At 51.9% G+C, this 144179-nt stretch overlaps 5 protein-coding genes across 5 annotated transcripts in view; 2 read left to right on the forward strand and 3 right to left on the reverse strand.

Moving 5' to 3' along the window:
- Positions 1–4750: 4750 nt before the first annotated feature.
- LOC144945704 (extracellular sulfatase Sulf-2-like) lies at positions 4751–27547 on the reverse strand. Its single transcript, XM_078874272.1, has 3 exons — positions 27441–27547; positions 13314–13456; positions 4751–5139 (listed from the first exon to the last, which is right to left on the reverse strand). The coding sequence occupies exons 2-3, from the start codon at positions 13404–13406 to the stop codon at positions 4975–4977; spliced, it is 258 nt and encodes an 85-aa protein (XP_078730398.1). The 5' UTR covers positions 13407–13456; positions 27441–27547; the 3' UTR covers positions 4751–4974.
- Positions 27548–28131: 584 nt separating this feature from the next.
- On the forward strand, positions 28132–38513 carry LOC144945667 (uncharacterized). Its single transcript, XM_078874234.1, has 5 exons — positions 28132–28292; positions 30389–30825; positions 31063–31440; positions 36638–36689; positions 38497–38513. The coding sequence occupies exons 2-5, from the start codon at positions 30418–30420 to the stop codon at positions 38511–38513; spliced, it is 855 nt and encodes a 284-aa protein (XP_078730360.1). The 5' UTR covers positions 28132–28292; positions 30389–30417.
- Positions 31364–72274, forward strand: LOC144945544 (transmembrane and coiled-coil domains protein 1-like). The gene is made up of 8 exons (XM_078874002.1): positions 31364–31440; positions 39727–39870; positions 40580–40783; positions 48370–48618; positions 49437–49934; positions 50690–50781; positions 60215–60350; positions 69904–72274. Exons 2-8 carry the CDS (start codon positions 39736–39738, stop codon positions 70222–70224), a joined length of 1635 nt encoding a protein of 544 aa, XP_078730128.1. The 5' UTR covers positions 31364–31440; positions 39727–39735; the 3' UTR covers positions 70225–72274.
- Positions 72275–73882: 1608 nt separating this feature from the next.
- Positions 73883–106938, reverse strand: LOC144945542 (keratocan-like). The gene is made up of 3 exons (XM_078873999.1): positions 106770–106938; positions 79495–80549; positions 73883–76908 (listed from the first exon to the last, which is right to left on the reverse strand). The coding sequence occupies exons 2-3, from the start codon at positions 80540–80542 to the stop codon at positions 76751–76753; spliced, it is 1206 nt and encodes a 401-aa protein (XP_078730125.1). The 5' UTR covers positions 80543–80549; positions 106770–106938; the 3' UTR covers positions 73883–76750.
- Positions 106939–131026: 24088 nt separating this feature from the next.
- LOC144945705 (fibromodulin-like) overlaps positions 131027–144179 on the reverse strand; it is a 23134-nt gene continuing 9981 nt past the window's right edge. The window contains exons 4-7 of the mRNA XM_078874273.1: positions 143106–143270; positions 134532–134657; positions 132903–133089; positions 131027–131930 (exon numbers count right to left, since the gene is read on the reverse strand). Of these exons, the coding sequence (XP_078730399.1) occupies positions 131773–131930; positions 132903–133089; positions 134532–134657; positions 143106–143270 (636 nt within the window). The 3' untranslated portion in view covers positions 131027–131772. The remainder of the gene's footprint in view (positions 131931–132902; positions 133090–134531; positions 134658–143105; positions 143271–144179) is intronic.

A 144179-nucleotide genomic window follows, 5' to 3' on the forward strand; every position in this document is an offset into this window, starting at 1 on the left:
TTTGACGGCTAAAGGTGTGCGGTTTCACTGGGGGCCGGAAAAGGAGGCTGCGTTCTGCTCCCTTCGTGACGCCTTGGTGCAGGCTCCCCCCTTGTGTTACCCCGATTTCACGCAACCGTTTTTACTCGACACGGATGCCAGTAACACGGGTATCGGGGGAGTGCTCTCACAGGTGGTCGGGGGGGTTGAACGGGTGGTCGCCTACGGTAGCAGGGTTCTGTCCCCTGCGGAACAACGCTACTGTGTGACACGTCGTGAATTGCTGGCGATTGTGTTTTTTATACAGCAATTCAGGCCGTATCTTTACGGCCGTCATTTTACGGTTCGTACGGACCATGCGGCTCTCCAGTACGCTATGCGGGTGGCGCAGCCATCCGGCCAATTGTCCCGTTGGTTGGAGGTCCTTCAGGACTACCAATTCACGACGATTTACCGCAAGGGATTGCGCCACTCGAACGCGGATGCCTTGTCGCGGTTGCCGCCGCGCACGGAATGCGAATGTCTGCTGGGATCGGCGCGGTGTAAACCCCCTGTCGCCGTCCCCGCGGAAGTTGTGCTCACCGCCACTGATACTACGGGGGTCGACGCTCCCACGGGGAGGGACTCGCTGTTAGCGTTGCCTCTCATCGAGTGGGGACGTCTCCAAATGGCCGACAGCTCCCTACTCACGCTACGTCGGAAGGTTGACGCTCCCGAGGGGGGGGAAGTGCGGGTCGGTTCCTGGGTGTGCAGACAGGGCCTCTTGATGAAGTGGGACAACATGTCCCGGCGTCACGCGCTCGTTGTGCCATTTGCTATGCGGGGTAGGCTCGTTCTGGCTGCTCATGAGCGACTCATGCATTTGGGGTTTCACAAAACGCTCGCCCTAATCCAGCGAGACTATTATTGGCCGGGGATGGACAACGACGTGGCGAACATTCTTAAGGGATGTGTAAGGTGCGCCCAAAGGAAGCCGCCACCAGTAGCAGCTAATCCACCGCTGCAATCCATTCAGGTTTCGCTCACAAACGAATTGGTTGCGTTAGACATCTTGGGGCCCTTTCCCGCTACACCTAGGGGAAATAAGTTCCTACTGGTTGGCGTAGAGTACTTCACCCGCTGGCCCATGGCATGGCCACTCGCCAACCAGTCGGCTGCGGCAGTGGCGGACGCCTTTGTCCAAGGTTATGTTTTGGACAAGGGCGCCCCTGAACGCTTGCTGACGGACCAAGGGAAGAATTTTTCGAGCGTTTTGTTGCGCGAGGTGTGCGACCTGTTGGGTACAAAGAAAGTGCGTACCTCCCCGTACCACCCGCAGACTGACGGAATGGTTGAACGTCTGAACAGGACGATTACGTCTATGCTGTGCCAACAGGTCTGCGACGATCAGGTTGATTGGGACTTACAGGTACCGGGGGTGCTCGCGGCCTATCGAATGGCCCCTCATGCGGCGACGGGGTTTTCCCCATTTTTTCTTATGTATGGGCGGGAGGCCGATCCGGCCATGGACGTCCAACTGGGGATTTCCCAGCCACGTGCAAAATCTAAATTGGCAGACCACATCAAGTTTAATATCGCCAAATTGGCTGAAGCGCGAGAGGCTGCGAGATTGAATTCGCAGTCTCGGCAGATCGCGAACGAGAGATTGCATGGACGGAGGGTGCATACGCACGATTGGAAACCAGGCGATAAGGCCTGGCTGCATTGTCCACATGCACCGTTGGCTACATCCCCCAAATTGTTGAGACCATGGAGGGGACCGGTGGAAATTGTGCGGGTTGCACGACCCCAGAGTATACAGATTAAATGGGAAAAACGCCGTTGGTACGTGCACCCCTCCCGACTGAAACCCTACGCGGCACCGCGTGACCCCGTTTTGTGCCGTAACGATCGAGCGTGTGATGTGACCGTCGACTCGGGGAGGGATGTGTCGCAGGCTGATCCTCACGTGTCTCCACCTGACCCACCCCCAGGTGTCTCGGGCCTGACGGCGGTTGACCGTCGGGAACCGGAACCCCGCGGCACGCGCGGATCCCCGATGCCTGGCCCGTGCCTTCCTGAACTGCCGGCACCACCGGACGGTCAACCGCGTCTGGTGCCGTACGACGGACCGGCAAGGCGGACTCGGGCTAGGACACAACACTTTTCATGAGAAAAAAATAAATAAATTTTAATAACATTTTTAAACCCGGGCTCACCGCCGTGTTCCCCCTCTGCCGGGGTAATGTCCCGTTCAAGGGACGCTCGGGAAGAATGGGACGCTGCACGAGTCAGAAGAAAGAAAAAAAATATTTTTTTTTTTGGCATACACATTTATTGTTGTCACTCGCCGGATTGTACATATTGTTCTGTTGTTGTGGTGGCATTGCTGATTTTTGCGGATGGCGGTGTTCGTGTTGTGTTATGTTGTTATGTTGTTGTTGTGTTACGGGGCACACATAGGGGGTGTTGTATATTTTTATAGCAGCCGGGTCGGCTGCGAGCTATGTGGTAGGGGGTGATGTAGTGGTGGTGTTGACGTGCGCCGACAGTGATGGATCACGGGGCGGCACGGGGTGCGGGGTTGGGCACGCGTTGTGGGCGTGGTGTGGACGCGCGCGCCGGGAGTGAGAGATCACGGGGCGGCGCGGCGTGAGTGGTGAGGCGCGCTGACACTGTGGGAAAAGAGGATCGTAGCCAGCGCCCAGTGATTGGTCAAATGGGATGAATGCTCTCAGCGACGTCCGCAGGAGGTGTATAAAGGGTGACGCGCGAGAGCACTCGAGGTTGTTGTTAACCAGTTGAAGATCGAAGACGGAGGGAAGAGGTAGTGCCCTGAGACCCCTAGTCCCGCTGTCCTTGTTGGGACCGGGGCCCTGTGTGGCTCGGAGGCGAGACTGTGGGACCCGTGGTCCGACGCCCATGTGGGTCGGGACTGTGGGACCCAGAGTCGAGAGGAACACCCCGGCTGGGTGTGTTCCGAGAGGCTACGGGGCGTAAGAGCCCGTGTTGGTGTAGCCAGGAGAACCCTGTGGGGTAGGCTGGTGTTAGCCACCCGTGTAGCTGAGTGGGTGTTAGTCACCCGAGTAGCTAAGTGGGTGTTAGTCACCCGAGTAACTAAGTGGGTGTTAGTCACCCGAGTAACCAAGTGGGTGTTAGTCACCCGAGTAACCAAGTGGGTGTTAGTCACCCGAGTAACTACAGTGGGTGTTAGTCACCTGTGTAACGAAGTTGGTGAAATAAAGAGTGTGCTACCCGTGAAGTCGTCTCCCGCCGAGTTACTACATTACATATATATAAAGCACTGATTAAGACTTTTTTGCAAGAAGGTCGTGCCATGCTTTTGCAGGAGGGGGCGATGTTGCTGTGTGGTGTGTCATCCCAATCGAATAATTTTGAGGCCATTTTTCAGAATTGGAATTTTCGGCCCAACACCAGTCACATTGTAGTTTGATTTTAGCGTTGGGAGGAAACTGTAAAACCCAGCGAATATCACTGCAGCCCAGGGGGGGGGGGGGAGAGAACGCACGAACAAAGCCGTAAGATGCCCAAGTTAGAAGTCAAACCCAGGACCCTCTTGCTCTCAGGCACAAGCGTTGACACTGCGCCACTCTACCGCCCATTGATTTATATAACGAACAGCAGGAATGTATAACAATGAGGTGCTTATTCATCTTCAATTGTGAAAGCGTCATTATTATTCGTAGTCGAAGCATTATTAGCCACGTGCCACGCTCAACACCCTGTTGCACGCCGCCATTATGAAAGCAGCAGGTGGCTCATATACTGGACGTCTGAGAAACGACTCTACACATCCGTTAAAAAGAGCTTCACAACTCATCGTATTTATCCAGGATAGATAAAGATTCTGATTCTGATACATAACCTACTCTTGCGACTGCGGCGGCAAGAAACGTGCACGACACCTGGGGCAGAACGGGCTGCCATGCACCCCTCCTGTGCTCCCACGCGTGAATTGGCAATGCTTCTCTAGCAAAGAGTGGTGGGGTGACAGCTGAAATAGCTGCACGAATCAGCCCCATTTTTTATTTTACGTTTCTTAATATAGTTATTTTTATAATAGGATTAATTTAAGTACGATAATTTCCTCTCACCCTTGTTTATTCTGCCTCCGAGATTCTATGGCTCCTGCTGGGAAAAACACGTGTCAATTGCAGTTGGAAATTCTGAACATTGTATTATAAAATTAAAATGCGTGTGCAATTCAACACGAGTGCTATGGGTTGAGGGTGTGGTGTCATGCATTGGGGGGGAAATGCTTGGTTATTGTGTACATTTATTAAACTCTAAAACAAACGACGAGATTGTCAGCTGGCGAGGATCATGTCAGTCCAGCCAGTGGATTTGTGAACCCGGCCCGGGCTGAGCGGATTATTGAGAGTTATCGTCTCATATGCGTGAATCTGTGGCATTCTGGTTCCCTCCCACTTGTGAACTCTGACGAAGGAACTGGCCAAACAGTCGAAACGATTGCCAAGTTCTGTCCACTCAGCAGTGCAAATGGGAACATTGCAGTGAGTTGACTGGCAGGTTCTCTTGTCCTGCGGTACAAGTGGCTACTCTCACGTTCTCCAGGACGCCTGTCCAGTGTGGAAGATAAAGTCGGGGCCCTGTAGAGCTCCCTGTAGTGGAGGTTCTTCCCTACCAGCAGTGGCATGAGCGAGTCTATGTATGTACGGATGTTGAACTTCCTTTCACACCGTATGTAGCCAACCACAACCCCGATTGGCACGGTAAGGCTACGTACGGTGCGAAAGAAGTTCAACATACATACACACGAAAGGTCCACGTACGAACATGACCTGCATGGTAGGTGTGGTATACATGTGTGCATGTTTAACTTATTTCGTAACCGTATGTAGCCAACCACGCTAATCGGAGGTGTGGGGGGGGGGAGATGACAGCAATTAAACACAAGCAAGGTTTCTGCAGGGCTGCACCTTTACCATTGCCACCTCATATTCAGACAGTGGCCTTTCTTCAGGGCATATCTCTTCATCCTTTATTGGCGAGGGAGCCGCTGTCCGTGTGCTGACCTCTGGGCTGCGGGCGGCTCCTGTCCAAGGGCAGGAGATCCCTGGGTGCCCCGGGGTTGCACTGCTTGTGCCCTTGGCAGCCCCGCAGGTCCTTGAGCTCCGCCTGGAAGCTCTTCAAGTCGCGCTGCGGCAGCGGCGTGCCGTGTTTGTCAGGTGGGGGGGGGAGCAGACGGGGAGACGATGTGGTCGGTGTGCTGCATGTGAAGTATTGGAAAATGACGGCAGGAAACTCCTTGACGGGAACACACTTCTTTTATTAAATCTTGACTTGTAACGATACAACGCGTGGCCTCTCTTCTTCACAATGCGGTCACCATACAACGGTACAACTCGTGACCTCTTCTTCTTCACCCTACGCTTCTCTTGACTCTCTTAGATTCTGTGCTGCTGGCTCTCTGTGCCTCGTGTAGACTCCGCGCCTCGGCTACACTCCTCTCTCGCCTCGTGTAGACTCTGCGCCTCTGCTACACTCTCCACTCGCCTCGTGTAGACTTTGCATCTCTCTCTCTGGCTACACCGTATGCATACTCGGCTCGTGTAGACCTTCCTCTCTCGCTGGCTACACCGTATGCATACTCGGCTCGTGTAGACCGTTCTCTCTCGCTGGCTACACACTATACATTACTCAGCTCGTGTAGACCGTTCTCTCTCGCTGGCTACACACTATACATTACTCAGCTCGTGTAGACCGTTCTCTCTCGCTGGCTACACACTATACATTACTCAGCTCGTGTAGACCGTTCTCTCTCGCTGGCTACACACTTATACCTTACTCTCCTCTACTCTCCATTACTCTCCTCTACTCTCCATTACTCTCCTCTCTGGGCTCTATCCCTGCACCTTCGTCTTCATTCTTAGATGGTTCCACTTCTGCCCCTTGCTCCTCTGTGCATCACCTTATATACCCCTTCTTCCCGGGAGACGGAGCGGATGCGGACCTCAACGTCGGCACCGCTCCTCAGTTACCCAATCCCCACGCGCTATCCCTACGATCTGGTTCCGCTCAGCGCGTGTTTCCACTCCCCGACCAATCACACCGCGCTGCTACCCGATCACTCCCTCTGGGCGCGTCACCGGCACACAGCCAATCAGCAGCACTACCCCCACCCGCGCACTGACGCCTGCTCCTCCCCGTCAGCGCGCGTCACCACACACACACCCGTACATACGCGCTGGCACACGACATATACACCCAGCGCGTATCACCACTACATCACCCCCTCCCACATAGCTCGCAGCCGGCCCGGCTGCTAACAACAACCAACCGCGACGATAAAACGACAACCAACAAAAAAAAACCCCGTAACCCCCCGAGTGTGCCCCGTAACATAACACAACAACAACAACAACAAGAATAACTATGTACAGATTGACAATGAACCCGAAAAGTCAACAATAACACGATACGAGCAAATTCGAAACGAACGCGCCCCACGTCCCTGCGACTACACGCAGTGACGAGGCGCCCCAACTGCCCCGACTCCTCACGAGGCAGGTCATGCAAAGTAGCACGACCTGGCGCGAGTCCGTCTGGCTGGTCCATCGTATGGGGCGGGACACTGACGACCGTCCGGCGGTTCCGGCTGCTCCAGACGGCGCGGAACGGGCCTGAAAGGGCCGGCCCCGCCGCGGAGATCCGGCCGCCGGTGATCGGCAGCTGTCAGTTCCGAGACACCTGGGAGCAGATCAGGCGAAAATACGTGTGGATCAGGCAGAGACATTTCACCCTGTGGGTCGCCGGTCACGTCACACGCCCGGCCATCACGACACAAGGGGAGGCCATATGGAGGCGAGAACGGTTTCAGTCGGGAGGGGTGAACGTACCACCGGCGCTTTCCCCACTTTATCTGAACGCACTGGGGCCGTGCAACGCGCACGACCTCCACGGGTCCCCTCCACGGTCTCAACAATTTAGGCGACGTAGCCAAGGGTGCCTGAGGGCAATGCAGCCAGGCCCTGTCACCTGGTTTCCATTCGTGCATGGACACCTTCCGTGCCCGCAACCGTTCATTAGCAATTTGGCGAGCCCGCGAATTAAGCCGCGCGGCCTCCCTCGCCTCTGTCAGCTTGTGAATATTAAACTTAATATGTTCTGCCAAATTAGAATTAGTTCGTGGAGCGGACAGGCCAAGTTGCGTTTCTATTGGCGGGTCAGCTTCCCGACCGTACATCAAATAGAATGGGGAAAACCCCGTAGCTGCATGGGGGGCCATTCTATACGCGGCAAGGACTCCCGGGACCTGCAGGTCCCAATCTACATGTGCCTCGCACACCTGCTGGCACAGCATGGAAGTCAAGGTTTTGTGGAGTCTCTCCACCATCCCGTCAGTCTGCGGGTGGTACGGGGAGGTACGCACCTTCTTGGTACCCAACAGATCGCACACCTCTTGCAACAATTTACTCGAAAAATTTTTACCTTGGTCGGTCAGCAGGCGTTCGGGAGCCCCCTTGTCCAGGACATAGCCCTGGACGAAGGCATCCGTCACAGCCGCTGCCGACTGGTTAGCGAGAGGCCACGCCATAGGCCATCGGGTAAAGTATTCGACCCCCACTAACAAATATTTATTCCCTCTCGGCGTGACTGGGAAGGGCCCCAAAATATCGAGTGCAACGAGCTCGTTGGTACGCGAGACCTGAATAGATTGCAGCGGTGGATTAGCTGCCACGGCCGGTGGTTTACGCCTGGCGCACTCAACGCACCCCTTCAGAATATGCACCACATCACTTCCCATTCCCGGCCAGTAATAGTCACGCTGAAGCAGGGCAAGCGTCTTGTTAACTCCCAAGTGCAAGAGGCGTTCGTGTGCCGCCAAGACAACCCTCCCCCTCACAGCGGAAGGCACCACGAGTGCGTTCCGCCGGGACAAACTGTCCCATTTCAATAACACGCCCCGCTCAAGTACATAGGAGCCGGTACGCTCCTGGTCCCCCTCGGGACCCCCAACCTTGCGGCGCAATGCTAGCAGCGAGCTGTCCGCCATCTGGAGGTGGCCCCATTCGCTGAGCGACAGCGAGAGCAGCGAGTCCCGACCCTGAGAGGCAGTGGAATCATCCCCGATCGGTGCGCCCGCTGTCGCAGCCAGTGCCCCCATCTCCCCCGCAAGCGTCGGTTTACAGCGCGCCGATCCCGACAAACACGCGCATTCATCACAAGGCAACAACCGCGACAAGCAATCGGCATTCGTGTGTCGCAACCCCTTACGGTACGTAGTCGTAAACTGATAGTCCTGGAGGACTTCCAACCAACGCGACAACTGGCCCGAGGGCTGGGCGACCCTCAATGAATACTGTAGCGCCGCGTGGTCCGTTCTGACTGTAAAGTGACGACCATAAAGATATGGCCTAAACTGCTGCACAAAAAAAACAATGGCAAGCAGCTCGCGACGGGTGACACAGTAGCGCTGCTCCGCCGGAGACAACACCCTACTACCGTAGGCGACAACTCTTTCGACACCCCCAACGACTTGGGATAGCACCCCCCCAATGCCCGTGTTGCTAGCATCCGTGTCCAGCAAAAAGGGACTGGCAAAATCGGGATAACACAAGGGTGGGGCACCCACCAAGGCGTCCCGGAGGGAGCGAAACGCGGCCTCCTCCTCCGGTCCCCATTTGAACTTCACTCCCTTCGCCGTTAGAGCGTGCAAGGGTTTTGCAATAGTGGCGAAGTGCTCAACGAACCGCCGATAGTAAGAAGCAAACCCGATGAAACTACGCACGTCGGAAACGGACGTAGGTGTCGGCCACGAACCGACACAATCCGTCTTCGCGGGATCGGTGGAGATCCCCGAAGAATCAACAATGTGACCCAAGTATCTAACGGACCTACGAAGGAGGTGACATTTGGCCGGTTTAAATTTCAACTTAGCCGATCGCATTCGCAAGAACACCCCTCTCAATCGCTGGAGGTGTTCCTCAAACGTTTTACTGAAAACAATGACATCGTCCATATAAATCAAGCATGTATCCCACTGCAAGCCCGACAAAACCAGCTCCATAAGTCGCTGAAACGTCGCTGGAGAGGAGTGAAGTCCCATGGGTAACCGGTTAAACTGGAACAGCCCCCCTGGAGTCCGAAATGCTGTCTTAGGTTTCGACTCTTCGTCGAGCGGCAACTGCCAAAACCCCGATAACAAATCAAGAGTCGAAAAATATCGCGCACCAGACAATGCATCGAGGGACTCATCCATCCTGGGGAGCGGATACGCGTCAGCCACAGAGATCTTATTCAGGCGACGGAAATCAACGCAGAATCGCAGGGACCCGTCCTGCTTCTTAACCAGCACAATAGGCGCTCCCCACGGGCTAGAGGAGGGCGAAATAATATCGGCTTCTAGCATATCGTTAACAGCCGACTGAACATGTTCCTTCTCCACGGGACTCAGTCGGAAGGGATTTAGCCTGACCGGCGCCGCATCGCCCGTTTCAATGTGATGGTGCAACAAATCCGTGCACCCAATGTCATACTTATGTTTACTGAATACATCAGAGAATTCAATGAGCAACTCGCGCAGCGCACCCAACTGCGCCGCCGACAAATCGTCCGAGGCGGCACATGACGAATGGACCCACTCAAGGTCTTCCCTTGGCTCAACGTTCCGCGCGGGGCTCGAGCCCACCTGCGCAACCAACCCATCATCCACAGGGACCCGCGCCGCGTGAGCCAGCACGGTGCCCTGTGGAATGACAGCTGGCCGCGACCCCGCGTTCAAAACCATCACAAACGGATCCCTGTCAGCCCGCACCAAAGTGTGAGCCACCGATAAATCAAGACCCCCGACAGCCTTGTTAGAAGGACCCAAAAGCATACTTTGTTCCGAAGCCTCCCTCACCCATGGTTTCCGCAACCGGAGGGGAATCAACATCTGTGAACCCGGGGGCACATGCACGGTCTGTGTCGCCACCGCTTGTATCGTAGCGCACGCCGTCCGAATGTCAGTAGGGCTCGTCAAAAATGCAATCCGGCGACCCGATGGCAGTTCAATGCATCGTTGATCGATAAGAATTTTAATGGGCATTTTAGCCAAAAAATCAGTGCCCAAAAGACACGGAACCGCCAAAGAAGACGAAACGAAAACGGGTCCCGACAATTTGATATTTCCAATGCAAATGGACGCCCTAATCTGACCGATAATGCCCAACGATCCCCCATTAGCGGCGTAAAATGGCCCATCCACTGGAAGCAGCGGACGACATTGGACTGGGAGAATATCATAAATGAGGTCCGATATAATAGTTGCCGATGCCCCCGTGTCCACTAACACCCTAATCTCGACCCCATCAATAGATCCCGTAACAACGGACGAACCCGCCGAAGCAGCCACAATTCTATGCCCCAATTCCGCCCATTCAATGTCTCCCTGGTCCCGGCCGAACCCCCCTCGCCGAACCGAATCCCCGAACCTTAACCGGCCCTCCTCCGCCGCAACGCGGCGTCCCATGTGTGCCGAATAAACAGGCCGAGCGTGTGAGGTGCCGCGACTTGCCGGGGATTGTAGAGATGACTTGGGATCTCGGTCGTCGTCCAGCCGAGCACCCATGGCGCGCTGACGCGGAGCGCGGCACCCGGACGCCACGTGGCCCCGGAGGCCGCAGTTATAGCACGTGACGAGGGTCGGAGTAGATCTTGGTTGCTCCGACTTTCGGCCCGATCGCAGAGGCGACCGAGCCCCCGGCCTCCAGTCCCCTGGTCGTCCCGTGGCGAACGCCTCCTCTCGTGGGCTGACGACTTGGGGTTCGGTGACCACCGAACCCGGAGCTGCGACGACAGCAGCGTTGCAACCAACTCCTTGTTTCCATTGTAGGGCCTCGTGCGCTTGAATACTCGTGGCGACTCTCAAAGAAGAAATATCAATCTCGTCAGCTGTGTTGATAGGGACCCCCAGGTCCTGCGCCAACTTAAGCAGCTGCTCCAAAACCATCGCGTCTTGGCCCTCCTCGTCCATCCGAGGGAACGCAGCATCAGCAAGAGCCAGCAACGCCGTGCGATAGGCCAGCGCGGTCTCCGTGGCCGCTTTCCGTCTTGCGTAGAAATGATGGCGGCACGCCGAGGGAGGTCCGTAGACCCTGGCCAACAAACCCAGCGCATCCTTCAGCGTGGAGCGGTCCGACTTCCGTGCAGACCTGAAGGCCGCGAGCGCATCGTCGTCCAGCAGGGCAGGCAACGCCCGCAGCGCCGTAGCATCGGACCACGCTGACATCTCTTGATGCGCCAAAAACCTTCGCTGAAATTTGCCCCAGTCTCCGCCTTCCGCCTTGAAGGCTGACAACGTGGGCAGACGCTGCTGAAAAATGAAGTCATCCGCCTCGTGGTTCCTCTCCGCCTCTCCGTCGGTGTGTAAGATGGCGGCTCCAGCGGCAGACGTAAAATGGCGGACCCCCTCGCGCGCTGATGACGTCGATGCGCGCGCTTGGGAACCCACCACCACGTGGCGCTCGCCGTTCCCGCCAAAAGTAGGCCCAGGCGCAATGGCGGGAATCCCCATTCGTTTTGGCGGGAATCTGCGGGGCGACCTTGTAAAATGTCCCCCACCGTCCCCGCTCCTCCCGACGAGCTGATCTCCGCCAAGATGGACGCGGCGGCGAGCAGCAGCTCCGCCAGTCGGGAGTGCGCCTCACGAAGCACGGCCTCGGTCCCCGGTCGCTCGGCCGGCGCCGTCGACGGATCCTGTAGCGTGGGCAAGTCCTCCTCCTCACCCCCCGCCACCAGCGGCCCCGAGTCGTCCAGGTTTTCCTCGCGGTCAATCCCGTGGGTCCTACGGGTCTTCCTTGTCTCCATGCTTGGAAGCCCTTTTCACTTCTGACGCCAGATGAAGTATTGGAAAATGACGGCAGGAAACTCCTTGACGGGAACACACTTCTTTTATTAAATCTTGACTTGTAACGATACAACGCGTGGCCTCTCTTCTTCACAATGCGGTCACCATACAACGGTACAACTCGTGACCTCTTCTTCTTCACCCTACGCTTCTCTTGACTCTCTTAGATTCTGTGCTGCTGGCTCTCTGTGCCTCGTGTAGACTCCGCGCCTCGGCTACACTCCTCTCTCGCCTCGTGTAGACTCTGCGCCTCTGCTACACTCTCCACTCGCCTCGTGTAGACTTTGCATCTCTCTCTCTGGCTACACCGTATGCATACTCGGCTCGTGTAGACCTTCCTCTCTCGCTGGCTACACCGTATGCATACTCGGCTCGTGTAGACCGTTCTCTCTTGCTGGCTACACACTATACATTACTCAGCTCGTATAGACCGTTCTCTCTCGCTGGCTACACACTATACATTACTCAGCTCGTGTAGACCGTTCTCTCTCGCTGGCTACACACTATACATTACTCAGCTCGTGTAGACCGTTCTCTCTCGCTGGCTACACACTTATACCTTACTCTCCTCTACTCTCCATTACTCTCCTCTACTCTCCATTACTCTCCTCTCTGGGCTCTATCCCTGCACCTTCGTCTTCATTCTTAGATGGTTCCACTTCTGCCCCTTGCTCCTCTGTGCATCACCTTATATACCCCTTCTTCCCGGGAGACGGAGCGGATGCGGACCTCAACGTCGGCACCGCTCCTCAGTTACCCAATCCCCACGCGCTATCCCTACGATCCGGTTCCGCTCAGCGCGTGTTTCCACTCCCCGACCAATCACACCGCGCTGCTACCCGATCACTCCCTCTGGGCGCGTCACCGGCACACAGCCAATCAGCAGCACTACCCCCATCCGCGCACTGATGCCTGCTCCTCCCCGTCAGCGCGCGTCACCACACACACACCCGTACATACGCGCTGGCACACGACATATACACCCAGCGCGTATCACCACTACACATGGACTACTTCAACTGAGTATCAAAATATAACAATAGGTTTTACCCTTTCTGGAAATAAAACTGTTGTGTTAAGATGTTAAAACACCAAACAGAATCATCTTTCCAGAAATCCTGTCTGCATTAACCACACGTACTTGTGGTGAATATGCGAATATAAAATAAGCTCTACCGCGAGCGATAAATGCCCTGATAGTGGCATTGCTGTTGTGCTGTTCGCCTTTTGGCGTCCTCTGGTCTGACACTGTTGAGACGAGGCTCAAAAGAGAAAGCTGTCTCTGGTGCGGACCAATCAGTTTCAAATACAATGCATCATATTATCAGAGGGTGTATCATGTTTGCATGTTCGCCACAAGGAAGAGTAGGCGAAGATAGCCTCGTGAGGGCTCTCTCGAGTATAGACCCTGCACGAGTGGCGCTGCACGCCGTGAGATGGAGCGCTCCCTCTCTCTGTGTGTGGGGGGGGAAGCCACGCTCACCTGGTAGCGGTCAACGTTGATGTCGTAATACTCGACGACACCGGTGACGAACTCGCAGAACAGCGTGTTGTGCGTCTCGTTCATGGTGCGCATGCACCAGTAGGTGCTGTTGCTGGCGCTGGTGCACGCGCAGAAGGAGCCGACTGGAGGGTGGGGCGGGGGATGGGAAGAGAGGGGGGGGGGGGAGACAAGGGGAGGGGTTTGAGGTCAGCGTCACCTCTAGGCCTCCACATCGGTGCTCGGACGGGACCGTTAGAACAACGAGACAGGTGGACTTCTCCACAAATCTGGCTGTCGCCTGATGAAGCTGGTTGTAATTACTGGCGAAACGTCTTACTCAGATTATAAATGTTGTGGCTTGGCTACTCCAACACACCGGTGTGCTTTACTAGTAATTAATTGGCATGTTCTGTTTACGTGACAAACCTCACTAATTGGCTGTGTCGGGTGGTGGCGGGATTAACGACGCATTTATATATTTACGCGATCTAACTCAAACAACCTCTATTATAGATGGTGAATTGAATGAGGTGTTCTGCCCAAACTACGGCAGGCACTTATTTCCTCCTTACAGATCTGAGCCGTGGCGAATATTCCACATTACTATGGAGCGATGAGTAAATCCATAGTACAGCCACTGTTTACTATATATTAATCATTTGAATGGGACCCACATCTCAGAGAGACGCAGTACAGAAGTGCGGGCATTCGTTTTGAAAGCGGCAGGCAGTCGCTCATAGGCAGGACGACAAAAGAGAAGATCGTGAGCATGGCACTTGAACAAGGGCAGGGAGCCGATAGCACAGATGGCTGCGGGAGTCGGGGTTAGAGAGTTCCAGCCTATGGGAGGGGGGGGGGGCAGCAGAGAAGAATAAGCGACATCGGGGCAGCATCAGCCAGTGGTTCTTCACCTTTACTGCAGCCTTGCACTCCTTTGGATCTCAATCGTAATGTTTTGTTTGTTTGTTATTATGTTAGTATTGGTGCTGTGAGTCCGTGTTGATGGTGTGAGTCCGTGTTGATCCTGTGAGTCTGTATTTATGATGTGAGTCTATGTTGATGGTGTGAGTCCGCGTTTATGGTGTGAGCCCGTATTGATGCAGTGAGTCTGTTGATGCTGTGAGTCTGTGTTGATGCTGTGAGTCTGTGTTGATCGTGTGAGTCTGTTGATCATGTAAGTATGTGTTGATGCTGTGAGTCTGTGCTGATGGCTTCGAGGGCTCGGAACAGAAGGGCAGTACAACTGTAGTGTCATAGTTGTTGTCCAGCAGCGGCAACTGCGGTGGACGGGGAGTACACACGCCGGTGAGCTTTACGCGGGTGTGTCAGCAGGGCGGAGGAACTGGGGCAAGGGTCACAGAGACCCTGTCTGGAAGACCCTGGAACCCGCTCGTGGGTTCGAGAAGGGAGGCGCGGCCAGGGCGGAGCCGGGCCGCGCCGAGTAGGATAAAAGCAGCAGAGAGCGAGAGCTCGTGGCTGCAGGTTCTGGGAAGTGGACTCGTCTCGTCGTCACTGTCGTATTTGCCAACTTGGTCGCTGCCGTCTTAATTAGATAATTGCTGTGGCCGGATAGATGTTGACTGTCTCGGTCGATGCCGTCAGTGTAACATGGTCAGGGTTGTGTCTAAGCTCGGCTATTTGACTTGGGAGAAGCGAGGGCGAGTTTGTGAACCTGATGGTGTTAAATAAGGAAGGTGCGGAAGGGACGGGAGAGGATGAGGGAGATCGTGGGATGGATGGGGGAGGATGAGGGAGATAGTGGGAGGGATGGGGGAGGAGGCGGGAGATAGTGGGAGTGACAGGGGAAAAGGAGATAGTGGGAGGGATGGGGGAGGAAGAAAGTGGGAGGGATGGGAGAGAAAAAAGGAGATAGCGGGAGGAACGGGAGAGGAAAATAGTGGGAGAGACAGGGAGGAAGGAGATAGTGGGATGGAATGAGGAGAAAGAGGGAGATGGCGAGAGGGACGGGGGATGAAGAGGGAGATATTGGGAGGGACGGGGGAGGACGATGGAGATAAGGGGAGCGACGGGGGAGGAAGAGAGAAATAGGGGGAGGGATGGGGGAGCAAGAGAGAGAAAGTGGGAGGGACAAGAGAGGAAGAGGGATATGGTGGGAGGGACAGGGGAAGAAGAGGGAGATATTAGGAGGAGAGGAAGAGGGAGATAGTGGGAGGAACAAGGGAGGAAGAGAGAGAGATATAGTGGGAAGGACGGGAGAGGAAGATAGTGGGAGGGATGGGAGAGAAATAAGGAGATAGTGGATGGACAGGGGAGGAAGAGGGAGATAGTGGGAGGGACGGGAGAGGAAGACGGACATAGTGGGAGGGACGGAAGAGGAAGATGGTAAGAGGGACGACAGAAGAAGAGGGAGATAGTGGGAGGCAAGGAGAAGGAAAATGGAGATAGTGGGAGGGACAAGATAGGAAGAGGGAAAAGTGAGAGGGAAGAGGGATGAAGAGGGAGGGACGAGGGCGGACGATGGAGATAAGGGGAGGGACGGGGGAGGAAGTGGGAGATAGTGGGTGGGAAGGGGAGGAAGAGGGAGATAGGGGGAGAAATAAGGGGAGGAAGAGGGAGATAGTGGGAGTGATGGGGGAGAAATTGGGAGATAGTGGGATGGACGAGGGAGGACGAGGGAGATATGGGAGGGACGGTGGAGAACGAGGGAGATAGGGGAGGGACTGGGGAGGAAGAGGGAGATAGTGGTAGGGACAGGAGAGGAAGAAGAAGATAGTGGGAGGGATGGGGGAGGAAGATGGAGATCGTGGGAGTGCTTTGGGAAGAATAGGGAGTTAGTGGGAGGTCGGTTAGAGTAAGAAGGCGATAGTGGGAGGGAAGAAGAAGGAAGAGGTAGATAGTGGGAGGGACGGGAGAGAAAGAGGGAGATAGCCACTGATGTTAGCCGTGGCCATAAATTGAAACTCGGTTCACAAAGTTCATGGTGTAGTGGGTGTTAAGGTGGCATATCCTGGTTGGCCAGGAGAAGGCAGTACAGCGAGTGGAATAAGCGCCATCTCTGTCTGCATGGGATAGAGGGTTGCCCTCTTGCACGAGTGGGTTTTCTCCGGGTACTCCTGTGTCCCCTCACGTGTATGAACGCTAATTAATGGCCCAATTGAATTATCGCTATGCATCGCGGCATTTTGCTATGTCATGTGATCACAATTGGGCGCCACGGTGGCGAGAGATGTTAACTATTTCGCAGGGTATCCAGGAGGTCGTGGATTCAATCCTTACCCTGACACCTATGTATTTGGAGTTTGCATGTTATCTCCCCGTGGCTGCGTGTATTTTTCTCCGGGTCCTCTGGGTTTCCCCTCCACATTCATTAACACGTGTTTTGAGTATTTGGCTAATATAAATGTCCACGTAATAAGCCAATTTGTTGAGCTCTAATTGTATGGCCGCTTCTGAAAGAGAGCGGTATAGCTCAGTGGGCCTTGCCTGGTAAAAGTAAAAATATATAGTTAAATACTTACAATTGTTTATATCTGGGATAAATGTACACGTGGCACCATTCACAAGGTGGCTTTAATGATGTGGAGATCTGTGCTTGGCATTTTCAGGTGGGATCCGGAGCAGTGAATGGGCCCTGACAAGGCAATGGCCCACCCGTAGATTCGCTCTTTTCATCGGTTGCGTAACGCTGTGTGGAAGCTACCTGGTCTGTTGCTCCGCACAAAGCTTCAGGTCTTCTCGGCCACAGTCATTCCCTCCCTTTTCTACGCTCGCGAAACGTGGACCCCCCTAATGGAGCATCTTCGCCGGTTGGAAACATTTAGGCTGGCCTGCCTACGATCCATTCTGGGTTTAACCAGGCTGGAGTGTGTGAGGAGCTCACAAATCCTTGAAAAATCTGGGCAAAGTCCCATCGGTGAGCTCCTCCGGCAGGCAAGGCTGTGTTGGCTTGGTCATGTAGCCCGCATACCCAGCCACCGCATGCCTAAACAGCTTTTGTTCGGACGGATCGAGGGGGCTAAACGGGCACGGCGCGGGCTAGAGAAGAGATGGAGTGATGTGGTACAGGACGACGTGGAGCTGAGTGGACTTGCCGATGACTGGTACCAGCGGTTGCAAGATCAGTCTCTGTGGAGGAGGCTCGTGAAGGACGCTACTGGGCAGTTGGAGGCAGTCGCCCTCCAACAACAACGGAGGGCGGAGGACCTCCTGCCAGCGGGCGTTTGACACTCCACGTGGCCTCAAGGTGCACATGGCCTGGCACAAGCGTCGTGGTGACGTCACCGCCACTTAGTGGCGAATGGCGGTTGTTGTTGTTGTGTGGGTGTGTCTGTGTGTCTGTGTGGGTGTGTCTGTGCAGGTGTGTCTGTGAGTCTGTGCAGGTGTGTCTGTGTGGGTGTGTCTGTGCGGGGGTGTCTGTGTGGGTGTGTCTGTGCGGGTGTGTCTGTGAGTCTCTGCGGGTGTGTGTGGGTGTGTCTATGTGGGTGTGTCTGTGTGGGAGTGCGTAGCGGTTAGCGCACTGCACCACGAACCCGGCCGGCCAAGTTCGACTCCCCACTCACGACCAACACCGGTGACGATTATCAGAACCGGTCCCGGGCCTCCCTTCGGTCGACTCCATCTCAAACGAGTACCTGGTGCCACTGGGGAGAGAAAGGCGGCCGGGTGTGGTGCTGGCCACCGACCGCCTGTTGTGCCGTGCCGGCCTTCAACGGTGGTGCTCGCTAACAGCACTTGCCGCAACAGTCTGTGACGGGGGATATTGTGTCGTGCGTCCTCCACCACCACACGGCCTCACGACGCGCCTAACGTGGGCAGCGGTGTCCGCCGTGGCCCCCACGCAGCGGCCATCAGCACCGTCGCCAGGTGGTGGCCATTAGCTCCACTCCTCGATGTCTGATGGCGATGACGACGCTGCCGCGAGTGGTCTGCTCTGAAACGTCGGACACCGCTGCCGTATTCTGTTAGGTCTATCTGCAAGGTAACTAGTTCGTTACCGTGACCCCGTTACCCTGACCCCGTTACCCTGACCCCGTTACTGTGACCTCGTTACCTTGACCCCGTTACTGTGACCCCGTTACCCTGACCCCGTTACCCTGACCCCATTACCGTGACCCCGTTACCCTGACCCTGTTACCCTGACCCTGTTACCGTGACCCCATTACCCTGACCCCGTTACCCTGACCCCGTTACTGCGACCCTGTAGCGCTCAGTCGACTCCAGGGTTTAACGGTCATGGAGATGGAGGGATAGGAAGAGGGGATGGAGGGGCCAACTGTCCCAACTACACAAGTGTAGAGGTGGTACGTACCGGGATGTAGCGAGCCATCGCGTAGCCGGTGTCTACATCACGGTCCGCACATGGGTGGCTACACCGACGTCCGCACTAGCCCCGCCCCTCGCGGGGCTGAGGGCTATATAGGGAAGTGCGCATGAGCGCTGGGGGAGTCGTTGAAGCCAGTGAAGAATGAAGACGGAGCAAGCTAGATAGGACCCTGGGACCCCTAGCCCCGCTGCCCTTATCAGGGCCGGGACTCAGTGTGGCTCAGTGGTGAGACCCTGGGTACTCACGGCCCGACGTCCTTATCAGGGCCGGGTTTGATGGGCCAGTGGTTGGGACCCGTACCCTGGCTAGGTCGGGTCAGATAGCCTCCTCTAGGAAGTACTCAGCCGGAGGACCTGAGAGCGTAGCCGGTGTCAGGCACGCGTAGCCGTAGGCTGTGTTCCTAGGCTGTATAGATGACTGTTCTGTAGGGTGTTACAAATAAATACGTGCTGCCCCCATCAACTCATCTCCTGCAGTATTTACGCCGTTACACAAGTAAGTGGGGCCATCTGAGTAACAGAGCATGGCCGTGCGACGTCTGAACATTGGCACCGTCCCTTCGCCCTTGCCGAGTTGGCGACTCGGAGGCACCGGGAGGAGGACCCACAGATGAAGAGCGTAGATGGAACAGCTGCAGCGGTCACGCAGTCAGGGAACCGGCGCCAATTTCCAAGCCACCAAGCTCTGGAGTCCTCTACATATGAAGCGTTTTGGGTGGCCATTGAACAAAGACAGTAGTCACTGCATGACGCGCTTTCGGATGCGCTTCTGCGGTTGTCTGGAATGCTCTTCTTTGCGATATTAGGAAGCCACCGGAACTATGATGTAATTTTAAATCATCATCTAGATTAAGAACTCATTTCTTAAGAACTGTTGTTTGTGTGTTTGGTTTGATGTTCTTCCCCCGCACCTCGCTTAGCGTGGTTGGCTACATACGGTGTGAAAAAATTCAAAATACATACACACACAAGATGTTATCGGCCAATGAATGAGCCATTACGCGTGCGAGGAAAACGGAGCAACCAGAGAAAACCCACGTGTGCGAGGGAGCAACGCTCTATACTGCACGGATAGAATAGACGGAGTCCAAACTTTGCTGTACCCACCTCGACTTATGGGTCTCTGTGTGAGTCTATGGGTCTCTGTGTGGGTCTATGGGTCTCTGTGGGTCTATGGGTCTCTATATGAGTCATGGGTCTCGATGCGAGTCTATGGGTCTTTGTGTGGGTCTATGGGTCTCTGTGTGAGTGAGTCTATTGGCCTCTGTGTGAGTGTATATGGGTCTCTGTGTGAGTGTCTATGGGTCTCCTTGTGAGTCTATAGTAACCAGGCAAACACTGTCTCATCAGCAGGGTCAGGCTGGCACGAGCAAAGCTGCGATCGTCAACGTTGCTCCAATGCACAGCGCCGGTGAACTCGCGTCCACAGCTCAAGAAGCACCCCTCTCTACCCCAGCCCACTCTCCCCCAGCACCCCCTCCCCAGGGTCAGCACCAGCAGGTTCATCTGTGGGAGCAAACACAGAGAAGCAGGGGGGAGGGCAGGGGCAGTGCGAGGCTGCTAGGCCACGTGGGCGAGTGAGGGACGCCGGGTGGCTAGGAGATGTTAACTCCCTCGCCGGGAATGCAGGAGGTCGTGGGTTCGATCCCGACCCTGACGCCAGGGAGGGTCGCTTGGATTTTTCTCCGAGTCCTGCGGTTTTCCCCTCCACATTTAGAATCAACATCACGCATTTAGAGTATTTGGCTGCTGTAAATTTCCAAGTGATGATGATAAGCCACTTCGTTGAGTTTAACACGTAGGCTTTCGCGACCAATATCATCCATAAGAGGTTTTTGGGTTAGATCGCGTAAATTTATAAACGTGTCGTTAAAACCCGCCACCACCCGACAAACCAGCTAGTAAGAGTTGTCACGTAAACAGAACATGCCAATTCGTTACTAGTACAGCACACCGGTGTGTTGGAGAGCCAAGCCACAACATTTACAAACTGAGTACGACGTTTCGCCAGTAATTACAACTAGCTTGAACAGGCGACAGCCAGATTTGTGGAGAAGTCCACCTCTTTCGTTCTTTATATATCGGCGTCGAGGTGGTGACCACTCTTCTGCGCTCTTGCACAATGTGGGGGGGGGGGGGGAATTACTGAGGCAACGTACATTCTGCATGTGCATTATGCGAGCCCTTTTAACTTGTCCTTCCTGTCTATCGTGTTTATTAAAATAGCCCTACCAACAGTCATCCCAGATTTGAAGCTTTCGTGACTGCAAGGATTCATACTCTTAGGTTGTTTCGGTAAAGTCACGTAGGTAAAAATAATATATATAAAATAATAGAAATAAAATAATAATGAATGAAAATAAATCAATTAAATCACGACGTTTCGGAGGCAACACAAGTCTCCATCTTCAGGTGGGACCGTCGCAGCTAAATTTACTGTATCAAGTGAGGAAAAATACAAGAGACAAGCTCTTAAATACAAGTTAAGGGGGAGGGGGGAGGCGCTTATCTGAATGGGGTAGCCAGGAAATGGAACGGTGTGGGGGGGGGGGCTAAAAGGGAACAATTGGTGCATCTTAGCTAGGGGTTACGGGGTTACGGCCGATGTTGGCTGCCAACAACGCTGTGGGCTCTCATGATATTGTCTTTTCCGAGACCAAGGTGCTCTGCAAACCCTCTGGCTACCATCAAAGGTTTGTACACGAGGCCATCCAGATATACAAACACAGACATAACTTCAACCGTGATGATGGGTACAAATTGAGTAAAACCATGTAAAAAATATTTAACTACGCATATTTGTACCATCTTATTTGACAGGTACTAATCTACTTTACCGAGTGTTGACATCCCCAGCGTTTAACAGTGCTGCTATTTTGGATTTTGGATTTGTCAGCCAACATCGGCCGTAACCCCTGGCTGAGGTGCACCAATTGTTCCCTTTTAGCCCCGCCCCCCCACCGTTTCATTCCCTGGCTACCACATTCAGATAAGCCCCTCCCCCTTAACTTGTATTTAAGAGCTTGTCTCTTGGATTTTTCCTCACTTGATAGTCAATTTAGCTGTGACGGTCCCACCTGAAGACAGAGACTTGTGTTGCCTCCGAAACGTCGTGATTTAATTGATTTATTTTCATTTATTATTATTTTATTTCTACTATTATTTTTACTTTTTTACCTACGTGACTTTACCGAAAAAGTAACAGTAATCCCTATTGAAGTACGATGCCCTTTGTAGACATGCATTTAAATAATGTATTATTTGATGATTCGCTTCCACGCAGCACTAATACGGTAGCTATCCCAACAGTTAAAGCTATTTTGATTTCTTTCAATTTCGATAGATTCTCTAATTAGTCTTGGCCAGTAGAAGCTAGTTTTGCAATCTTTGGAAGAACGTAATGAACCAGGCTATGCGTTAACTGTGTGTTAACCGACTCTCTGTGTTGCATTGCATTACACCTAATTTTACTAAATTTTCTTTCTCTGTGCTTGTTTGTTTAGAAGTTCAGTGCCTAGCTCCTCCATCCGCTTTGGGCAGGCCGTGCTTGTTTGTTCCACATCACTCTCTCATTGTTCTCTACCCCCCCCTCCCCCTTTCTGCCCCCCCCCTCTCTATTTAAGGCCTCGACACATAGGCGTTGTTTCTGTGTGCCTATCACCTCTGCGACCCCCCACTGCCAGCAAAATGATGCCTGTCTAAACTAAACTTGTTTTTTTTACCAGGTAAAATACCTACAGTGACGGAAAAAAATATTTGATCCCCTGCTGATTTTGTACGTTTGCCCACTGACAAAGAAATGATCAGTCTATAATTTTAATGCTAGGTTTATTTTAACAGTGAGAGACAGAATAACAACAAAAAAATCCAGAAAAACGCACGTCAAAAATGTTAGAAATTGATTTGCATTTTAATGAGGGAAATAAGTATTTGACCCCCTCTCAATCAGAAAGATTTATGGCTCCCAGGTGTCTTTTATACAGGTAACGAGCTGATATTAGGAGCACATTCTTAAAAGGAGTGCTCCTAATCTCAGCTTGTTACCTGTGTAATAAAAGACTTCGTCACACACTGCTGTTCTCCGTTGCTCTTTATTTAGCTTCTTGCTCGCACCCCGCTGGTCCTGACAGCGGACCAGCGTCTCCTCATGCGCGCCCCGCACGCGCTCCCTCGTCAGTCCTTCCGCTCCCCCACTTCGCACACCGCTGGCCGACGGTGTGCCGAAGCTCCTCCAGCCACGTGGCTGATGGCGCGGATCCCCTCCGGCCACCCAACGTGGTCCAGCTTCTTCACTCCAACAACTGACCCGGAGCCCTTCCGGGCTCCCACCTATATCCCCTTTACCACGTGATCCTGTCTCTTGCCCTTCCGGACCGTCAGATCCGGCCTTACCATAGCGCCCTGCTGGCTCCACCCCCGTTCACCTCGCTTCCGATTGGACCCGAGGTGAACGGCGTGCCCTCCCATATGCCCCCATACTGGGCTCCGCCCCCCAATACCCCGGGCCGTATGATTGGGCCAGAGCCCAGCAGCGAACCCCGTTTACGCTCGCATTACATCTGTATACAAGACACCTGTTCACAGAAGCAATCAATCAATCAGATTCCAAACTCTCCACCATGGCCAAGACCAAAGAGCTCTCCAAGGATGTCAGGGACAAGATTGTAGAACTACACAAGGCTGGAATGAGATACAAGACCATCGCCAAGCAGCTTGGTGAGAAGGTGACAACAGTTGGTGCGATTATTCGCAAATGGAAGAAACACAAAAGAACTGTCAATCTCCCTCGGCCTGGGGCTCCATGCAAGATCTCACCTCGTGGAGTTGCAATGGTCATGAGAACGGTGAGAAATCAGCCCAGAACTACACGGGAGGATCTTGTCAATGATCTCAAGGCAGCTGGGACCATAGTCACCAAGAAAACAGTTGGTAACACACTACGCCGTGAAGGACTGAAATCCTGCAGCGCCCGCAAGGTCCCCCTGCTGGAGCTCTTTGGCATTAACTCAACTCGCCGTGTTTGGAGGAGGAATGCTGCCTATGACCCCAAGAACACCATCCCCACCGTCAAACATGGAGGTGGAAACATTTTGCTTTGGGGGTGTTTTTCTGCTAAGGGGACAGGACAATATCACTGCATCAAAGAGACGATGGACGGGGCCATGTACCGTCAAATCTTGGGTGAGAACCTCCTTCCCTCAGCCAGGGCATTTAAAATGGGTCATGGATGGGTATTCCAGCATGACAATGACCCAAAACACACGGCCAAGGCAACAAAGGAGTGGCTCAAGAAGAAGCACATTAAGGTCCTGGAGTGGCCTAGCCAGTCTCCAGACCTTAATCCCATAGAAAATCTGTGGAGGGAGCTGAAGGTTCGAGTTGCCAAACGTCAGCCTCGACACCTTAATGACTTGGAGAAGATCTGCAAAGAGGAGTGGGACAAAATCCCTCCTGAGATGTGTGCAAACCTGGTGGCCAACTACAAGAAACGTCTGACCTCTGTGATTGCCAACAAGGGGTTTGCCACCAAGTACTAAGTCATGTTTTGCAGAGGGGTTAAATACTTATTTCCCTCATTAAAATGCAAATCAATTTCTAACATTTTTGACATGAATCTTAATTTTAGAACTTTCGTGACTGCAGGAATTATTATTTGGTTCTTTCGGTTAAGTCACGTCTAAAGATAAAATAATAAATTAATTAAATTAAATAATAAATATTTATTTAATTTAATTTATTATTTTATCTTTAGACGTGACTTAACCGAAAGAACCAAATAATAATTTTTGACATGCGTTTTTCTGGATTTTTATGTTGTTATTCTGTCTCTCACTGTTCAAATAAACCTACCATTAAAATGATAGACTGATCATTTCTTTGTCAGTGGGAAAACGTACAAAATCAGCAGGGGATCAAATACTTTTTTCCCTCACTGTATACTTACCTGTATTTCGATTTAAAGCTTTCGTGACTGCAGGGATTCATCTTCTTGGTTCTTTCGGTAAAGTCACGTAGAAGGAAAGTAATAAAATAATAAAAATAAAACATAATAAAATTATTCTCACGACGTTTCGGCCACAACGCAAGTAGCCGTCCTCAGGTGAAAACCAGGTCTGTCGAGGCGACAGCGTCTGAATGAAACAGCACACGCGCTTGGAGCATGTATATAAGCTGGGTTGGAAGGGGGGAAGAAAGAGGGAGCCTTGAAAAAAGAATATGCATATCAGGAAAGCCACCCATACGGATGCTTACCTAAAACCGGATTCCCACCACCATCCATCCCAAAAGAATTCCCTCATCAAGACTCTATACCATAGAGCCCAATGCATTTCCGACCAGGAACACATTGCCAGTGAACTCAAACACGTACGCCAAGCTCTTAAGGCTAATGGTTACTCTGACTACACAATCCGCAAAGCCATCACTCCAACCATCAAGAAGGATCCTGTTGAGGAACCTCTCAAGACCATCACCTTACCCTACATTGCTGGGGTCACAAAAAAGATCTCCAAAATCCTGCTTAAACACAAGATCCAGGTCCGATTCAACACAGTACATAACATCCGTGATCTGGTCCCGTCTGTAAAAGATGTGGTTCCAGACATACAGTACCCTGGCGTCTACAAACTAAGTTGCCTCTGTGGTAGCAGTTACATTGGAGAAACCAAACGACATGTCTCGGCCCGCATCCGTGAATATAAAGCAGACTTGAAACACGGTAGGACAAACACCTCAGCCGTGGCAGATCACTGTTACAATTCAGTGGGCTCACATGATATTGACTTCTCCAAGACAGAGGTTCTCTGCAAGCCATCTGGCTACCATGAGAGATTCGTTCATGAGGCGATCCACATATACAAACACAGAGACAATTTCAACCAAGAAGATGGATTCCGGCTTAGCAATCATTGGAAGGACGTAATAAACCATTTCGGATCTTAACTGATTGTGTTCACGTTTACAGTGACTTTCAGACCGCGTTCCACTCACCGGCATTGTATTCTCCGCAGGGAATGGATTCTTTGCTCCGCTGCAAGTTTCCTCCCACTACTCTTCCTCTTAGTATCTTTCACACGACGGTCAATGGTACAGTGTATAATAACAAATAATATAACATTTATATGCTTAATACAATGTACAAAGTAATATATAGTATCGTAATTGTATAGTGAATATACAGCACTGTGATATACATTAAGGTGGGTAGAATAATACATAGTGTAATATTACAATGTATAAGGTATAGGAGGTGTATAGTAATACAGTATATAATTTAATGTTGGGTTTGTCTATGACAGTATATAGTACGGTGTAGGCTCGTGTGATGTAAGAGAATAAAGTTTAGATGGAAGCATTTTTTTTTACGACGTACAATTGTAATGTATTACTTACTGTTAGTAACTCAGCTTATTGTAGAGTATATTTAGTATACTGATATGTAGTTTACACTTTAGTTGTTTACGTGGTGGTTTTAGTTACTGCAGCTACATACTATTGTAGGGGTGTTACGGAGGGGCTGTTATAGAATGGGATCAGATGGGAAAGAAATACAGTGGGCGTGGCTATGTCGGTGCACGGGAAGGTGCTCCCAGCGACGTCCGCATCGGGCAGCCTGGGGGGCTGACTCGGAGCTGGGATCCCCCGGGGCCCCACCCCTCAGCGGGGGTTTTGGTATAAAAGGGGATGAGCCGGAGGGCTCAGGGAGAGATATTGAAGCTAACCAGTGAAGGCTGAAGATCGTCGTAGATAGAGCCCTGGACTCCCCTGGATCGCCGCCCTTATCAGGGCCGAACAGGATCGAGCCAGCGGCGTGGTCCCGAGAGCCAGAGCCGGTGCTCTTGTAAGAGCTGGTCTGGGGCTCCGGGTACCGTGAGCCTGACTTACCAGTGTCGGGCTAGCTAGCCTCCCCTAGCCCGTTAGTGGAGGACCCAGAGGTAGGCTAGGCGTAGCTAGAGAGTGTATCCCCAGTTAGACGGGTGAGGGGGCCGATACCCCCTCCAGTGTTGTATGTCAGTGTTGTGCTGTACCGACACGGAATAAATACGTGTGCCTCCAACCCCGGCGTCCAAGTCTCCTGGAACACTATTACACTATTAACGCTCCTTCCCTTCATTAATGCTACCCCTATCCCCTCCCTTTGATGCTGCTAATCCTGCATAATGCACGGGCATAAATAGTACTATTCACATACCTGCATTTCCCATATCACATACCTGCATTTCCCTTATCCCCCTCCCTTTGATGCTGCTAATCCTGCATAATGCACGGGCATATGCAGTACTAATCACATACCAGCATTTCCCATAAATATGCAAAATTCTTCTTGATATGCATATTCTTTTTTCAAGGCTCCCCCTTTCTTCCCCCCTTCCAACCCAGCTTATATACATGCTCCAAGCGCGTGTGCTGTTTCATTCAGACGCTGTCGCCTGGACAGACCTGGTTTTCACCTGAGGACGGCTACTTGCGTTGTGGCCGAAACGTCGTGAGAATAATTAAATTATGTTTTATTTTTATTATTTTATTACTTCCCTTCTACGTGACTTTACCGAAAGAACCAAGAAGATACTTACTTACCTGTAGTTATGGGCACGGGCCCATAGGGGGTGCCACCCTGAGCTGTGGAGAGACAGAGGGAGCCGGACCTTTGAGGAGCCGGGTTCTTTCCCCCCGACCCCAGGCGAGGGGTTGGGGGGCTCTTCCAGATGGTGCGGTGAGGAATTCCCCCCGGATGTCATGGCAGCGGTGCACAAGCACAGCCAACAGAATCACTCAGCCCAGCACGTCCGTCACCAGCACTGCGCGACCATAACAATGAAACGAGTATCACGGCAGCCAGCATACACGAATGAGGGCGGTTGCACCGAAACGTTGCCAATTGGGAGGGATGGCTGCTTCGCAGGATCGTGAGGGGTGGCGGAGACTTTGGGGACGATTTGTCCAGCAGTGGATTGACCATGTCTGATGATGAGGTCACGCATTTCCTTGATTCACACAGATGACGTCATACTCATCTTTAAACGCTGTACGCAAATGACGCCACGCGCTTGAATGGCTTGCGATGACTGAATGTCCCCCCCCCCACCACATGCAGATGTCGTCACGACTGCGGTGACTTTCCAAGTAAATGACGTCACGCGCCTTGCGGCTGTCGCGCTATTGACGTCACGTGTTTTGAGTTATGTGCAATTGCGCCACATTCGTCGTGAGTGTAACACGCACGCCATTTTTATTGTTACAGTCGCGCTGATAATGAGCACGATTGGCTACATACAGTGCAAAGAAAGTTCAACATAGTGTATACAATACCGTACTTGTATCTGCATTGACGTCACGAATGGTTACCACGCCATGAAGTCAAGTCATGCTCGTGACGTCACCATATATTGGATTACCACATCAATGACGTCACGTCTTGTTTACAATGACGTCACTCGTTTCTTGGGTTCCGCCCTTCCATGGCTCTGGTCTCGTTCGTGGGGGCCCAGGGTATCAGGGGGGGCCGAGGGGGACCAAGGTCGGGGGGACCAAGGTCGGGGGGGGGGGGGCACCAGGGCATCAGGGGGACCCAAGGGGGGCCGAGGGGACCCCAGGTGGACGAGGAGCACCAGGGGGCCCGGGCAGAGCCCCGCGCTGAGCCGCGGTAGCGGCACCGCCTCTGCCGCCTCCATTGAGTGAGAGGAGACGTCAGCGAAGGTGAGAGTGGGTGGGTGAGTGGGTGAGTGGGTGGGTGAGTGTGAGGGTGGGTGTGAGGGTGGGTGAGTGTGAGGGTTGGTGGGTGAGTGGGTGAGGTGGGTGAGTGGGTGAGGTGGGTGAGTGGGTGAGGTGGGTGAGTGGGTGAGGTGGGTGAGTGGGTGAGGTGGGTGAGTGAGGTGAGGTGGGTGAGTGAGTCGGGGTGGGTGGGTGAGTGAGTCGGGGTGGGTGGGTGAGTGAGTCGGGGTGGGTGTGTGAGTGAGTCGGGGTGGGTGAGTGAGTGAGTCGGGGTGGGTGAGTGAGTGGGTGAGTGTGAGGGTGGGTGGGTGAGTGAGTGTGAGGGTGGGTGGGTGAGTGTGAGGGTGGGTGGGTGAGTGGGTCGGGGTGGGTCGGTGAGTGGGTCGGGGTGGGTGGGTGAGTGAGTCGGGGTGGGTGGGTGAGTGAGTCGGGGTGGGTGAGTGAGTCGGGGTGGGTGGGTGAGTGAGTCGGGGTGGGTGGGTGAGTGAGTCGGGGTGGGTGGGTGAGTGAGTCGGGGTGGGTGGGTGAGTGAGTCGGGGTGGGTGGGTGAGTGAGTCGGGGTGGGTGAGTGAGTCGGGGTGGGTGGGTGAGTCGGGGTGGGTGGGTGAGTCGGGGTGAGTGGGTGAGTGAGGTGGGTGGGTGAGTGAGGTGGGTGGGTGCAGGTGAGTGAGTCGGGGTGAGTTGGGTTGGGTGAGTGAGTCGGGGTGAGTGAGGTGAGTGGGTGGGTGAGTGCAGGTGAAGGAGTGGGTGAATCGGTGGGTGAGGAGGGTGAGTTGGGGTGGGTGAGTTGGGGTGGGTGAGTTGGGATGAGGGGAGACTCTCTGATACCCCCTCGCTAACCCCCTCGCTCCCTGGCCCCCGACCGACCGCGCTGTTCGTTGTGGGGTGGTCGCTGATTGGCGGCAACAGCGGTGAGGGAGCTGCTCGTGGTGCTGAAGGCGCTGATGGTGGTGATGACGACGTGGTGGTGTGGTGGTGGCAGAGGTCGCAATCGGGTACCCGATACCCGGCTACCCGTAACCGGCCGGGTATCGGGTCGCCGGGTATCCGTTTGCGACCCTGGTGCGACCGGGTAAGGAATCAAAACCCGTTTGCGACCTCTGGGCGGTTGTGATTGTGTGGTGATGTGATGGTGTTGGTGATGGTGCTAGTGATGTAGTGTTGATGTGGTGACGGTAATAGTGATGTAGTGTTGATGTGGGGATGGTGGTAGTGATGAAGTGTTGATGTGATGGTGTTCATGTGGTGATGGTGATAGTGGTGGATTTATGTTGTCATAGTGGTCATGTGGTAATGTTTTTGTTGATATATATTGTGGTGATGATGTTAGAGCTAGTGCGGTGATGTTGATGATTTTGTTGATTTGATGGGAGTGGTGATGATTGCGGTGATAGTGATAAGTGTTAATATTATGGTGGTGCTTATGTGTTGATGTGGTGAGGGTGGTTACTCATCGTGCGCATGTGTTAATGGTGATGTGGTGTTGATTATGATGATGCAGTGGTAATGTGGCAATAGTGGTTATTGTCACGTGGTGGTAGTGATGGTGTGGCGATGGTGGTAGTGATGGTGTTTGTGGTGATAGTGCTAGTGATGTAGTGTTGATGTGGTGATGGTGGTGATAGTGTGTGTAATAATTATCCTTATGTGGTGGTGGTGATGGTGATGTGGTGTTAATGTGGTTGTTATGTAATGTTATGGCGATGGTGGTGGCGTTTTGGTGGTAGTAATGATCATGGTGATAGGGTGCATGGTGATGGTGGTGATAGTGTGTGTAATAATTATCCTTATTTGGTGATGGTGATGTGGTGTTAATGTGGTGGTTTTGTAATGTGATGGTGATGGTGGTGGGAGAAATTGTGTTGACTTGTTGATGGTAATTGTAAATATGATTGTGGTGATGACAGTAGTAGTAATTGTGTCAGTCAACCCATGGCACCTGCGTCTTTCCCGTAACCTACCAGCGAACCTGATACCGCTGATGATGCTGCGGATGATGCTGCTCATACTGCTGATGCTACTGCTGGTGCTAATGATCACGCTACTGCTTACGATTCTGCTGCTGTCGCCGCTGTTCCCAGGAGTGGCCGCTCCCAACCGTGCGCCAGCGATGAAGCGCCTCAAGTCAGTGGGTGACGGTGCGGCGGGTTCTTCGGCATGGCCAGCTCGCCGTTCCGGCTCTCCGGAGGGCCGGGATGGTGAGCTGGCCACGGCGCCGGACCGGGGCCCCGCCGACGGCCACTCGCCCAGCCCTGCACGATCGGCCACCTCCCGCCGGTCTAGCCCGGCGCACGGCGGCGAGCCGTCTCACTCCGCCACGCCGTTCGGACACGGCCTCAAGCACCTCTTCCAGAGTCATCGGCGCAGAGCGGGTGGCGGCGGCGGTGGTGGCGGCACCGGTTCTCTGGACGTAGCGGCCCCAGGCCATGCGGAGCGCGAGCGCTCGCCCGAGCTGCACCGCGTGTCGTACGCCGTGTCGCTCAGGGAGCTGCCCGCCCGGCCCAGCGCGTTCAACAAGGTGACGAGAGTTGGCAGGTGGGCGGGCGGGCGGGCAGGTTAGTGGGGGCGTGAGTGGATGGGTGGGCGGGCGGGCGGGAGAGCGGGTGAGTGGGCTGGCAAGGGGCGAGCGGGAGTGTACGATAATGAGATTCATGAAACCCTTCGAGAGACCCTGAGTAGAACTCCCCACCCTGGCCACCTTTGTCTCCCCCTGCCCGCCCCTCCCCCCACCCCCCCACCCCACCACCCCACCCAGGTGCTGCAGCAGATCCGCTCGCGGCCCACAGGCCTTGGCCGGCGTTCGGCCTCGCGGTCGGGCGGCTCCGGCTCCTCGCTCGCTTCCTCATCGGCCACCGCCTCCGTCAACGTGGCCTCCTCCTCCCCCTCCCCCTCGTCGGCCGCCACCACGGCGGTGGCGCCGGCCTCCTCGTCATCCGCGTCGTCGCTGAGCGCGCCGGGGGGCGGGGCGGGGCCCGGGGGGGTCGGGGTGGGCCCCCCCGAGGGGCCGTCCCCCGGCGTGAGTCCCCAGGTGCCGCGCTCCACGGGGGGGGGGCACGACTCGGCGGTGGGGGGCGGGGGGCCGCCTGGAGGGCTGGACGGGGCAGGGGGGTCGTCCGGAGAGGATGGAGACAAGGTGGGTGGGTCGGTGCTTGGGTGGGTACTTGGGTGGGTGTGTGGGTGTGGGGAGAGCGGTAGAGTAGCGGTTAACGCGCTGCGCTATGAACATGGAGACCCGGGTTCGATTCCCGCTCACGGCCAACACCGGTGACGATTATCTGAACCGGTCCTGGGCCTCCCCTAGGTCGACTAAGCCTCAAATGAGTACCTGATGCGATGTGTAAACATCACAACTGGGGAAACAAAGGCGGCCAGGCGTGGTGTTGGCCACCTACCCCACCATGTGCCGTACCGGCTTTAACAGGTGCTCGCTGAAAGCACTTGCCCCAACAGTCTGTTAAGTTTATATGGGGGATCTTTGTGTTTGTATGTATGTTGAACTTGTTACGCGACGTACGTAGCCAACCGTGCTCACCGGAAGTGCGGGGGAAGGACAACAAACTAACACAAGACGAAGGTACTATGCAAACCCACTGGCTATCAACAAAGATTTGTTCATGAAGCCATCCAGATATATTAACACAGACACAACACAATTTAAACCGAGAAGATGGGCACAACTGAGCAACCATTGGAAGGACGTTATTAACCATGTAACGTCATAACTGGCTGTGATGCTTCCATCCTACCTGCCTATGTTAACAGTTATTTCCGACTCTTCTGAGTTACATTACCTTGTTAAATGTCTTCACATTAACAGGCTAAATGTCTCACTAACATAGCTGCTGCTCCCTTTTCCTCGATGCGGTGGTGGCGCTCGTTGCTTAATCGGCTGAATGTCTCTCATTAACACAGCCGCTGCTGCGGGAACTGTCTCACATTGACATGCTCATCTCTAATCTCGAGCAATACAATGGCGTCTTCAGCACCGTAGCTATGGGGTTACATTAACAGATTGGCATGCTAATCTCTTACATTTACTTGCAAATTCCATCTCTAGCCCCGCCCACTTAACCTTGGGTTGTACTCATCTCAAACCTGTATCACCTTTGGCTGCAGTAGCTCTCTCGCTATATTTCTTCCTGCCTCAGCAGTCCGGCTGCTGTATTTTTTGACCTGAAGACGATTGCTCGTGTTGCGATCGAAACCTCGTGATTTATTTTATTATTTTTCTATTTACGTGACTTTACCGAAAGACCCAAAGAGTACACAAAAAGGAGTTCTAAAGAGATGAGTTTGTCAATCTCGATGATTTAAAAGTGCATAATTCCAGTGGCCTTCACAGAAGCGCATCTAAAAGTTCGCGATGCGGTGACGTGATGTGGTCTTTCATAATATAGGTTTTTTTTTGGGTTAGATCGCGTAAATATAAATGTGTCGTTGAAACCGCCACCACCCGATACAGCCAATTAGTAAGTGTGCTATACTGGTAACGAATTGGCATGTTCTGTTTACGTGACAAACATTACTAATTGGCTGTGTTGGGTGGTGGCAGGTTTAATGACACATTTATATTGACGTGATCTAACAAAAAAAAAACTATATTATGGATGATATTGGTCGCAAAAGCCGACGTGTTAAACCGATGTGATCTTTATTCGATAGTTAGACAAAAGCCGCTGCTGTGAGTATCACCGGAGTTCACGTGATGGTTCATCGTGGCAAGCAATTTGTGTACAATAAGTGCGACCTTACAACAATGTATTTGTTCGGCAACCGGAAGCCAATGCAGCTCGGCGAGCACTCGAGGGACACGGTCAGATGTTGCAGTAGCCGTGGGTGGATGAGTGAGATGTTGGCTGAGTGAATGGGTGCGTGGGTGAGTGGGTGGGTGGGCTGGTGGGTCAGTGTGTGGGTGGCTGAGTGCGTTGGTGTGACCTGCATTACGTCCGGCTTGGTGTTCACGTGGTTGATGTTAGCAGTCTATACCCCGTCTGCTGCCACCAGGGGGCAGCACTCCCTCGTTGCTACTCAGTGCCAGCGCGGCGCGGGGGAGCGCCGCGAACCACCCAAGTCGCGCTCGGCTGCTCCCTGCCAGTCAGCCGCAGCGAGCCCATTCAGACGTGGGCGGCGAGCCGGGGGCCACGGGGCGGCCGCTGTCTCGCTCGTTCACTCACCCGCACCCTCGCTCTCACCCGCTCGCCTGCTCGCTCACCCGCTCGCCTGCTCGCTCACCCGCTCGCCTGCTCGCTCACCCGCTCGCTTGGCCGCTCGCCCTCCGGTCCGTTCCACTTGTTCCCCACGAGTTGTGGAGAGAGTGGAGAGTTTCCCATACCTGGGCAGTGTGCTCATGACCGGCTCCGGTTTGACAGCAGAGGTCTCACTCCGAATCAGTTGAGCGGCATTATCTTTTCATCGGTTGCGTAACGCTGTGTGGAAGCTACCTGGTCTGTCGCTCCGCACGAAGCTTCAGGTCTTCTCGGCCACGGTCATTCCCTCCCTTCTCTACGCTTGTGGAACGTGGACCCCCCGAATGGAAAATCTTCGCCGGTTAGAAACATTTAGGCTGGCCTGCCTACGATCCATCCTGGGTTTAACCAGGCTGGATTGTGTGAGGAGCTCACAAATCCTTGAAAGATCTGGACAAAATCACATCGGGGAGTTCCTGCGGCAGGCAAGGTTGCGTTGGCTGGGTCATGTAGCCCGCATGCCCAGTCAACGCATGCTTAAACAGCTTTTGTTCGGCCGGATAGATGGGGCTAAACGGGCGCGACACGGGATAGAGAAGAGATGGAGTGATGTGGTACAGGAGGATGTGGAGCTGAGTGGACTTGTCGATGACTGGTACCAGCGGTGTCAATATCGGCCTCTGTGGAGAAGGCTCGTGAGGGCACATAAGCGATGCTCACAACAACGAGCAGAGCGCCAGGTGGCTAAAGCACAGCAAGTTGGCACAGTAGGGGGCACAGGATGTGCATCAGCCAGTCATCTCAGTCATCTCAGTCATTCGACCCGTGGCACCTGGGTCCGTCCCGTGACCTGCCAGCGGGCGTTCTACACTTCACGTGGCCTCAAGGTACACATGGCCTGGCACAAGCGAATGGCGGTTGTTGTATTATGTGCATGTGTGTGGATCAGTGTGTGCGTGTGTGTGGATCAGTGTGTGTGCGCATGTGTGGATCAGTGTGTGTGCGTGTGGATCAGTGTGTGTGCATGTGTGTGGATCAGTGTGTGTGCGTGTGTGTGGATTAGTGTGTGTGTGGATCAGTGTGTGTGGTCGTGTATGGATCAGTGTGTGTGCGTGCGTGTGGATCAGTGTGTGTGTGGATCAGTGTGTGTGCATGTGTGTGGATCAATGTGTGTGCGTGTGTGTGGATCAGTGTGTGTGCGTGCGTGTGGATCAGTGTGTGTGCGTGCGTATGGATCAGTGTGTGTGCGTGTGTGTGCCTGACTAAGTTTCCATGCATTATTAACGATCCGGAGCCCTGTCTACGGTTACAGCCCCAAGCCGAACAGGTGAGCCACACTCACGCCAGTGAGCCACACTCACGCCGGTGAGCCGTGCTGGTGAGCCACTATAGTGCTGTGATGAGGATGCGTGTCAAATTCTGCTGCGTTTGTCAATTATTGTGAGCTTTGGGCAGCAAGGAGCTGGCGTGTGAGTGCGTGTTTGTGCACGTATGTGTACGTCCGTGTTTGTGAATGTGTGTGAGTGCGTGAGTGTGTAAGTATGCATGCATGAGTGTGCATACTCGCACTCGGTGGTGCTGGTCGATGTGCTTGGCGCTCCTATTATCAAGATGAAATGCAGTGACTGCTGTTTTGTGGGGATTTGACTTGAGCCTCCATTTCCAGAAATATCCTTCCTTGGTTGTTTAGGTCTTCCAGAAAGGTTTTTTTTTAGGGGTTATATTGCGTAAATATAAATGTGTTGTTAAACTCGCCACCACCCGACACAGCCAATTAATACGATTTGTCACGTAAACAAAAACGTGCCAATTCGTTAGTAGAAACGTCGTACTCGAATTGTAAATATTGTGGATTTACTCTCCAACACAGCAGTGTGCTGAAGTAGTAATTTACTGTCATGTTTTGTTTGCATGACAAACCTTACTAAATAGCTGTGTCCGGTGGTGGGTTTAACGACATTTATATTTACGCGATCTATTAAAAATATACCTTTATTGATAATAATTGGTCGTGAAAGCCTACGTGTTAAACTGTTTCAGTCTTGGTTCAGAGTGGATTCGACGTCGTTGAAAGTGTCTGCTTGCGTTGCCAGGGAAAGGTCATCCGCATATACAAATTGTGCATGACCCAGTTGGTGGCATGTCGCTCGTGTAGACATTGAAGAGCGTTGGCATGAGTACTGAACCTTGTGGCAATCCATTGTTGAGGAATCGGGGTGAGTCGGCTTTGTTGCCCATGTAGACACGCAGTCGCTTATTGCTCAACATCGTCCATATCAGGCGTGTTGTTTCGAGGCAAGGAATGGTCCTTGCGAGCTTGAACATAAAGCCCTTAACTCAGACTGTGTCATAGGCCGATGACAAGTCCACGAATTTCGCGTCGGTCTTGGATATCTTCTGGAATCCGGGGCAAAAACTTGTTTGCAGCAACAGCTGCGTCCGGGCCGGAATCCCGCTCTTGTTCTTCAGGGATCACTGACTCGATGGGGGGGGGGGCTGATTCTCCGGAGGATGATGATGCGTTCCAGGAGTTCATAGGTCGTGCACAGGAGTGATATCGGCCTGTAGCTTCCCGGGTCGTCGGTTGGCTTGCTCAGTTTGATTATGGCAATGCCCATCACCTCCCACCATGCTATTGCGATGCATCCAGTGTTCGTGGTTTTGGTGTACAGGGTTTGTCAGCCATTGGAGTCCCCTGGGGCCTAAGTGATGGAGGAATTCTGGGTGGGAGATGCCATCTCTGACGGCATCCTTGATCTTCATTGCAGCCAGACGCTCTCTCGCTTCCTCTGCGCTCATGGCGGTGGGAATTAAGGTCCATTGTCTGGTGGTGTAATCGGCGATGGATCTCTCGCTCGGTGTTTTCTGTCAAACGGTCCTTTTGCCTTCTCCACGAGTCTGGGGGCCGTGGAGTTGGACGGGACTCGAGCGGTCCGATCTTCTGTTGGGTTAGCAGCACCCAGGCGGCGTAGTAGGGCCTAGGCACGGGCGGCTGGAGTGCGTGAAGTTCCAGGGCCTTCAACGCACTCAGTCCACCGCTGGCGTCCGTCTGAGTCTAAAGACTCTCGCGGGGCCTTTGCGACCTGTGGGCTGCCCGACCGGTTGTCCTGTCGGAGAAGGTCCTGGGTCTCTTTTGTCGAGCAGGGAGTGGATTCTTTCCAGGTATTCTCGGGGGATGCACTCGTTGGCGGCTGCAGTAAGGAGGCCAACACAACTGTGATGACATTCCGGTATCGCAGGATTTCGAATCGCCACTCTCTCTACAGCCCCCTTACAGTGGTCCCAGTCAGCGTTGACCAGGTTCCACCCACAGCAGGGGGCACAGGTCGTGCATCTGCCGGTCATCTGTCAGTCTACCCATGGCACCTGGGTCTGTCCCGTGACCTCCTGCCAGCGAGCCTTCGACACTTAACGTGGCCTCAAAGTGCACCTAGCCTGGCACAAGTGTCGTGGTGTACGTTACGACCGATTATAAGTGGCAAATGGTAGTTGTTGTTGTTGTATACGCGTGTTCACGCACTTGTGTGTGAGTGGGGAGCAGTTCGCATGCTGCGTTCGATTCTCTTTCGCAGCCAATGACGATTATCTGAACCGGTCCTGGGCCTCCCCTATGTATGTATGTATGTTGAACTTTTTTCGCATCGAACTGCTAATCGGGGGTAAGGGCATGGTGCTGGCGACACCACCCCCTCCATCGATGCACCGTGCAGTGGCAAGATATGAACTACCTCACTTGGTACAAGTGGGTTCGCTTCTATATTTGCATATTCTCCCCGTGGTCACGTGGATTTTTATCTGGGTTCTCCGGTTTTTCCCTCCTTTATTTGGCTGCTGCTATAAATTTTCACGATGATGATGATACGCCATTTAGTTGAGCTATCATTTGTGATAGCCAGTGTCGCTTCTGAAAACGAGCTTCATAGCTCTGTGGGCAAAGACTGGTAATATAAAAAAAAACAGTTTATAGTTAGACTAGCTTTACTACCCGGCTTCGCCCGGGACTTGGATTCTTGTCTTGGATTAATACACGGCCGACACGAAGGGTTTGGGTGGGGGGGTGCGTGACGTCAGCAGGCACACTGCGTAACGCTGCCGCATGCGGGTGACATGACAGAGATGTGACGTCACCGCTCACTTGCTGTTATTGCGCCCCCCCCCCCCCCCAAAAAATATTAAAGTCTATTTTTATACTTTTTGCATTGTGTTCAGTCTGGAAACTACCCTCATGCCAAATTTCAAGTTTGTTGCATGTCGGGAAGTATGCTAAACATTTCGAACAGACACACATTCACAAATTTCCCTTTTATATATATAGATTAATACTTTATAGGTGCTGCTCGCGCGCAGCACTTGGCCCAACAGTCTCGCAAGAGGCTTTAAGAGGGATTTGTTTTCTGCCAGTGTGTTCAAGGTTGTTGTGTGTGTGTGCGTACGTGCAACCCCAGTTTGATTCCCGCTCACGGCCAACACCAGTGACGATTATCTGAACCGGTCATGGGCCTCCCCTAGGTCGACTCAGCCTCAAATGAGTACCTGGTGCAGTGTGTAAACATCGCCACTGGGGAGACAAAGGCGGTCGGGCATGTCGCTTGCCACCCACCCCCTCGTGTACCGTTTTAGGACCTCATAGGTGCTCACTAACAGCACTTGCCCCTACAGTCTGTTAAGGCTATATGGGGGATCTTTGTCTTTTGTGCGACCCCAGTTTGATTCCCACTCACGGCCAACACCAGTGACGATTATCTGAACCGGTTATGGGCCTCTCCTGGGTAAACTCAGCCTCAAATGAGTACCTGGTGCAGTGTGTAAACATCGCCACTAGGGAGTCGGAAGCGGCCGGGCGTGGTGTTGGCCATCCTCCCCCTCGTGTGCTGTGCCGGCCTTCATAGGTGGTGCTCGCTAACACCACTTGCCCCAATGGTCTGTTCAGTCTATACGGGGATCTTTGTCTTTGTGCATGAATGCAGTCGTTTGCCACACGCGTTTGTTATCTAATCCCGCAGATCAAGTGTCGGTGTAATGGCTTGGCGTGTGTGTGCCGTGTGTGCCAGAGCGGTGTGTGTCCCGGCGCGTGTGTCTGTGTGGGTTGCTGTGTATGGGGAGCGGTAGTGTAGCGGTTAGCGCACTGCGCTATGAGCCCCGCTGCTGACCCAAAGTTTATTCCTGTTCAACGCAAACACCGGTGATGAGTATCTGAAGCGGTATAGGGCCTCCCTTAGGTCGACTTGGCCTTCAATGAGGACCTCGTGCGGTGTGTAAATATCAGTAGTACAAAGGCGGCCGAGTGTGGTGCTGGTCAGCCACCCCTCGTGTGCCGTGGCGGCCTCCATAGGTGCTACTCGCTAACGGCACTTGGCCCTGCAGCCTGTTAAAGGCTACATGGGGGATTTTTTTCTTCGTCTTGTTTAACTTCTGTAACTCGCACGACATCGCATTCTGCCCGCACACATACACACAAAGACAAAGATCCCCCGTATAGCTTTAATAGACTGTTGGGTCTTGTCGTGATAGCGAGCACCTATGAAGGTCGACACGGCATGCGAGGGAGTGGGTAGCCAAAACGCCCTTGCCGCCTTTGTCTCCCCAGTCGCGAAATTTCCACACTGCACTGGGTACTCATTTGAGGCTAAGTCGACCTTGGGGAGGCCCAGGACCAGTTTGCATATTCTTCACCGGTGTTGGCCGCGAGCGGGAATTGAAATCTGGGCGCCGGGTTCGTAGCGCAAGCATGCTAACTATTGCGCCACCACTCCTTCCCATGCACACATACACACACGCACGCGCTCACCCATATGTGACAACACAAGCTGCCAACCACCGTTTGTTAAGCGAGCCTCTAGTTGTTGAGCCAGGAAACTTGACTTAAACTCGCCCACTCACTCACCACACCACAGGTCACAGAAGCTCACTCATCCGCTAACTCGCCCACTCACTCACTCGTCCACTCACTCACCACACCACAGGTCACAGAAGCTCACTCAGCCACTAATTCGTCCACACACTCATTTGCCCACTCACTGACCACACCACAGGTCACAGAAACTCAGTCATCCACAAACTCGCCCACTCACTCACCACACCACAGGTCACAGCGGCTCACTCACTCATCCACTAACTCACCTTTTGTGTGTGAACAAGACGACGATGTCATGTCGCGTGTGAACAAGATGACGATGTCATGTCACGGGTCTGTTCCGTTCCCCACCCTTACCCCCTCACCCTTCACCCCCCAGGTGGACCGCATGGACATGGCGCCCCTTTCCGCCGGCTCAGACGGAAGCGCAATGTCGGGGGGCGCCGATGGCGTGGACTTGGGGGGGCTCACCGGGGACCCCCACAGGACGAGGGTCGTGGCCCTCGAACAGCTGCAGCAGAAGGTGGGCGGTGGGGGGGTGGGGGGTGGAGGGGGCGGGGGGTGGAGGGCGGAGGGTGGGGGTGGGGGGGACGGGGGGTGGGGAGTGCGGCGGGGGGGGGGTGCCCTGGGTGAGCAAGAGTGGGCGAGTTGGGGAGCGGTGGCGCAGCGGTTGGCGCGCTGCCCTACTAACCCGGCGACCCGAGGTCGATTCACGCTCGTGGTCGCAAAAGCCGGTGACCAGTCGTGGGTTCCTCTAGGTTGACTCAGCCCCAAATGAGTATCTGGTGCAGTGTGTGAACATCACCACTGGGGAAACAAAGGTGGCCGGGCATGGTGTTGGCCACCCACCCCCTCATGTGCCGTGCCGGCCTTCAAAGGTGCTTGCTAACAGCACTTGCTCCGACAGTCTGTTAAGGCTATACTGGGGGGATCTTTGTGTGTGTGAGCGAGTGTGATTGAGTGTGAGCAAACGAGTGAGTGAGGGTGAGCGTGGGTGATCGAGTGAGCGTGAGTGAGCAAGCAAGTATGAGTGTGGCTGAGCGTGGGCGAAGGTTAGCGAGCGTGAGTGAATGTGTGCGAGAGTGAGCGGCTCATTGCGCCTCGCCAGAACCGGTGAGTTTCGGCTCGTTTGATTTGTTCAAGTGACCGAGTCGCACAGTTGCTCACAACCGATCCCGGGGACATGGAACGCGAGCGACTCAAAGGCACGCCATGCCCCCCCCCCCCACCAGGTGCTGCGTGTGACGGAGCGGATGCGCATCGAGCAGGAGGCGCGCGATGAGAATGTGGCGGAGTATCTGAAGCTGTCGCACAACGCCGACCGGCAGCAGGGCGCGCGCATCAAGCACGTGTTCGAGAAGAAAAACCAGAAGTCATCCACCACCATCGCGCAGCTGCAGCGCAAGCTCGACCACTACCACCGCCGCCTGCGCGACGTGAGTGCCATCCCCCCCCACCCCCCCCCCCGCACCGCCACCACCGCCACCGCCCCAGGGACCCGGAGACCCGGAGGCCCCAAGGCCCGGAGACCTGGAGGCCCCGGGGCCCCGAAGCCCCGAGACCCAGAGACCTCGAGACCCGGGGACCCGGTGACCCGGTGAACCCAAAGGCCCAGAGACCCGGAGGCCCCGAGGCACCGAGGTTTTTCCGCAGCGTACGTAGCCAACTGTAGTCAACTGTGCTTTATCGGAGATGCGGGGGGAAGTACAACAAACTAACACACAGCAACAAGCGGTACTACAGAGATGATTTTCCAATAGAGATTTAAATTGCCTGAGTGGAGCAGGAGAGGCGTGTACAGGACTGGAGCAGTGATCCGCAGGGGCCCAGCTGCAGTCTAACCAGTAGGGGGGGGACTCCTAGTGGCAGCCACGATGGCCGGGAAATGTTATCTACCTCGCCTGGTATGGAGGAGGTCGTGGGTTTGATCCCGACCCTGACGCCTGCTGTATATTAGGAGTTTGCGTGTCTTTTTCCATGTGGTCACGTAGATTTTTTTCTGGGTCCTCCAGTTTTTTGCTCCGCATTCAGAATCAACATCAGCCGTTTAGAATATTTGGCTGCTATAAATGACCACGTGACGAGCCACTTCGTCGAGCTGTCATTTCCGATGGCCAGGGTCGTTTCTGAATAAGAGCTACACAGCAGCTTACACCTGGTAAAGTCAAAATAGTTGAGTAGTTTACAGATAGCTGTCCATGTGCGTAAAACGAGGCGAACGGAGCACCCGCCCAGGGAACAAACCACCAACCATATCACGGGATGCCTTTTTGCCAGTTTCAAAGTATGAAAAATAAGAATAGGTTTTACCCTTTCTGCCAATAAAGCAAGAGGTATTAAGATGTTCAAACACCGATATAGCGTCAGTTTATTACTGATATAGCTTCAGTTTATGACTGATATAGCGTCAGTTTATGACTGATATAGCGTCAGTTTATGACTGATATAGCGTCAGTTTATAACTGATATAGCGTCAGTTTATAACTGATATAGCGTCAGTTTATAACTGATATAGCGTCAGTTTATGACTGATATAGCGTCAGTTTATGACTGATATAGCGTCAGTTTATGACTGATATAGCATCAGTTTATGACTGATATAGCGTCAGTTTATGACTGATATAGCGTCAGTTTATGACTGATATAGCGTCAGTTTATAACTGATATAGCGTCAGTTTATAACTGATATAGCATCAGTTTATAACTGATATAGCTCAGTTTATGACTGATATAGCGTCAGTTTAAGACTGATATAGCGTCAGTTTTTAACTAATATAGCGTCAGTTTATGACTGATATAGCGTCAGTTTATGACTGATATAGCGTCAGTTTATGACTGATAGCGTCAGTTTATGACTGATATAGCGTCAGTTTATAACTGATATAGCGTAGTTTATGACTGTTATAGCGTCAGTTTATGACTGATATAGCGTCAGTTTATGACTGATATAGCGTCAGTTTATGACTGATATAGCGTCAGTTTTTGACTGATATAGCGTCAGTTTATATGTGATATAGCGGGTCACCCCCAGCTATGAATGCTCTGATGCGTGTGTAATAAAGGACTCTCTCTCAGATGTCGATCTCCGTTGTCCTTTATTGGGTTCGTTGAATCTCGATACCACGGCGTCTCGCTCGGGCCCGCGTCCCGCTCGACGACCACTCCACAGCCCTCGGCTGCTCCCGTTATACAGTCTCCCTGCTGCTCCAATATGCAGTCTCCCTGCTGCCCCGTCAGGCAATCCTTGCAGCCACACCGCTGCCCCGCTATCTAGCGTCACTGCTGCCCCTTTCACAGCTAGCCTCTCCCTGCTCCCGTTAGCTCTCTTCGTCTAACCGGCCCCTGCCATGGTTTATGAAGCTTAGGGGAGGTCCCCGGCCGCACCTGCGGGCAGTGCAGCCATGTCATGTCCCCCACTCGCCAGGGGCATGTACCAGTTGAGCGCCGGGCGCAACGCTCGTTTCGCGCCTGAGTCTTGGCATTAGCCAACCGGGCCCCCTCCCGTGCCTCGGCAACGCGTCGAACCGTGTCCTGAATGTATTCGGGGAGGGGTTTAACAGGACCCTTCGCCCCCATACTCAGCTGTACTTCCACCGGCGGCACATTCTCGCGGCCATACATGAGAAAAAATGGAGAATACCCAGTGGACGCATGAGGCGTCATCCGATACGCGGAGAGTACCCCAGGTATATGCAAGTCCCAATTAGCTTGTTTCTCGTCAACCGTGTGACATAGCATGGCCGACAGCGTCCGATTAAGGCGTTCCACCATGCCATCCGTCTGCGGGTGGTAAGGAGACGTACGAACCTTCTTGGTTCCCAGAGCAGCACACACTTCTGCCAACAATTTGGAAGAAAAATTTCGCCCCTGATCCGTGAGTAGCCTCTCCGGCGCCCCTTTGTCCATCACATATCCAAATAGGAAGGCGTCCGTGATAGACGCCGCCGACTGGTCGGGTAAGGGCCAAGCCATCGGCCAGCGGGAAAGATATTCCACCCCGACCAGCAAATATTTATTACCCCTAGCGGATGGCGGGAAAGGTCCCAAAATATCCAGCGCCACCAACTCGTTTATTCGAGACACTTGTATAGACTGCACCGGCGGCACGTAAGGGTTTTTAGGCGGCTTCCGCCGGGCACACCCAGGACACGCACGAATGTGTCCGACGACATCCGTCGTCATGCCGTGCCAGAAGTAGTCTTGCTGTAATGTTAACAAAGTCTTCTGCACCCCGAGATGTAATAAAGTGTCGCCGTGCAGAGTCCGAATCAATTGGTACCGTAGCGACGACGGTACCACCAGACGCCAGCGGTCATGCAATCCCTCTCTCCACATGAGCAAACCATCCCGGAGAGCGGCCCCCGGCGTCCCACTGGACAGCAATCTTCCCGCCCCCTTCGCAGCCTGACTCCGTAAAGCCCCCAACGAGTCGTCAAGCAATTGTTCGCGAATCCATACCGAGCGCGGCAGGTTCAGAACCCCATCGGCCGGTCCTGGGCACACCGGAGCCCCAGGCACCTCGACAGCTGACACGACAGGCCGAGGGAGTAGCTGAACCGGCGTACACCTATTCGTACCCGACGCGCAAGCGCAAGGGGACCCCTGCGGTAATCTGGAAAGTGTGTCCGCATTCGCATGACGCGACCCCTTCCGATATTGTATGTCGAAGGAAAATTCCTGCAGGGTCTCCAACCATCGTGCCAGTTGGCCAGATGGTTGGTCAACCCTCAGGGCATATTGCAGAGCCGCATGGTCCGTGCGCACAATAAATGACCGGCCGTAAAGATACGGCCGATATTGGCGGAGAAAATGGACAATAGCCAATAATTCGCGGCGAGTGACGCAGTAGCGGGTTTCTGCCGGGGACAGCACACGGCTATCGTAGGCTACCACGCGCTCCACGCCGCCTTTGGACTGTGACAGAATGGCCCCAATCCCAGTGTCACTAGCGTCCGTATCCAGAATAAACGGTCTATCAAAATCCGGATAGTCCAATGTCGGCGCAGTCGCCAACCGATGGCGTAGGCCCTGAAACGCCGCTTCCTCCGGCGGACCCCAACTGAACCTCCGACCCTTACCCGTAAGGAGGTGCAAGGGCCTAGTGATCATAGCAAAGTTCGGGACGAACCTGCGATAGTATGAGGCGAACCCCAAGAAGCGACATACGTCCCCAACCGAGGCCGGGGTTGGCCAGTTACGGACGCACGCCGTCTTCTCCGGGTCCGTGGCCACCCCGTCCGCACTGACTATGTGTCCCAAATAACGCACGGATCGTTGCAGTAGGTGACACTTTTTCGATTTGAATTTTTAATTTGCGGAGCGCATCCTAGCAAAAACCGTCTTCAATCTCTGCAAATGTTCGTCAAATGTGCGGCTAAAGACGATGACATCGTCTAAATAAATCAAACATGTTTCCCACTGCAGAGCCGTTAACACCAGCTCCATCAACCGCTGAAAAGTGGCGGGAGCCGCATTCAAGCCCATCGGGAGGCAATTAAACTGAAACAGTCCCTGCGGCGTGCGAAAAGCCGTCTTTTCCCTCGAGGACTCGTCAAGGGGAAGCTGCCAGAATCCCGAAGAGAGATCCAATGTTGAAAAAAACTTCGCCCCAGACAAGGCATGGAGGGAATCATCCATACGCGGAAGTGGGTACGCGTCTGCGACGGACACCTTATTCAATTTCCGAAAATCGACGCAAAATCGCAGTTTCCCATCCTTCTTTTTCACAAGGACTACCGGCGCGCCCCATGGACTGTTAGACGGGGATATAATATCAGCGGCTAGCATGTCCTCCACTGCCCCGCGAACCTGATCCCGCTCCGTCGGGCTCAACCGATGTGAGTTCAACCGAATCGGAGCGGCATCCCCCGTATCAATGTGGTCGGAAAGCAGGGAGGTGCGTCCCAAGTCAAAATCATCCGAGCTGAACACGTCGGAATAACTTAGCAACAGCGCGCGAAGCGCGGACCGTTGCTCTCTGGTCAGGGATGAATTCTCTCCACATAACTCGGCAACCCAACGGTCATCCTGCCACGTTGGCCCCAAAACCCCCCCTACCATGTCCCGGCAGACCCGGTTGTCATGGGTTGTGAGCGCGGTCGTGGCGAGAGCCACAACCGTTCCAGCCGGGACACTGACATTCTTTGCACTCCCATTTAGTACCTGTAAGAACGGGGGCTGGCCCGGCCGGACAATTGTTTGTGCCCCAACCAGCGCCGAGCCGCCCGTTATAGCCGTGGACGGCGATAACAGAACCCCCGCCGCTCCCTCAACGCCAGGTACTGGCTTCCGATATCTCAACGGGATAAGCATCTGCGAACCAGGTGGAATGTCAACAGATACCTCGGACAGTGCCTGCACCTGGCAAACAGGGGCAGACCGGCTCCATGGCGACGGTAGGAACGAAATTTTACGCCCCCCCCGGTAATTCAATGCAGTTTTGATCAATCCTTATTTGAATGTGCATTTTTGCCAGGAAATCAGTCCCCAACAAACAGGGTACCGCAAGGGACCTAGAGATCAACACGGTCCCTGAAGCCGACACCCCCCCGATGGATATGTTGGCGTCCACCTGGCCCACAATGCCCATACTTCCCCCATTCGCCGCTATGCATGAATCATAAACCGCTCGCACTCTCCCTGGCGGAATGCCCAAAAGATGGAAAATGACATCCGAAATAATGGTCGCGGACACACCGGAGTCCACCAAAATTCGCACCTCGACCCCCTGAATAGAACCCGGTACCGTGGACGACACCGTAGCGGCCGCAACTACCCTGCGTGCCAATCGGCGCCATTGCGTCAGCGAGCGACACGGGTCAACCGGAGGCACCTTGTTGTTAACGACACACGGACCGCGCGGCGATGGTGATGCATGAGGTGACAGGCCTTGCCGGGTGTCTGGTGCGCACCGACTTGCCTGTACTGGTGGGTCTTTTCGCGCGGCGTCCGTGGTCGAGGCCTCCTGCTGGGGCGGCCCCGGAATGCGAGCCCAACAGTCCCTGGCGAAGTGGCCCTTACGGCCGCAGCGGAAACACTCCACGTCGTTCCGACGCGCGGCACCCCCCCTGTCCCGACGCTCCCGCGCCGGTGGCACGGACCTCGGCCCCGTCCCCCCCCGAGCAGGCCACTGGGCGGAGGCGGCCGTCAACTCCTGCGGACCCTTGTCGTCAGGAACGTAGATCGCCTTCGTAGGATCCCACCCCGTAGCACCGCCTTCAACGACGGGCCCCCCCGTCCAAGCCGACACCTGCTTCCAGCGTCGGAGATTAAATTGAGCGTCCAAGCACTTAGCCACAGCACGGGACGTCAATTTATCATGGCTGCACACCGGCATGGGGATCCCCAGGTCTCTAGATAATTCGAGCATTTTGCCCAACACGAGGGGCTCCAACAAATCGGGCTCCGTCTCGGGGTATGCCGCCATCGCCAGTTCCAGAACTGCGCCTCTGTAGGCCACCGGCAAATTCATCAGGCGCCCGTTGGCGCTGAACAAATCTCCGATGGGCGTCGTCCGGAGGCTAGTACGCATCCGCCATCTCCTCGAAGACACCCTGCAGCGTCTTCTTCTTGTCTGCCTTGATGGAGCGGAAGAACCGGATGGACTCGTCGTCGAGAAGTGTTGGTAAGACTTCCAGGGCCTCCGCGTCCGTCCACATGGCGGAGCGTACGGCCGCTTAAAACCGGCAGGCGAATGCGCTCCAATCGCTGCCGATTGAGAATTCTTTGACCGTTGTTAAATGACGGCTGCGGGTTCTTGCTCCTCCGTCCTCCTCCGATGGTGACACGCGCGGCAGCGACAAGATGGCGTCGCTCCGCAACGTGTGCAAGATGGCGGCTTCCCGCGGCGGAGGGCGCAAGATGGCGGCTTCCCGCCGTTCTTCTTCGGCCACGCCCAAGATGGCGTCTTCGTGCCGCGTGGTCGAGAGGGCTGATGGCGACGGCAAGGCCCCGGCCCATTGTTCCTCGCCGGGCCTCCCCGAAGTTGTCGTCGGCGTCACGAAAACGCACAATTGCGCCAACACCGTCTTCAGCGCCTCCAGTTGCGCCGCCACCTGTCGCCATCCCTCGTCAGCGTCCAGTCGCGCGGATGGGCCCACCGAGGCGGCCACGTCCTGCACGGCTGGAACCCCGCTCGTCCCCGCTCCGCTTTCCTCCTCCATCATGGGTAGCGCCACCGCTGGAGGGAGGTCGTCGTCGGAAGATGTTGCCGAAGATGGTGCAGGGACGGTCTTCTTCCTGAGCTGTTTTGACATGCCGTTTCACTTCTGACACCAATGTAATAAAGGACTCTCTCTCAGATGTCGATCTCCGTTGTCCTTTATTGGGTTCGTTGAATCTCGATACCACGGCGTCTCGCTCGGGCCCGCATCCCGCTCGACGACCTCTCCACAGCCCTCGGCTGCTCCCGTTATACAGTCTCCCTGCTACTCCAATATGCAGTCTCCCTGCTGCCCCGTCAGGCAATCCTTGCAGCCACACCGCTGCCCCGCTATCTAGCGTCACTGCTGCCCCTTTCACAGCTAGCCTCTCACTGCTCCTGTTAGCTCTCTTCGTCTGACACTGATGGCTGTCGGTGTCGACGTCTCCGACCGCGTGGCGACCGCGCCACACTCTCCGTCTTGCCCAGCGTGGCCTCCTCGTATTTCACTCCGTCTCAACTCCCCCTTCCCCTTCCGGTTCTCTCCCTAAATCCTCTCCCCCACGTGACCCTAACTCCACCCACACCCCACGTGACCCAGACTCCGCCCCCCCTCAATCCTTGCTCGCATTACACGTGTGGCATTGTTTTTGTGCTGTTCGCTTTTTTGGCGTTGTTCTCCGGTCTGACGCTGGACGTGAGACTAGGCCCTCAAGAAGGCTGCTATCTCTGGTGTAGGCTAATCGCTTTCATAGACAATGCCGTATATTAATAATTATCAGAGCCATGTTTGTTTGCACGTTCACCGCAAGTACTGCTCGTGGTTAAGACTGATTGTGAGTTTTAAAACCATCAACCCCAGCGTTGCCGATCACCCCGCAGATGGAGCAGAGCGGCAGCGGCAGCGGCGGCAGCGGCGGCTCCCAGGGCGGAGGCGCCGGCACGGCCCCCGGCACCGGCCCCCGGCACGCCAAGGGGGTGGCCCTGCGCGGGTTCGGCGAGGGCGTGGTGGACACGGTGCGGGGCGGCCTCCTTGGCCTGTCCCACTCGGCCGCCGGCGCTGTGGTCCACCGGCCCCGCGAGTTCTTCCGCCACCACTTCGGCAGCGCCGACAACCTGCACGACCTGCAGGTGGGCGCCTCGCGGGCCACGCAGCCGGCCGCTCGTCTACCCCTGCGATTGCTCACCTGTGCTATTGCTTACCTGTGCGATTGTTCACCCTTGTGATTATTCACCCATGAATAATCATAAGTCACTGCCATGGCAGCCGGGCGAGGGACGTGGGGCCTTTAAGAAATAAAAGGTGGGGGCTTTAAGGAGTAAGAGGTGGGGGCTTTAAAGAAGAAGAGGTGGGGGCTTTAAGGATGAGGTGGGGGCTTTAAGGATGAGGTGGGGGCTTTAATGAAGAGATGTCTCTAACTTAAACAATTTTTTATTTCGCTAGGTACGGCCCCCACTGAGCTATAGAGAGCTCGTTTTCAGAAGTTGCCCTGGCTACCACAAAGGCTAGCTCGAGGAAGTGGCTTTTCATCATCATTATCACGTGGACGACTGACAGTCGAAGCGCCATGCCATTGGCAGCAGGCGACCTTGTAGCTGACCTTTGTAGTTATCATAACCACCAAATACCAAGATCCCCTCGCCCACCCGTATAGCCTAAACAGACCATTGGGGCAAGTGCTGGTAGAGAGCACCTATGAAGGCCGGCACGGCACACGTGCCGGCATTTGTCTCCCCAGTGGCGATGTTTACACACCCTGCCAGGTACTCATTTGAGACTGATTTGACCCAGGAGATGCCCAGGACCGGTTCAGATAATCGTCACTTGTGTTGGGGGCCGGCAACTCGGGTTACCGGGTTCGTAGCGCAGCGCTCTAACCGCTGCACTACTGCCCCTCACCACCGCCACCTTCATCACCTCTACCATCACCTTCCTCCCCACCCCCCAGCACACCACACTGGACGACTCGCTGCCCACGCTGCACTCCAGCCACCTCTCCGCCGCTCCCTCCTCCACCTCCAACTTCGCCGCCAACTCCACCGCCGATGACGCCTTCCCGGGTCTCTCCTCCTCCACCACGATGCTGGCGCCATCCTCCACCGCCACCGGGGGCCCCGCAGCGCCGGCGTCGTCGTCGCACTCTCCCCGCGGCACCGGCAGCGACGACGACTGCTCCAGCGCCACGTCCGGCTCCCTTGGCGCGGAGAGCGGCCTGGGCCTGGCGCTGGCACCACCGGCGGGAGCCGGGGGGCCGGCCGGCGCGGCGCTGCACGGGGGCGGCACGGGCGGAGGGGGGGGCAGCCCTCGTGGTGGTGGTGGCGTTGGCGGCGGCGGTGGCGGCAGTGGTGGCGGTGGAGGTGGTGGAGGTATGGGGGGACTTTCGGAGGCTCAGCGACGAGGCCTGGAGACGGTGGTGGAGGAGCTGAGAGAGATTCGCGAGGCGCAGGTGAGTGAGTGAGCGACACGTGATGCAGCGTGTGCGGTGTGTGGTGTGGTGAGTGAGCAAAGCGTAATGCGGTGTGTGTGATGTGGTGTGGTAAGTGAGCAATGGGCGATGCAGTGTTTGGTGAGCTCTGGTTCGATTTGTGCATCCCTGTGTGTGTGTGTGTTTGCATCTGTGTATGTGTTCCAACCAATTTGCCTGTGCGTGTTTATGTCTGCACGTGCCTCTGCGTGTGTGTATACCGTGTTCATGCCCAGTGTGCGTTTGTGGGCAGTGGTAGCATAGCGGTTAGCGCGCTGCGCTACGAACCTAGCGACCTGAGTTCGATTCCCACTCACGGTAAATATCGTCACTGGGGAAACAAAGGCGGCCGGGCGTGGTGCTGGCCACCCACCCCCTTCGTGTGCCGTGCCGGCCTTCATAGGTGCTCGCTAACAGCACTTGCCCCAATTACACGGGGGATGTTTGTCTTTGTGTGCGTGTGTTGACGCCTGCGTGGGTGTTTGCGTATGTGGGGAGCAGTGGCGCAGTGCAAAGCGCAAACCCGGCGACCCGATTCCCGCTCACAGCCAACATCGGTGACAAATGTCAGAACCGATCCTCGACTTCCCCTAGGTCGGCTCAGCCGTAAACGAGCACCCGGTGCGGTGCTGGTCACCGACTCCCGGCCTTCACGGGCGCCGCTCGCCGTAATGGCGCTCAGCACCTCCGACGGCGCGCTGAGGCTATGCGGGGGACCTTTGTCTTTGTGCGTGCAGGCGCGGCTGGGCCACCTGCTGGAGGCGGTGAAGGCTCAGCACCAGCAGGAGTACGCCGTGCTGTCACAGAGCCTGCACGAGGAGCGCTATCGGTGCCTCCAGCACCTCCACCGCCCACACCATTGTCGTCATTGTCATCACCATCATCAACATCATCATCATCATCATTGTCATCATCAACATCATCGTCATCATCATCGTCATCACGATCATCATCACCATCATCATTATCGTCATCGTCATCATCAACATCATTGTCATCATCGTCGTCATCGTCATCATCATCATCACCATCATCATTATTTACGTGATTATAAGGCACAGCAGCCCCAACAAAGGGCTTCCAAGTGCCATACAGCAAACAAAAACAAAACCCTCTCTAGTTCACCTCACATATCCTCGGGGTTAGTTAGCGTCAGCGTTCCTTTCTCAATGCAAGAATCTCAGGGGCGAGGCGCGGTTCCTCAGGCAGAGAGCTTTCCAAATACGAGGGCCTCGAAGGACCGGATTAGGCCCCGAGCTCAGAAACCTTTTTTTTGCCGAGAGCGTGTCCGGCAGAGGGGCACGGACACAGACCGAGTGCGAGGCCCTCCAACTCCTAGAACAAGGACTGTAGTGTTGCACCGTGTGTCGGTCGAACGCTGCTCCTTCCCATGTTAGCAAGCCACTGGGAGCTACGCCACTTTTAAATCATCATCTGGATTGACACACTCGTCTCTTTAGAACTGCTTTTTGTGTGTTTGTTTCCTTCCTTCCCCTGCACAGTTAGCGCGGTGGGCTACGTCTGGTGCCAAAGAAGCTCAGCATACATACATATGAGTATAGGTCTCTATGGGTCTCTGTGGTTCTATATAAGTCTCTGGAACTACATGGTTCTATATGAGTCTGGATCTCTGTGGGTCTCTATAAGCCTATTCCTTCCCATATTAGGAAGCTGCTGGGAGCTGTGCACTTTATATCATCATCGAGATTGGCAAACTAATTTCTTTAGAACTTCTTTTTGTCTTTAGTTTGCTGTCCTTTCCCCTGCACCTTTGATTAGCAAGGTTGGCCACATGCAGTGCCAACGAAGTTCAACATACGCACGGTTTGCTGAAAGAGTGCTTTGTGAACGGAGCGCAGTATCACTTGAATCCGGCACCGCGGTGCTCAAGTTTTAAGCCAGCAGTGGAGTAGGCCCAGAGATGCGACTATTGGGTGTGGGTATAAGGCAGCGTCACGTAGCGCATAGGGGCCCGGTCGGCTACAAGGCCCCCCCCCCCCATCCCCGAATCAACAGATATATAAACAGATAACAGAGAATGTTAAGAAAAATCATTCTACAAAAAATGTACAGCAAACCCTTGTTAATTCCACACATATGGACCTCTGGCCTTGCCGAATTATCCAATATTTTGAATTGTGTACAGTGGTACTCCTCAATGGCTCTTGCCCAATACATATTTTTCCAAACTCTTCACACACCACACGTATCGACACACCCTGCATCAATTCTATCCAAAACTTTTGATTTGTCTCACAGACGAAAGGATTCATACTTCAGTCCCTTGCTAGTACTTCTTGATTTAGGCATAGACGACGTTTCTGCACAGAGTGCACATAAACAAGGTCAAGTCCAAAGCGACAGGTCTGCACTGACGCTGACCATGCACGCAGCCACCAGACAGAGTCGTTGTTTTGGTTGTGCCGCCCGCTGTTGCTCCACGTGTATGCTGAAATTGGACCATTTGGTACGGCGATTCGCCTCATGGCGTATTACTGATACTGTATATGTGCCGAAGGCCTTAGCCGTGCCAAATTATCCCCAATTACGAATGATCAAATACCGAAATGATGAGGTTTTACTGTAGTCATAAAAAATGACCTGCGGTCTACCGTGAACCAAGCCCAGTGATCAATGCATCCTGGTTATTGCATCAATTCGAGCAGCATTATGAAGTATCGCGATCCGCCAACCCTCTTGGAGGAAGTCCTAGACCGCCGTGATAGCAAGACGCTGCACGATAACTTAATTGTGAGTAGTATTAATTGTGAGTAGTGTTAATTTTGAGTAGTATTGATACCTTCAAATATGTGTATGAATACAGTCACTGTGAGACTCTCTTTCTCTAAACTAAATACAACTAATAATAACACTGTGTAACAATAACAATCCCTGGGTAGTAAGTGTCATTTCCTCATTGCTTAATCCTCAAAAGTACAGAAAATTGCTATTATTCCCCACACACTTTGCTTTTGTGACCAGGACAGTGATATTTTTAAATGTACCTATTTCAATGAGGAAACGTGGTGTGTGCATTTGTGTTTTTCGTTCACAATAAGTCCTGGACACAAAAGAAAAGTATGTGGGGAATAATCGCCATTTTCTATACTTTTTAGGCATAAGCAATTAAAAAATAACACTTACTACGCAGGAACAAGATTGTTTTACATAGTGTAATTAGTATGAGTGTAATATTATTTGTTTCTTTCGGTTAAGTCACGTCTAAAGATAAAACAATAAATTAAATTAAATAATAGAATACGACGTTTCGATTGCAACACAAGCAATCATCATCAGGTATAATGAAATAGCGACATAAAATCTAACCAGAAAACTATAGACAGACATATTAGCAGACAGATATCACCAAGATACATAGCGAGAGCAACACAGGTAACAGAGAGGGGTGATCGTCTCTGTGTGGTGGCCTTAAATAGACAGAGGGGGGGGGGCGGAGGCAGAGAGAGGGAGGAGGGTTAGAGAAAAAATTAGCATATCAATGAGTGGTCAACAGACGTGGTGCTGCGAATGCGATGGCACGGCAAGCAAGCCTGAAAATCAGGAGAAGGACACACTAAAATTAAATAACCTAGTAAAATATCGAAATGTAATGTAATACAACACAGAGGGTCGGTCAACACACAATTAACGCATAGCCTGGTTGATTACGTATTTCAAAGATTGCTAATTTAGAATTTAAGTGTGAACAATCTAAAGAGAGGACACAGGCAGAGAAAACAAGTCGCCAGAGAGAGAGAAAAAATATAAGCTTAAAACTTCCCCGTAGAAGTGGTTCAATCTTAATTTTAGAACTTTCGTGACTGCAGGAATTATTATTTGTTTCTTTCGGTTAAGTCACGTCTAAAGATAAAACAATAAATTAAATTAAATAATAGAATACGACGTTTCGATTGCAACACAAGCAATCATCATCAGGTATAATGAAATAGCGACATAAAATCTAACCAGAAAACTATAGACAGACATATTAGCAGACAGATATCACCAAGATACATAGCGAGAGCAACACAGGTAACAGAGAGGGGTGATCGTCTCTGTGTGGTGGCCTTAAATAGACAGAGGGGGGGGGGCGGAGGCAGAGAGAGGGAGGAGGGTTAGAGAAAAAATTAGCATATCAATGAGTGGTCAACAGACGTGGTGCTGCGAATGCGATGGCACGGCAAGCAAGCCTGAAAATCAGGAGAAGGACACACTAAAATTAAATAACCTAGTAAAATATCGAAATGTAATGTAATACAACACAGAGGGTCGGTCAACACACAATTAACGCATAGCCTGGTTGATTACGTATTTCAAAGATTGCTAAGTTAGAATTTAAGTGTGAACAATCTAAAGAGAGGACACAGGCAGAGAAAACAAGTCGCCAGAGAGAGAGAAAAAAGATAAGCTTAAAACTTCCCCGTAGAAGTGGTTCAATCTTAATTTTAGAACTTTCGTGACTGCAGGAATTATTATTTGTTTCTTTCGGTTAAGTCACGTCTAAAGATAAAACAATAAATTAAATTAAATAATAGAATACGACGTTTCGATTGCAACACAAGCAATCATCATCAGGTATAATGAAATAGCGACATAAAATCTAACCAGAAAACTATAGACATATTAGCAAACAGATATCACCAAGATACATAGCGAGAGCAACACAGGTAACAGAGAGGGGTGATCGTCTCTGTGTGGTGGCCTTAAATAGACAGAGGGGGGGGGGCGGAGGCAGAGAGAGGGAGGAGGGTTAGAGAAAAAATTAGCATATCAATGAGTGGTCAACAGACGTGGTGCTGCGAATGCGATGGCACGGCAAGCAAGCCTGAAAATCAGGAGAAGGACACACTAAAATTAAATAACCTAGTAAAATATCGAAATGTAATGTAATACAACACAGAGGGTCGGTCAACACACAATTAACGCATAGCCTGGTTGATTACGTATTTCAAAGATTGCTAAGTTAGAATTTAAGTGTGAACAATCTAAAGAGAGGACACAGGCAGAGAAAACAAGTCGCCAGAGAGAGAGAAAAAAGATAAGCTTAAAACTTCCCCGTAGAAGTGGTTCAATCTTAATTTTAGAACTTTCGTGACTGCAGGAATTATTATTTGTTTCTTTCGGTTAAGTCACGTCTAAAGATAAAACAATAAATTAAATTAAATAATAGAATACGACGTTTCGATTGCAACACAAGCAATCATCATCAGGTATAATGAAATAGCGACATAAAATCTAACCAGAAAACTATAGACAGACATATTAGCAGACAGATATCACCAAGATACATAGCGAGAGCAACACAGGTAACAGAGAGGGGTGATCGTCTCTGTGTGGTGGCCTTAAATAGACAGAGGGGGGGGGGCGGAGGCAGAGAGAGGGAGGAGGGTTAGAGAAAAAATTAGCATATCAATGAGTGGTCAACAGACGTGGTGCTGCGAATGCGATGGCACGGCAAGCAAGCCTGAAAATCAGGAGAAGGACACACTAAAATTAAATAACCTAGTAACCTAGTAAAATATCGAAATGTAATGTAATACAACACAGAGGGTCGGTCAACACACAATTAACGCATAGCCTGGTTGATTACGTATTTCATATGTATCTTGGTGATATCTGTCTGCTAATATGTCTGTCTATAGTTTTCTGGTTAGATTTTATGTCGCTATTTCATTATACCTGATGATGATTGCTTGTGTTGCAATCGAAACGTCGTATTCTATTATTTAATTTAATTTATTGTTTTATCTTTAGACGTGACTTAACCGAAAGAAACAAATAATAATTCCTGCAGTCACGAAAGTTCTAAAATTAAGATTGAACCACTTCTACGGGGAAGTTTTAAGCTTATCTTTTTTCTCTCTCTCTGGCGACTTGTTTTTCTCTGCCTGTGTCCTCTCTTTAGATTGTTCACACTTAAATTCTAACTTAGCAATCTTTGAAATACGTAATCAACCAGGCTATGCGTTAATTGTGTGTTGACCGACCCTCTGTGTTGTATTACATTACATTTCGATATTTTACTAGGTTATTTAATTTTAGTGTGTCCTTCTCCTGATTTTCAGGCTTGCTTGCCGTGCCATCGCATTCGCAGCACCACGTCTGTTGACCACTCATTGATATGCTAATTTTTTCTCTAACCCTCCTCCCTCTCTCTGCCTCCGCCCCCCCCCTCTGTCTATTTAAGGCCACCACACAGAGACGATCACCCCTCTCTGTTACCTGTGTTGCTCTCGCTATGTATCTTGGTGATATCTGTCTGCTATGTCTGTCTATAGTTTTCTGGTTAGATTTTATGTCGCTATTTCATTATACCTGATGATGATTGCTTGTGTTGCAATCGAAACGTCGTATTCTATTATTTAATTTAATTTATTGTTTTATCTTTAGACGTGACTTAACCGAAAGAAACAAATAATAATTCCTGCAGTCACGAAAGTTCTAAAATTAAGATTGAACCACTTCTACGGGGAAGTTTTAAGCTTATCTTTTTTCTCTCTCTCTGGCGACTTGTTTTCTCTGCCTGTGTCCTCTCTTTAGATTGTTCACACTTAAATTCTAACTTAGCAATCTTTGAAATACGTAATCAACCAGGCTATGCGTTAATTGTGTGTTGACCGACCCTCTGTGTTGTATTACATTACATTTCGATATTTTACTAGGTTATTTAATTTTAGTGTGTCCTTCTCCTGATTTTCAGGCTTGCTTGCCGTGCCATCGCATTCGCAGCACCACGTCTGTTGACCACTCATTGATATGCTAATTTTTTCTCTAACCCTCCTCCCTCTCTCTGCCTCCTCCCCCCCCCCCTCTGTCTATTTAAGGCCACCACACAGAGACGATCACCCCTCTCTGTTACCTGTGTTGCTCTCGCTATGTATCTTGGTGATATCTGTCTGCTAATATGTCTGTCTATAGTTTTCTGGTTAGATTTTATGTCGCTATTTCATTATACCTGATGATGATTGCTTGTGTTGCAATCGAAACGTCGTATTCTATTATTTAATTTAATTTATTGTTTTATCTTTAGACGTGACTTAACCGAAAGAAACAAATAATAATTCCTGCAGTCACGAAAGTTCTAAAATTAAGAATGAGTGTAATAGTTAATAATAGTTATTAGTATAAGTATATTATTAGTATAAGTATGAAAAGTGTAATTATTCTTAGTATATGAATTATTATTATACTAATAATACTAGTATGATTAGATTTTTTTGTATAATAATCATTAGTATAATAATTATACTAATATGAATAATATAAAATTCGAAATTAATAATTAATAATGCTGATGTACCAATTATACTTTGAGGGGGTGAGTGACAGCAGCACGCCCGACCGCCTTTGTCTCCCCAGTGGCAATGTTCACACACCACAGCAGTTACTCGGTTGAGGCTGAGTCGACCTAGGGGAGGCCTAGGAGCGGTTGAAATAATCGTCACCGGTGGTGGCCGTGAGCGGAAATCGAACTCGGGTCGCCGGGTTCGTAGCGCAGCGTAGCGCTAACCGCTACACTACAATGCCTTACGCTTCCACACACGCGGGTCACATGACAGATTTGACGTCACAGCTCACTTGCTGTGCAAAAAATATATGCATTATTGAGCTCCCCCCTCCAAAATTTATTTTTATAATTTTTGCATGGTGTTCAGTCTGGAAAGTACCCACATGGCAAATTTCCAGTTTGTTGCATGTCGGAAAGTACGCTAAACATTTTGAACAGACACACATAATCACAACTTTGCCTTTTATATATATGTGAAGATTACTGCGTCAGCGCTCACTGTGATGTCTCCTCGTATTTGTGGGATCGGGTCATCACATCGTTACACGTTGCACTACGGTCTGGTCACACTGTGGTGTGGTGTGGGATTGTGGTCACACTGTGGTCACACTGTGGTTTGGGACTGTGGTGTGAGACTGTGGTGAGAGACTGTGGTGTGAGACTGTGGTGAGAGACTGTGCTGTGGGACTGTGGTGTGGGACTGTGGTGTGAGACTGTGGTGTGGGACTGTGGTGTGAGACTATGGTGTGGGACTGTGGGGTGGGACTGTGGTGTGATACTGTGGTGTGAGACTGTGGTGTGAGACTGTGGTGTGACACTGTGGTGTGACACTGTGGTGTGAGACTGTGGTCACACTGTGGTGTGGGACTGTGGTGTGAGACTGTGATGTGGGACTGTGGTGTGAGACTGTGGTGTGGGACTGTGGTGTGAGACTGTAGTGTGAGACTGTGGTGTGGGACTGTGGTGTGAGACTGTGGTGTGGGACTGTGGTGTGAGACTGTGGTGTGAGACTGTGGTCACACTGTGGTGTGAGACTGTGGTGTGGGACTGTGGTGTGAGACTGTGGTGTGGGACTGTGGTGTGGGACTGTGGTGTGAGACTGTGGTGTGAGACTGTGGTCACACTGTGGTGTGGGACTGTGGTGTGAGACTGTGGTGTGGGACTGTGGTGTGACACTGTGGTGTGAGACTGTGGTGTGAGACTGTAGTGTGAGACTGTGGTGTGAGACTGTGGTCACACTGTGGTGTGGGACTGTGGTGTGGGACTGTGGTGTGAGACTGTGGTGTGGGACTGTGGTGTGGGACTGTGGTGTGGGACTGTGGTGTGAGACTGTGGTGTGGGACTGTGGTGTGAGACTGTGGTGTGGGACTGTGGTGTGGGACTGTGGTGTGGGACTGTGGTGTGAGACTGTGGTCACACTGTGGTGTGGGACTGTGGTGTGGGACTGTGGTGTGAGACTGTGGTGTGGGACTGTGGTGTGACACTGTGGTGTGAGACTGTGGTGTGAGACTGTAGTGTGAGACTGTGGTGTGAGACTGTGGTCACACTGTGGTGTGGGACTGTTGTGTGAGACTGTGGTGTGGGACTGTGGTGTGAGACTGTGGTGTGGGACTGTGGTGTGGGACTGTGGTGTGGGACTGTGGTGTGAGACTGTGGTCACACTGTGGTGTGCGACTGTGGTGTGGGACTGTGGTGTGAGACTGTGGTGTGGGACTGTGGTGTCGGACTGTGGTGTGGGACTGTGGTGTGAGACTGTGGTGTGGGACTGTGGTGTGAGACTGTGGTGTGGGACTGTGGTGTGGGACTGTGGTGTGGGACTGTGGTGTGAGACTGTGGTGAGAGACTGTGGTGTGAGACTGTGGTGTGAGACTGTGGTGTGAGACTGTGGTGTGAGACTGTGGTGTGGGACTGTGGTGTGAGACTGTGGGTGGGACTGTGGTGTGAGACTGTGGTGTGAGACTGTGGTGTGGGACTGTGGTGTGAGACTGTGGTGTGGGACTGTGGTGTGAGACTGTGGTCACACTGGTGTGAGACTGTGGTGAGAGACTGTGGTGTGAGACTCTGGTGTGAGACTGTGGTGTGAGACTGTGGTGTGGGACTGTGGTGTGCGACTGTGGTGTGGGACTGTGGTGTGAGACTGTGGGTTGGACTGTGGCGTGGGACTGTGGTGAGAGATTGTGGTGTGAGACTGTGGTGTGAGACTGTGGTGTGAGACTGTGGAGTGGGACTGTGGTGTGGGTCTGTGGTGTGGGACTGTGGTGTGAGACTGTGGTGTGAGACTGTGGTGTGAGATTGTGGTGTGAGACTGTGGTGTGGGACTGTGGTGTGGGACTGTGGTGTAGGACTGTGGTGTGAGACTGTGGTGTGAGACTGTGGTCACACTGTGGTGTGAGACTGTGGTGAGAGACTGTGGTGTGGGACTGTGGTGTGGGACTGTGGTGTGGGACTGTGGTGTGGGACTGTGGTGTGGGACTGTGGTGTGGGACTGTGGTCACACTATGTGGTCACTATGGTGTGAACACAGACTTTGTAGTTGTTACTTTGCATTTACATCAGCCATACGAAAGAAGAAGCAACTCGTGATAAGAGCTGCAGTTCACTGCATCTTGGGAGCGCTATTAATGACAATCTGTCTCTGTGTGAGTCTGTGGGTCTCTGTGAGCCTATGGGTCTCTTTGAGTCTACCAATCTCTGTGTGAGTTATGGGTCTCTTGTGTGAGTCTGTGGGTCTCAGTCTGAATCTATGGGTCTCTGTGTGAGTCTATGGGTCTCTGTGTGAGTATGTGGGTCTCTGTGAGTCTATGGGTCTCTGTGTGAGTCTATAGCTGATGATGAAACCTGGACTGGAGCCCAGGCTCCCAGCGGTGCTGGCTCAACGCCCCTAACCTCTGCGCTCGGCGGTTGGGGACTTATTATTATTTCAACGTGTTTGTTGTAGTGGTATTGTTTAACATTATTGTTGTAATGTCCGTAGGTTCGAGCGTCTGGAGGAGCAGTTGAGCGACCTCACGGAACTCCACCAGAATGAGATGATGAACCTGAGGCAGGAGCTGGTGAGCATGGAGGAGAAGGTGGCGTACCAGGCCTACGAGAGGGCGCGCGACACACAGGTACGCACGCCGGCCCCGCAGCACACTCACCCACTCACCCACTTACCCACTCACTCACTCACTCATTCACTCACCTACTCACCCATTCACTCACTCACCCAGTCATTCACCTACTCACCCACCCACTCACTCACCCACTTACTCACCCACTCACTCACCCACTCACTCACCCACTCACCCATTCAATCACTCACTCACCCAGTCACTCACCTACTCACCCACCCACTCACTCACACACTCACCTACCTACTCAACCATTCACCCACCCACTTATTCACCCACTCACTCACTCACCCACTCACTCACTCACCCACTCACTTACCCACTCACTCAATCACTCTCCCACTCACTCACCCACTCACTCACTAACTCACATACCCACTCACCCACCCACCCACTCACCCACTGACCCACCTACTCACTCACCCACTCACTCACCCACTCACTCACCCACTCACTCACCTACTCACCCATTCACTCACTCACTCACTCACCCAGTCATTCACCTACTCACCCACCCACTCACTCACCCACTTACTCACCCACCCACTCACTCACACACTCACCCACTCACTCACTCACCCACTCACTCACTCACTTACCCACTCACCCACTCACTCACTCACCCACTCACTCACTCACCCACTCACTTACTTACTTACCCACTCACTCAATCACTCCCCCACTCACTCACCCACCCAACCATACACTCACCCACCCACTAACTCAGCCACCCACTCACTCACCCACTCACATACCCACTCACCCACCCACCCACTCACCCACTGACCCACCCACCTACTCACTCACTCACCCACTCACTCACCCACTCACTCACCCACTCACTCACCTACTCACCTATTCACTCACTCACTCACTCACCCAGTCACTCACCTACCCACTCACCCATTCACCCACCCACTCACTCACTCACTTACCCACTGACTTTCCCACTCACCCACACACTCACTCACCCGCTCACTCACCCACTCTCTCAATCACTCACCCATTCTTCCACTCACTCACCCACCCAACCATACACTCACCTACCCACCCACTAACCCAGCCACCCACTCACTCACCCACTGACCCACCCACCCACTAACCCAGCCACCCAGCACCGACCCACTCACCCACTCACTCACTAACTTACCCACCCACCCACCCACTCATCCACCCACTCACCCACTCACCCACACACTCACCAACCCACTCACCCACATACTCACCCACCCACTCACCCACCCACTCACTCACCAAACTCGCAACAACAACCGCCATTTGCCACTAAGTGGTGGTGACGTCACCACGGCGCTTCTGCCAGGCTATGTGCACTTTAAGGCCACGTGAAGTATCAAACGCCCGCTTGCAGGAGGTCTCGGGACAGACCCAGGTGCCATGGGATGACTGACTGAGATGACTGGTCGATGCACCACCTGTACCCCCCCCCCCCGCCACTGTGCCAACTTTTTGTGTTGTAGCCTCCCGGCGCTCCCCTCATTGTTGTGAGCGTCACTCCTCTGCCCTCCATTGTTGCTGGATGGCGACTGCCTCCAACTGCCTAGTAGCGTCCTTCACTAGCCTTCTCCACAGCGACCGATCTTGACACGACTGGTACCAGTCATCGTCAAGTCCACTCGGCTCCACATCACTCCGTCTCTTCTCTCGCCCTTGCCATGCCCACCCACTTACTCACCCACTCACTCACCCACTCACTCACCCACTCACCCATTCAATCACTCACTCACCCAGTCACTCACCTACTCACCCACCCACTCACTCACACACTCACCTACCTACTCAACCATTCACCCACCCACTCACTCACCCACTCACTCACTCACCCACTCACTCACTCACCCACTCACTTACTTACCCACTCACTCAATCACTCTCCCACTCACTCACCCACTCACCCACCCAACCATACACTCACCCACCCACTAACTCAGCCACCCACTCACTCACCAACTCACATACCCACTCACCCACCCACCCACTCACCCACTGACCCACCCACCTACTCACTCACCTACTCACCCATTCACTCACTCACTCACCCAGTCATTCACCTACTCACCCACCCACTCACTCACCCACTTACTCACCCACTCACTCACCCACTCACTCACCCACTCACCCATTCAATCACTCACTCACCCAGTCACTAACCTACTCACCCACCCACTCACTCACACACTCACCTACCTACTCAACCATTCACCCACCCACTCACTCACCCACTCACTCACTCACTTATCCACTCACCCACTCACTCACTCACCCACTCACTCACCCACTCACTCACTCACCCACTCAGTTACTTACTTACCCACTCACTCAATCACTCCCCCACTCACTCACCCACTCACCCACCCAACCATACACTCACCCACCCACTAACTCAGCCACCCACTCACTCACCCACTCACATACCCACTCACCCACCCACCCACTCACCCACTGACCCACCCACCTACTCACTCACCCACTCACTCACCCACTCACTCACCTACTCACCCATTCACTCACTCACTCACCCAGTCACTCACCTACCCACTCACCCATTCACCCACCCACTCACTCACTCACTTACCCACTCACTTTCCCACTCACCCACACACTCACTCACCCACTCACTCACCCACTCTCTCAATCACTCACCCATTCTTCCACTCACTCACTCACCCACTCACCCACCCAACCATACACTCACCCACCCACCCACTAACCCAGCCACCCACTCACTCACCCACTGACCCACCCACCCACTAACCCAGCCACCCAGCACCGACCCACTCACCCACTCACTCACTAACTTACCCACCCACCCACTCATCCACCCACTCACCCACTCACCCACACACTCACCAACCCACTCACCCACATACTCACCCACCTACTCACCCACCCACTCACCCACCCACTCACTCACCAAACTCGCAACAACAACCGCCATTCGCCACTAAGTGGCGGTGACGTCACCACGGCGCTTCTGCCAGGCTATGTGCACTTTAAGGCCACGTGAAGTATCAAACGCCCGCTTGCAGGAGGTCTCGGGACAGACCCAGGTGCCATGAGATGACTGACTGAGATGACTGGTCGATGCACCACCTGTACCCCCCCCCCGCCACTGTGCCAACTTTTTGTGTTGTAGCCTCCCGGCGCTCCCCTCATTGTTGTGAGCGTCACTCCTCTGCCCTCCATTGTTGCTGGATGGCGACTGCCTCCAACTGCCTAGTAGCGTCCTTCACTAGCCTTCTCCACAGCGACCGATCTTGACACGACTGGTACCAGTCATCGTCAAGTCCACTTGGCTCCACATCACTCCGTCTCTTCTCTCGCCCTTGCCATGCCCGTTTAGCTCCCTCTTTCCGGCTGAACAAAAGCTGTTTAGGCATGCGGTGGCTGGGCATGCGGGCTACATGACCCAGCCAACGCAGCCTTGCCTGCCAAAGGAGCTTACCGATGGGACTTTGTCCAGATATTTCAAGAATTTGTGAGCTCCTCGCACAATCCAGCCTGGTTAAACCCAAGATAGATTGTAATCAGGCCAGCTTGAATATGTTTAATTGTCGAAGATGTTCCATTAGGAGGGGTCCATGTTTTTCAAGCATAGATGAAGGAGGGCATTACCATAGCCGAGAAGACCTGAAGCTTCATGTGGAGTGACAGGCCAGGTAGCTTCCACACAGCATTACGCAGCTGATGGAAGCATAATGCAGCTCGACTGATTCTGAGCGAGACTTCTGCTGTCAAACTGGAGCTGACCATAAGCACACTGAATAGGTATTGGATACTCTCCACTCTTTCCACAACTGCTTCACCACCAATGTGGAGGTGAAGGGGTGGAGTGTTTGATGATACAAAATACCCAGGCAGGTGCTTGGTTTTTGTAGGGGCTGAGGGTAAGGCCCCACCTCTTAGTGGCACAAAAAGAGATGGGGCAGGAATACCTCCAACTCATTCTCTGAGTAAGCAGCAATCAGCAGATCATCAGCATACGTAACCTGGTTGACCAATAGGGAGCCATCCCTTGACCGTACCCGGGTATTGATCAGCCTCCCATTGTATCTGTACCAGATGTAAATTCCTCCGGTACAGCCATGAAAAGCTTATCTAACAACGTGGTCGAAATATATGGTAAATAAAATAGGAGCCAGAGAACATCCCTGTTCTTTATCCCAAGGTAAAGAGGGAATCGCGGTGCGCGATGCTCCTGACCACGTAGTTTATCCAGGCCTGCCCACCTTCATGAAGGTCCTTACTGATTGTGAGCAGAGAATCAGGGACTCCGAAAGCATGAAGAACAACCAAGAGCCCAGACCTATTGATGGTATCATAGGCCTTGACCGGGTCAATAAAGCAGAGATGTCGGTCCTGCTGAAATTCCCTACATCTCTGCTGTAGCAGACGGACACAGAAAATGCCATCTGTGTAGGACCGCCCTGGTCTGGCCACATTGGGACTCCGCAAGCCTCTCCTCGGCGTACCTAGCAAGGCGATGTTGAATAATCCTTGCCAGGACCTTTCCTGGCACACTAAGGAGGGAGATGCCCCTGTAGTTGTTACAGTCTCTGCGGTTCTTCTTCTTGAAGAGGGGGACCACCACAGCATCCTTTCAATCCTGCGGAACCCATCCGGTGGTCCAGACTGTTATAATGATGATTTGAAGCTTTCGTGACTGCAGGAATCCATACTCTTTGGTTCTTTCGGTAAAGTCACGTAGGTATAAATAAAATAGATCACGACGTTTCGATCGCAACACAAGCGGTCGTCCTCAGGCGGAAAAAAAATGAATCCAGCAGTGGAACTGGTGAACTAGCGAGAGAGCTCTTACAACAAGAGGTTATATATGCGGCGATGGGCAAGCAAGCGGGGTCTGAGCTGGAAAGGAATTCCACCCCCGGACGCAAGCACGTCAGTTGTGTTAATGGGGGAGATTGAGGAGAAAGGGATTAGGGAGAGAGATTACCATGAAATGAGCTTCCGTCGCCGCATAAGAGTATCATGCCTGCATATGCGCACAACAGCAGTGTTAATGAGAGCTTAGCACCATGAGAGTGCAATCCTAAGGACATGTGAGCATGAGAGTGCAATGCAACGGACATGTGAGCATGAGAGATCTAAGAGAGAGGTATAGAGAGAGAGACAGAGAGCCGGAAATAACAGCTGACATAGGCAGGTAGGATTTAAACATCACAGTCAGTGATAGGTGTGGTGCTAAAACAGACATGGGCAAAGCACGGCCCGCGGGCCGTATACGGCCCGTTGGGCTTTTTAATCCGGCCCGCCGAACTTGTCCAAATATTATTATTAAATTAAATTTTACCTTCCTCCTGTAATGCCCCCATTTCCCCAATAGTTAGCGCACTTTGACCGGGAGTGGTGTACAGGAGAACATCTGGTCACGACCATAATTCGTTCCATAACTTTGTTCGCAACTGGTTTGGTCATGACTCGAACCTAATTTCCCCATTGGATTGTATGTAAATACGATTAATCCGTTCCAGACTCCTACGAACTGTATATAAATAGTTTTTTTAAGATTATTAAGCACAAAAATAGTTAATTATGCCATAGAAATCAGTGTAATAGTATACTAAATGTAAAAACATTGAATAACACTGAGAAAACCTTGAACAACAGGGAAAACTAACATTGCCGCATCAAGGTTTAGAATGGTTCAACAAGATGATTGTTTCGTCTGCTACATCAGTCGGTCGATTCTGAGAGAGAGAGAATATTCGTATGAGCAATTCATGTTTCTATTGAAAGTAAGTTAACAGTAATATTTGGGTACAGTATTGTTTTTGGAAACATTCACCGTAATATCGTATGAACGTTTACTTCACCGCATCATCGTATGAACGATGTGAGAAGAGATTAACGGGTTCTTACGTGAGCGATTTACGTACTCGGCGCTTTCGTTCTCTAAATTACGGCTTGAATGAGGGGGAGGGGTATGACTACACTCACAAAATTAATATCTTACGAGGAATTTAATATAACAAACGTTATATACATAACTGTTACGCTTTGTGTAATTCAACAAAACAAACAAAACTTAACTCCCAGTTCTCTCCGAATTTCACGAGTCCGTTCTAGACCCCACAGTTTTTTTTAAAAGTTTTAAGCACAGAAAACATAATTAAAGTTTGAAAAATCATTACTTATACGAACTTTTCAATAATTTCCTTCTTCACTTCGATTTAAATTTTATTTAAAACTTTCTCACCAACATTACCACTCATTACCACTTTCTCTGAAGGCAAATTTGTAAAAGAATGCATGGTACAGACAGCAGACATCTTGTGTGCGGAGATCAAAAGCAAATTTGAAAAAGTCAGTTAATCACGCAGGACTGTGACTCGCCGTGTGGAACTGATTGATAAAAATATAGCCAGTCAATGAAACAAAAAGTCTTATTCCTTTGAATTATATTCACTAGCACTGGATGAAAGTACGGACGTCAAACACACTGCTCAGCTCCTCATTTTTATCCGAGGCATTGACGACAGTTTTGCGATAACAGAGGAGTTTTTGACCATGGAGTCCCTGAAAGGAACAACGCGGGGAGGACTTGTATAACCAGGTATCTGCTGTCATCGAAAGAATGACGCTTCCTTGGAGTAAACTTGTCAATGTCACAACGGATGGATCGCCAAATTTAACTGGAAAAAATGTTGGGCTGCTGAAAGGAATCCAGGATAAAGTGAAAGAGGAAAACCCTGTCCAGGATCTTATTTTCCTTCAACTGCATCATCCATCAGGAATCCCTGTGTAAGTCTGTATTGCAGCTTAATCATGTCGTGAATCCAGTCGTAAAACTTGTGAACTTTATACAAGCAAGGGGACTTCAGCACCGTCAGTTTATTACCTTCCTGGAGGAAACTGATGCGGATCATCAGGACTTGCTGTACCACTCTCGTGTCCGCTGGTTAAGTTTGGGGAAAGAGTTACAACGAGTGTGGGAGCTGAAAGAGGACCTCATCGCATTTTTGGAGCTGATGGGGAAATCTGACGAATTCCCTGAGCTAAGCGACAAGAACTGGCTTAGTGACTTTGCGTTTGCTGTGGAAATATTTTCACACATGAATGAGCTGAATGTGAAACTGCAGGGAAAAGATCAGTTTGTTCACGACATGTACAAACATGTGGAAGCCTTCAAATCCAAGCTCACTTTGTTCTCCGGACAAATTGTGAACAAATCTTTTGCTCATTTCCCCACACTTGCCATGCAGGAAGAGGCACCGCGAAACGCAAAAAAATACAGCAAATCACTTGAGGACCTGCACGGAGAATTCTGCCGTAGGTTCTCTGATTTTGAAAACATTGAACAGTCACTTCAACTGGTGTCCTGTCCCCTGTCACAAGACCCTGAAACAGCACCACAGTAGCTGCAGTTGGAACTGATAAATCTTCAGTCTGACTCCGTCCTAAAGGAGAAGTTCAACTGAATGACTTTTATGCTTCACTTAACAGAGCCACGTTTCCAAACCTCCGGAGGACTGCACAGAAGATACTGACTTTGTTTGGCTTGACTTATGTGTGTGAGTAGACATTCAGCGTTATGAACGCCAACAAAGCCCGTCACAGATCAAAGTTAACGGATCAGCACCTCAGATCTATCCTGAGAATTGCCACAACCAAAATAACTCCAGACTTGGATGCACTGGCAAAAATGGGAGATCAACAACACTGTTCCCACTAACACTGAAAGTGATGATGTGTTTCTGCAGCGAGGTTGGAGCCAAATCTCCGACACACAGCCTGCGTGGCTGCTCTAACCTGTTAATGTAGATAATAAAGAAGTTAAAGTGAGGTAATTGGTTTGGCGCAGGCCTCAGATGTTTTCATGATGTTTGATCAGTCACGTTACGACATGTTTTTGTATTGTTCATGTTTGTGCAATTTGTTAAATTGCCTTGCAAATAAATGCTTTGCTACCTGTTAAAGGCCAAATCCTTTCATGTAATGATTTTACATGTCATTTATATTAGTTCACACAAACACTCCATCCATCTGTTCCTGGCCCGGCCCCTCTGTCAAATTTTAGAACCCATTGTGGCCCGCGAGCCAAAAGTTTGCCCACGCCTGTGCTAAAAGTAACTTTTTTTATGGAATTAAAGAGTGATTTATGATCTCGGGCTACTGAGGCAGATTCCATCACCTCAGCAAACCAGACCACCACTCATCCTTACAACACCACACAGTTTTCCGAACCTCTGACGTGGGATGCTGTAGACAGTGGGAGTGGGCCTCTCGCTTTTTATTAGCCAGCCAGAACACCTCCATCAGCCACGGTCTCTGGGGAGGTTTGCACCACGTACCCAATGCAGCATCAGGAGGAGGAGGGCAATGCCAACCCCAGCTGAAGGCAACTTTCATCAGCTAGCTGAGACCAGACCACTGTGGGTTTGAATGGGGTCCTAGATGGACAACCACCACCCGAGTGGAAGAATGGCAGGTGCATCTTACAGATGACAAGCCGATGGCCAGTGGGCAGATCAGCTCCATAGTAGGTCCTGGTGTCAAGGATATGGGCCCGCATCAGTTGTTCCATCACTATATAGTCCAGCAGATGTTTTTGCTTGGACCCGGCATGCATACATGATGTTGTGTGGATGCGCCGATGCCAAAACAGAGTGTTGGTAATTACAAGCCTATGGGCTCCACAGAAGTGTAGCAGCCTCCTATCGTTGTTATTGAGCTGATCTGGCCCATGCCTTCCAATCACTCCAGTCCAGGTGCCAGCATCATGACCAACTCAAGAATTAAAATAACCCTACAGGATGACTCTTTCCCGAGGGGCCACTTTAGCTATCACCTGGGACATGAGGTCATAGAGGGCATCTGACTCATCGGCCTTGCCTGCATCCCTCCACTGATGTTCATTTTCGGTGGGGGCAAATGCCACAAACACCTCCACCATTCCTCGCATTGCGTTGATGGGGAGACAAGCCCACAGTAGCCTGGGGCTTAGAGCTTCCCACACCTCACCACCATGCTCCCATTCCCCCTCTATTCCTTTGTTGTTTGGCAGTCTGCCCGGAGTCAAGGACTGTCCACCCCTCATGGTGACTGGAGCCAGGGCTAGTCAACCGGACCTCCTGAATATCACAGAGATCCAGGTGGTACTGGTCCAGCTCCTGACAGAGGAGTGGCAGCCTCTCCTTCGCAGTGAGCATTCGGACATTTTACGTTTATGGAAGAACCTGGCTGCCCCAAATGGGGTTTGGCCAGGAGACGTCGTGGCCTGTCCCCCCAGGGCCTCCGGAACAAGCTTAATTAGATATTTATATTGTGGTTTTGTCGAAATTGAATTGAAGGTGGAGGTGTTACCACCCCCTCGCACCCTTCCAGAGCTCCCGTTGGCCGCTGTGGTGGCTGCAAGCACCATGAGGGGATCAGCCGATGGAATTGGCCTTCCCCTGATGGCATATTTCACAGCCACCACAGCGTTACCATCCTGCACCACCCAACCACCGACCGAGCCGCCCACTCGCTCACTGAACCGCTCATCCACCCGCCCGCCCGCGCGTGCGTGCAGGAGGCCCTCGAGTCTTGCCAGACGCGCGTCTCCAAGCTGGAGCTGCAGCAACAGCAGCAGCAAGTGGTGCAGCTGGAGGGGCTGGAGGGTTGTGCGGGCGACGCGCGGGCGCTGCTGGGCAAGCTCATCAACGTGCTGCTGGCGCTCGTCGCCGTGCTGCTCGTCTTCGTCTCCACGGCCGCCGGCTTCCTGACGCCGCTGCTGCGCACGCGCGCCCGCGTCGCCGCCACCGCCGTGCTGGCCGCCGTGCTGGCCGTGGCTTGGCGTTCACGCGGGGCCCTCACCGGCCTCCTCCGCTGGCCCCCGACGCCGCCAGAGTAACGGCGGCGATGGTGGCGACGTCTGCGGCGCTAGCGGAAAGAGACCCCCCCCACCCCGTCCCAGCGGGTCGCGCGATCGCTCGTTTGGTTCGTCGCTCTGTACTGCGACAGTGGAAACTGCTGCCAATGTCCACCAAGGGCGGCGTCCACCCTGGTTAGTGTCCACCCTTGTTAGTGTTCACCATGGGCAGTGTCCACCGTTGGCAGTGTCCACCGTGTTCAGCGTTCCTTGGGATCACTCCGTGCCCCAAGTGGCAGCACACTTATGCCACACATGGAGACAGCTGCCACTGGGGGATGCCCTTGGACGGAACACTTGGCGATCCAGCACCCCCCTAACCCCGCCTGTGTTGCAATGCGTTGATGTTAAGCGCTCTGAGATGCCATCAGTGTATCGGGGCACCTCTCCACCACCATCGCCACCGCACTGTGTTCAACAACCACCGCCGCACTTTGTTCAACAACCACCACTACCACCACTACCACCACCACCACCACCGTGCTGTGTTCAACCACCACCACACTGCAGGTCACAACTCACACAATCACCCACTCGTTCACCTACCCACTCTCACCCGCTCACTCACCCCCTTACCTCATCACTCTTGTGTCTACTCACCCACGCGTTCTCTCTCACATACCCACTCATGTGCTCACTTACCTACCTGCTCGGCCACTCACTCACCATTCTTTCACTCGATCGCATTCACTCTTCCATCGCTCCCACTGCCGTGCCTCCGGTTCCCGCAAGCGTCGCTCCCCGCGCACTCTGTCCTTGTCCACGCCGTGCATTCGCCCCGCATGCCGTGCCTCTCTTCGCCCGGAACTCGTCCCCGCGTGTGTCCGCTGGTCGTTGCCACCCGTCCAGGTCACTCGGGACGCGGGCAGCTCACCCCGCTGTGGCAACGCGAGGGGTTCTTCCTGCCCGCACATGGCCTGGCTCGTTGAGCCAGTCGAGGTGGCATTCCTAGCTCCTTTTGTTGAACTGTGAGGTCTTTCCGTTCTTCCCAATGTGAGCACTTTTTTCCTGTGTGTTCTGTACCGCACGTTCTGTACTGTGTGTTCTGTACCACACATTCTGTACTGTGTGTTCTGTGCCGCATGTTCTGAACTGTATGTTCTGCTGTCGGTGAGTCCGTAATTTCAGCAGCATTGGTTTAACAAGAGAAAACCTCTCGACCGGTTTCAGTGTCTCAGAGAACCCCCACCCCCCCCTTAATGTCGAAACTGGTCCGGAGACGGCCATTTGGCTGATTGGGATGGGATAAACTAAACAGGGATGGGATAAACTAAACAGGGACGCGAGTGTGAAGGAGGCGGCGTGACGTTGGTCACCTCCAGATGACGCTCGCCACGATTCGAACCACTCGTTGGCGCTCCACCGCATCCCCCTGCCTTGCCGAGCCACCAGGTGTGGAGGTTGGTGGGCCACGCAAAAGACAGGCCTCGGCCTCGCCCGCGTTTCAGCCGAGATGTGCAATGTTATTTATTAGTCCCACTGCGGGCCCCCTCCCGAGGACCCTCGTGGCGCACAATGCCCCGTGGGGCGGGGGAGATGGCCTCGGGGTGACGCCTACGGGGTGACGGTCTAGGGGAGACGGGGAGACGGCAAATCGGGCCGCGTCGGGGGGCGCCTGGTCGGTTTATTTTTCCACTGTGGAAGCCGAGCCGTGCTGACTGACGTCACGCGCGTGCGGTGAACGAGAGGAAACGCGGGTGGCGTGACACGGTGATGCTGCGTGAACCCCACCTGCGTACCGACCGACGTCACGTACGTGTGAACCGGTCATTTTCCCTGCCCCTGGCCCTGCTTGGCCCCGAGTCAGATTGGGACACCTCGTGAGTCCAGCAGCAGCAGCGCATCATCACCCCGCGTCAGCGTGGCCCGGATGTGCCAGTGGGACAGGGCAGTGTACATGTGTGTATATATGTGACTGCGGTGGGTGAAGGGGTGGCAATTTGTGCTTGCTGTGTTTCAGCTGCCTATGTATTTAAATAATCGCGATGGTATTGTAGTAATAACAATAATAAATACAGCGCTGTGGGTTTCACACGCAGCCCTGCTCCGTATGGAGAGCTTCACCCGTGAAGATCGGGCTGCACGCGTGCTTGCATCCGGGATGATGTTTCCCTGCTGCTTGGTGCAGCAGTGTGCATGGTTGTGGGGTGTTGGGACTATGAGGTGAGCAGGAGATGCGCCAGATTCTTGAATCCGTCTGAGCGGAGTCTTTCGTGCGCGTGGTGGGGTTTTTTTCCGTGTCCTCCGAGCTTCCTCCCCACGCAAAGCCAAACTCTCACCGCTCGGGGAATTCACGGCCAAACAACGCAATGTGGCAGCAGCAGCGGCAGCAGCATTCTCCTGAAAATGGCCTTAAGACCGCTTCCCAAGGTGAATGCATTTTCACGTTTTTTTTCTTTATCTCATAATAGCCAGAAACACCGTCGGACCGTCTCATCTGTTACATTGAATTGCTACTACAGCCATGTGGCAATTATTGGATGAAGGCCTCCTCAAGGCATGTCAATCATGAGGGTTGTTTGACTGCCTCACCCATGCTGGTCAATGGGGGTTTGGCGAATGCCTTTTCCAGCCATGCGTGCGGCAAGGATGGCATGGGGGAGGCTGCAGGTGAATTGGGGGGCATTGTTCACCTTCGATATCGCTCCGGGCGGGTTGTACAAAGCTCCCTTGTTCTCGTGCACCTCATTAACAAGATACCATCGAGCCCTAACAAGACAAAGATCCCCCGCCCCTCTGTAGCCTTGAATGGGCTTGTTGGAGCAAGCGCGGAGAGCGAGCAGCACGTGAAGGCCGTAACAGCACACCTGTGAAGGCCGGAACGGGACACCTGTGAAGGCCGCCACGGCACACCTGTAAAGGCCGACACAGCACTCCTGTGAAGGCCGGAACGGCACACCTGTGAAGGCCGGCACGGCACACCTGTGAAGGCCGGAACGGCACACCTGTGAAGGCCGGAACGGCACACCTGTGAAGGCCGCCACGGCACACCTGTGAAGGCCGCCACGGCACACCTGTGAAGGCCGGAACGGGACACCTGTGAAGGCCGGCACGGCACACCTGTGAAGGGTGGTGGTGTGGCCACCACAATATGCCCAGAAGCCTTCGGGCTTTCCGCGTGCTGATGTTCGCGCATCGTGCCCAGGTACTGTGCTCGTGTGCGGCGAAGACGACCTCCTCCACGCCACCGCTGTTAGCCAGAAATCCAATGGCTCGGTTGCTCAGGGCGCTGGCGCACGCTCACACACAAGACCCCCCCCCCACACACAGCTTGCACGGGGGGGGGGTTGACTCTGCCCATCATCCCCCCCTTATAATTTGGTGGGGAAGATCAACAGTGGACGACCTTTTGGAGTTATTTACCCCCACCACTGGAAGGTGGCGTTCCACTACCCGCTCTAACACAGGATGAGCACCGTGGCCTCACGACGCTAACTTGGGGGAGCAGGAGGCGACTCTCACTCCGCGAGCCGGCTCAGGCCCACCGCGTGCCCACGACGCCTCGTGCAGAAACTCTTCCCCGCCGCACGAGGGGTAGACGGCAGTCGTCGTCAATCGCCAGGCCCCCGGCGGCGTGACCAAAACGTCGGGCACGTGCCGTCGCTCGCGTGCAAAGGACAGCGCAGGGTCGTTGATTTCCGATACGTTTTATTTTGTAAAGCACCATACGAGAGGGTGGCCTGGGCGTGCCCAAACCGACGCGGCGACAGCTCGTTACCTAAACCAGGGGTGGGGGTTGAGGGGCCCTTTCCTGCAAACCACTTCGTGGTGGCTGCGCAAGGGTGGACGTCTGGCCATGGCTCAAGTGTCGCCCGGCCTCCGTGCCTCTTGCCCGTTGGCCAGACGGTCACAGGGTGAAGCGTGCGCGTCCACCCCCGAGGAGTTGCGAGGAGGAGGAGGCCCCTTGCAGTGATGGGCGACGTGGCCGGGCACGACACCAGAATTTGAGGTGGAAATTATTCCCCCTCTCGATCCCGGTAAGCGCGGAAAAGTTGCGACTTGCGGCGATAGATAGATATCAAAGTGGTGGGCCCTACAGCGACTGTGGAACATGTGGAAGTCACGGGTCGTGTGAGGTGACGTCACGGGTCGTGTGAGGTGACGTCACGGGTCGTGTGAGGGGACGTCACGGGTCGTGTGAGGTGACGTCACGGGTCGTGTGAGGTGACGTCACGGGTCGTGTGAGGTGACGTCACGGGTCGTGTGAGGTGACGTCACGGGTCGTGTGAGGTGACGTCACGGGTCGTGTGAGGTGACGTCACGGGTCGTGTGAGGTGACGTCACGGGTCGTGTGAGGTGACGTCACGGGTCGTGTGAGGTGACGTCACGGGTCGTGTGAGGTGACGTCACGGTTTGCTTCCCCCACCCCTGCGCTAAAACTTAGCAAACAAATAATCAAGCAACTAGAGCACCGAGATAAACGAGCGCACCGACGAAGACGACGCCTCGCACGCTCATGCGGCGGGCCTGGGGGGGGAGGTTATGCGAGAGAGAGAGAGATATGCAGATATAGAAATTGATAGAGATACAGAGATGGACAAAGAGAGATCGAGGAGAGCCATCCTCACCCGCGTGGCGTGTAAACGTCGTCGCCACGCGTGCGTAGGAAAGCCGTTACACACATTTAAACAACGTTCAAATCAATTCAACGGAGAGGTGGTAACACACGGGACCGTGGGCGTGCGTAACGAGTAGTGGTTTGGGTTATGGTCGGGACAAAGGGTGGAGTGGTTGCAATGGCGGTGGGACGAGCAGAAGGATGAGAATGATTCTGGTGACATTCAAATTTGGATTCGAACCGTTGAAGAGTTTTTTAAGAGGCGACCTGAGGTCAGGACAGTCGACACAGGGACAGGCGAGCAGCGAGATGATGGTGGTGGTGGTGATTACGGTAATGATGATGTTGACCTTGTGATTATTGGCAGTGGTGCACAAGGACAGCCAACAACGACTCGGCGCGTTCCGTGTCAACACCACCACCACCGTGTGCGTGTGGGGGTCTTCAGGAGGGGAAATATATAATGGGCAACGTTTCGGGCAGTGGCCCATTATAGCACATCGGCCACGGTTACAATCATGATGATCGCCACGGTTACAATCATGATCGCAATGATTTACAATCATGATGATCGCCATGATTACAATCATGATGATCGCCATGATTACAATAATGATGATCGCCATGATTACAATCATGATGATCGCCATGATTACAATAATGATCGCTACGTTTACAATCATGATCGCCATGATTACAATCATGATGATCGCCATGTTTATAATCATGATGATCGCCATGATCATCCGTCATGATTTACATAATCCCCATCGTATTACACTATCACCATTATCAACATTGTCATGATATCATCACCATATCTGGGTCGCCAGTATCTCAATCATCGTGAGATTAACAACCATCGCTTTCGTCATTAGACCCCGTGCGTGCGTCGTCTTAAATGGGGGGAAATAGAATAGACGACGTTTCGAGCAGCAGCCCTTCATAGCACATACACTTTTAGCATGAATGAGTGTATTTGGTTTTAATAGGTTTTTGATTATTCAAGGTGTTTGCTACTCAATAGCCACTCTATTTGCGTAACTATGACTCTATTTTATGCCTCTAACTATTACTATTATTGCTATCATTATAACGATTACTCTCATTATTACTCTATTCGCGTAACTCTTCCTATGCCCAATTTACAAACCGCTCATCGTCAGTAAAGACGTCTCGAATGTGATTGTTATCAGCCCTGCCCCCCACCACCTCCGCGTGGTGTAAACAAGTCTCCAACTCATCCACTCTATTCACGCGCTGTGAAGAAGGGGCGGGGGGGCATTGCCCGAAACGTTGCCCATTATATTTCTACATTTTGTTCTCTCAATGCCACACGCGCAGACGGTGTTGTACGCCTCAGACGCACGTATGTTGATGTACGTTGAACTTCTTTGCCACCGTACATAGCCGACCGTGCTAATCGGAGGTGTGGGATTACTTTTGTGGGGGGGGGGGGGGTCTCACGCCGAGACGTGGAGAACCACAGCATGGAAGGGGGGAGGCCAAAGCAGCTGCTGGGCTGCACCTCTTACCCCTCTGTAAGCCGAACAACTCATACGGAGGCGATGGGGGGGGAGCCAATTGAGGAGAAACGAGAGGCGTTAGTTTTGCGATACCTCCCCGTGATGTTGGTGGTGGTGGTGGTGATGAAGAAGGAGAATACGACGACCTCGTGGTGATGGTGGTGACGAACTCACTATCTCAGAGTGATGGTGGCCTGGTGATGATGATGATGATCAATAACCTCGTGACAAGCTGTCCTCTTTAAATGACTCAGATTATATCGGTGGTCATCTCGCTATAACCATTGCGACGATCATGATGATGATCTTGATTCGTGATGATATGGGTGATCATCATTATGTTCACGATGATGAGGATGACGACGACCTTGATTTGTGATGACGATGATGATATTAATGGTGGCGGTGAGCTCGCGTCACCTCGTCAGATCATGAAGGCGTGGAGGAGCGGGAAGCAGATGATGATCTCGGTGGTGCTCAGGGCCCTCAGCTCGTTGTCGTCGAGGCGCAGGTAGCGGAGGCGCGCGGGCCCCGCCGCTGGGATCGGGTTGCGAACGTCACACACCTCGGACACGTTCCACGCTGCAGGCGGGCATCACGCGGTGGGCACAGACCACAAACACCCAACCACCACAAACATAAGCCACAAATCCATAATAGAGGTTGTTTGGGTTAGATCGCATAAATATATAAATGTGTCGTTAAAACCCGCCACCACCCGACACAGCCAACTAGTAAGGGTTGTCACGTAAACAGAACATTCCAATTCGTCACTAGTACAGCACGCCGGTGTATTGGAGAGCCAAGCCATAACATTTACAATCTGAGTACGACGTTTCGCCAGTAATTACAACTAGCTTCAACAGGCGACAGCCAGATTTGTGGAGAAGTCCACCTGTGTCGTTCCTTATATAAAGGCGTAGAGGTGGTGACCGCGCTTCTGCGCTCTTGCGAAAAGTGGGGGAGAGGCGATTAATGAGTCAACGTCCATTAAGCATACGCATTTTGCGAGCCCTTTGAACTTAACCTTCCTGTTCATTGTGTGTATTAAAATATCCCTACCAACGATAATCCCTATTGAAGTATGGTGGCCTGTATAGGCATCCATTTAAATAATGTATTATTTGATTATTCGCTTCCACGCAGCACTCAGTCGGTAGCTATCTGAACGGTTAAATTATTTTTCTTTATTTAAATTTCGATAGATTATCTAATTAGTCTTGGCCAGTAGTAGCTAGTTTTGCACAAAACTTCAACATAAAAATCAAACCTTGTTGGCACACGTGTTCTGCTACTGCTGACAGTTGTATTTGGGAGAATTTAAGATTTCTCTGATGTTCTTTTAGTCTCGTGCTGATCATTCGTCCTGTTTGCCCAACATAACATTTGCCACAAGTGCAGTTAATCCTGTAGACACCTTCTGTTGATAGTTTCGGTAATACATATTTTTTAATACACACAATGGACGTGAAAGGACAAGATCAAAGGGCTCGCATAATGCACATGCATAATGTAGGGTTGACTCATTAATCGCCCCCCCCCCCCCCCACTTTTCGCAAGAGCGCATAAGTGGGGTCACCACATCTACACCTTTATATAAGGAACGAAACAGGTGGACTTCTCCACAAATCTGGCTGTCGCCTGATGAAGCTAGTTGTAATTACTGGCGAAACGTCGTACTCAGATTGTAAATGTTGTGGCTTGGCTAGTGACGAATTGGCACGTTCTGTTTACGTGACAACCCTTACTAGTTGGCTGTGTCGGGTGGTGGCGGGTTTTAACGACACATTTATATATTTACACGATCTAACCCAAAAAACCTCTTATCTAACCCAAAAAACCTCTTATGGATGATATTGGTCGCGAAAGCCTACGTGCTAAAATAAACCACAAACACGGAACACAAAAGTCAACCCGACCGCAACCGGTAGCCTCCCAATAGGACGCAGGGGGGAGGGGCTGTGGGTGACAGGGGCTGTGGGTGACAGGGGCCGCCCCATGGGCAGGGCTGCAGGAACATCGCGTGCCACAGCCACCAAACGGCTTCAAACTAAGCCAGACGTTTTTGCTCTTGACGCCGTGACGTCGAAGCGCGAGCCCCTCCCCCCCCACGTAATGCCCGGGGCGATCGCCCTGATTCGCCGCTTGCTCTAGGGACGGCTCTGTCGAGCAGCACCGATCGAGGCCGGGGCCGCCACCACGACCGGTCGCCTTTGTCTCCCCCGCCCCAGTGCTGATGTTTACCCACCGCATCAAGCACTACTCATGGAAGGGGCAAGTTTTGACGATTCGGGATTTATCGTCACAGATGGATGTTAGCCGTGGGCGGGTAATCGAACCCGGTGACCACCGCGCCATCGCTCCTCACAGGTCCACAGTGTATAGCACAGGTCACGCCGCACCGCAGCACGGGTTACACCACACCGCGGGATAAGTCACACCACAGCATGGGTTACACCACACCATCATTCACATCGCATCCAACGTTAACACCATATCTTCCACCAACACCTCCATCATGACCATCACCACATGGGCATCCACCAATTCCACCATCTGTTAATGCTGCACCACTACCACCACCATCTGCTCCTCCATCCCCATTACCATATTTCAATACCATCCCCACCTCCTCAGTCACCACCTTCCTCTCTACATCCCAAATTCACCACCTGCACCATTACCACCACCATCACTGCCTGCAAATACAAAGATCCCCCCGTATAGCCTTAACAGATTGTTGGGGCAAGTGCTGTTTGTGAACACCTATAGAGGCCGGCACGGCACACGAGGGGGTGGGTGACCATCACTACGCACGGCCGCCTTTGTCTCCTCAGTGGCGATGTTTACCGTACCAGGTACTCGTTTGAGGCTGAGTCAACCTAGGGGAGGCCCAGGACCGATGCAGATATTCATCACCGATGTTAGTCGTGAGCGGGAATCGAACTCAGGTCGCCGGGTTCAAAGTGCAGTGCGCTAACCACTGCGCTGTCTCCCCACATCTACTCATCCACCACCACCACTATCTTAACCACCAACCCTTAAAATGTTTTATCAACCATCAATTCCAATACTATCGCCACCTGCTCATTCACCGCCTTCGCCTGCACATCCCTAATCTACAACCACCACCTTCCATCTCTGTCATCCACCACCTGCCCAGCGCACCTTTGATGTGGTTGTGGTCGAGGTGGAGGTGCTCGAGGCGCGGGGTGAAGAGGGGCACGCGCGTCAGCCCGTTGTGTCCCAGCGAGAGCTCGAGCAGCGTGGAGATGTTGAAGATGCTCCTAGGCAGGCCCGAGTCGGTGAGCTTGTTAAAGGTGAGGCGGATGGAGAAGATGTGATCGAGTTTGTCGAAGTAGCTCTCGGGGATCTCGGCGATGGAGTTCCTTTCCAGGAAGAGCTGGTAGAGTCCCCGGGGCAGCTGCGGTGGCATCTTGGTGATCTTGTTCTTGTAGAGGTTCAGCTGGATGAGACCCTTCAGGCCGCGGAAGATCTCGCCCGAGAGGGCGCCGTCCTCGATCTGGTTGGAGCTCAGGTCGAGGAGGAGGAGGTTCGGGAGCTTGTTGAAGGCGGCACCGGGCAGCCGCGCGATGCGGTTGTGCGCCAGCTTTAGCTGCTGCAGGCTGCTGGGGAGCGGGAAGGGCAGCTCCTTCAGGTCGTTGTGTTCCATGTAGAGGTGCAGCAGGTTCTTCATCTTGGAGAAGACGTTCTTGGCCACCTTGTTGTTGGCGATCTTGTTGCGGTTCAGGTTGAGCCACCGCAGTTCGCTGGCGTTCTGGAAAGGCTCCAGGGGTACCGCCGAGATGCGGTTGTGCTGCAGGTAGAGGTGCTGCGTGCGGTTCGGGAGGCCGGGCACGGCGCTCAGCCTCCGGCTCTCGCAGTTCAGTGCCGTCGAGAAGTCTGGCGAGCAGAAACACTCGCGGGGGCAGTCCGAGTAGAACTGCGGCCCGAAGTAGAGCAGAGGGCCCGCTCCCACGTCCTCCTCCTCCTCCTCTGCTTGCTGCTGCTGCTTCTGCTGCTGTTCTTGCTGCTGCTTCTGCTGCTGCTTCTGCTGCTGTTGTTTCTGCTGCTGCTGTTGGGCTTTCTTGGCGGGACCGGTCCGCGGGCGAGGGGTCCGCTGAGCCCCGCACAGCAGAGACGGGAGGAGCACCACAAGCAGCAGGAGGAGCAGCGGCAGCAGACGTGGCGTGCGGTGGTGGTGGCCGGGATTCATGGTGGCTCTGTGTGTGGGGGGAGTGTGAGCCACGGGGGGGGGGGGGGGGTGAGACACGGGGGGGGGGGGTACATTAGGTATCACACCCGCCAGGCGTCATTTCAGTCACAACCCATGGCACCGCCTGGGTCTGTTGCATGACCTGCCAGCAGCGAGGCTTCAACACTTCACATGGTTTCGAAGTGCACCTAGCCTGGCATAGGCACATTGATGACATCACCATCACTTAGTGGCGAATGTCGCCTGTTGGTATTGAGGGAGTAAGGGGGGAGTGGTGAGATAGCGGTTAGCGCGCTGGTTCTACACGTTCTGCAGATGTAGATGCCACTGGTTCTTCGTGTTTTGTAGATGTAGATGGCACTGGTTCTTCACGCTCTGCAGATGTAGATGCCACTGGTTATTCACGTTCTGCAAATGTAGATGCCACTGTTCCTCACGTTCCGCAGATGTAGATGCCACTGGTTCTTCACGTTCTATAGATGTGGATGCCACTGGTTCTTCATGTTCTGCAGATGTAGATGACACTGGTTCTTCATGTTCTGCAGACGTAGATGCCACTGGTTCTTCACGTTCTGCAGATGTAGATGCCACTGGTTCTTCACGTTCTGCAGATATAGATGCCACTAGTTCTTCACGTTATGTAGATGCCACTGGTTCTTAATGTTCTACAGATGTAGATGCTACTAGTTTTTCACGTTCTGTAGATGTAGATGCCACTGATTCTTCATGTTCTGCAGATGTAGATGCCACTGGTTCTTCATGTTCTGCAGATGTAGATGCCACTGGTTCTTCATGTTCTGCAGATGTACATGCCACTGGTTCTTCATGTTCTACAGATGTAGATGCCACTGGTTCTTCACGTTCTGCATATGTAGATGCCACTGGTTCTTCATGTTCTGCATATGTAGATGCTACTGGTTCTTCACGTTCTGCAGATGCAGATGCCACTGGTTCTTCACGTTCTGCAGATGTAGATGACACTGGTTCTTCATGTTCTGCATATGTAAATGCCACTGGTTCTGCACGTTCTGCAGATGTAGATGCCTTTGGTTCTTCACGTTCTGCAGATCTAGATGCCACTGGTTATTCACGTTCTGCAGATGTAGATGCCACTAGTTCTTTACGGTCTGTAGATGTAGATGCCACTGGTTCTTCACGTTCTGCAGATGTAGATGCCACTGGTTCTTCATGTTCTGCAGACGTAGATGCCACTGGTTCTTCATGTTCTGCAGACGTAGATGCCACTGGTTCTTCACGTTCTGCAGATGTAGATGCCACTGGTTCTTCACGTTCTGCAGATATAGATGCCACTAGTTCTTCACGTTATGTAGATGTAGATGCCACTGGTTCTTCATGTTCTGCAGATGTAGATGCTACTAGTTCTTAACGTTCTGTAGATGTAGATGCCACTGGTTCTTCATGTTCTGCAGATGTAGATGCCTTTGGTTCTTCACGTTCTGCAGATCTAGATGCCACTGGTTATTCATGTTCTACAGATGTAGATGCCACTGGTTCTTCACGTTCTGCATATGTAGATGCCACTAGTTCTTTACGGTCTGTAGATGTAGATGGCACTGGTTCTTCACGCTCTGCAGATGTAGATGCCACTGGTTATTCACGTTCTGCAGATGTAGATGCCACTAGTTCTTTACGGTCTGTAGATGTAGATGGCACTGGTTCTTCACGCTCTGCAGATGTAGATGCCACTGGTTATTCACGTTCTGCAAATGTAGATGCCACTGTTCCTCACGTTCCGCAGATGTAGATGCCACTGGTTCTTCACGTTCTATAGATGTGGATGCCACTGGTTCTTCATGTTCTGCAGATGTAGATGACACTGGTTCTTCATGTTCTGCAGACGTAGATGCCACTGGTTCTTCACGTTCTGCAGATGTAGATGCCACTGGTTCTTCACGTTCTGCAGATATAGATGCCACTAGTTCTTCACGTTATGTAGATGCCACTGGTTCTTAATGTTCTACAGATGTAGATGCTACTAGTTTTTCACGTTCTGTAGATGTAGATGCCACTGATTCTTCATGTTCTGCAGATGTAGATGCCACTGGTTCTTCATGTTCTGCAGATGTAGATGCCACTGGTTCTTCATGTTCTGCAGATGTACATGCCACTGGTTCTTCATGTTCTACAGATGTAGATGCCACTGGTTCTTCACGTTCTGCATATGTAGATGCCACTGGTTCTTCATGTTCTGCATATGTAGATGCTACTGGTTCTTCACGTTCTGCAGATGCAGATGCCACTGGTTCTTCACGTTCTGCAGATGTAGATGACACTGGTTCTTCATGTTCTGCATATGTAAATGCCACTGGTTCTGCACGTTCTGCAGATGTAGATGCCTTTGGTTCTTCACGTTCTGCAGATCTAGATGCCACTGGTTATTCACGTTCTGCAGATGTAGATGCCACTAGTTCTTTACGGACTGTAGATGTAGATGCCACTGGTTCTTCACGTTCTGCAGATGTAGATGCCACTGGTTCTTCATGTTCTGCAGACGTAGATGCCACTGGTTCTTCATGTTCTGCAGACGTAGATGCCACTGGTTCTTCACGTTCTGCAGATGTAGATGCCACTGGTTCTTCACGTTCTGCAGATATAGATGCCACTAGTTCTTCACGTTATGTAGATGTAGATGCCACTGGTTCTTCATGTTCTGCAGATGTAGATGCTACTAGTTCTTAACGTTCTGTAGATGTAGATGCCACTGGTTCTTCATGTTCTGCAGATGTAGATGCCTTTGGTTCTTCACGTTCTGCAGATCTAGATGCCACTGGTTATTCACATTCTGCAGATGTAGATGCCACTAGTTCTTTACGGTCTGTAGATGTAGATGCCACTGGTTCTTCACGTTCTGCAGATGTAGATGCCACTGGTTCTTCATGTTCTGCAGACGTAGATGCCACTGGTTCTTCACGTTCTGCAGATATAGATGCCACTAGTTCTTCACGTTATGTAGATGTAGATGCCACTGGTTCTTCATGTTCTGCAGATGTAGATGCTACCAGTTCTTCACGTTATGTAGATGTAGATGCCACTGGTTCTTCATGTTCTGCAGATGTAGATGCCACTGGTTCTCCATGTTCTGCAGATGTACATGCCACTGGTTCTTCATGTTCTGCAGATGTACATGCCACTGGTTATTCACGTTCTGCAGATGTAGATGCCACTAGTTTTTTACGGTCTGTAGATGTAGATGCCACTGGTTCTTCACGTTCTGCAGATGTAGATGCCACTGGTTCTTCATGTTCTGCAGACGTAGATGCCACTGGTTCTTCACGTTCTGCAGATGTAGATGCCACTGGTTCTTCACGTTCTGCAGATATAGATGCCACTAGTTCTTCACGTTATGTAGATGTAGATGCCACTGGTTCTTCATGTTCTGCAGATGTAGATGCTACTAGTTCTTCACGTTCTGTAGATGTAGATGCCACTGGTTCTCCATGTTCTGCAGATGTAGATGCCACTGGTTCTTCATGTTCTGCAGATGTACATGCCACTGGTTCTTCATGTTTTGCAGATGTAGATGCCACTGGTTCTTCACGTTCTGCATATGTAGATGCCACTGGTTCTTCATGTTCTGCATATGTAGATGCTACTGGTTCTTCACGTTCTGCAGATGCAGATGCCACTGGTTCTTCACGTTCTGCAGATGTAGATGACACTGGTTCTTCATGTTCTGCAGATGTAAATGCCACTGGTTCTGCACGTTCTGCAGATGTAGATGCCTTTGGTTCTTCACGTTCTGCAGATGTAGATGCCACTGGTTACTCACTTTCTGCAGATGTAGATTCCACTAGTTCTTTACGGTCTGTAGATGTAGTTGCCACTGGTTCTTCACGTTCTGCAGATGTAGATGCCACTGGTTCTTCATGTTCTGCAGATGTAGATGCCACTGGTTCTTCATCTTCTGCAGACGTAGATGCCACTGGTTCTTCACGTTCTGCAGATATAGATGCCACTAGTTCTTCACGTTCTTTACATGTAGATGCCACTGGTTCTTCATGTTCTGCAGATGTAGATGTCACTGGTTCTTCATGTTCTGTAGATGTAGATGCCACTGGTTCTTCATGTTCTGCAGATGTACATGCCACTGGTTCTTCATGTTCTGCAGATGTAGATGCCACTGGTTCTTCACGTTCTGCATATGTAGATGCCACTGGTTCTTCATGTTCTGCATATGTAGATGCTACTGGTTCTTCACGTTCTGCAGATGCAGATGCCACTGGTTCTTCATGTTCTGCATATGTAGATGCTACTGGTTCTTCACGTTCTGCAGATGCAGATGCCACTGGTTATTCACGTTCTGCAGATGTAGATGCCACTAGTTCTTCACGTTCTGTAGATGTAGATGCCACTGGTTCTTCACGTTCTGCAGATGTAGATGCCACTGGTTCTTCATGTTCTGCAGATGTAGATGCCACTGGTTCTATCACGTTCTGCACATGTAGATGCCACTGGTTCTTCACGTTCTGCATATATAGATGCCACTAGTTCTTCACGTTATGTAGATGTAGATGCCACTGGTTCTTCATGTTCTGCAGATGTAGATGCTACTGGTTCTCCACGTTCTGCAGATGTAGATGCCTTTGGTTCTTCACGTTTTGCAGATGTAGATTCCACTGGGTTTTCATGTTCTGCAGATGTACATGCCACTGGTTCTTCATGTTCTGCATATGTAGATGCCACTGGTTCTTCATGTTCTGCAGATGTACATGCCACTAGTTCTTCATGTTCTGCAGATGTAGATGCCACTGTTCTTCACGTTCTGCAGATGCCACTGGTTCTTCACTTTCTGCAGATGTAGATGCCATTGGTTCTTCATGTTCTGCAGATGTAGATGCCACTGGTTTTTCACGTTCTGCAGATGTAGATGCCACTGGTTCTTCATGTTCTGCATATATAGATGCCACTGGTTCTTCATGTTCTGCAGATGTACATGCCACTGGTTCTTCATGTTCTGCAGATGCAGATGCCACTGGTTCTTCATGTTCTGCAGATGTAGATGCTACTAGTTCTTCACGTTCTGTAGATGTAGATGCCACTGGTTCTTCATGTTCTGCAGATGTAGATGCCACTGGTTCTTCATGTTCTGCAGATGTACATGCCACGGGTTCTTCACGTTCTGCAGATGCAGATGCCACTGGTTCTTCACGTTCTGCAGCTGTAGATGACACTGGTTCTTCATGTTCTGCAGATGTAAATGCCACTGGTTCTGCACGTTCTGCAGATGTAGATGCCACTGGTTCTTCATGTTCTGCAGATGTAGATGCCACTGGTTCTTCACGTTCTGCACATGTAGATGCCACTGGTTATTCACGTTCTGCAGATATAGATGCCACTAGTTCTTCACGTTCTGTAGATGTAGATGCCACTTGTTTTTCACGTTCTGCAGATGTAGATGCCACTGGTTCTTCATGTTCTGCAGATGTAGATGCCACTGGTTCTTCACGTTCTGCACATGTAGATGCCACTGGTTCTTCACGTTCTGCAGATATAGATGCCACTAGTTCTTCACGTTATGTAGATGTAGATGCCACTGGTTCTTCATGTTCTGCAGATGTAGATGCTACTAGTTCTTCACGTTCTGTAGATGTAGATGCCACTGGTTCTTCATGTTCTGCAGATGTAGATGCTACTAGTTCTTCACGTTCTGTAGATGTAGATGCCACTGGTTCTTCATGTTCTGCAGATGTACATGCCATTGGTTCTTCATGTTCTGCAGATGTAGATGCTACTAGTTCTTCACGTTCTGTAGATGTAGATTCCGCTGGTTCTTCATGTTCTGCAGATGTACATGCCATTGGTTCTTCATGTTCTGCAGATGTAGATGCCACTGGTTCTTCATGTTCTGCATATGTAGATGCTACTGGTTCTTCACGTTCTGCAGATGCAGATGCCACTGGTTCTTCACGTTCTGCAGATGTAGATGACACTGGTTCTTCGTGTTCTGCAGATGTAAATGCTATTGGTTCTGCACGTTCTGCAGATGTAGATGCCACTGGTTCTTCACGTTCTGTAGATGTAGATGCCACTGGTTCTTCATGTTCTGCAGATGTAGATGCCACTGGTTTTTCACGTTGTGCAGATGTAGATGCCACTGGTTCTTCATGTTCTGCATATGTAGATGCCACTGGTTCTTCATGTTCTGCAGATGTACATGCCACTGGTTCTTCATGTTCTGCAGATGTAGATGCCACTGTTCTTCACGTTCTGCAGATGCCACTGGTTCTTCACGTTCTGCAGCTGTAGATGACACTGGTTCTTCATGTTCTGCAGATGTAAATGCCACTGGTTCTGCACGTTCTGCTGATGTAGATGCCTTTGGGTTTTCACGTTCTGCAGATGTAGATGCCATTGGTTCTTCATGTTCTGCAGATGTAGATGCCACTGGTTTTTCACGTTCTGCATATATAGATGCCACTGGTTCTTCATGTTCTGAAGATGTACAAGCCACTGGTTCTTCATGTTCTGCAGATGTGGACGCCACAGTTCTTCACGTTCTGCAGATGCAGATGCCACTGGTTCTTCACGTTCTGCAGATGTAGATGACACTCGTTCTTAATGTTCTGCAGATGTAAATGCCACTGGTTCTTCACGTTCTACAGATGTAGATGCCATTGGTTCTTCACGTTTTGCGGATGTATATAACACTGGTTCTTCACGTTCTACAGATGTAGATGCCACTGGTTCTTTATATTCTGCAGCTATAGATGCCACTGGTTCTTCATGTTCTGCAGATGTACATGCCACTGGTTCTTCATGTTCTGCAGATGTAGATGCCACTGTTCTTCACGTTCTGCAGATGCAGATGCCACTGGTTCTTCATGTTCTGCAGATGTAGATGCTACTAGTTCTTCACGTTCTGTAGATGTAGATGCCACTGGTTCTTCATGTTCTGCAGATGTAGATGCCACTGGTTCTTCATGTTCTGCAGATGTACATGCCACTGGTTCTTCATGTTCTGCAGATGTAGATGCCACTGGTTCTTCACGTTCTGCATAAGTAGATGCCACTGGTTATTCATGTTCTGCATATGTAGATGCTACTGGTTCTTCATGTTCTGCAGATGCAGATGCCACTGGTTCTTCACGTTCTGCAGCTGTAGATGACACTGGTTCTTCATGTTCTGCAGATGTAGATGCCACTGGTTCTTCACGTTCTGCACATGTAGATGCCACTGGTTCTTCACGTTCTGCAGATATAGATGCCACTGTTCTTCACGTTCTGCAGATGCCACTGGTTCTTCACTTTCTGCAGATGTAGATGACACTGGTTTTTCACGTTCTGCAGATGTAGATGCCATTGATTCTTCATGTTCTGCAGATGTAGATGCTACTAGTTCTTCACGTTCTGTAGATGTAGATGCCACTGGTTCTTCATGTTCTGCAGATGCACATGCCACTGGTTCTTCATGTTCTGCAGATGTAGATGCCACTGGTTCTTCACGTTCTGCATAAGTAGATGCCACTGGTTATTCATGTTCTTCATATGTAGATGCTACTGGTTCTTCACGTTCTGCAGATGTAGATGCCACTGGTTCTTCACGTTCTGCACATGTAGATGACACTGGTTCTTCATGTTCTGCAGATGTAGATGCCACTGGTTCTTCATGTTCTGCAGATGTACATGCCACGGGTTCTTCATGTTCTGCAGATGTAGATGCCACTGGTTCTTCACGTTCTGCATAAGTAAATGCCACTGGTTCTTCATGTTCTGCATATGTAGATGCTACTGGTTCTTCACGTTCTGCAGATGCAGATGCCACTGGTTCTTCACGTTCTGCAGCTGTAGATGACACTGGTTCTTCATGTTCTGCAGATGTAAATGCCACTGGTTCTGCACGTTCTGCAGATGTAGATGCCACTGGTTCTTCATGTTCTGCAGATGTAGATGCCACTGGTTCTTCACGTTCTGCACATGTAGATGCCACTGGTTATTCACGTTCTGCAGATATAGATGCCACTAGTTCTTCACGTTCTGTAGATGTAGATGCCACTGGTTCTTCACGTTCTGCAGATGTAGATGCCACTGGTTCTTCACGTTCTGCAGATGTAGATGCCACTGGTTCTTTACGTTCTGCACATGTAGATGCTACTGGTTCTTCACGTTCTGCAGATATAGATGCCACTAGTTCTTCACGTTATGTAGATGTAGATGCCACTGGTTCTTCATGTTCTGCAGATGTAGATGCTACTAGTTCTTCACGTTCTGTAGATGTAGATGTCACTGGTTCTTCATGTTCTGCAGATGTAGATTCCACTGGTTCTTCATGTTCTGCAGATGTACATGCCATTGGTTCTTCATGTTCTACAGATGTAGATGACACTGGTTCTTCATGTTCTGCAGATGTAGATGCCACTGGTTCTTCATGTTCTGCAGATGTACATGCCACTGGTTCTTCATGTTCTGCAGATGTAGATGCCACTGTTCTTCACGTTCTGCAGATGCCACTGGTTCTTCACTTTCTGCAGATGTAGATGACACTGGTTCTTCATGTTTTGCAGATGTAAATGCCACTGGTTCTTCATGTTCTGCAGATGTAAATGCCACTGGTTCTGCACGTTCTGCAGATGTAGATGCCTTTGGTTTTTCACGTTCTGCAGATGTAGATGCCATTGGTTCTTCATGTTCTGCAGATGTAGATGCCACTGGTTTTTCACGTTCTGCATATATAGATGCCACTGGTTCTTCATGTTCTGCAGATGTACATGCCACTGGTTCTTCATGTTCTGCAGATGTAGACGCCACTGTTCTTCACGTTCTGCAGATGCAGATGCCACTGGTTCTTCACGTTCTGCAGATGTAGATGACACTCGTTCTTAATGTTCTGCAGATGTAAATGCCACTGGTTCTTCACGTTCTACAGATGTAGATGCCATTGGTTCTTCACGTTTTGCGGATGTATATAACACTGGTTCTTCATGTTCTGCAGATGTACATGCCACTGGTTCTTCATGTTCTGCAGATGTAGATGCCTCTGTTCTTCACGTTCTGCAGATGCAGATGCCACTGGTTCTTCATGTTCTGCAGATGTAGATGCTACTAGTTCTTCACGTTCTGTAGATGTAGATGCCACTGGTTCTTCATGTTCTGCAGATGTAGATGCCACTGGTTCTTCATGTTCTGCAGATGTACATGCCACTGGTTCTTCATGTTCTGCAGATGTAGATGTCACTGGTTCTTCACGTTCTGCATAAGTAGATGCCACTGGTTCTTCATGTTCTGCAGATGTGGATGCCACTGGTTCTTCACGTTCTGCACATGTAGATGCCACTGGTTCTTCGCGTTCTGCAGATATAGATGCCACTGTTCTTCACGTTCTGCAGATGCCACTGGTTCTTCACTTTCTGCAGATGTAGATGACACTGGTTCTTCATGTTTTGCAGATGTAAATGCCACTGGTTCTTCATGTTCTGCAGATGTAAATGCCACTGGTTCTGCACGTTCTGCAGATATAGATGCCTTTGGTTTTTCATGTTCTGCATATGTAGATGCTACTGGTTCTTCACGTTCTGCAGATGCAGATGCCACTGGTTCTTCACGTTCTGCAGATGTAGATGACACTGGTTCTTCATGTTCTGCAGATGTAAATGCCACTGGTTCTGCACGTTCTGCAGATGTAGATGCCTTTGGTTCTTCACGTTCTGCAGATGTAGATGCCACTGGTTACTCACTTTCTGCAGATGTAGATTCCACTAGTTCTTTACGGTCTGTAGATGTAGTTGCCACTGGTTCTTCACGTTCTGCAGATGTAGATGCCACTGGTTCTTCACGTTCTGCATAAGTAGATGCCACTGGTTATTCATGTTCTGCATATGTAGATGCTACTGGTTCTTCACGTTCTGCAGATGCAGATGCCACTGGTTCTTCACGTTCTGCAGCTGTAGATGACACTGGTTCTTCATGTTCTGCAGATATAGATGCCACTAGTTCTTCACGTTCTGTAGATGTAGATGCCACTGGTTCTTCACGTTCTGCAGATGTAGATGACACTCGTTCTTAATGTTCTGCAGATGTAAATGCCACTGGTTCTTCACGTTCTACAGATGTAGATGCCATTGGTTCTTCACGTTTTGCGGATGTATATAACACTGGTTCTTCATGTTCTGCAGATGTACATGCCACTGGTTCTTCATGTTCTGCAGATGTAGATGCCACTGTTCTTCACGTTCTGCAGATGCAGATGCCACTGGTTCTTCATGTTCTGCAGATGTAGATGCTACTAGTTCTTCACGTTCTGTAGATGTAGATGCCACTGGTTCTTCATGTTCTGCAGATGTAGATGCCACCGGTTCTTCATGTTCTGCAGATGTACATGCCACTGGTTCTTCATGTTCTGCAGATGTAGATGCCACTGGTTCTTCATGTTCTGCATATGTAGATGCTACTGGTTCTTCACGTTCTGCAGATGCAGATGCCACTGGTTCTTGACGTTCTGCAGCTGTAGATGACACTGGTTCTTCATGTTCTGCAGGTGTAGATGCCACTGGTTCTTCATGTTCTGCAGATGTGGATGCCACTGGTTATTCACGTTCTGCAGATATAGATGCCACTAGTTCTTCACGTTCTGTAGATGTAGATGCCACTGGTTCTTCACGTTCTGCAGATGTAGATGCCACTGGTTCTTCATGTTCTGCAGATGTGGATGCCACTGGTTCTTCACGTTCTGCACATGTAGATGCCACTGGTTCTTCACGTTCTGCAGATATAGATGCCACTGTTCTTCACGTTCTGCAGATGCCACTGGTTCTTCACTTTCTGCAGATGTAGATGACACTGGTTCTTCATGTTTTGCAGATGTAAATGCCACTGGTTCTTCATGTTCTGCAGATGTAAATGCCACTGGTTCTGCACGTTCTGCAGATGTAGATGCCTTTGGTTTTTCACGTTCTGCAGATGTAGATACCATTGGTTCTTCATGTTCTGCAGATGTAGATGCTACTAGTTCTTCACGTTCTGTAGATGTAGATGCCACTGGTTCTTCATGTTCTGCAGATGTAGATGCCACTGGTTCTTCACGTTCTGCATAAGTAGATGCCACTGGTTATTCATGTTCTGCATATGTAGATGCTACTGGTTCTTCACGTTCTGCAGATGCAGATGCCACTGGTTCTTCACGTTCTGCAGATGTAGATGCCACTGGTTCTTCATGTTCTGCAGATGTAGATGCCACTGGTTCTTCATGTTCTGCAGATGTAGATGCCACTGGTTCTTCACATTCTGCACATGTAGATGCCACTGGTTATTCACGTTCCTCAGATATAGATGCCACTAGTTCTTCACGTTCTGTAGATGTAGATGCCACTGGTTCTTCGCGTTCTGCAGATGTAGATGCCACTGGTTCTTCATGTTCTGCAGATGTAGATGGCACTGGTTCTTCACGTTCTGCACATGTAGATGCCACTGGTTCTTCACGTTCTGCAGATATAGATGCCACTGTTCTTCACGTTCTGCAGATACCACTGGTTCTTCACTTTCTGCAGATGTAGATGACACTGGTTATTCATGTTTTGCAGATGTAAATGCCACTGGTTCTTCATGATCTGCAGATGTAGACGCCACTGTTGTTCACGTTCTGCAGATGCAGATGCCACTGGTTCTTCACGTTCTGCAGATGTAGATGACACTGGTTCTTAATGTTCTGCAGATGTAAATGCCGCTGGTTCTTCACGTTCTACAGATGTAGATGCCATTGGTTCTTCGCGTTTTGCGGATGTATATAACACTGGTTCTTCACGTTCTACAGATGTAGATGCCACTGGTTCTTTATATTCTGCAGCTATAGATGCCACTGGTTCTTCATGTTCTGCAGATGTACATGCCACTGGTTCTTCATGTTCTGCAGATGTAGATGCCACTGTTCTTCACGTTCTGCAGATGCAGATGCCACTGGTTCTTCATGTTCTGCAGATGTAGATGCTACTAGTTCTTCACGTTCTGTAGATGTAGATGCCACTGGTTCTTCATGTTCTGCAGATGTAGATGCCACTGGTTCTTCATGTTCTGCAGATGTACATGCCACTGGTTCTTCATGTTCTGCAGATGTAGATGCCACTGGTTCTTCACGTTCTGCATAAGTAGATGCCACTGGTTCTTCATGTTCTGCACATGTAGATGCTACTGGTTCTTCACGTTCTGCAGATGCAGATGCCATTGGTTCTTCACGTTGTGCAGCTGTAGATGACACTGGTTCTTCATGTTCTGCAGATGTAAATGCCACTGGTTCTGCACGTTCTGCAGATGTAGATGCCACTGGTTCTTCATGTTCTGCAGATGTAGATGCCACTGGTTCTTCACGTTCTGCACATGTAGATGCCACTGGTTATTCACGTTCTGCAGATATAGATGCCACTAGTTCTTCACGTTCTGTAGATGTAGATGCCACTGGTTCTTCACGTTCTGCAGATGTAGATGCCACTGGTTCTTCATGTTCTGCAGATGTAGATGCCACTGGTTCTTCACGTTCTGCACATGTAGATGCCACTGGTTCTTCACGTTCTGCAGATATAGATGCCACTAGTTCTTCACGTTATGTAGATGTAGATGCCACTGGTTCTTCATGTTCTGCAGATGTAGATGCTACTAGTTCTTCACGTTCTGTAGATGTAGATGCCACTGGTTCTTCATGTTCTGCAGATGTTGATGCCACTGGTTCTTCATGTTCTGCAGATGTACATGCCACTGGTTCTTCATGTTCTGCAGATGTAGATGCCACTGGTTCTTCATGTTCTGCATATGTAGATGCTACTGGTTCTTCACGTTCTGCAAATGCAGATGCCACTGGTTCTTCACGTTCTGCAGATGTAGATGACACTGGTTCTTCATGTTCTGCAGATGTAAATGCTACTGGTTCTGCACGTTCTGCAGATGTAGATGCCTTTGGTTCTTCACGTTTTGCAGATGTAGATGCCACTGGTTCTTCATGTTCTGCAGATGTAGATGCTACTAGTTCTTCACGTTCTGTAGATGTAGATGCCACTGGTTCTTCATGTTCTGCAGATGTAGATGCCACTGGTTCTTCATGTGTTGCAGATGTACATGCCACTGGTTCTTCATGTTCTGCAGATGTAGATGCCACTGGTTCTTCACGTTCTGCATAAGTAGATGCCACTGGTTCTTCATGTTCTGCATATGTAGATGCTACTGGTTCTTCACGTTCTGCAGATGCAGATGCCATTGGTTCTTCACGTTCTGCAGCTGTAGATGACACTGGTTCTTCATGTTCTGCAGATGTAAATGCCACTGGTTCTACACGTTCTGCAGATGTAGATGCCACTGGTTCTTCATGTTCTGCAGATGTAGATGCCACTGGTTCTTCACGTTCTGCACATGTAGATGCCACTGGTTATTCACGTTCTGCAGATATAGATGCCACTAGTTCTTCACGTTCTGTAGATGTAGATGCCACTGGTTCTTCACGTTCTGCAGATGTAGATGCCACTGGTTCTTCATGTTCTGCAGATGTAGATGCCACTGGTTTTTCACGTTCTGCAGATATAGATGCCACTAGTTCTTCACGTTATGTAGATGTAGATGCCACTGGTTCTTAATGTTCTGCAGATGTAGATGCTACTAGTTCTTCACGTTCTGTAGATGTAGATGCCACTGGTTCTTCATGTTCTGCAGATGTTGATGCCACTGGTTCTTCATGTTCTGCAGATGTACATGCCACTGGTTCTTCATGTTCTGCAGATGTAGATGCCACTGGTTCTTCATGTTCTGCATATGTAGATGCTACTGGTTCTTCACGTTCTGCAGATGCAGATGCCATTGGTTCTTCACGTTCTGCAGATGTAGATGACACTGGTTCTTCATGTTCTGCACATGTAAATGCTACTGGTTCTGCACGTTCTGCAGATGTAGATGCCTTTGGTTCTTCACGTTTTGCAGATGTAGATGCCACTGGTTCTTCACGTTCTGCAGATGTAGATGCCACTGGTTCTTCATGTTCTGCAGATGTAGATTCCACTATTTTTTCACGTTCTGCAGATGTAGATGCCACTGGTTCTTCATGTTCTGCATACGTAGATGCCACTGGTTCTTCATGTTCTGCAGATGTAGACGCCACTGTTCTTCACGTTCTGCAGATGCCACTGGTTCTTCACTTTCTGCAGATGTAGATGACACTGGTTCTTCATGTTTTGCAGATGTAAATGCCACTGGTTCTTCATGTTCTGCAGATGTAAATGCCACTGGTTCTGCACGTTCTGCAGCTGTAGATGACACTGGTTCTTCATGTTCTGCAGATGTAAATGGCACTGGTTCTACACGTTCTGCAGATGTAGATGCCACTGGTTCTTCATGTTCTGCAGATGTAGATGCCACTGGTTCTTCACGTTCTGCACATGTAGATGCCACTGGTTATTCACGTTCTGCAGATATAGATGCCACTAGTTCTTCACGTTCTGTAGATGTAGATGCCACTGGTTCTTCACGTTCTGTAGATGTAGATGCCACTGGTTCTTCACGTTCTGCAGATGTAGATGCCACTGGTTCTTCATGTTCTGCAGATGTAGATGCCACTGGTTTTTCACGTTCTGCAGATATAGATGCCACTAGTTCTTCACGTTATGTAGATGTAGATGCCACTGGTTCTTCATGTTCTGCAGATGTAGATGCTACTAGTTCTTCACGTTCTGTAGATGTAGATGCCACTGGTTCTTCATGTTCTGCAGATGTTGATGCCACTGGTTCTTCATGTTCTGCAGATGTACATGCCACTGGTTCTTCATGTTCTGCAGATGTAGATGCCACTGGTTCTTCATGTTCTGCATATGTAGATGCTACTGGTTCTTCACGTTCTGCAGATGCAGATGCCATTGGTTCTTCACGTTCTGCAGATGTAGATGACACTGGTTCTTCATGTTCTGCAGATGTAAATGCTACTGGTTCTGCACGTTCTGCAGATGTAGATGCCTTTGGTTCTTCACGTTTTGCAGATGTAGATGCCACTGGTTCTTCACGTTCTGCAGATGTAGATGCCACTGGTTCTTCATGTTCTGCAGATGTAGATTCCACTAGTTTTTCACGTTCTGCAGATGTAGATGCCACTGGTTCTTCATGTTCTGCATACGTAGATGCCACTGGTTCTTCATGTTCTGCAGATGTAGACGCCACTGTTCTTCACGTTCTGCAGATGCCACTGGTTCTTCACTTTCTGCAGATGTAGATGACACTGGTTCTTCATGTTTTGCAGATGTAAATGCCACTGGTTCTTCATGTTCTGCAGATTTAAATGCCACTGGTTCTGCACGTTCTGCAGATGTAGATGCCTTTGGTTTTTCACGTTCTGCAGATGTAGATGCCATTGGTTCTTCATGTTCTGCAGATGTAGATGCCACTGGTTTTTCACGTTCTGCATATATACATGCCACTGGTTCTTCACGTTCTGCAGATGTAGATGACACTGGATCTTAATGCTCTGCAGATGTAAATGCCACTGGTTCTTCACGTTCAACAGATGTAGATGCCATTGGTTCTTCACGTTTTGCGGATGTAGATGCCACTGGTTCTTTATATTCTGCAGCTATAGATGCCACTGGTTCTTCGTGTTCTGCAGATGTAGATGCCACTGGTTCGTCATTTTCTGCAGATGTAGATGCCACTGGTTCTTCATGTTCTGCAGATGTAGATGCCACTGGTTCTTCACGTTCTGCATAAGTAGATGCCACTGGTTCTTCATGTTCTGCATATGTAGATGCTACTGGTTCTTCACGTTCTGCAGATGCAGATGCCATTGGTTTTTCACGTTCTGCAGCTGTAGATGACACTGGTTCTTCATGTTCTGCAGATGTAAATGCCACTGGTTCTGCACGTTCTGCAGATGTAGATGCCACTGGTTCTTCATGTTCTGCAGATGTAGATGCCACTGGTTCTTCACGTTCTGCACATGTAGATGCCACTGGTTATTCACGTTCTGCAGATATAGATGCCACTAGTTCTTCACGTTCTGTAGATGTAGATGCCACTTGTTCTTCACGTTCTGCAGATGTAGATGCCACTGGTTCTTCATGTTCTGCAGATGTAGATGCCACTGGTTCTTCACGTTCTGCACATGTAGATGCCACTGGTTCTTCACGTTCTGCAGATATAGATGCCACTAGTTCTTCACGTTATGTAGATGTAGATGCCACTGGTTCTTCATGTTCTGCAGATGTAGATGCTACTAGTTCTTCACATTCTGTAGATGTAGATGCCACTGGTTCTTCATGTTCTGCAGATGTTGACGCCACTGGTTCTTCATGTTCTGCAGATGTACATGCCACTGGTTCTTCATGTTCTGCAGATGTAGATGCCACTGGTTATTTATGTTCTGCATATGTAGATGCTACTGGTTCTCCACGTTCTGCAGATGCAGATGCCACTGGTTCTTCACGTTCTGCAGATGTAGATGACACTGGTTCTTCATGTTCTGCAGATGTAAATGCTACTGGTTCTGCACGTTCTGCAGATGTAGATGCCTTTTGTTCTTCACGTTTTGCAGATGTAGATGCCACTGGTTCTTCACGTTCTGCAGATGTAGATGCCACTGGTTCTTCATGTTCTGCAGATGTAGATTCCACTAGTTTTTCACGTTCTGCAGATGTAGATGCCACTGGTTTTTCACGTTCTGCAGATGTAGATGCCACTGGTTCTTCATGTTCTGCATACGTAGATGCCACTGGTTCTTCATGTTTTGCAGATGTAGATGCCACTGTTCTTCACGTTCTGCAGATGCCACTGGTTCTTCACTTTCTGCAGATGTAGATGAGACTGGTTCTTCATGTTTTGCAGATGTAAATGCCACTGGTTCTTCATGTTCTGCAGATGTAAATGCCACTGGTTCTGCACGTTCTGCAGATGTAGATGCCTTTGGTTTTTCACGTTCTGCAGATGTAGATGCCATTGGTTCTTCATGTTCTGCAGATGTAGATGCCACTGGTTTTTCACGTTCTGCATATATATGTAATGTAGTAACTCGGCGGGAGACGACTTCACGGGTAACACACTCTTTATTTTATCAAACTTGGTTACAGGTGACTAACACCTACTTTGTATCTCGGGTGACAAACACCCACTTAGCTACTTGGCGACTAACGCCCACTGAGCTACTCGGATGACCAACATCCACTTAGTACTCGGGTGACAACCACCCACTTAGCTACTTGGCGACTAACGCCCACTGAGCTACTCGGATGACCAACATCCACTTAGCTACTCGGCGACTAACGCCACTGGGCTACTCGGATGACCAACATCCACTTAGTACTCGGGTGACAAACACCCACTTAGCTACTTGGCGACTAACGCCCACTGAGCTACTCGGATGACCAACATCCACTTAGCTACTCGGCGACTAACGCCACTGACTAAGTCTTCAGCTCCGTCTTCGGGTCTTCAACTGGGTAACTCTCCCCGAGTGCTCTCGCGCGTCCCCCTTTATACCCCACCTGCGGACGTCGCTGCGAGCACCCACTTATTCGACCAATCGCCGGGCGCTGGCTACGATCCTCTTTTCCCACATCTCATCGTGCCTCACCACTCACTCCGCGCCGCCCCGTCATCTGTCACTCCCGGCGCGCGCGTCCACACCACGCCCACAACGCGTGCCCAACCCCGCACCCCGCGCCGCCCCGTGATCCATCACTGTCACAGTCGGCGCACGTCAATACCACCACTACATATAGATGCCACTGGTTCTTCATGTTCTGCAGATGTACATGCCACTGGTTCTTCATGTTCTGCAGATGTAGACGCCACTGTTCTTCACGTTCTGCAGATGCAGATGCCACTGGTTCTTCACGTTCTGCAGATGTAGATGACACTGGATCTTAATGCTCTGCAGATGTAAATGCCACTGGTTCTTCACGTTCTACAGATGTAGATGCCATTGGTTCTTCACGTTTTGCGGATGTAGATGCCACTGGTTCTTTATATTCTGCAGCTATAGATGCCACTGGTTCTTCGTGTTCTGCAGATGTAGATGCCACTGTTTCGTCATTTTCTGCAGATGTAGATGCCACTGGTTCTTCATTTTCTGAAGGTATAGATGCCACCAGCGCCATCTATTGCGTGACGGTTGAACTTAAGACTCTTGCTCCGAACAGGCAACCGGACGTGCGGACCAGATCTGTTTCTATCTCTGAAAATTGGAAAGTCGAATGTTTGTGAGTAGAGGACTCCTTGTATAGATCTTTTCCAGAAGCGACTTTGCTATCACAAATGACAGCTCAACGAAGTGGCGGTTTATCATCAGCAGGGTCGGGATCAAACCGACGAGCTCGTGCATACCAGGTGAGGTAATTAACATCTCCTAGCCACCGTGATGATGATTATGAGAAAGAGACGCGCAAACTGTAAATATACAGCAGACATCGTCGGTATCGAACCCACGACCTGTATAACAGGCGAGGTAGGTAACATCTCCTAGGCACCGTGATGATGAGAGCGATACATGAATACTTCAAATATCTTCTTGGTTTTTTCGGTAAAGTCACGTAGAAGGGAAGTAATAAAATAATAAAAATAAAACATAATAAAATTATTCTCACGACGTTTCGGCCACAACGCAAGCAGCCGTCCTCAGGTGATGAATGAGACACTTCAAGCTAGGAACTTACATATAAGCTGGGTTGGGGGTGGTAGAAGAGCGCCTTAACAAAAAGAATGTGCATATCAAGATGAGTTTAGCATATACATGGGAAATGCGCAGGGGGCGGGGGGGCTTCAAAGTCATACCATGCCCACGCACTATGCAGGATCAAGAGCACCAAGGGGGGGTGCAGGGATTAGCATTAACAAAGGAAAGGAATGCCAATGATATGTAGCTGCAGTAACTAAACAACACCGTAGAAAACTAAGGTATAAACTACATACAAAGACTAAAATATAAACTGCATAGCACCATCAGTATACTTACTATACTCTACAATAAGCTGAGTTACTAACAGCAAGTAATACATTACAATACTACGTCGTAAAAGTTATATAATATGCTTCCATCTAAACTTTATTCTCTTACATCAACCGAGCATATACCGTACTATATACTGCCATAGATAAACCCAACATTAAATTATATACTGTATTGCAATAAACCACATTTCAACATAACACTATGTATTATTCTACCTACCCTAATGTGTATCAAAATGGTTTATTACGTCCTTCCAATGATTGCTAAGCCAGAATCCATCTTCTCGATTAAAATTGTCTCTGTGTTTGTATATGTGGATCGCCTCATGAACGAATCTCTCATGATAGCCAGGTGGCTTGCAGAGAAAGCCACCTGGCTTCAAATATACCACAGGTATCGTCAGGCCGGGATCGAACCCACGACCTTCTGCATACCAGGCGAGTTAACATCTTCTATACACCGTTATGATGATGATGAGAGAGAGACGCAAACTCCAAATATACAGCAGGCATCGTCGGGGTCGGGATCCAACCTACGACTTCATGTATATCAGGCGAGGTAGTTAACATATCATAGCCACTGTGATGATGATGAGAGAGAGACATTTAAAGTCTAAATATATATTATTGGGTCCTTCGGTAAAGTCACGTAGATAGGTTCAAAAAAAATAACAAAAAAATAACAAAAACTATGACGTTTCGATCGCAACACAACCAATCGTAATCAGAAGAAAACATTGCGGGAAAGCTGCTGAGTCAGGATGTTTTACAGGTTTGAAATGGGTGTATCCCAAGGGTCATAAGCGAAGTGGGCGGGGCTAGTGATGTTAAAGTGAGAAATTTGCATGTAAATGTAAGATCGGAGAGCTATCTCGACGACGATGAAGCTGCGGAGGTGGCCACTGTATTGTGAGAGATTAGCATGTCAATGTAAGATCTAACTATACAGCAGGCATCGTCGGGGTCGGGATCCAACCCACGACCTCCTGTATACCAGGCGAGGTAGTCAGCATCTCCCAGCCACCGTATGATGATGAGAGAGAGGGACACGCAAACTCAAAATATACAGCAGGCGTCGTCAGGGCCGGGATCGAACCCACGGTCTCCTGCATACCAAGCAAGGTAGTTAACATCTCCTAGCCACTGTGATGATGAGAGAGAGAGACAACCTTTACATATACAGCAGGCGTTAGGGTCGGAATAAAACCTACGACATCCTGTATACCAGGCGAGGTAGTTAACATCTCCTATCCACGGTTATGATGATGAGAAAGAGAGCGACACAAACTTTAAATATAAAGCAGCTGTCGTCAGGGTCGGGATCGACCTCACGACGTCTTATATAAAAGGCGAATTAGTTAACATCTACGCACCGTGATGATGAGAGAGAGAGACACAAACTCCAAATATACAGCAGGCATCATCAGGGCCGGAATCGAACGCACGACCATCTGCATGCCAGGTGAGGTAGTTAACATATATTAGGCACCGTGATGATGATGAGAGAGAGATACGCAACATTTATATATTTAGCAGGCGTCGTCAGGAACTGGATCGAACCTACGAACTCCTGTATAACAGGCGAGGTAGTTAATATCTCCTAGCCACAGTTATGATGTTGAGAGAGAGACACACAAACTTTAAATAGAAAGCACCTGTCGTCAGCGTAGGGATCGAACCCACGACCTCTTGTATAACAGGCGAAGTAGTCACATCTCCTAGCCACCGTGATGATGATGAGAGAGAGACACAAACTTTAAATAAACAGCAGATGTCGTCAGGGTCGGGAACGACCCCACGACCTATTTTATAACAGGCGAGGTAGTTAACATATTCTAGGCACCGTGATGATGAGGAGAGTTGTCCGAACGATCCGCCTACTCTTTACCAAGACCGAGTGCATGATCAAGGTCAACGGCGCCCTCACTGCCCCGGTCAAATTCGAGCGAGGAGTGAGACAGGGATGCCCATTGTCAGGCCAACTTCATGCCCTGGCTTTAGAGCCTTTCCTGAGTCTCATAAGGCGGAGACTCAGCGGCCTGGTGCTCAGTGAACCAAGTGTCGAGTTTGTCCTGACGGCATACGCCGACGACGTTCTCATCCTGCGTTCCCTGGATGATATCGCCCTGCTGCACGAGTGCCAGGAGGTATTTTCGAAGGCCTCTTCAAAAATGAACTGGCAAAAGTGCAGCGGCCTGCTGGTTGGAGCGTGGGACATGACCGAGTGTCCCAAGAAGGCAAAAGCCATCAATTGGAGCACAACATCGCTGCACCACCTGGGAGTGTTCCTCGGACCAGAGGAGAAACCACCGCAGAGGAACTGGTTCGAGCTGGAGGAGAAGGTGAAGGAGCAGCTGGGCACCTGGAGTTGCCTGTGCAAGTTCCTCACCTTCAGGACAAAGACGTTGGTGGTGAACCAGCTGGTGACATCCATGCTGTGGCACCGACTCTTCTCCCGGCACCCCCCAATGAGCCTCGTCAACGCGCTTCAGAAGCGAGTCCTCGACTTCTTCTGGTCGGGCGGAGGACACCGGGTCGCGGCTGGGGTCCTGGCCCTGCCACTGGACGAGGGCGGTCATGGGCTGGTGTGCGTGCGGAGTCAGCTGGCCACCTTCCGACTGCAGGCCGCGCAAAAGTTCCTGTACGCCGCCCCTGCACCGGCCTGGAGTGTCACGGTCTCCTTCCTCCTGAAACAGCTGGGGGGTTTGCAGTGCTCCGAACAACTATGCTACATGGACCTGCAGGGCCTCCCACTGGGACAGCTGCCACCTTTCTACAGAAGCGTCCTGCAGACATGGAGCTCACTCGCCATCAGGAGGCTGAACCAGCCGCGATCAGCCAAGGATCTGGTCTTCGAACCGATCCTCAGGAACCCACAGACAAAGCTGCCATCCACCACCGCCACCCCCAGCATGGAGAGGCGCCTTGCCAACGTGCGGCTCACCAGGATGGGAGATCTGTTGGAGCCTGGAACACGGGGCTGGTGGCTCGGACCAGCAGACATGGCCGCAAAGACAGGGCTGCAGTCACTCCGGGTGGCTGCCCGGTTCCTGGCCGAAGCCAAGGGGGCCTTCTCAGCGGCAGCGGGGAGAACCCCCCCCATCGGCGTTGGGGATGACGAGGCCCCTCTCAGTCCCCCTCCACCGGAGCTCTCTGTCGTGCCACTGCATGGCCAATGCCGACAAACGAAGGCGGATCACAACCTGTGCCGGCTGGAAGACTTACCAGAGGTGGCCTTCGCAAATGTAAAGAGGAAGGTGCTCTACTCCTACATGGTCCGGTTTCAACAACAGGACACCCTAAGGAGCCACAAGGACTATGCCTGGAGGAAAGCCCTGCCCTGCATCTCTCCGGAGAAGCCTCGCTGGAGGCAACTCTACTCCAGCCCGACGTACAACCGCATCGGCGACCTCAGCTGGAGCATCGCCCACGGCACCGTCACCACCAACACCTCCCTGGTGCGCTTCACCGACACGTCCCCGGAGTGCCAGTTCTGCGGTAAAGTGGAGACAGTGACGCACAAATACGTGGAGTGCAAGAGCCTGGACTCGCTGTTCAAGGTCCTGAGAAACATCCTCCTAAAGTTCAGCCTCCACTTCTCCCCGACGGTCCTCATCTTTGGATACCCGAAGGGGACGGATCCCAACATCTTCAGGGGCTGGTCAATGTGCTCGTTGACTACACCAAGCTCGCCGTATACAGGGCGAGGAAGGTGGCTGTGGAGGGGAAACGTCCGGCCAGCAGCCTGGACATCTACCGCGCTCTGGTCGGAGCCAGGGTGTGGCTGGAGTTCCGCCATGCGCGGCTGACCCACGCAGTGCCGGCCTTCAAGGAGCAGTTTGCGCTGGAGGAGGCCATGTGCTCGGTGGCAGAACAGCTCTGCATGCAGATATGAGCTACCCGTCGGAGGCCGTAGGACTGCGAGAAGGGCTGGGTGCAGATGCAGAACTTCTAAAATATATATGTAAAATAATAATATTACAAATATTACATAGAAAACATAGGGGGAACACAGACATAGAGTAGGGAGAGAGGGGGTAGAGAGGGGGGGGGGGGGGTAGAGAGATAGGGAAGGGGTAATGAGAGCAGAGCGTGAAATCTATTGTGAAATCTTTCATTTAAAAAGGGGGGGGGGGGATTTACATAAAGCAAAGCATAAAAAACTAAATGATGAACGAAGCAAAGTGGCGACGACACCGAGCATCTTCTTGTTTCCTCTGATTGTAAAAAAAGAGAGAGACGCAAACTCAAAATATACAGCAGGCATCGTCGGGGTCGGGATCGAACCCACGACCTCCTGTATACCAGGCCAGGTAGTTAACATCTTCTAGGCACCGTGATGATGATGATGAGAGAGAGGGACACGCAAACTCAAAATATACAGCATCGTCAGGGCCGGAATCTAACGCACGACCTCCTGCATACCAGATGAGGTAGTTAACATCTCCTATCCACCGTGATGATGATGATTATGAGAGGGATAGACACGCAAACCCAAAGTATACAGCAGGCATCGTCAGGTCTGGGATCGAACCCACGACCTACTGCATCCCAGGCAAGTTAGTTAACATCTCCAATCCACCGTGATGATGATGAGAGAGGGACACGCAACCTTTAAATATACAGCAGGCATAAGCGGGTCGGGATCAAAACCACGACCTCCTGCACACCAGACGAAGTAGTTAATATATCCTAGCCACCGTGATAATGATGAGAGAGACACATAAACTCCAAATATACAGCAGGCGTAAGGGGCGGGATCTCAACCCACGACCTCCTGCAGACCAGATGAAGTATTTAATATCTACTTACCACCGTGCTGACGATGAAAGAGAGAGGGAGACACAAACTTTAAATATACAGCAGCTGTCGTCAGGGTCGGGATCGAACCCACGACCTCTTGTATAACAGGCGAGGTAGTTAACATTTCCTACACATTGTGATGATGAGGAGAGAGAGAGAGACGCAAACTCCTAATATACAGCAGGCTTCGTCAGGGCTGGAATCGAACGGACGATCTCCTGCATGCCAGGCAAGGTAGTTAACATCTCCTAGCCACCGTGGCCCACACCAAAAGTTACCGTGGACGGTGGCGCAGTGAGAAGGTGGTTGAAGGAGCCAAAGGGGATACGGGGCACAGGGTAAGAGCCCGTGGTCAAACTACGCAGTCCATGGAAAAGGCACATAACCTTGTGGAGCACAATGGTAAAGTCGGGGAGCTCATGGTTAAATCAATGGTTAAGCCTTGGAGCCCATGGCAACCATGGTGAATTACGAGAGTGCATGTTAAAACCATGGTCAATCTCGGTGACTCATGGTAAAGTCATAGGGTTGGTGGTAAATCCATTCTAAAAAAATACATTGCGTGGAAAACCCATGGCCAAGAGCACGGGAGCACAAGGTAACCATGGTAAATTCCTGGTGGTCATGGTAAACCCATGGTAAAATATCCAAGAAGCCCTCCTCTCCCCCGCCTAACCAACTCCCCCCTTGCAAGGAAAGTGAATCCGCGCAGCCACTTGGGACCGCATTCTTTCCAGCTCCGCTGAGCTCACGTCTCGTTTTGCGGGGTCAGCAGAAATCCGCGGAAGTTCCCTCGTCTAGAAAGCCGCGTCCGTTCCTCTTGAGTGTCCTTGGAGTGAGGGGTCCCAGAGTCTCGCTGCGTTGGATGGGGTTTGGGGGGCTGCCCAGGATTTCTTCTATTGGTTGGCTGAGACGGGGAGCCACGTGCATGCGTTTGTGTTTTGTCGATGCGTTCGACATTGTTTCCATCATCAGCTCCGTCCTCATCATCAGCTTCATCATCATCATCAGATCCATGATTACCATCATTACCACTATCATCCTCAGCTCCATCATCATCAGATTAATGATTACCATCATTCCCAGTATCACCATCAGCTCCATCATCATCATTGACATCAACAGCTCCTTCATCATCATCAGCTCATTACCATAATTACCACTATCATCATCAGCTTTATCATCATCATTGCCATCAACATCATCATCGTCAGGTCCATCATCATCAGCACCATCATCATCATTACAACTATCATAATCAGCTGCATCATCATTACCACCATCATCAGCTCCATCATTATCAGCTCCATCATTACCATCATCTCGCCCATCTCCATCACCATTTCATAACTCTTTAGAATCATCACCTCCGGCATCTCCATGATTTATATGGCATCGTCACCATCATACTCCCCATCATCTTTCTCGCACCCACATCACCCTCTCCTGAGAATCATCATCATCTCTACCATCACCTTCACCAACACCGCTGTCACTACCATCATCTGTATTGCTACCATCACCACCACCACCTCTATCACCATTAACACCACCACCATCAACATCATCTATCATTGCCACCACCTCCACCATCAACATCATCTATCATTGCCACCACCACCACCACCACCATCATCATCGCCTTCATCATCGCCTTCATCATCGTCTTCACGGTGCCCTTGTGGCGTCTCTGTGCGCAGTGAGTCCACGCAGTCATCGTGCTCAAGTTCAATCCAAGGCCGGCCTCCGCTCCACAGTCCGCTAATAGGAGGTTGCGGGCGCGGGGTGATGGTGGTCGTGTGATGATGGTGGTGGTGATGGTGGTGGTGATGGTGGTGGTGATGATTGTTGTGATGGTGGAGGTGATGGTGGTGATAGTGATGGTGGATATCATGGTGGTGATGGTGGTGATGATGGTGGTGATGGTTTCTATAGTGGTGGTGGATCTGATGGTTGTGGTGGTACTGCTGATGGTGAATGTGATGGTGGTGATGGTGCTGGTGGTTTGTGATTGTTTTTTTGCTATTGCTTCTGGCACTCGTGATGATGATTGTGATGATGATTGTGATGATGATTGTGATGTTGAAGAAGTCCGTGATGATGACAGTGAATGTGTTGGTGCAGCAGCAGGAGGTGGTTGTGGGGGTTGTGGTGGTGGTCGTCGTGGCGATGATGCTTCTGCTCCTGCTGTCGATGTCGTTAGCAGGCCGGGAGAAGTTTCAATCTCCCGTGCACCGCGGGCATCAACACGGCAGGAGCCCGCGGTGACGGAGTTTGCGGGTTCGGAGGCGAGGGGGGGGGGTCGACCAGAGGAGGTAAAAGAAGATGAGGATTGAGGTGCTTCACGTGAGGTGAATGAAAGACATTGAGGTTAAGGGACGATGACGTGCAGCAGATGAGGTGGGAGGAGATGATGAGGGGAGGTGATGAGGGATGAGGGGAAAGAGGAGATGAGGAGGGGGAAGAGGAGATGATGAGGGGAGATGATGAGGGGGATGAGGAGTAACCCTACCTCCTGTCTCAGGATGACGAGGAGTTGGGAGCGAGGGTTCCCTGTCCCCCTTCCTCAGCGAGTCGGAGACGCGGAGAGGGACGATGCTGTCTCTGCAGCAGCAGCAGAAGCCTCTCTCTCTGCTCTCTCTCCCCTCTCTCTCCGCTCTCCTCTCTCTCCACTCTCTCCTCTCCCCCCCCCTCTCTCTCCGCTCTCCCAAGCCGAGCGGAGAGAAACTTGGGATGGGAGCGGCGTCTCGCATGGGGAGCGGAGGCGGAGCCATTCCAAGCCAGCAGATCCTGAGTGAGGGTGTGTGTGGGGGGTGTGGGGGGGGTGTGTGAAGGTGTGTGAGTATGTGTGTGTGAGAGTGTGTGTGGGGGGGTTGTGTGTGAGGGTGTGTGAGGGTGTGTGTGTGAAGGTGTGCGAGTATGTGTGAGTGAGGGTGTGTGTGTGGGGGGTGTGTGGGTGTGTGAAGGTGTGTGAGTATGTGCGTGTGAGGGTGTGTGTGGGGGGGGTGTGAGGGTGTGTGTGTGAAGGTGTGTGAGTATGTGTGTGTGAGGGTGTGTGTTGGGGGGGGGGTGTGTGAGGGTTTGTTAGGGTGTGTGTGTGGGTGTGTGTGAGGGTTTGTGGGGGTGTGTGTGAGGGTGTGTGTGTGAGGTTGTGTGAGGGTGTGTGTGTGAGGGTGTGTGTGGGTATACGTGTGTTTGTGGGTGTGAGGGTGTGTGAGGGTGTGTTTGTGAGGGTGTGTGTGTGAGGGTGTGTCTGGGAGGGTGTGTGTGTGTGTGGGTGTGTGTGAGGGTGTGTGAGTGTGTGTGAGAGGGTGAGTGTGAAGGTGTGTGTGTCAGGGTGTGTGTCAGGGTGATGGAGCGGTAATGTAGTTAGCGCACTGCGCTACAAAGCCAGCGACCCGAGTTCGATTCCCACTCACGACAAAAAAAGTGGCAATTGTTTAAACCGGTCCTGAGCCTCCCCTAGGTCTACTCAGCCTCAAAAGAGTACCTGGGGCGTGGTGCTGGCCACCCACCCCCTCGTGTGCTGTGCCATGTTTTATACTCGCTCGCTAACAGCACTTGCCCCTACAGGCTATACGGGGGGTCTTTGTTTTTACCTTTGTGTGTGTGTGGACTCCCCTAATGGAACATCTTCGCCGGTTAGAAACGTTTAAGCTGGCCTGCCTACGACCCATCCTTGAAAGATCTGGACAAAGTCCCATGGTGTGAGCTCCTCAGGCAGGCAAGGCTGCGTTGGCTGGGTCATGCAGCCCGCATGCTCAGCCACCGCATGCCTAAACAGCTTTTGTTCGGCCAGATCGAGGGGGCTAAACAGGCGCGGCACGGGCTAGAGAAGAGATTGAGTGATGTGGTACAGGAGGATGTGGAGCTGAGTGGACTTGCCGATGACTGGTACCAGCGGTGTCAAGATCGGCCTCTGTGGAGGAGGCTCGTGAAGGACGCTATTGGGCAGTTAGAGGCAGTCGCCCTCCAACAAAAACGGAGGACAGAGGAGCGATGCTAACAACAACGAGCGGAGCGCCGGGTGGCTAAAGCACAGCAAGTTGGTACAGTAAGGGACACAGGTGGTGCATCAGCCAGTCATCTCAGTCATCTCAGTCAGTCGACCAGTGGCACCTGCTGGGTCTGCCCCGTGACCTCCTGCAGGGGGCGTTCGACACTTCACGTGGCCTCAAGGTGCACATAACCTGGCACAAGCGTCGTGGTGACGTCACCGCCACTTAGTGGCGAATGGCGGTTGTTGTTGTGTGCGCTCTGTTGTGGATGTCGTGACAACCCCGGTGAAATGCTCACGGCCAACATAAGTGGCGAATATCTGAAGCGGTCCTGTTGCCTCCCCAAGGTGATCCGGCCTTTAATGAGGACCCAGGTGCGTCAATCATCAGCGTGGTGTTTGCCACCAACCCACCCGCCCCCTCGTGAGCCGTTGCGTTCCGGCCTTCAAAAGCGGTTCTCTCCAACAGCACTTGCCTCAACATCCTGTCAAGGCTACACGGGGAAATCTTTGTCTTTGTGCGCCTGAGTGGGTGCAGCAGCCTCTGCCACCCAGTGGGCTGGGACGTGAGCCGCGATGGGACATCACCGCTCACACAGGGGCCATGGTGGTTGGTGATGTTCGTGTTGAAGGCACACTCTCCTGTAGGAGGGAGTGAGATGGAACAGATGGAGATCAGTCCACATACTCTCCTGTAGGAGGGAGTGAGATGGAACAGATGGAGATCAGTCCACATACTCTCCTGTAGGAGGGAGTCAGATGGAACAGATGGAGATTAGTCCACATACTCTCCTGTAGGAGGGAGTGAGATGGAACAGATGGAGATCAGTCCACATACTCTCCTGTAGGAGGGAGTGAGATGGAACAGATGGAGATCAGTCCACATACTCTCCTGTAGGAGGGAGTCAGATGTAACAGATGGAGATTAGTCCACACACTCTCCTGTAGGAGGGAGTGAGATGGAACAGATGGAGATCAGTCCACATACTCTCCTGTAGGAGGGAGTGAGATGGAACAGATGGAGATTAGTCCACACACTCTGCTGTAGGAGGCAGTGAGATGGAACAGATGGAGATTATTCCACACACTCTCCCGTGGAGGGAGTGAGATGGAACAGATGGAGAACAGTCCACATACTCTCCTGTAGGAGGGAGTGAGATGGAACACATGGAGATTAGTCCACATACTCTCCTGTAGGAGGGAGTGAGATGTAACAGATGGAGATCAGTCCACATACTCTCCTGTAGGAGGGAGTGAGATGGAACAGATGGAGATTAGTCCACATACTCTCCCGTAGGAGGGAGTGAGATGGAACAGATGGAGATTAGTCCACAGACTCCGCTGTAGAAGGGAGTGAGATGGAACAGATGGAGATTAGTCCACACAGGTTTCTGTAGGAGGGAGAGAGATGGAACAGATGGAGATTAGGCCACACACTCTGCTACTGTAGGATGGAGGGAGATGGAACAGATGGAGATTAGTCCACACACTCTGCTGTAGGAGGCAGTGAAATGGAACAGATGAAGATTAGTCCACACACTCCGCTGTAAGAGGCAGTGAGATGGAACAGATGGAGATTAGTCCACACTCCGCTGTAGGAGGAAGCGAGATGGAACAGATGGATATTAGTCCACACACTCCGCTGTAAGAGGGAGCGAGATGGAACAGATGGAGATTAGTCCACACACGCTGATGTAGGAGGGAGTGAGATGGAACAGATTCAGATTAGTCCACACACTCTGCTGCTGTAGGAAGGAGTGAGATGGAACAGATGGAGATTAGTCCACACACTCTGCTGCTGTAGGAGGCAGTGGGATGGAACAGATGGAGATTAGGCCACACACTCTGCTGTAGGAGGCAGTGAGATGGAACAGATGGAGATTAGGCCACACACTCTGCTGCTGTAGTAGGCAGTGAGATGGAACAGATGGAGATTAGTCCACACACTCTGCTGCTGTAGTAGGGAGTGAGATGGAACAGATGGAGATTAGTCCACACACGCTGCTGTAGGAGGGAGTGAGATGGAACAGATGGAGATTAGTCCACACACTCTGCTGCTGTAGGAGGGAGTGAGATGGAACAGATGGAGATTAGTCCACACACTCTGCTGTAGGAGGGAGTGAGATGTAACAGATGGAGATTAGTCCACACACTCTGCTGTAGGAGGGAGTGAGATGGAACAGATGGAGATTAGTCCACACACTGCTGCTGTAGGAGGGAGTGAGATGGAACAGATGGAGATTAGTCCACACACTCTGCTGCTGTAGTAGGGAGTGAGATGGAACAGATGGAGATTAGTTCACACACTCTGTTGCTGTAGGAGGGAGTGAGATGGAACAGATGGAGATTAGTCCACACACTCTGCTGTAGGAGGCAGTGAGATGGAACAGATGGAACTTAGTCCACACACTCTGCTGTAGGAGGGAGTGAGATGTAACAGATGGAGATCAGTCCACATACTCTCCTGTAGGAGGGAGTCAGATGTAACAGATGGAGATTAGTCCACACACTCTCCTGTAGGAGGGAGTGAGATGGAACAGATGGAGATCAGTCCACATACTCTCCTGTAGGAGGGAGTGAGATGGAACAGATGGAGATTAGTCCACACACTCTGCTGTAGGAGGCAGTGAGATGGAACAGATGGAGATTATTCCACACACTCTCCCGTGGAGGGAGTGAGATGGAACAGATGGAGAACAGTCCACATACTCTCCTGTAGGAGGGAGTGAGATGGAACACATGGAGATTAGTCCACATACTCTCCTGTAGGAGGGAGTGAGATGTAACAGATGGAGATCAGTCCACATACTCTCCTGTAGGAGGGAGTGAGATGGAACAGATGGAGATTAGTCCACATACTCTCCCGTAGGAGGGAGTGAGATGGAACAGATGGAGATTAGTCCACAGACTCCGCTGTAGAAGGGAGTGAGATGGAACAGATGGAGATTAGTCCACACAGGTTTCTGTAGGAGGGAGAGAGATGGAACAGATGGAGATTAGGCCACACACTCTGCTACTGTAGGATGGAGGGAGATGGAACAGATGGAGATTAGTCCACACACTCTGCTGTAGGAGGCAGTGAGATGGAACAGATGAAGATTAGTCCACACACTCCGCTGTAAGAGGCAGTGAGATGGAACAGATGGAGATTAGTCCACACTCCGCTGTAGGAGGAAGCGAGATGGAACAGATGGATATTAGTCCACACACTCCGCTGTAAGAGGGAGCGAGATGGAACAGATGGAGATTAGTCCACACACGCTGATGTAGGAGGGAGTGAGATGGAACAGATTCAGATTAGTCCACACACTCTGCTGCTGTAGGAAGGAGTGAGATGGAACAGATGGAGATTAGTCCACACACTCTGCTGCTGTAGGAGGCAGTGGGATGGAACAGATGGAGATTAGGCCACACACTCTGCTGTAGGAGGCAGTGAGATGGAACAGATGGAGATTAGGCCACACACTCTGCTGCTGTAGTAGGCAGTGAGATGGAACAGATGGAGATTAGTCCACACACTCTGCTGCTGTAGTAGGGAGTGAGATGGAACAGATGGAGATTAGTCCACACACGCTGCTGTAGGAGGGAGTGAGATGGAACAGATGGAGATTAGTCCACACACTCTGCTGCTGTAGGAGGGAGTGAGATGGAACAGATGGAGATTAGTCCACACACTCTGCTGTAGGAGGGAGTGAGATGTAACAGATGGAGATTAGTCCACACACTCTGCTGTAGGAGGGAGTGAGATGGAACAGATGGAGATTAGTCCACACACTGCTGCTGTAGGAGGGAGTGAGATGGAACAGATGGAGATTAGTCCACACACTCTGCTGCTGTAGTAGGGAGTGAGATGGAACAGATGGAGATTAGTTCACACACTCTGTTGCTGTAGGAGGGAGTGAGATGGAACAGATGGAGATTAGTCCACACACTCTGCTGTAGGAGGCAGTGAGATGGAACAGATGGAACTTAGTCCACACACTCTGCTGTAGGAGGGAGTGAGATGTAACAGATGGAGATTAGTCCACACACTCTGCTGCTGTAGGAGGCATTGAGATGGAACAGATGGAGATTAGTCCACACACTCTGCTGTAGGAGGGAGTGAGATGTAACAGATGGAGATTAGTCCACACTGCTGTAGGAGGGAGTGAGATGTAACAGATGGAGATTAGTCCACACACTCTGCTGCTGTAGGAGGGAGTGAGATGGAACAGATGGACATTAGTCCACACACTGCTGCTGTAGGAGGGAGTTTCACAACAACCCATCCGTGCGTGATCCACCAACCCTCGCTTCTGCTGCCTCCACAGCGCTGGATTCCAGGCCGTCCAACGCGATGGTGATGGCAATGAGGATGATGGTGATGGCTGTGATGGTGGTGGTTGTGATGGTGGTGGCGATGCTGTCGGGAGCGGTGGCGCAGCGGTTATCTCGCTACGCTTCGGACCAGGTGACCCGAGTTGGATTCCCTGCTCACGGCCACTAACGCCGGTGACGAGTATCTGAACCGGCCCTAAGCCTCCCCTAGGTTGACTCAGACTCAAATGAGTACCTGGTGCGGTGTGTAGTAAACATCGCCATTGGGGAGACAAAGACGGCCGGCCGTGGTGCTGGCCACCTAACAGCACTTGCCCCTTCAATCTATCAAGGCTACACGGGGGATCTTTGCTTTTGTTGGTGACGGTGGTGGCTGTGATGGTGATGGCGATGTCAAATCGAGACACCGTGCACACGAGGCCGGCTGATGAGTGGGGGGAGGAGGGGAGGGGGGAGGAGGAGGAAGGTGGGGGGATGGATGGGGGGGGGCTCGAGGAGGAGAAAGGTGGGGGATGGATGGGGGGAAGGTGTAGGGGGGGGGAAATCGCGGAGGAAGAACGTGAGGGGGGGAGGGGGTGGAGGGGGGCTCGTGGAAGAAGAGGAAGTTGGGGGGGGGGGTCGGCTTGCGGAGGAGGCTGAGGGGGGGGGGAGTTAGGGGGAGGGGGGAAGGTGGAGGGGGGCTCGCGGAGGAGGCAGGTGGGAGGGGTGGGGGCTCGAGGAGAGGGTGGAGAAGGGGGTAGAGGAGGAGGGGTAAGTTGAGGGGGCTCGGGCGGTGGGGGTGGAGTGGAAACTGCTCTCCGCGTCCCGCGCCAACACAAACCCCGGCACCCGTCCAGAACGCGCCCTTCGCAATGACCCCCCCCCCTGGCGAATGTCTCTCTCGGTACGGGAGATGTCCGCCTCTCGTGGAGTTGTGCGCCTTGTGTTTAGTGTACCGTGTGTAGTGTGTAGTGTAGTGTGTGCAGTGTAGTGTGTAGTGTAGTGTGTAGTGTGTGTAGTGGTGTGTGTAGTGTAGTGTGTGTGTAGTGTGTGTAGTGTAGTGTGTGTAGTGTGTAGTGTAGTGTGTGTGTAGTGTGTGTAGTGTAGTGTGTGTAGTGTAGTGTGTAGTGTAGTGTGTGTAGTGTAGTGTGTAGTGTAGTGTGTGTAGTGTGTGTGTGTAGTGTAGTGTGTGTGTAGTGTGTGTCTAATGTAGTGTAGCGTGTGTGTGTGTAGTGTGTATAGTGTGTGTGTAGTGTAGTGTGTGTAGTGTGTGTACTGTGTAGTGTAGCACATGTATAGTGTAGCGTGTGTGTAGTGTGTGTAGTGTAGTGTGTGTAGTGTCGAGTGTAGTGTGTGTGTCGTGTGTGTAGTGTAGTGTGTGTGTAGTGTATGTGTAGTGTGTTTAGTATGTGTCGTGTGTGTGTAGTGTGTCGTGTAGTGTGTGGTGTGTGTGTGCAGTGTGTGTAGTGTGTCGTGTAGTGTATGTGGTGTGTAGTGTAGTGTGTGTGTAGTGTAGTGTGTGTAGTGTGTGTGTAGTGTAGTTTGTGTAGTGTAGTGTATTTAGTGTAGTGTAGTGTGTGTAGTGTGTGTGTGTAGTGTGTAGTGTATGTGGTGTGTAGTGTCGTGTGTAGTGTGTGTGTAGTGTAGTGTGTGTAGTGTGTGTAGTGTGTAGCGTAGTGTGAGTGGTGTGTGTGTAGTGTGTGTAGTGTGTGTGTGTAGTGTAGCGTGCGTGTAGTGTCTGTGTAGTGTGTGTAGTGTAGTGTGTGTAGTGTGTGTGTAGTGTGTGTGTAGTGTGTGTAGTGTGTGTGTGTGTAGTGTGTGTAGTGTGTGTGTAGTGTGTGTAGTGTAGTGTGTGTGTAGTGTGTGTAGTGTAGCGTGTGTGTCGTGCAGTGTGTGTAGTTTATGTAGCGTGTGTAGTGTGTGTGTGTAGTGTGTGTAGCGTAGTGTGTGTAGCGGGTTTAGTGTGTGTGTGTAATGTGTGTAGTGTAGTGTGTGTGTGTAGTGTGTGTGTTACGTGTGTTACGTGTGTGTAGTGTAGTGTGTGTAGTGTAGTGTGTGTGTAGTGTGTGAGTAGTGTGTGAGTAGTGTGCAGTGTGTGTAGTGTGCCGTGTGTGTAGTGTGCCGTGTGTGTGTTGTGTGTGTAGCGTAGTGTGTGTATAGTGTGTCGTGTGTGTAGTGTGTGTGTGCAGTGTGTGTAGTGTGTGTGTAGTGTGTCGTGTAGTGTGTGCAGTGTGTGTAATCTGTCGTGTATGTGTGGTGTGTGTGTAGTGCGTGTCGTGTGTGTGTAGTGCGTGTAGTATGTATTGTGTAGTGTGTAGTATGTCGTGTGTGTGTCGTAGGGAGCGGTGGTGTAGCGGTTAGCGCTGCGCTACGAACCTGGCCACCCGAGTTCAATTCCCGTTCACGGCCACCACCGGTGACGATTATCTGAACGGGTCCTAGGCCTCCCCTATGTCGACTCAGCCTCAAATGAGTACCTGGTGCGGTGTGTAACCATCATCACTGGGTGTGCCGTGCCGGCCTTCGTAGGTGCTCGCTCACAGCCCTTGCCCCAACAGTCATACCGAGGTCACAACTACAAGTTTTACTGAACCAGGCAAGGCCCACCACTGAGCTGTATAACAGCTCTATTTCAGGAACGAGCCTGGCTATCACAAATGACAGCTCAGCGAAGTGGCTTATCATCATCATCACGTGGAAATGTCTAGCAGCCAAACCCTCTTAACGTGTGATGTTGATTTCAAACGAGGAGGGGAAAACCGGAGGACCCGGAGAACAATCCAGGCGATCTGGCATCCAGGAGGTCGCGTGTTCGAACCCGACTGACGACGCCTGCTGTATAGTTGCAGTGTGCGTGTCTCTCTCTCTCCGTGGTTGTGTGGATCCTTCTCTGGGTCCTCCGGGTTTTCCCCTCATTGATAATCAACCTCACGCATTTAGGAGTTATTTGGCTGCTGCTATAGATGTCCACGTGATGATGATGATGATGAACCACTTGGTTGAGCTATCATCTGTGAAGGGTCTCTTCTGAAAACATTGCTACATAGCAGCTCAGCGGGGCCTTAGCTGGTAAAATATATATTTTTTTAATTTACTTGAGAACATGCAAACTCCAAATATACAGCAGCAGGCATCGTCAGGTTCAGGATCGAACCCACGGCCTTCTGCGTCCCAGGCGAGGTGGTCAACATCTCCTGGCCACCACGGCCAGCGTCAGTGGCGAATGTGAAGCCGGTCCCGGGGGCCTCCCCGAGGTCGACTCGACATTAGTCGATTGCCCGCCTGGTGCACTGTGTAAACATCAGCATCGGGAGAGACAAAGGCGGTCGGGCGTGGTGGTGGCCGCGCCGACCCGAGTTCAATTCCCACTCACGGCCAACGTCGGTGGCGATTATTTTAATTCGTCCCGAACATCGTCCCGGGTTTGTCTTCGGCCTCTCCCCGCAGCTTTGCCACTCCACGCCGCTCAACCGCCACGCGTCGAGTGACCAGGGCCAGGTTTCGACATTCAGTGTCTCATCAGCAGTGTCGCGCTGGTGACACTGCCAGGACGTTTTGTCGGCGATGGGCTTCCCTGCCCCTCTTCTTTGTTCGACAAATGATCTGGTGACGCTGCTGCTGCTGCGGCTGCGTTGGCAGCGATGCACAAACAACGGTGCCCGGGCAGCGACGCTTCGTGTCAATAACAACAACAGTGATTGTGCCAATAACAACAAACAGTGCTCGTGCCAATAACAACGGTCCTGGGCCTCCCCTAGGTCGACGCAGCCTCAAACGAGCACCTGGTGCGGTGTGTAAACATCGCCACTGGGGAGACAAAGGCGGCCGGGCGTGGTATGGGCCACCCACTCCCTCGTGTGCCGTGGCGGCCTTCACAGGTGCTACTCGCTATCAGCACTTGCCCTACAGTCTGTTCAGGCTTTACGGGGCATCTTTGTCTTGTGACCTAATAATGAATCATAGGCGACGTTTCGGGTCAATGGCTCTTCTTCGTACAATGTAAATGATGTGCACTGAAGAAGGGCCATTGCCCGAACCGTCGCCATGCATTTGTGTTGTTGTTGTTCGATCGGGCTCAGAGCAATCTGCCTCGGCCTGGGTTGCCCCGGGACCCCGTGGGAGGAATTGAACCCGAGCCCTGGGGTATTGGGTCGCGGTGGGGTGCGGGCATTCTCACATTCCATATCCCCCACCCCCTCTGTCTCACACAGAGCCCCCTCTATTAACCAGCCTACCGCCACCCCCCGTCTTGATTTCTCTGCATAGCTGAGATTCTTGCCGGGTGTTCATCGTGGCGATCGCCGTGTAAAGAGAGCGACCGGTGCAGCGGGGGATACCCCCCAAGCCTGACTCTGTCTTTATACACACACACAGGCCTGTGTGTGTGTGTACACACAGGCCTGTGTGTATATATATACATGTTATATAAACACACAGGCCTGTATGTGTGTATATACACACACAGGCCTGTATGTACACACACACAGGCCTGTGTATGTACACACACACACACCTGTATGTACACACACATACAGGCCTGTTAAACACGTAGGCTTTCGCGACCAATATTATTCATAATCAACGTTTTTGGGTTTAGATCGCGTTATTTATAAATGTGTCGTAACCCTCCACCACCCGACACGGCCAATCAGTAAAAAAGTGTCACGTTGATAAAAGACAAATAGTTCACTGCTTTAGCCCACCGGTGTGTTGAAGCGTGAAACCACAACATTTACAATTTGAGTACGCCGTTTCGCTGGTAATTGCATCCAGCATCATTGGACAATTCGCCAGAATGGTGAGGCTTTGCTGTCTCCCGTTCTTATATAGAGCAGCAGCAGGTGTGACGTCATCATTAACTCATCAGGTGCAAATATTTGAGGGGGGTTATTGTAATTATATACTAGATTAGTAATCAGGCTATTGTTACGATGCGAGTTGTAGATTAGTAATCATTTGGCATGTGTTTTATTGTGATTATGCTACACTAGTAATCAGTTAGTGTTTGTATCCCTTATACGGAATTGTAATGTATCTTATTTAATAATACGCTTCCAGGTTTAGTGCGGCCTGGAAGCGTATTATTAAATAAGATACATTACAATTCCTTATAAGGGAAACAAACACTAACTGATTACTAATGTAGCATAATCACAATAAAACACATGCCAAATGATTACTAATCTACAACTTGCATCGTAGCAATAGCCTGATTACTAATCTAGTATATAATTACAATAACCCCCCTCAAATCTTTGCACCTGATGAGTTAATGAGTTAATGATGACGTCACCCTGCTGCTGCTCTATATAAGAACGGGAGACACAGCAGAGCCTCACAATTCTGGCAAATTGCCCAATGATGCTGGATGCAATTACCAGCAAAACGTCGTACTCAAATTGTAAATGTTGTGGTTTCACGCTTCAACACACCGGTGGGCTAAAGCAGTGAACTATTTGTCTTTTGTCAACGTGACACTTTTTTACTGATTGGCCGTGTCGGGTGGTGGAGGGTTACGACACATTTATAAATAACGCGATCTAAACCCAAAAACGTTGATTATGAACATACATGCCTGTATGTACACACACACAGGCTTGTGTGTGTGTACACACAGGCCTGTGTGTGTGCACATACAGGCCTGTATGTGTGTGTACATACAGGTGTGTATGTGTGTGTACATACACGCCTGTGTGTGTGTGTACATACACGCCTGTGTGTGTGTACATACAGGCCTGTGTGTGTGTGTACATACACAGGCCTGTGTGTGTGTGTACATAGAGGCCTGTGTGTGTATATACACACATACAGGCCTGTGTGTTTATATAAACTGTATATATACACATACAGATGTGTGTATATATACATACAGGTGTGTGTGTGTATACATGCACGTGTGTGTGTACATTCAGGCGTGTGTGTACACACGTGCATGTGTAGGACTTGAGAAAACACGCGTCACGCGTTGGGTTGTGATACGGACACGCGGCGGACAGTGAGGGCAAACGGAGACACAGGGAGCGGGGCGCCATACTGTTGTTATTGTGCCAATTAAGGTGGTAAGGTAATTAAGGGAGGCCTGCAGGTGTTCGGGGGTAATCGAGGACGCAGGCCGGTGATTGGACAAGAGGGATGGGTGTCGGGAATTGGCGCCTCGATGTCTGCAATAACAACATCACGTGAGGCTGGGGGCTGGGGGCGAATGGAGGAGCAGGGGATGATCTAATTGATTGGGGCAAATTGGTTCAGGGATAAAGGCAAAGAGCGTGGGGAGAAACGGGAGTTGGTTGGTGCCTGGGACAAGAGACAGATAGAGGGAGAGACGGAGCAGCAGACAAGAGAGTATAGTATAAGGTAGCAGTGGACAAGAGAGTATAGTATAAGGTAGCAGTGGACAGAGAGAAGACAGAATATGGTAGCAGCGGATAAAGAGAATACAGTATAGGATAGCAGCGGAGTAACGGACCTTGGTGGAGAAGTTACGACGGAGTGAGACGGCAGGGAGAACAAAGAGTGACCGAGCTGAAGAGAGAGAGAGCAGAGAGGGAGGTCGCTGGAGGAGAGGAGCAGAGGGAGAGCGAGCGAAGCCAGCGGAGTGAGCGAACGGAGGGACATTGAGTGATGTTGATGGGGAGTTGTACGTTGGAGAAAATGGAGGGACACTGTGTGATGCCGACAGAGGAGATGTGACTATACGCGTTAATAAAGAACCGAGAAAGACAAAGAAGCTGTCGCGTCAGTACGAGTCCTACACATGTATAAACGGTGGAGTGTCGCGCTACGAACCCGGCGACGTGAGTTCAATCCCCGCTCATGGTCTTCTTCTTCACTATGCCTGCCGATGTCGATGCAGAGGCAACGACTACGACGTCACATTGAGCCACAGCTAACAGCGTCAGGATTAGCGGAGTAGTGAGTGTGTCGTCGTCGTCGTCGTCGTCGTCGTCGTCGTCGTCGTCGTCGTCGTCGTCGTCGTCGTCGTCGTCGTCGTCGTCGTCGTCGTCGTCGTCGTCGTCGTCGCCGTCGTCGCCGTGATGTCTTCCTCGTATTTGTGGATCGGGCCCTTGCGTCGTTGCACGTCGTGCTGCGGTCTCTGTTCTGGATGACCACAGTCGCCACGCTACTATGGGGGAGTTCTTGATTTTCCTTTTGTGCGTCAGGTATCCGCGTCTACAGCTGCCACGGTTTGTGCAGTGGGAGCGGTTTATGGTGGGACCATGACCGCTCACGGCCAACACCAGTGACGATTATATGAACCGCTCCTGGGCCTCCCCCAGGTCGACTACGGCTCAAACGAGTACCTGGTGGAGTGTGTAAACATCGCCACTGGGGAGACAAAGGCGGCCGGGCGTGGTGCTGGCCACCTACACTCTCGTGTGCCGTGCCGGCCTTCATAGGTGCTCGCTAACAGCACTTGCTCCAACAGTCTGTTCAAGCTATACGAGGGATCTTTGTGTTTGCCGTGGTGGTGGGAATGTGAGCAGGAGGGGGTGTGTGTGAGTGCGCGCGAGAGGCTGGTGACCCCTCCACCTGGCACTGCTTCTACCAAGCACCACTGTGGAAACGCCGAATTAAAGCTCGTGCCAGAGGCCCCAGGGGACAGGCGTGTATGACGCCTTTTGGCCAAACTCCATTTGGCAGAGCCGGTCTGATCCCCCCCCCCACCTCTCTCGGGGTTCCTCTAGGAACAGGATACTACTGTGATTGGACACCTGGAATGTTCGGACTCTCGTTGCAGGGGAGAGGCTGCCACTCCTCTGTCGGGAGATGGACCAGTCCCGCCTGGACCTCTGGAATAAAGGAGGACTGGTGGACCGGTTCTGACTCCAGTCATCAGGAAAGGATGGACAGTTCTGTACTCGGGGCAGGAAACTTAAATCTAACAAGGAGTGGCACTTCTTTCGAACAAAGGAATGAAGCGAGTGTGGGAAAGTGGCAGTGAGATGTGGGAAAGTGGCAGTGAGGTGTGGGAAGCTTTAAGTCTCAGGCTGCTGTGGGCTCGCCTCCCATCAACATGAGGCGAGGCATGGTGGTGGCTTAAGTTCCTACTGAAGATGATCATCAGTGGAGGGATGCAGACCAGGTCGATGAGTCAGACAACTTATATGACCTCCTGTTCCAGGTGCTAATTAAAGTGGCCCCTCGGGATAGAGTCATCCTGTTGAGTGACTTTAATCCCTGAGTCGGTAATGACGCAGACACCTGGGTCAGAGTAATTTAAAGGCATGGGCCAGATCAGCTCAATAATAATAGAAGGAGGCTGCTTGACTTCTGTGCAGCCCATGGGCTTGTAATTACCAACACGCTGTTACGGCATCGGTACGTCCACATGACACCACCATGTATGCACGCCAGGTCCAAGCAAAAAACATCTGCTGGACTATAAAGTGACGGAACAGTGAATGCTGGCCCATACCCTTGACACTAGGACCTACCGTGGAGCTGATCTGTGCTCTTGTCTTCTGCCGGATGCGACTGCCATTCTTCCACTCCGGTAGTGAGTGTCCATCAAGGACCCCATTCAAACATACAGTAACCTGGTGTCGGCTCGTTGAGGACAGTTGCAAGCAGGTACCTCAACATTGCTTGCAGCTGGGGTTGACATCGTCCCCCCCACTCCTCCTGATGCTGAGGGGAAATGGGTGAGGTTTAGGACTGTGGCTCATGCAGCTGCTTTGGTTGCGTTGGGTATGCAGTCCAGACCTCCCCTGGCTGAAGGAGGAGGTGTTCTGGCTGGTCGAGAAAAAATGACAGGCCCACTCCCGACGTCTACAACATCCAACATCAGAGAATGAGGAGGCTTAACACCACCTTCGCTCGGAGGTTCAGAGAGTCGTGTGGCACTGAAAGGTTGAGTGGTGGACACGTTACACTTTTTAATTCCATCAACAAAGTAACTTGCAGTGTCTCACCTATCACCATCCTGAAGGGAAAGAATGGAGATCTAATCTCTGACCCCCAGGAACTGGTCAGTAGGTTTTCATAGCATTTCTATGAGGTCTTTGGGGTGGAAAATTTCCACAACCCAGACACCATCATGGGGCAAAGTGGGGACGATCCTGCTGGGGCTGCGGTGCCTCAAATATTGGCAGAAGGAGCCAGCCCTTCTGAATGGCTGCCTGAGGTGCCATCTGTGGAGGACGTGTGAGGGGCGATCCAAAGTCTGAGACCAGGAAAAGTTCCGGGCAATAATGCCATATTCTCTGTCCGCCTGCTACAGCAGAGGTGTAGAGAATTCCAACAAGACCTAAATCTCTGCTTTATTGATCTGGTCAAGGCCTACGATACAATCAATAAGCCAGGGCTCTGGGTTGTTCTTCGTGCTCTTGGAGTCCCTGACTCTCTGCTCACAGGAATCTCCCTGGCTCCCACATTATTTAACATAATCTAGATTGAGAATATTTTTGGTACAGATACAATGGGAGGCTGATCGATGCCTGGGTGCAGTAGAGGGATGGCTTCCTTTTGGTCAACCATGTTACGTATGCTGATGATCTGGTTATTACTGCTCACTCAGACGAGGAGTTGGAGGCTCTGCTGCTGAACCAGGAGTGTGCCACTAAGAGATGGTATCTTACCATCAGCCTCACTAAAACGTAACACCTGCCTGGGTATTTTTTGCCATCAAACACTCCAATTCCCTCAACTCCCCATTAGTGATGGAGCAGTTTTGGAGAGAGTGGATTCCATACCTGGGCAGTGTGCTTATGACCAGCTCCGAATCACTCGGGCAGCATTATATTTTCATTGGCTGCGTAATGCTGTGTGGAAGCTATCTGGTCTGCTACTCCGCACGAAGCTATGGGTCTTCTCGGCCAAAGTCATGCCCTCCCTTCATTTGCGCCGGTTAGAAATATTCAGGCTGGTATGCCTACGATCAATCCTGGGTTTGACCAGACTGGATTGTGTGAGGAGCTCACTAATTCCTGAAAGATCTGGACAAAGTCCCATCAATGAGCTCTTCCGCCAGGCAAGGCTGCGTTAGCTGGGTCATGTAGCGTTGGCTGGGTCATGTAGCGTTGGCTGAGTCATGTAGCCTGTATTCTCAGCCACCGCATGCCAAGCCGCTTGTGTTTGGCCGGATAGAGAGTGCTACAGAGGCACGACACGGGCTGGAGAAGAGATGGAGTGATGCGGTACGGAAGGATGTGGAGCTGAGCCGCCAACAACAACGGAGGGCAGAGGAGCGACGCTCACAACAACGAGCGGAGCGCTGGGCTGATACAATACAGCGAGTTGGCACATTAGGGGGCACAGCTGGTGCATCGAACATTCATCTCAGTCAGTCAAACCATGGCACCTGGGTGTGTCCCGTGACCTCCTGCCAGCGGGCGTTCGACACTTCACGCGGCTTGAAATGTGCACTTCGCCTGGCACATCCGCCGTGGTGACGTCACCACCGCTTTGTGGAGAATGGCGGTTGTTGTTGTTGCTGTGTGTGTGAACATGCAAGTGTACCAAAACATACGTGTCTGTGTATATATAGTACGTGTACACATATACGTGTATGTGTGCGTATGGATTTAGACACGCGTATACATGCGATGATGAGTGCGTATGTAGGAAGAGCGGTGGCGCAGTGGTTAGCACACTGTGCTTCGAACCCGGCGACCCGAGCGATATTTTTGAGCTGCTCCTGGACCTCCCCTTTTAGGTCGACTCAGCCTTAAATGAGTACCTAGTGCGGTGTATACAACATCGCCACTGGGGAGACAAAGGCGGCCGGGCGTGGCACTTGCCGGCCTTCATAGGTGTTACTCGCTAATGGAACTTGCCCCAACAGTCTGTCCAGGCTACACGGGTGATCTTTGTCTTTGTTTGGCATGAGTGTGGGGGGCGGTGGCGCAGCGGTTGGCGCACTTCCAGATGCTCGAGTCGCCCATTCACGGTTGACGTCAGTGGCGAGCGATACCACAGCCGCTCTCGGCGCCTCCGCCAACTCGATCGTGTCGACATTACACGAGTTACTCCTCTGCCGGCTGCCGCGTATGTGTGTTGAACATCAGCACTGGGGGAGACAAAGGCGGCCGGGCGCGCGTGGTTTCCCTGGCCACACAGCCTCCGCCATAGGCGCGCGTCCATCGGCTCTGCTGCTCGCTAACAGCACTTGCCCCAACAGGCTGTGTGGGCTACACGGGGGAACTTTGTCTGTGTGCGGAGTGTTGCTGCAGCTGTGGTCTCTGTAGAGATGGGGGGGGTCACCCCCCCCCCCCCCCGAGAGGCGGAGCCAGAACCCAAACTGCCGGGACATCCCGGGGATCCAGATCCAGGTATCACCACAATCACCACCACCATCACCACCACCATCACCACAACCACCACCATCACCACCACCATCACCACCACCACCATCACCACCATCATCACCACCATCAACAACACCACCATCACCACCATCACCACCACCATCACCACCATCACCACCATCACCACCACCATCACCAACATCATCACCACCACCATCATCATCACCACCATCACCACCATCACCACCACCATCACCACCATCACCATCACCACCACCATCATCATCACCACCATCACCAACAACAACCGCCATTCGCCACTAAGTGGCGGTGACGTCACCACGACGCTTGTGCCAGGCCATGTACACCTTGAGACCACGTGAAGTGTCGAACGCCCGCTGGCAGGAGGTCACGGAGCAGACCCAGGTGCCACGGGTCGACTGACTGAGATGACCGAGATGACTGGCTGATGCACCACCTGTGCTCCCTACTGTACCAACTTGCTGTGCTTTATCCACCCGGCGCTCCGCTCGTTGTTGTGAGCATCGCTCCTCCGTCCTCCGTTGTTGCTGGAGGGCGACTGCCTCCAACTGCCCAGTAGCGTCCTTCACGAGCCTCCTCCACAGAGCAGAGTCCGATCTTGACACCGCTGGCACCAGTCATCTGCAAGTCCACTCAGCTACACGTCCTCCTGTACCACATCACTCCCTCTCTTCTCTAGCCCGTGCCGTGCCCGTTTAGCCCCCTCGATCCGGCCGAACAAAAGCTGTTTAGGCATGCGGTGGCTGGGCATGCGGGCTACATGACCAAGCCAACGCAGCCTTGCCTGCCGAAGGAGCTTACCGATGGGACTTTGCCCAGATCTTTCAAGGATTTGTGAGCTCCTCACACAATCCAGCCTGGATAAACCCAGGATTGATCGTAGGCAGGCCAGCCTAAATGTTTCCAACTGGCGAAGATGCTCCATTAGAGGGGTCCACGTTTTGCAAGCATAGAGAAGGGAGGGAATGACTGTGGCCGAGAAAACCTGAAGCTTCGTGCGGAGCGACAGACCAGGTAGCTTCCACACAGCGCTACGCAACCGATGAAAAGACATTGCCGCTCGACTGATTCGGAGTGCGACCTCTGCTGTTAAACTGGAGCCGGTCATAAGCACACTGCCCAGGTAAGGGAAACTCTCCACTCTCTCCACTACTGCCCCATCACCGATTGGGAGTTGTGGGAGTGGAGTGTCCGATGGTACAAAATACCCAGGCAGGTGCTTAGTTTTGGTAGGGCTGATGGTAAGGCCCCACCTCCAGTCTCAGCAGCAGCGTCTCCAACTCCTCCTCTGAATGAGCAGCTATTACCAAATCATCGGCGTACATAACCTAGTTGACCAATAGGGAGCTATCCCTTGATCGCACCTGGGCATCGATCAGCCTGCCATTGTATCTGTACAAAATGGAAATTCCCCCGGTACAGCTATTGAAGGCTTCACGTCAAAATATATGTTAAATAATGTGGGCGCCAGAGGACATCCCTGTCGCACCCCAAGGTGTACAGGGAAAGGCTCTGACTCCCAGTCACGTAGTTTTACCTGGGCCCGCCCACCATCATGAAGGTCCTTAATGATCGTGAGCAGAGGGTCAGGGACTCCGAAAGAATTAAGAACAACCCAGATCCCAGGCCTACTGATGGTATCATAGGCCTTGACCAGGTCAATAAAGCAGAGATGTAGGTCTTGTTGGAATTCACTACACCTCTGCTGTAGCAGACGGACAGAAAATATGTCATCTGTGCAGGACCGCCCTTTCCTGAAACCGCATTGGGGCTCCACAAGCCTCTCAGCGTGCCTAGCAAGGCGATGTTGAATAATCCTTGCCGGGACCTTTCCCGGCACACTGAGGAGTGAGATGCCCCTGTAGTTGTTACAGTCTGTGCGGTCCCCCTTCTTAAAGAGGGGGACCACCAGGGCATCCTTCCAATCCTGCGGAACACGTCCAGTGGTCCAGACTGTTGTTATGATGTCATATAGGGCAGTCTGTGCACAAACGCCACCCTCCCTCAGCATTTCGCTTGGGAGATCATCTCTGCCCGGTGCCTTTCCTGGTCTCAGACTCCGGATCGCCTTCAGTACTTTCTGAACAGATGGCACCTCAGCCAACCACTCACAGGGGGTGGCTTCTTCCAATATTTGAGGCACCGCAGCCTCAGCAGGGTTATCCCCACTTTGTGCCATGATGTTTTCCTGGCTGAGGGATTTCCCCTCCCCCGGGATCTCAGAGAAATGCTCAGCAAATCTGCAAACCTGTTCCTGGGGGTCGGAGATTGGATCACCGTTTTTTCCTCTAATGATGGAAATAGGTGTGGCGCTGCAGGCTACTTTTTTGATGGAGTTAAATAGTGATTTGTGATCGCGGGCCACTGAGGCAGACTCCATCTCCTCAGCAACCTGCGACCACCACCCATCCTTGCAGCGCCTTACGGCTCTCCGAACCTCCGAGCGAACGCTGCGGTAAGCCTCCTCATTCTCTGACGTGGGATGCTGTAGCCGATGAGAGTGGGCCTGTCGCTTTTTCTCAACTATCCTGAACACCTCCTCTGTCAGCCAGGGTCTCTGGGGAGGTCTGGACCGCGTACCCAAAGCAGCCATTGCAGCTGCATGAGTTACAGTCCTAAACCTCGCCCATTTTCCCTCGACATCAGGAGGAGTGGGGGACGATGCCAACCCCAGCCGCAAGCGATGATGAAATTCTCGCTTGCAACTTTCATCAGCTAACTGAGACCAGGCCACTTTAGGTTGGAATGGGGTCCTGGGTGTACACCCACCACCGGAGTGGAAGAATGGCAGGCGCATCTTACAGATGACTAGTCGATGGTCACCACCACCATCACCACCACCATCACTACCACCACCATCACTACCACCACCATCACCACCATCACCACCACCATCACCACCACCACCATCACCACCACCATCACCACCACCATCACCACCACCATCACTACCATCACCAATACCATCACCACCACCACCATCACCACAATCACCACCACCACCATCACCACCACCATCACCAACCTCACCACCACCACCACCATCACCACCACCATCACTACCATCACCACCACCATCGTCATCGTACTCAGCCGGCAGTGGAGAGAGACTGACCCGGCCCATTTCATTACGATCCGTCACTTCGCTTGCTGATGCTGCTGATGATGATATTGAGGCTGCAGATGATGATGATATTATGCTGCTGATTATGATATTATGCTGCTGATTATGATATTAATGCTGCTGATGATATTGATGCTGCTGATTAGCATATTGATGCTGTTGATGCTGATAATGATGCTGATGATATTGATATTGATGCTGCTGATGATATTGATGCTGCTAATAATTATTCTGATACTGCTGCTGATTATGATAATTCTGATGCTGCACTGCTGCTGATACTGATGATCTTGCTAATATTAATGCTGCTCAATCTTGATTTGAAACTTTCGTGACTGTAGGAATCCATACTCTTTGGTTCTTTGGGCAAAGTCACGTAGGCCGAAAAAATAATAGATCACGACTTTTCGATCGCCACACAAGCAATCGTCTTCAGGTTGGAGAGAGAAACAGGCTGCTGAAACAAGTCCATACATAACTAGAGCCGAAAGGGGGGAGGTGGGAGGTGAGATTGATGCACCTCCACGGCGACGAAGAGCTGAAGAGAAGTGGCCATTGTGTCGTGAGAGATTAGCATGTCAATGTAGAATGTCAATGTAGCATGTCAATGTAGAATGTCAATGTTGCATGTCAATGTAGCATGTCAATGTAGCATGTCAATGTAGAATGTCAATGTAGCATGTCAATGTAGCATGTCAATGTAGAATGTCAATGTAGAATATCAATGTAGCATGTCAATGTAGCATGTCAATGTAGCATGTCAATGTAGCATGTCAATGTAGCATGTCAATGTAGCATGTCAATGTAGAATGTCAATGTAGCATGTCAATGTAGCATGTCAATGTAGAATGTCAATGTAGAATGTCAATGTAGCATGTCAATGTAGCATGTCAATGTAGCATATCAATGTAGAATGTCAATGTAGAATGTCAATGTAGAATGTCAATGTAGCACGTCAATGTAGCATGTCAATGTAGCATGTCAATGTAGAATGTCAATGTAGCATGTCAATGTAGCATGTCAATGTAGAATGTCAATGTAGCATGTCAATGTAGCATGTCAATGTAGAATGTCAATGTAGCATGTCAATGTAGCATGTCAATGTAGCATGTCAATGTAGAATGTCAATGTAGCATGTCAATGTAGCATGTCAATGTAGCATGTCAATGTAGAATGTCAATGTAGCATGTCAATGTAGCATGTCAATGTAAAATATCAATGTAGCATGTAAATGTAGCATGTCAATGTAGAATGTCAATGTAGAATGTCAATGTAGCATGTCAATGTAGCATGTCAATGTAGAATGTCAATGTAGCATGTCAATGTAGCATGTCAATGTAGCATGTCAATGTAGAATGTCAATGTAGCATGTCAATGTAGCATGTCAATGTAGAATGTCAATGTAGCATGTCAATGTAGCATGTCAATGTAGCATGTCAATGTAGAATGTCAATGTAGCATGTCAATGTAGCATGTCAATGTAGCATGTCAATGTAGAATGTCAATGTAGCATGTCAAAGTAGAATGTCAATGTAGAATGTCAATGTAGCATGTCAATGTAGAATGTCAATGTAGCATGTCAATGTAGCATGTCAATGTAGAATGTCAATGTAGCATGTCAATGTAGAATCTCAATGTAGCATGTCAATGTAGAATGTCAATGTAGAATCTCAATGTAGCATGTCAATATAGCATGTCAATGTAGCATGTCAATGTAGAATGTCAATGTAGAATGTCAATGTAGTATGTCAATGTAGAATCTCAATGTAGCATGTCAATGTAGCATGTCAATGTAGCATGCTAATGTAGAATGTCAATGTAGAATGTCAATGTAAAATGTCAATGTAGCATGTCAATGTAGCATGTCAATGTAGAATCTTAATGTAGCATGTAAATGTAAAATGTCAATGTAGAATCTCAATGTAGCATGTCAATGTAGCATGCCAATGTAGCATGTCAATCTAGCATGTCAATGTAGCATGTAAATGTAGCATGTCAATGTAGAATCTCAATGTAGCATGTCAATGTAGCATGTCAATGTAGAATCTCAATGTAGCATGTCAATGTAGCATGTCAATGTAGCATGTCAATGTAGAATCTCAATGTAGCATGTCAATGTAGCATGTCAATGTAGCATGTCAATGTAGCATGTCAATGTAGCATGTCAATGTAGCATGTCAATATAGAATGTCAATGTAGCATGTCAATGTAGCATGTCAATGTAGCATGTCAATGTAGAATCTCAATGTAGCATGTCAATGTAGCATGTCAATATAGCATGTCAATGTAGAATGTCAATGTAGAATCTCAATATAGCATGTCAATGTAGAATGTCAATGTAGCATGTCAATGTAGCATGTCAATGTAGAATGTCAATATAGCATGTCAATGTAGCATATCAATGTAGCATGTCAATGTAGCATGTCAATGTAGCATATCAATGTAGCATGTCAATGTAGCATGTCAATGTAGAATCTCAATGTAAAATGTCAATGTAGTATCTAAATGTAGCATGTCAATGTAGAATGTCAATGTAGCATGTCAATGTAGCATGTCAATGTAGCATGTCAATGTAGCATGTCAATGTAGAATCTCAATGTAGCATCTCAATGTAGCATCTCAATGTAGCATGTCAATGTAGCATGTCAATGTAGAATCTCAATGTAGCATGTCAATGTAGCATGTCAATGTAGCATGTCAATGTAGCATGTCAATGTAGCATGTCAATGTAGAATCTCAATGTAGCATGTCAATGTAGTATGTCAATGTAAACGAGGGACTCTCTCCTTCCCTCGATGTGGTGTTGCCCCTCGTTTGTTCCCCTCATTGTCTAACGAGCTGGATGTCTCACTAGCACAGTCACCATTGCGTTGGTTTGTTTACATTGACATGCTACATTGACATGCTACATTGACATTCTACATTGACATTCTACATTGACATGCTACATTGACATGCTACATTGACATGCTACATTGACATTCTACATTGACATTCTACATTGACATGCGACATTGACATGCTACATTGACATGCTACATTGACATGCTAATCTCTCACGACACAATGGCCACCTCCTCAGCTCTTCGTCGCCGTGGAGGTGCATCAATCACACCCCCCTCACCCCCCCCCCTCTCGGCTCTATATATGTAAGGACTTGTTTCAGCAGCCTGTTTCTCTCTCCAACCTGAAGACGATTGCTTTTGTGGCGATCGAAACGTCGTGATCTATTATTTTTTCGACCTACGTGACTTTACCGAAAGAACCAAAGAGTATTGATGCTGCTGCTGATGATACTCATGATCTTGCTGTGATGATGATGATGCTGATGATGATCTTGCTGGTGATGAGGATTTCGATGCTGCTGCTGATGATACTGGCGATCTTAAATTTCGATTTAAAGCTTTCGTGACTGCACGGATTCATCTTATTGGTTCTTTCGGTAAAGTCACGTAGAAGGGAAGTAATAAAATAATAAAAATAAAACATAATAAAACAATTCTCACGACGTTTCGGCCACAACGCAAGTAGCCGTCCTCAGGTGAAAACCAGGTCTATCGAGGCGACAGCGTCTGAATGAAACAGCACACGTGCTTGGAGCATGTATATAAGCTGGGTTGGAAGGGGGGATGCTGCTAATCCTGCATAATGCACGGGCATAAGTAGTACAGATCACATACCTGCATTTCCCATATCCCGTCCCTTTGATGCTGCTAATCCTGCATAATGCACGGGCATAAGTAGTACTAACCAAATACCTGTATTTCCCATAAATATGCTAAATTCCTCTTGATATGCATATTCTTTTGTCAAGGCGCCCCTTCTTTTTTTTCCCCTCCTTCCAACCCAGCTTATATACATGCTCCAAGCACGTGTGCTGTTTCATTCAGACGCTGTCACCTCGACAGACCTGGTTTTCACCTGAGGACGGCTACTTGCGTTGTGGCCGAAACGTCGTGAGAATTGTTTTATTATGTTTTATTTTTATTATTTTATTACTTCCCTTCTACGTGACTTTACCGAAAGAACCAAGAAGACTGGTGATCTTGTTGTTGATGATGATGATGATATTGATGTTGTTGATACTACTGATGATGCTACTGCTGATGATGATGAACATCACAAAGGGCACGCGGGGGTTTCTTGCTGTTGATTATATTTGAGACGCGAGCGCTGTCCACGTGGCGACACGGTCACGACGAGACGCCGGAACTTGGGTCACGGTCAAGGTCAAGGAAGCTCGGGGGAGAAGGGGTAGGGTGAAGGCAGGGTCATCTCGGGGTCACGATTCAGAAGACCACCTATGGCCCAGCATCCAGGTCGGAGAGTGCCAGGGTCAAGGTGAGCTCATAGGTGAAGGGTCGTGCTGAATGCAGGCCATGGCTTAGGTCGGGTCATTGTCATCAGGGTCAATGCCGGTGTGAAGGTCAGGGTCATCTCAGAGTCGAGGTCATGCTGGCACGGGGGGTCAGAGACATGCATTATACATGGGTCAAGGTTATCTCAGGTGGAGGTCATCTCGTGTGAGGGTCAGGTCTCAAAAGACGGGCTCGGGTCCCAGACAATCCCGCGCAAGAGCCATCTCAGGGTGAGGTCATCTCAGGTGAAAGTCGAGGTCGGGGTCAGGGTGCGATCATCTCAGGTGAAAGCCAAGGTCGAGTTTGGTGTGCAGGGTGAGGTCATCTCAGGTGAAAGCCAAGGTCGAGTTTGGAGTCAGATTGAGGTCATCTCAGGTGAAAGCCAAGGTCGAGTTCGGAGTCAGGGTGCGGTCATCTCAGGTGAAAGCCAAGGTCGAGTTCGGGGTCAGGTCTCAGAAGACGAGCTCGGGTCCTGGGCAGGCCGAGGCGAGGTGGGGCAGCAGTCCCCGGGGGAGGGGGTTCCCGTCCAGGCGGACGCGGCGAAGACCGCGGGGGGCCCCAGGGCCCCCTACTACACCACCCCCCCCACACAGCGCCTGCGCGTCCAGCTCTGGGGAGCACGCACAACAACAACGACAACAACAACAACATTATTTTACCAGGTCAAGGCCCACTGTGCTCCGTAACTCTTTTTCAGAAGCGGTCCTGACTATCGCAATGATAGCCCAATAAAAGTGGCTTATCATGTGGAAATCTGTAGCAGCAGCCAAATTCTCTAAATGCATGGTGTTGATTGTAAATGTGGAGGAAAAAAAAACGGAGGACCCGGAGAAAAATCCACGGGACCTCGGGGATAGTGAGACACGCAAACACCAAATATACAGCAGGCGTCAAGGGTTGGGATCGAACCCACGACCTCCTAGCCACCGTGGCACCTCAATGGGGATCGCACAGCAGCAGCAGCAGCATCGCCCACCTACTACCAACTTCCTTCGGCAGGACCCTCTTGACAGAGAGTCTCGAGACTCGCTGAGGCTTTCCAGGCGGAATCATCGTAAATTACCACTCACATCACCGCGTCGAAGGGGCGCTGGGTTTGGGGCACGTGGCGCGTGACACGTAGGACACGTGACACGAGGCACGTGGGGCGCGTGGCACGTGGGTCACACGTGGTGCGTGGGGCAGGTGGCACGTGGGTCACACGGGGCACGTGGGGCAGGTGGCACGTGAGTCACACGTGGTGCGTGGGGCACAGGGTGGCACGTGGGTCACACGTGGTGCGTGGGGCAGGTGGCACGTGGGTCACACGAGGCACGTGGGGCAGGTGGCACGTGGGTCACACGTGGTGCGTGGGGCAGGTGGCACGTGGGTCACACGTGGTGCGTGGGGCAGGTGGCACGTGGGTCACACGTGGTGCGTGGGGCAGGTGGCACGTGGGTCACACGTGGTGCGTGGGGCAGGTGGCACGTGGGCCACATGGGGCAGGTGGGGCACAGGGTGCGGGATACGTGGCTCATAGGGGGCACGTGGGGCACGTGACATGTAGGGGCACGTGGACCGTTACAGTGTGCGAGTCGCTCACCACGGATGCTGTTGCCCTGCAGGTAGAGGTGCTGCAGGGAGGCAGGCAGGGCGGGCACGTGGGACAGGTTGTTGAAGCTCAGGCCCAGCTCGAGGAGGGAGGCCGAGGAGTTGAACGCCTCCACCGGGATCTCAGCACTCCCCAGGGCATTGTGGGATAGGCGCAGGTACTGCAGCTCGGGTAAGGCCTGGGGGTACCGGGGTCACCCGCCAATGGGTCATGATGGAGAGATAGAGGGGGGCGGGGGGGGGGCCACGATGGGGACATGGAGATTAGACGCGGAGATGAGGAGACGCGGGGATGGGGAGACATGGGCTCGCGAGTAGACACGCGGACACTGAGACACACCCTGGGTGATTGGGGGTCAAAGTCAGTGGCAGGGATGAAAGCGGTCGTTCAACATGACGAGGACCATCCCTCCTCACGGAATCGGGGCCAAATCCTGGGTGCCCCTCTCTGCCAGGTCCCCCCCACCCCCGTCCACGAGTTCCCCGTGGTGGTGGCGCACCCTCGTGGTACGGCCCCGGTACTGCGCCACCACGCGCGTGCAAGGGAGACTGACCCTCCCTGGGCCTGGCCCTGAGCCTGGCCCTGCCCCTGGCCTTGGCCCGGGTCGTTACCTCATCCTACCTTGGCCGTAACTGGTATACAAGTATACAGGAGGTCGTGGATTCGATCCCGACCCTGATGCCTGCTGTATATTTGGAGTTTGCGGCACTCTCTCCCCGTGGCGATCGCGTGAAGTGGCTTACCATCAGGTGCAAAATTAATGCAGCCAAATACTCTAAACACGTGATGTTGATTGTAAATGTGTAGGGAATACCCGGGGGGACCCAGAGAAAAATCCACATGATCATGTTGAGAGACAACTCCAAATATACAGCAGGTGTCAGGGTCTGGATCAAACCCACGACCTCCTGCATACCAGGCGAGGTAACTAACATCTCGTCTCCATGGTGCCCTTATCAACAGGATGATAAGCCACTTCAATCTTGATTTGAAGCTTTCGTGACTGCAGGAATCCATACTCTTTGGTTATTTCGGCAAAGTCACGTAGATACAAAATTATTAATAAATCATGACGTTTCGATCACAACACAAGCGACCGTCTTCAGGTGACAGAGAGAAAGCTACTGAAACAAGGTCTTATATAGGCCTGAAATGGGTGCAGCCTCAGGGTAAGAGGGCGGGGCTAGAGATCGTCTGCCTGAGAGCAGCTTGGTTGGTTCAAATAGAGAAGTCGAGTTAGTGATGACATTGTTGGTTTTCGTAACCAAGCTGTTGGTAGGATCTCTATTGATACAATTGCCACTTCCACAGCCTCAGGGAGACCATCTCTAGCCCCGCCCTCTTACCCTGAGGTTGCACCCATCTCAGGCCTATATAAGACCTTGTTTCAGTAGCTGTCTCTCTGTCACATGAATACGGTCGCTTGTGTTGTGATCGAAACGTCGTGATCTATTAATAATTTTCTATCTACGTGACTTTACCAAAACAACCAAAGAGTATGGATAAGTCACTTCGTTGGGCTAATAGCTCAGTGGGCTTTACGTGGTAACAGTAAAATGTTTGATCAGCTTAACGACAGCAAGAGAGCATCGTGAGCCCGGGACCGTTGAGTGACCCGACCTTGAGGAAGCCGCTGGGGATGGAGGGCACGAGGTTGTGGTCCAGGTAGAGCTGCTGCAGAGTCGCGGGGAGCGGCGTGGGCAGCGAGCGCAATGCGTTACCCGACAGATCCAAGCGACGCAGAGACTGGGGTGGGGGGGATACAAATGTAGAGGTGTAATTGTGTATGGGCGCGGATGGCTAACAAACACAGGGGGCGTGGTTAGGGCCGTACACAGAGGAGGTGCTCACACCGACGTCCGCACCTGCATCCCCCACGGGCCCCTCCCGGGGGCCGAGTACTATAAAAGGTGGTGAGCCGGAGGGCTCGAGGTCGGGGTATCAGCTTTAACCAGCGAAAACCGAAGACCAGCTAGCATAGGCCCCGGAGCTCCCCTGGCTCGCTGTCCTTGTCAGGGCCGACCAGGGCAAGCCGGTGGCGTGGCCCCGAGAGCCCAGACTCAGGGTGCCGGGATCCCAGCTTGACCAGGGCTGGGATAGGTAGCCTCCCTTAGCTCCGTAGTGGAGGACTTGGGCTTAGGTTAGCGGGGTTAGATGTTGTGTCTCCCTGTTAGCCGAGTAAAGGGGACGTTAACCCCTTAAGTACTGTGTGTACCCGCTACTGTACACAAGTTGGTGTTAATAAATAAGTGTGCATCCGATCCCGTCGTCAAGCCTCCTGAATACTTACTACATCTGGTGTCAGAAGTAAAACGTTCAACGATGGACACACGAGGGACGACACGTACCAGGGAGTTGGAGATGAAGGACACCGCGGCCGAATCGCCACCAGAGATGGCCGAGGTCGGATCGGAGCAGCCGGGGCCGAGTACACCCGCGCTGCTACGACAGGAAGGGGGGGATGCGTCGGCCGAGGGACTTCGGCTGGCTCACTCCCGCCTGGCAGAGTTGCTCTACGCTGCGGCCGCCGCGTTGGAAGAGATCACGCGGCTGGGGGCTGGAGGGGCTGCGCGGGACGACGACAGCAGCCGACGCGCGGCGACAGTTCCCGCCACCCCGACGCGGCTCGCGGTTAAATTTCCCGCCGTCACTACAGTGCGGGCAGAAGGCGGGGCCGGCCCGCGTCAGGTGACTGCTGAGGGCCAAGCACGAGCCGTGACATCATCAATACCAGCCAGCGCGTCAACAACAGAGCGACCGGCGATGCCATGCTCGCAGCCCGCCCACACTGTAACATCTGCTGGGAACGACGGAGCGTGATCCGCAGCCACGGACGTCGCGTTACAGCAGCGACTGCCGCCTCTCAAAGAATTCGTGGGCGCGGACGGAGACTGGGGCGGCTTCAAAAGGCGGTTCATCGCTCATCAAGAGATGGCGAACTGGACGGACGCCGAAGCACTACGCGCGCTGCCGGCGATGCTGGACAACGACGCCCTGGCTACTCTCACCTCGGCGCCTAAGGAAAAGCGCGCCACGCTGCACTTGGCGCTGCAGCTGCTGTCAGCTGTCTATGGCCCGCCTTCGGACTGCAGGCAGCTATTCCACGATCGGCATCGGGGCGCCAACGAATCGCCCCTGGCCTTCCGGACGGCTCTCCTGGCCCTGGCGAAGGCAGCTTTCCCGCGGATGGACGAGGAGGACGTCGCCGTCTTGGCTCAAGATGACGCAGAGATGTCGTCCTTGCTGGTCGCGCGCCACATCCATGGGGGCTTGCAGTCCCTACATCGCAAGGCCGCCGAGGGGGTGGCCGGCCATGCCATGGCGGCCACCACCCTCCCATCGGAGGCGGTCTGCGGGGTGGAGCGGTGGGGGGAATGGAGATCAGCGGCACCACAGGCTCGGAATGGACCGAGCCGCCAGGAGCAGCCCAGGCCATCTCGGGCGCTCACACGCTGCTACAACTGTGGCCTTCAAGGCCACGTTGCTTCAGGGTGCCGGGCTCCCCGCCAGCGCGGGGCGACACCTCGTCAGGACGCCGCGCCGTCTCCACCCAAGCTCCAGCAGAGAAATACGGCGAGTCGTGGCACCTCACACGTTTGGCCTATGCACACATCCGACACACACTTACGTGCTCAATCGAACAGGGCTCGCAAATCGACGGCCGTTGCGCCCGATTGTTCTGAAATGCGGCGAGCACTCCAACCGGGTCAGTGGTCGGAGCTCGCCCATCGTGTCGTTGCAGCGTCGGCGGGATCGTCGGTTGTGGTCGGTCATATTCATGGGGTAGAGGTGCGGATTTTAATTGACACAGGAGCGTCGGCGACCATTATATCTGATTTGATCTATAACATTCTTCCCGTTCAAAGTCGTCCCTTGCTCCTCGTTGACGTGCCATGCTATGCTGCTAACGGGGGCTCGCTAGGCATCATTGGCCAAATCCGCGCCAAAATTTGCATTGGAGACATTAAATTATCCGGCCCTGTTTTGGTTTCCTCCTCACTGGCGATTCCGTGCCTGTTGGGGACGGATTTCTTGGCCAAAATGCCCATTCGTATCTTGATTGACCAGGGGTGCATCGAGCTCCCATCGGGTCGACGCGTAACGTTTTTGTCTTCCCCCGCCACGGGGCGTCGGGCGTTTGCAACCGTGCAGGCGCTCGTAGCAAAAACTGTGCGCGTACCCCCGGGGGCTCAGATGCTCGTCCCTCTTAGGTTTGCGTCGGCCGTTTGCTGAGGGGGTTGCGGATCGGGGGGTCTTGTTGGGACCATCTCGGGCCGGGGTCAATGGCCCCGATTTACTAGCGGCTCAGACCATGGTGAAAGGGGATGAGGACCCCTTCATTGCAGTCCTTAATGTAGGATCGCGAACGGCCGTGGTTCCTCAAGGGACCGTGCTTGCACACGCAACGCCGGCACCCTATGAGGAACCACTCATGGGTCAGGTAACCACCGATCCTCCATTGCGACCGCATTCGGACTGTGATGACGGATGGCTGGATGCACTTTGCGTGGGATCAGTGGACCTGTCCGACTCGCAGCGTGCGCAGCTGCGAGTTCTCCTGAAAGAATTTGCCGACGTTTTTAGTCAACACAAATTTGATATTGGTTGTACTAAATTGCTGCGACACCATATTGACACGGGTGACAGCGCGCCAATCCGCCAAAATCCCTTTCAGCTGAGTCCCGCCGAAAAGGATCATGTCAAATCGGCCGTTGATGACATGCTAGCCGCCGATATCATTTCCCCTTCCAACAGCCCGTGGGGCGCGCCGATCGTTTTGGTGAAAAAACACGACGGCTCACTGCGGTTTTGTGTCGACTTTCGGCGATTGAACAAAATTTCTGTGGCAGATGCGTACCCGCTTCCTCGAATGGATGAGTCGCTCGATGCCTTGGCGGGGGCGTGATTCTTTTCCACCCTCGATTTACTTTCTGGATTCTGGCAGCTTCCTCTGGATGACGAATCAAAACCTAAGACTGCTTTTCGTACACCGCAAGGTCTCTTCCAATTTAACCGCTTGCCGATGGGCTTACATTCTGCGCCGGCAACTTTTCAGCGGTTAATGGAACTGGTCTTGGCAGGCTTGCAATGGGATTCGTGTTTAATTTACTTGGACGATGTCATCGTCTTTAGCAAATCCTTCGAGGAACACCTCCAGAGGTTGCGTGCTGTTTTTCTCAAAATGCGGGCTGCCAATTTGAAATTTAAACCGCAGAAGTGCCATTTGCTCCGCGAATCGGTGCGGTATTTGGGTCACATTGTTGGGCGCTCGGGGATATCCACTGATCCCGCCAAAACGGAATGCGTCAGCTCCTGGCCGACTCCCACCTCGGTGGGAGAGGTCAGGAGTTTCATTGGGTTCGCATCGTACTACCGACGGTTTGTGGCTGACTTTGCTACGATCGCGAAACCATTGCATGCCTTGACGTCCAAGGGAGTCAGGTTTCATTGGGGGCCGGAGGAGGAGGCTGCTTTTCGCGCCCTCCGGAATGCCCTGGTGGGGGCTCCGCCGTTGAATTACCCCGATTTCTCACAACCCTTCTTGCTCGATACAGACGCAAGTAACACGGGCATTGGGGGCGTGCTGTCCCAGCTTATTGGGGGCGTAGAGCATGTGGTGGCTTACGGTAGTCGAGTACTGTCTCCAGCGGAACAACGGTACTGCGTTACCCGTCGGGAATTATTGGCAATTGTTTATTTCATTCAGCAGTACCGCCCGTATCTGTACGGTCGGCGTTTCACCGTCCGTACAGATCATGCGGCTCTACAGTACGCCCTGCGGGTTCAACAACCATCGGGCCAGTTGTCTCGATGGTTGTAGATTTTCCAAGACTACGACTTTGTCACCACATATCGTAAGGGCGTCCGCCACATGAACGCTGACGCCCTGTCGCGGTTGCCACCCACTTCGGAGTGCACTTGCCTCTTGGGTTCGGGGCGTTGTAGGCCCCCGAACGTCACCACCGATTCGGTCCTCGTGGCCGCCGCCGATGCGCCTTCGGCTTCGGGTCCTATCGAGCAAGAAGGGAGGGATTCGTTGCTGGGGTTGTCGGTCACGGAGTGGGGACGCCTCCAAATGGAGGACACCTCCCTCCTCGCTCTGCCACATATCGTAAGGGCGTCCGCCACACGAACGCTGACGCCCTGTCGCGGTTGCCACCCACTTCGGAGTGCACTTGCCTCTTGGGTTCGGGGCGTTGTAGGCCCCCGAACGTCACCACCGATTCGGTCCTCGTGGCCGCCGCCGATGCGCCTTCGGCTTCGGGTCCTATCGAGCAAGAAGGAAGGGATTCGTTGCTGGGGTTGTCGGTCGCGGAGTGGGGACGCCTCCAAATGGAGGACACCTCCCTCCTCGCTCTGCGCCGTCGCACCGGGGGGGTTGGTCAGGGGGTGGCGAACGTTGACTCGTGGGGGTTGTTCCAGGGTCTTTTAATGCACTGGGACGGAAAATCCCGTCGCCAACGGCTCGTGGTGCCTGCAGCATTAAGGGGTAAGGTGGTATGGGCTGCTCATGAACGGCTCCTGCACTTGGGGGTTCACAAGACCTTTGCCACGCTCCAGCTCGATTTCTTCTGGCCGGGCATGGCAAAGGACGTGGGGGATCTCCTGGGGTCGTGCACGCAATGCGCGCAGCGGAAGCCACCAGCAAGGGGGTCCAACCCTCCGCTGCAGTCCATAAAGGTTTCCCGGGTTAACGAGCTCGTTGCTCTAGATATTCTCGGGCCATTTCCCGCTACACCCAGGGGAAATAGGTATTTACTGACAGGGGTCGAATACTTCACGAGATGGCCTATGGCCTGGCCACTGGCCAACCAGTCAGCAGCAGCCGTCGCGGAGGCCTTTGTCCAGGGCTATGTCCTCGACAAGGGTGCTCCGGAACGGCTGCTGACTGATCAGGGTAAGAATTTTTTGGGGAAACTCCTCCGCGAGGTGTGCGACCTCTTGGGTACGGAGAAAATTCGGACCTCCCCGTATCACCCACAAACTGACGGGATGGTGGAACGGCTGCATCGGACCATCACGTCCATGCTGTCCCAGCAGGTATCGGAATCCCAGACAGATTGGGACCTTCGCATTGCCGGTGTGTTGCAAGCCTACAGGATGGCTCCCCATGCGGCCACCGGATTTTCCCCTTTCTTTTTAATGTATGGCCGCGAGGCTAACCCCCCTGTGACGACCCAGCTGAAGCTCTCGGCGCCTCGGGCGAAGTCTACATTGTCCGAACACGTTAAATTTAACATCGGCAAATTATCTGAGGCGCGGGAAGCGGCCGTGCAAAATTCTGAACTCCGCCAGAAGGCGAACGAGAGGCTTCGGCTGGGGCGGGCACATGTGTTCAAATGGAAACCAGGGGACAGGGCATGGTTGCACTGCCCCCAGGTGCCGCTGGCGACCTCGTCAAAGTTGGTACGGCCGTGGCGGGGGCCCGTGGAGGTCGTACAGGTCTTGCGGCCGCAATGTGTACGCGTCAAATGGGGGAGGCGTCGGTGGTACGTGCACCCCTCAAGGTTGAAACCGTTCATTGCGCCGCCCCGTGGTTCGCACACACACACGCATGGCCAAACGTGTGAGGGGTCCGCCGACTCCCCGACGTCGCTGCTCTCGCCTAACCTGACATCAACTGTTCCATCTCCAGGTGCAACTGGAGTGACGGGTCCACGACCGCCAACCCCCCCCGGGGGGGTCGGGGGTCACTCGGCAGCGAAACCAGACTCTCTCGCACCCGGACCGTCAACAACCGCCACTGAGCATGCCGGGACGGGCCCTTGTGACGGGCCCGCCGCGAGAACGCGCGCCAAAACGCGCAGACTATTGTGAGGTCGGCCGTTGGGGGGCCTTTGTGGACGAGGGGGGGAGGCGCCCGGGGCGCGTGTATATATATGTTGGTTTTGCAGAATGGGGTATTTATTCGGGGGGGTGCGCCGGGTTATTTTTTTCTCTCTTTCGTCTTCTACCTGTTTCCTGTTGTTGTTGTTATGGTTGTCATTGTTCTTGTTAAAATTACGCGAGGCACACACGGTTTTGGGGAGGGATGCACCTTTATTCTGTTTTTGTTGCAGCCGGGGACGGCTGCGAGCTGTACAGGGGGGGTGATGTAGAGGTGTAATTGTGTATGGGCGCGGATGGCTAACAAACACAGGGGGCGTGGTTAGGGCCGTACACAGAGGAGGTGCTCACACCGACGTCCGCACCTGCATCCCCCACGGGCCCCTCCCGGGGGCCGAGTACTATAAAAGGTGGTGAGCCGGAGGGCTCGAGGTCGGGGTATCAGCTTTAACCAGCGAAGACCGAAGACCAGCTAGCATAGGCCCCGGAGCTCCCCTGGCTCGCTGTCCTTGTCAGGGCCGACCAGGGCAAGCCGGTGGCGTGGCCCCGAGAGCCCAGACTCAGGGTGCCGGGATCCCAGCTTGACCAGGGCTGGGATAGGTAGCCTCCCTTAGCTCCGTAGTGGAGGACTTGGGCTTAGGTTAGCGGGGTTAGATGTTGTGTCTCCCTGTTAGCCGAGTAAAGGGGACGTTAACCCCTTAAGTACTGTGTGTACCCGCTACTGTACACAAGTTGGTGTTAATAAATAAGTGTGCCTCCGATCCCGTCGTCAAGCCTCCTGAATACTTACTACACAAATACCAACTCACTCATTTAACCACTCACTCACCCACTCAGCCACTCACTCACCCACTCAGCCACTCACTCACCCACTCAGCCACTCATTCACTCAGCCACTCACTCACCGCCTCACCCACTCAACCACTCAACCACTCACTCACCCACTCAGCCACTCACTCACCTAATCAGCCACTCATTCACCCACGCAGCCATGCACTCGGCCACTCACTCACCCATTCAGCCACTCCCTCACCCACTCAGCCACTAACTCACTCAGCCACTCGGCCACTCACTCAGCCACTTACTCACCCACTTACTCACCCACTCAGCTACTCACTCACCCACTCATCTGCTCACTCGCCCACTCACCCACTCACTCATTCACCAACTCAGCCACTAACTCACTCAGCCACTCGGCCACTCACTCAGCCACTCACTCACCCACTCGGTCTTTCACTCACCTACTCAGCCACTCACACGCCCAAGCAGCCACTCATTCGCCCACGCAGCCACTCACTCAGCCACTCACCCACCCACTCATTTACTCACTCACCCATTCAGCCACTCACTCACCCACTCAGCCACTAACTCATTCACCCACTCAGCCACTCACTCACCTACTCAGCCACTCACTCCCCCATTCGGCCACTAACTCAGCCACTCACTCGCCCACTCGGCCACTCACTCAACTACTCACTCACCCACTCACTCACCCACCCACTCACCCACACACTCACTCACCCACTCACTCACCCACCCACTCACCCACACACTCACTCACCCACCCACTTCCTGAGACACTCACCCACACACTCAATCACCGAAACACTCACACACTCACTCATCACTCACTTACCGAGACACTCACTCCTCCACTCACCCACTCACCAATACACCCACCCACTCACTCACCGAATCACTCACACACTCACCAAGACACTCACCCACTCACTCACTCACTCACTCGCCAAAACACTCACACACTCACTGAGACACTCACCCATCCGCTTACCGAGGCACTCACCCACCCGCCCACCCACTCACAAAGACTCCCACCCGCTCCCTCACCCATTGACAATTACATTTTCACTTACATTAATTATTACACTCATCCATTACATCATTAATTTACTAACACATCGACTCATTCACGCACTCAGGGGGCTGTGTGGCGGGGGTGGGGTGACTTGGGCAGGGAGCGCAGTGCTAGTCCATTGATACTCATTCAACCTCTCATTCACTCTCTCATTCAATCATTCACCCTGTCACTCACTCTCAAATTCACTCTCTTATTGTCTTAGCCATTCATCTAATTCACATAAATTTACCATATGATTCGCTATCTCAGTCACTCTTTCATTCACTGAGCCGTTTACTCTCTCATCCATGCAGTCGTGCACTCATTACTTATTATTCACTATCTCAGTCACTTTTATTCACTCATTCATTGTCATTCGCTTTATTTAATATTTCGCTAATCAATTTTCATTCACTCTCATCCGCCCTCTCATTCAGCCTCTCATTTACCTTCATATGCACCCTCTCACTTATTCACCCCTGCCCCCCTCTCCCCCCGCCCCCACTCACCTTGAGGGACCCTAGGGCCCCGAGCCCCCCCTCTCCCAGGAGGTTGTTGTGCATCAGCAGTGAGGTGAGGTTGTGCAGCGTTCCCAACGTGCCGCCCGCCACCGACGAGATGCGGTTGTGGCCCAGGCGCAGGTCCAGCAGGGACAGCGGCAGGGAGGGGGGCACCTGGGGGTCCGGGGAGGCGGTGCGGGGGGAGATTGCGGGGGGAGGCCGGGGGGTTGGCAGTCGCCATTGGGGTTGGGGAGAGGGGTCACCGGGGCTGTGCGAGCATGAGCGGTTGATGGTCGTCGTGGTGAGGATTGTGATGGCGATGATGGTGAATGCGATGGTGGCGAGGAGTGCGATGGTGGTGAGGAGTGTGATGGTGGTGATGATGAGGAGTGTGATGGTGGTGATGGTGGGTGGTGAGTGCCATCGTGGTCGTGGTGGTGGCGGTGGTGTGGATTGTAATGGTGATGATGGTGAGTGTGATGGTGGTGGTGAGTGTGATGGTGGTGGTGAGTGGTGGTCAGTGTTGGCGGTGGTGATGAGTGGTGATCCTGATAAGTCCGTCTGCTACAGCATGGGTGTAATGAATTCCAACAAGACCTTCATCTCTGCTTTATTGACCTGGTCAAGGCCTATGATACTGTAGGGGTGTCAGGGGAAGGTTTCCCACCAACAGGAGGGGGAGTGGGACGGTGACAGGGGAAGGGGGAGGAGCAAGCGAGGAGATATGAGGGAGAGAACGGGCGGGAAGAAGGATTGGTTGGCGGGAACGAGATTGGGACGGCTGGGGAACGAGGTGTGGATGGGAGAAAAAGAATAAAAGACGAACCCCCTGCAACCTTGTGTCGGCTTTCCTTTACAATACCATCAGTAGGCCTGGGCTCTGGGTTGTTCTTCGTGCTTTCAAAGTCCCTGACTTTCTGCTCACATTCATTAAAGGCCTTGATGATGGTGGGCAGGCCCGGGTAAAACTACGTGGCTGGGAGTCCGAGTCATTCCCTGTTCACCTTGGGGTGCGGCAGGGATGTCCTCTGGCTTCCACGTTATTTGCCATATATTTGGATCATGTAGCTCGTGAAGCCTTCG

The sequence above is a fragment of the Lampetra fluviatilis genome, chromosome 38, assembly GCF_964198595.1.
Source record: "Lampetra fluviatilis chromosome 38, kcLamFluv1.1, whole genome shotgun sequence".
NCBI lineage: Eukaryota > Metazoa > Chordata > Hyperoartia > Petromyzontiformes > Petromyzontidae > Lampetra > Lampetra fluviatilis.

Excerpts from the sequence above, each read along its gene's own strand:
- LOC144945542 (XM_078873999.1), bottom strand. The coding sequence starts at position 80,542 with ATGAATCCCGGCCACCACCACCGCACGCCACGTCTGCTGCCGCTGCTC. Across the intron at positions 76,909-79,494 it reads CGACCACAACCACATCAAAG|CGTGGAACGTGTCCGAGGTG; the intron begins GTGCGCTGGGCA and ends GCCCGCCTGCAG.
- LOC144945704 (XM_078874272.1), bottom strand. The coding sequence starts at position 13,406 with ATGCGCACCATGAACGAGACGCACAACACGCTGTTCTGCGAGTTCGTC. Across the intron at positions 5,140-13,313 it reads TCAACGTTGACCGCTACCAG|CGCGACTTGAAGAGCTTCCA; the intron begins GTGAGCGTGGCT and ends CCGCTGCCGCAG.
- LOC144945667 (XM_078874234.1), top strand. The coding sequence starts at position 30,418 with ATGAAGCGCCTCAAGTCAGTGGGTGACGGTGCGGCGGGTTCTTCGGCA. Across the intron at positions 30,826-31,062 it reads GGCCCAGCGCGTTCAACAAG|GTGCTGCAGCAGATCCGCTC; the intron begins GTGACGAGAGTT and ends CACCCCACCCAG. Across the intron at positions 31,441-36,637 it reads CCGGAGAGGATGGAGACAAG|GGAGTGGATTCTTTCCAGGT; the intron begins GTGGGTGGGTCG and ends TTTGTCGAGCAG.
- LOC144945544 (XM_078874002.1), top strand. The coding sequence starts at position 39,736 with ATGGACATGGCGCCCCTTTCCGCCGGCTCAGACGGAAGCGCAATGTCG. Across the intron at positions 39,871-40,579 it reads TCGAACAGCTGCAGCAGAAG|GTGCTGCGTGTGACGGAGCG; the intron begins GTGGGCGGTGGG and ends CCCCCCCACCAG. Across the intron at positions 50,782-60,214 it reads CTGCACGAGGAGCGCTATCG|GTTCGAGCGTCTGGAGGAGC; the intron begins GTGCCTCCAGCA and ends TAATGTCCGTAG.